The 144179-nt window shown below is 34.1% G+C and overlaps 2 protein-coding genes across 2 annotated transcripts in view; one reads left to right on the top strand and one right to left on the bottom strand.

Moving 5' to 3' along the window:
• Positions 1-10080, bottom strand: part of LOC129219053 (spectrin beta chain-like) — a 321265-nt gene extending 311185 nt beyond the window's left edge. The window contains exon 1 of the mRNA XM_054853373.1: positions 9979-10080. Within this exon, the coding sequence (XP_054709348.1) occupies positions 9979-10080 (102 nt within the window). The remainder of the gene's footprint in view (positions 1-9978) is intronic.
• Positions 10081-46641: 36561 nt separating this feature from the next.
• Positions 46642-138669, top strand: LOC129219293 (unconventional myosin-VI-like). Its single transcript, XM_054853632.1, has 27 exons — positions 46642-46808; positions 53115-53231; positions 55034-55103; positions 56630-56703; positions 61022-61151; positions 68138-68281; positions 72031-72149; positions 72243-72407; positions 73186-73351; positions 73480-73723; positions 78868-79025; positions 82030-82121; positions 82929-83001; positions 85984-86207; positions 87121-87415; positions 87505-87635; positions 89100-89307; positions 92537-92627; positions 94250-94400; positions 94779-94996; positions 97941-98019; positions 99576-99625; positions 110448-110555; positions 123790-123893; positions 132448-132579; positions 135890-136081; positions 137367-138669. Exons 2-27 carry the CDS (start codon positions 53115-53117, stop codon positions 137489-137491), a joined length of 3660 nt encoding a protein of 1219 aa, XP_054709607.1. The 5' UTR covers positions 46642-46808; the 3' UTR covers positions 137492-138669.
• Positions 138670-144179: the final 5510 nt, after the last annotated feature.

Raw genomic sequence — 144179 nt, 5'->3', positions numbered from 1 at the left:
ACTAAAAAGCATCCTGATGGAATTATCCTAGAAATCCTTGAAGTTCTAGATACCCAAGTGTGCATCGGTCCTGTCCAAGGTACACTTCTTTTCATAGATTAAAGGTACACTACTTGATCATGTACTGAACATTTTCTAATCACCATGTTGATTTTAACCTCATTTTAATCACATGTTATCGAAACTAAAACTGCACATTTTACACTGTTAAAACTACAGGTTGCGTTTGGCACCTGTCAGGGGTGAAACGCTTGTTCACCAGCGACACCCGATAGAGAGCCGAAATTGCACCCTTAGCAAGGGTGAAAAACTGACTCCCTTCACTCAACGTGCACCGTAGGTGAAAAGATGGTACCCTAGGTGAGAAAAATGGCCCCTTTATTTCTTCCTATAGGGATTCCCCCCCCCCCCGTGTTGTGTGCGTTTTTGAATGCAATTGTGTTTTATTTATTTTGATTTATATATACGAAGGCATTTGATCACATTTCAACTTTCGAACATAGTTTACAAGTGTTCATGACTTTAATTTGTCTGTTTGTGCACTAACTTTCTTATATTCACACTTGAATTGCTCAGTAATTAATATGTTGTTGACAATTTTTATTATAATCCGTACCGAAAATGAACAGGGAAGGTATTTATCAATCATTTGCCGGAACAACCAGAAATATTAGGTAACATTAGTTTCGAATCATAGGAAAATAAAAGCGTTTCATAAACGTTTAAAATTTTAATCGAGCGTAACTTATCAATACTTATTATAAGATTCGATATTTGAGTATCCTTATGCGTACAAGATAAATACTAATTTAAAAGCCCTTCTTTCCAATGTCAAGTTTTCCGTCAGATTAATAATAAAAACGAGTAGATAACTACATTAGCTTCATACTCATGAGTCAAACGCTAAGTGAGAGATTTCTTTTCACGCAGTTTTTTTTTTTTTTTTCCCTCCGCCTTTGCTGCTCTGTTCGTTTCCACTACGTAATTTCATTGAGAAGAAATAGACATTGGTATATAGGCTGTTTACGTCGATGCATTTTTATTCCGGAATTAGCAATTCAATTATCAGCTGATTTAAACGTTTTTATTTTTAATGTTGTTGTTCAAGATAGTACTGATAGATAGTTTTAGGTAACAGTTTTGCAGGATATAAATAACAAGACATTAAATGTTTAATAAGGTAAACGGAACAATAAGAGTTGTCAACATACTTTAAACACTTTAAATATGTTCGAAAGTTCTGAGAGCTACAATATGATCAAATGCCTTTACTTACGCGAGATTTCGAAGATTAATCCACGAAATTTTCAGTTTTGTACTTCATTCAATGTGAAAGTAAATTTCGTTGCAACTTCCTTCGTTCGCCATTCAAACTGGAGTTGTCGTTGGACGATAAGTCAGAGCGCATGCGCAAGGAGTCGCTCTCCTATTGAATGGTCTTTTATCACTTTTGTTGACGTCGTTCACCCACTGAGGAACCAAAAGCACCTTAACGACACTTCCTAGCCTCTGTTTCACCCAGAGGCACCGTTTTTTCACCGTTTTTTCAACGTACATTATCTCAAATTTTTTCAGCTAGAAGTAGTATTAGTACACTGAAACTATGGTGATAAAGATGCAAAGTATGTGTGTAGCATTAAAATATTACTACGGATCATTCATCTCAACATTAACTAAGGATCATTACTAAGGATCATTCGTGCTAAAAGTAATGCAGCACGAAAGTACGCAAATATTCAAATTACACACTACTTCCCTCTACTATTAGAATAAGAATACCATGTAATTTTCACCCCTGATTCGTTCTGAACGTGCCTGAACTCGTTCTGGCCTTCACCGATCAGTAGCTCAAATGCTGTCTCGTTGGCTAATAATCCAATACAATCAACTCGCTAATAAGAGGCTATGATACAACACCTTTATAATTCAACCCAACTGTTCGTAATGCCATCGAGTACGTAATAACGTAATCTTTGTTTAAAATCTCGTGCATCAAAAATTGTACTGAATTTCTAATTGCTTATGAATTCGACTATTTTAAATAATGCCTTTGTTCAAGAATTTAAAAGTGACGTGCACAAACTCATTAGTCATTACTGCTGAAAGAGTAAGTATATATTTAACTCTTAACGATCAAATTATATCAGTACATCAAGTTTCATACATCTGGCTTATTACTTCCTTTTACGAAGTAAAGGAAGCATTGTATTCGCGAAAAAATTTCATTCAAAAATCGGCCTTAATTTCCATTTTACTCACCCCCCGAATGAATGTTGAGTTTTTTTTTCCAACCCGACCACACGTGGATATATGCCTAGGAACGTACAGACCCACGAAATATCCATTTTGACGATCTCCGAGTTAATGACAACGAATTTTCTCGTGACGTCTGTATGTATGTGCGTATGTGCGTATGTATGCGCATAACTCAAGAACGGAATGTCCTAGAAAGTTGAAATTTGATACGTAGACTCCTAGTGTGGTCTAGTTGTGCACCTATCTTTTTGGTTGCATTCGGATGCTCCAAAGGGGGTCTTTCCTCTTTCGGCCCTTTTTTGGGGGAAATCATTGTTAATATCAATGCAAACTCAAGTGGTGCTACAGTTTGGCTAACACTGACTAGGCGACATATCGCCAAGCTTTTAGTCACCAAGTTTTTTCGCCAAATTGGCGACAAATTTGGCGTTTTTTTACTTTCTTTTACAAAAAAGGAAGTATTGTATTCGCGAAACAATTTTCACTCAAAAATCGGCCTTAATTTCCATTTTACTCACCCGCAAATGAATGTTGAGTTTTTTTTTTCGACCCGACCACACGTACATATGTACCTAAGAACGTATAGACGCCCGAAATATCCATTTTGAAGTTTTCCGAGTTAATTACAACGATTTTTCTCGTGACGTCTGTATGTACGTATGTATGTGCGTATGTGTGTATGTGTGTATGTATGTCGCATAACTCAAGAACGGTATGTCCTAGAAAGTTGAAATTTGGTACGTAGATTCCTAGTGGGGTCTAGTTGTGCACCTTACATTTTGGTTGCATTCGGGTGTTTCTAAAGGGATCTTTTGCACCTTTTTGGGGGGAATTCATTGTTAATTTCAATGCAAACTCAAGTGGTGTTATAATTTGGCGGATACTTGGCGATATATCGTCAGTCTTTTGGTCACCAAGTTTTGTCGCCAATTTGGCGACAAATTTGGCGGTTTTTTTTTATCTGGTTTCAATGTGGCCATTGTTGGTGATATTTAGAGAGTTAGAGAGAGAATCCCATTAAAATTGCAATAATAAGGAAATAACATTAAATTGGTGTAAAAGGAAGTCATGTGATGCACACATCAGCTCGTTTTTAAATTGGTTTCATTTTGGCCACTATTGGCGATATTTAGAGAGTTAACCATTAAATCACATTAAAATGTCCAATATTGGGAAAAGTAATCTGTATACAACGTGTTTTTGCTTCACTTCGCAACAAACTTGGGGCAAAAATATTTAAAGTTTCTTTGCTTACTCCAAGACACTACTATTATCATTAAACTGGCGTAAAAGGAAGTCACGTGATGCACACATCAGCTCGTCTTTTTAAAAGATGCACAAACACTGGATATTTCTATTGTTTTTTGTCTGTTCCAAGGGTTATTTGTCCACCTATATTGCAGTAATGACCACCCCTCACCCCAGACCCTGATGGTCCCGGGGGTTGAATCTTGATTTTCGTCCTCAAGGCGATTACCCCAAGAACGTGTGTCTAAAAAAAATAACAACGCATAACCCCATATGGCTGAGATCTGGAGGTGATAATGGGGGAGGAAGGGCGGGAGAAAACGACACAAAGGCACACCCTGGAGGCATAAGGAATTGGTATGCGACATTTCAGCTCTTTCGTACTGGCTGGTGCCCCAGGCCCGGATCTATACATTTTGGGCCCCCCTTGCAACAAAATCTGTAGGGCCTCTCCCCAGAGGTCAGCAGTGTAAATTTACAACGTTCACAATTCTTAGTGCTACTTATTTTTTTCCATTTGTTGAGCCCTTTAAGGATGTGCCCCCCCCCCCTTCCCCCTGCGCTGCTGGGTCTGCGGATAGGCAGATCCGAGCCTATGTAGCCAGGAAAATTCTGAAAAATAGCGATTTTTTAACTTTTATTACTTTGGCACCCTAGTTTTGTACGTCATCAGAGGCCACTCGAGATTGAGTATGCAAAAAACCAACCTCAAGTACGTTCATGGAGCTGAAGTGAAGGAAGAGAGAAGCTCTACTTGTGTGTTTTGTCGTGTAAACTGTCCTTCGTCGCTTCTCTTTTTTTTTTCTTTTTTTCTTTCGTTTTTCTTCGCTGACGGGCTTTCGGTTTTCTGGACGGGTGGGATCCAACAGCGTCCAGTAATTCTGAAAGCCAGTCTTTCATTCTCCGGTGGGATTTGAGCAATGTCAGACTTGTGTGTGTGTGATGCTATTTTAAGCACTTATTTTCATTATTTTTATAATGTCAATAAATCTAATACTGCACTGTTGAAAACAATCCTGAAATTTTACGGTAAAAGTTACTGCCAGCCATGTTGCCAGTAACTTTTACCGTAAAATCCTATTTTACTGTAAAATTTTACAGTAGAATAAACGAGAATTAAACGAGCTGATGTGTGCATCACATGACTTCCTTTTACTCCAATTTATTGTCATTTCCCCATTAAAATGGCCCATTATAGGCAATTTTAATGTGATTCAATTGTTTATTCTAAATATCACCAACAGTGGACAAATTGAAACCAAATTTTAAAAAAAAAGAAAGAAAGAAAAAGAAAAAAAAATCACCAAATTTGTCGCCAAGTTGGCGTCAAAACTTTGCGGCCGAAAGACTGGTGATATATCGCCAGTTGTCCGACAAATTATAACACAACTTGAGTTTACATCGAAATTAACAATGATCCCCCCCCCCCAAAAAAAAGGGACAAAGGACCCCCTTTGGAGCATCCAAATGCAACCAAAAAGGAAGGTGCACAACTAGACCCCACTAGGAGTCTACGTACCGAATTTCAACTTTCGAGGACATTCTGTTCTTGAGTTATGCGACATACATACGCACATACGCACTTACATACGTACATACGGACGTCACGAGAAAATTCGTTGTCATTAACTCGGTGGTCGTCAAAATGGATATTTCGAGTGTCTGTATGTTCCTAGGCATATATCCACGTGTGATCGGGTCGAAAAAAAAAATTCAACATTCATTCGGGGGTGAGAAAAATGGAAATTAAGACCGATTTTTGAGTGAAAATTGTTTCGCGAATACAATACTTCCTTTTTTGTTAAAGGAAGTAAAAACGCAAAAGGCGAGCTGCAAAAGTTAGATCTCGGGACCTTCGGATTGACAGGCAGCTCTGCTGCCCACCATACGAGCTAGGACACATCGCGCGAGGGTAAATAAGGTGTTCTCTGCTTTGTACTGTAAGTCACGTCGTGTATCAATTGGCGCTGCAATCGTTTTCTTTTTTCGGTACAATTTACGGCAATTTTTTCTGTACTGTAAACACTCTATTTTACCATAATATTTATCGTAAAAGTTTCCTGAATTTTCAACAGTGTGTGACTTACTACGCATTTTAATATTTCTACGCCGCTTCATTGTTGATAGTTCAATTTGAACACTTCAGATAGCTAAATTTCTCTTCTCTTCTGAATAGAAAGACATGAAGTAAAACGCAGGTTGCGGGAGGGAAAACTTTGCTGTGTACTTACATAGAGTTCAATTACTTGAAATAAGTGTATCGTGTCCTTCGAGAACTGAAATAATATAAAATTTCCCTTTGCAGGTTCTAGTAAACCAAAATAAAGTCAGATGTATACCCTAATAACAACTAGGAATGATGATAAAGGGTCAAACTCTTGCTATCTGTTTTTCTTTCCTTTTTGCCCATTTTTGAAAAACCTAGCATGGCAGCGGGTAATCTATACTGTTAAAACCTGTGCGCCGTTCTCTCTCTCTCTCTCTCTAGGGAAGTTTCCATGGACACTTTCCACCCCGGAAAAAAACTGCTTTTCACAGCATTCCGGTTATTTGCGGGGTATATGTGGAATTTGTCTCCTCCTGCTTCCTTCTGGAGTCAAAGCGGAGTTTTACCCAGAATGCTTTACGCGAAACAAGTTCGTCTACTTGCTAGGTACAGCCGCTAAGGATGCTGGATAAAAACCGCTTTCTCTGGTATAGTAATGGGATACCTCTTTTTACATGTAAACGGGGAATTTTTCAATAGTCTTTTTTTTTTTTTTTTTTTGCGGAGCCGGAGCGGGGATTTACGGGGTAGAAAAGTGTGTTGTGTACGCGACTAATGTGTCTGCAACCCTATCTCTTCCGAATTGCCAATGTCTACCAGATCAGTACTTGTACAGTTGGATAGTGATTCCGCCTTATCTCACTCATCTGAACCCTAAGAGACATGACATCCAGAGCAGGGCCGGATTAGCCATAGAGCAGAAGTAGCAAATGCTACGGGCCCCGCGCATCTGGGGGCCCCGCGTCGTGAGAAAAAATTCCAAAAAAAAAAAAAAAATACTTTCCGTACTTTAACCCGTTTAAATTTCTCTCTACCTTTCTCTTTTTATTTATATTTAGCTTTTTTAAATGCTCAGGTAAATTAAAAATCTTATTTTTTCGATAGATTGCTTTCCATAAATTTCTCTTAATTCAAGTCTTAAAAACGCAATTTTAGTTGATCTTTCTTAGTGGAAGGAGAAAAAGGTCCGTTGGGTCAGAAAAGTTTCAAAACTGACCTAAAAATTGCAATTTTAGGCAAAGTTTGGAGAACGGAGAATTGGGTTTTCTCTGGATTTTTTTTTTTTTTTTTTTTTTTTTTTCAAAATGAAGTAAATTTTAAGGTATCTTAGGAAATTTAAGGGATTTATGGTCCTAAAACTTTTAGCTATTCAAGTCTTTAAAATAAAAAAAAGTTTTGGTTGATTCATAACAATAGAGGAAAGGGGAAGGGGTTCTTTCCTGAAATTGTGCTCAAAACTGAAGTCAATTTCAGGCTATCTTTTGGAGGAAAGGGTTTGAGGGATCGACCCATGGTATAGCTGAAAACAAAATTTCAAGCTATGTGGGAAGATTAGAGGAAGGGATGAGGGTCTGAACTCCCCCAGAAACAATTCTGACTTCAAGTTTCAAACCGTGGTTTTAGATTATCACTGGAGACGTCATCGGGGGGAAGATACGGGTTTGCTTCGCAAAATGTTAGAAACTGAAATCTTCAAGACGCAGGCTATCTTTAGTTCTAACTTTAGGTAAAGCGTGATGCTTTGGAGTCTTTTCCCCCGAATGCTGAGAAGCTAGAGAAGTAGGTGGGTATCCTTTCAAAATTTTTTGAAATTTTGAAAAAAAATGGGCTTTTTCCGGAATTTAGGCTCTAAAAACTCAAATTTAAGCAATTTTTGTTGATAGCAGGAAAAGGAGGATGCTAAAATTGTTAAAGCACAAATCCTAAAACCACATTTTAAGGCTCTTTTTGGTGATGTTAGACAAGAGAGGGAAAAGGGTTACCATCCAGAAATTATTTAAAAGTGCTTTCTTCTTAAAGCTTTCGAATTTGGAGTCCTGAAAAGGTAATTATTAGTCATCCTAAACTCTTTTTGGTTACTTAACTTAATGTTAATTTATCATCCTCAAAATTTTCCGCCCATGACACGATCCGTAGATCCGGCACTATAAACAACAATGAGCAAAATAATGATAGAAGGAATAGAATAGAATAAAATAAATGATAGAATAGAATAAATGATAGAAGAAAAGAAAAAGTTTCTGAGACTTCACACTTATGCTGAGCGAAATAAATGAATTGTTAAGAGAATATTATTTTTTGATGAACTAAAATAATTATGTGTAGAAAAAAGACTTTAAATATCGTTTTTAATTTTTTTCCTCTGAGTGGGAGGGAACTAAAAAGCTGCCACCCATGCCCCGAACCTAACCCCTTTCTTTTGTATCACCAAAGGTAGCCGAAAACTTTTTTTATTCGAACTTGAAATTCGGAAAAATTCAGGGACAAAATTGTTTAACATAATCGGAAACCCGCTAAAACTGCTTTCTGGAACTTACGTTTCGAAACATTTCCAAGGGTGTTATCTCGAGCCCGATCCCGTCCTATAACGTCTTTTAATAAAGTGGCCTACAAATGAGTATTTTGGACTATAATTTCGAAAAATTTCAATATGAGTATACCTCTCCCCCTCCAACATTGTTAACAATTTTCTAAAATGTACTTTTAAGACTTAAACTTAGAAAATATTCCGGATTGCCTTGGAGAGTGCCTGAACCCCATCCCATACCGAAACGTAACCCGCGATGGCCTATCTATCACGTTTTCACAACTTCACTTTCGAGAAATTTCCAGGGGATGGCTTTCGCGAACTCTGCCCCAAAATCACCAAAGAACGTAAAAAAACACCATTTCAGAGTATATAATTTCAAGAGTTTTTGCTTAAAATTGTGTTTTTAAATTAATAACAGATAATAAATTTAAAAAATTTCCTATGGGGCCTTCTTGAACACCACTCTTTCCTCTCTCTACAACATCATTAAAGATAATCTACAGTTTTATTTAAGACTTCAATTTTTAAAAACTGCCTGAAGAGTCGCTGTGAACCCAAATTTTTTCCTTTGATCTTACCTAAGATAGGATGCAATCGCGTTCTTTGACTAATGTTTCTCCAAATAATGGCATCCGGATCCTCTCTTCCTAATATGATCAGGGGTCGTTAAAATTGAGTTTTTAGAACTGAAATATCGAAAATTTTCCGGGGGTAAGCCCCCGGACCCCCCTTCCTTTATATCGTCCAAAAATTGCGTTTCTGGAATTAAAAGTTAAAAACATGTAGTAACGGGAAGACAAGGAGAAATAGAAGGGGATCATAATCATCGTAAAGCTCTAAAACTATATCCACATTTATATATTCATGCATGTTATAAGTACACCTCCCGTCTCCATGAAAAAGTGCTATATCATTCAAAAACGAGGGCCCCTTGGAAACATTTGCTACGGGGCCCCGCGCTGGCTTAATCCGGCCCTGATCCAGAGATGTCTTGACATACTGAAAAGCATTGAAATCGTGAATTGTCAACCGCCGCTGGCAGCATTGAGTCACCCCAAGTAGCGAACAGGGATTGGCGAGTAAAAGCCTCCTTAGTCTTCTATACTACTAAAACCGTGTGTGTGTCTGTAACCCTTCCTCCTACGAACTGACAATGTCTACCAGGTCAATACTGATACCATTGGATACAGGATATCCAGGGGAAGGTTCCGTGAAGATGTAGTGACACACTAAAAAGCATTAAAATCATCAATTGTTATCCGCTTCAGGTGTCATTGAGCCCCTTAGTTCTTTTTTTTTTTTTTTTTTCGAAATCATGATTTTATTTATCTGCTTGAGAAGAAATATACAGCAGCTGCTCTCAATAAATATGTTAAATAGATTCCCTCTTCCCTCTTAAGTTATTTGAGATACTTGAAATTATCATAAGCAAATTCTTCAGCTCCTTTACATTGTTTTAAAGGAATGAACTGAAGTGATCCGAGTCATAAATAGGCTTTCGTTTTCTACAAAACGTCACTGTATTTCTTGCTTTTTTTTTCTGAAATGGTTAAATATTTTGTGCTTCTAGTTTTTATACAGTTATGTAGTCAGTAGTAATGAAATGTTAGTTATTTTTTCCCGATTTCGGCTAGGACTTTAACTTTTTAGTTCCTCTCTAGTCAGATCCTTTAGTTAATGAAGTAACACTAAAGATTAGTAGATGAAAAAAAAAAAAAAACACTTGAAGGAATTTAAAGGGAACTCTGAACTGAATCGGAAAAACTGATGTGACATATAAAAATTGGGAATTGTTTTGAGCTACGTTTTTTTTTCTTAAAAACTCTTCACTGAAAATAAATTATCTGACATTTAATAACCATCTTTAATTAAACAAAAATTTAAAAATAGTACTTACCTTTTGTAGATGAATGTTAGCCCACTTCGTAAAAGTTTTCTTTTGAACATTTAATCGCTCCTGTCTTAGACTTTCAACGACGAAGTCCGGTTGGTCCGACATGTTGTCTATGATACCCAATATAAAAATCCTGTAAGCACTATACCTTAAAAATTTGGTACCATTGATTGTTTTAAAGATTCAATACCTACACCGTAATTTCAATCTTAATAAAATAGTTCATCTCACGATCATCAAAGCGACATCATCGATTCACTAATGCCCGGGGACAAAGTTGTATTGAGCATGTTCGTATCAAGACAGACTACGAAAGAGCCAACTTCGGTACAGATTACAACAGAGAATACCTCTTATCTTGGATCTTATCCGAAAAGGACGACTGAAAAATAAAACGATACCTTCTTACGATAGGATTTGTTGCGTAATACGACTAAGACAATAGAGAAGATACATAAGCACCTCGCGGTTAACAGGAAAATAGTGATAAACACTTTAAGTATGCAATCAGCTTTGTGATAAATTAGGGATTTATAGTCAGCTTTTTCATACACACACACACACACACACACACACACACACACACACACACACACCACACACACACACACACACACACACATATATATATATATATATATATATATATATATATATATATATATATATATATATTCAGGGTACTCCAAAATCCAAAAACATAATACAGTGAAATCCCGTTACAACGAACTTGAGAGGACCGCAAATTTTGTTCGCAGTAACGGATGTAGAAAGTAAGCGATCGCTGAGGAGAAAAGACAGCATGCAAGAACATGGAACCAATTTATTGAGTAAAGGTATAGTGCCTAGAAAGAGTAGTGTGCCGACCGCCGCTGTTTTCCCTGCGATTCTTGATGACGAACTTACGGAAATTCGCTACAGGGCGGTGCGGTTAGGGAGCACGCTACTTTTGACGGAGTTTACATTAGTTAATGCGGAATTTAGTTATAATTCGGTTATGCGTTAATGTTGTGTTTCCGCATTTCGTAAAAATTTTTTTGAAAGAGTTTTAAAATATTTTAATGGATAGATCAAAGTCGATTATTAAGAGAAAAAAAGCTACATATCTTGTTTTATACCAGCGTGCAAAAAGGATTACGGATCAGGCAAAGAAAACGTTTCGCAACGTTTCGCTTTTCAAAGTTCCCAAAGATGAGGAGAAACTTAAGAAATGAAACTCTTTAATTTCTTCTAAAAATTTCAATGGTGTAGTCTGTGCCATAGCCCCCCCCCCCCCTCAGCACTCCTGCGTAGCTAAGGGTAAATTGCTCGAATCGCTGGTTTATCGAGCTGACCGATAGCTTTTCTTATTGCCGATCTAAATATGCAGTTAGATTTGGTGTGCCCCCCAAGCACGACAGAGCACTCCCCCCTCCCCCCCAAATTTTATGAAGCTCCACCGCACCCAAAAAGTATTCCCCAATGACACTTAAATAGTTTTTAAATACCTCTAAAAGTTTTGATGGTTTAATCTGCATCCTCCCCCCCCCACCTTGACATCCCTGTTTTGGCTTTAGCTGCAGTTATTAAAATTAATTACTGGAGCATTTACTTTCCGAGATGGCCGATAGATTTTGAAAATTGCTTATGGTTTCGCTATGGGTGCTCCCTCCCCCTGAGCGAACGCGCAACCCATCCCCAAATTTTACGAAGCACCCCACCCCTCAGAAATGCTAACCCCAAAAATGAGACTTAATTTTTTTTAAGCACTCTTTGTAAAGATTTGAATGGCATAAACAGAGCCATCCCCCCCCCCCCCCCCGCTTTAGTAAAATAATTATAATTTAATTGCTGAAATGTTTACTTACCGAGATGGAAGAGTGATTTTCTACATAACAGAAACAAATATGCTGATAGTTACTCTATGGATGTTTTCCAAGAGTGATGGTGCATAGTAACCCCCTCCCCCCCCCCTCTATTTTACTCGGCGTCTCCCCAGTAGTGCTTTTCCCCGATAATGAGACTAAAACCATTTTGAAACATCTTCTATAAAAAGTTTCAATAAATTATTTTTTTTTTAATGCGTTAAAAGCTTATGGTGTACTATATTCATTAAAGAGGAGTCATGTAATGTTTGTGCGGCTTCGAAAAATAAATATATGCCCATGGCACATATATAACTTATTAGAAAATCTATCTTTAACGTTGAAATAAGTACGATCCGAAAAACGGGGCTTTTAAGCAGCGAAATTATCATGTTATCGCCCATTTATAACGAGTCCGATTGAGAAACATTGCGTACTCCCTGGACGCAGCGCCATCTGCATTTTCCGTAGATCTGACCTCACTATGCGTCCGTCAATCAGCACACTACTGTTTCTAGGCACTATAGTAAAGGCATGAATGACATTTAACATACAAGATGCTCGAAATGTCTACCGTACCGAACTATAATAATGTTACAAAGCCGGTTCCGAAACTGCTTGCGGAAGCAAAACTATTGCCATTGAGGAGCGAAAAATCCTAGTGTCGTCTCACCACTGTAACTATAAGAGGTTAAAGTGTGAAGTGCCATATTATCGATTATATATTAGTTCGATATTCATTGACATTTTCCTTAGAGCAGGAATATACGTAAATGGAGGGAGCTAGTCCAATCATTGGTTTAGCAAAAGCTGAGGCTACGACTCCAAATCACGTGACTCAACAACGACGAATGGTTGACACGTTTTGCGTGAAACTAGTGAAAGAAACCTGATTTCTTCCAATGCTTTGCTTTAAATCTATCACGTGACTTGAGGTCTTTGGTTCACGTATGAAGGTCACTCCCTCCATTTTATTTCTTCACAATGACTTTTTCCCCACAATGATCTTTTACTATATTTTGATGCTTTGGACCACCCCCGTTGTATTCACCATTTTTTATCGTATACGGTGGACATTCTTAAGCTTTATTGAAGTCCGGAATATATGTCGTACACCAGGGCTGTCCAACTGGCGGCCCGCCAACACAAATTGTGCGGCCCGCCAACTTCTTATTTAGCATATTTCTTTTTTAGACATTTTATGGTATCAAGAAGCATCCGAGACTACTATTCTTATTCAAACCGGGGTCCCCGAAATTTCCTTTTAATCGCTCTTTTACTTCTTTCTTTGTATTGGGAGAAAAAGGTACAGGACATCTACAAGTCAAGGTCAAGCAGTCCTACCTTGCACTCTGGTGTTCAAACGAATCCCTTGGAATAGTATTGCCTCTCGTTGGCTGGGGGAGACAGGGAGGGAAAAGAGAAACATTTCAAACAAGCAAAACTTGCCTGCAATTGGTCTAAAATAAAGACCCCCTCGCTGACTCTACAAACTGAAAATAACTTGTATGTTTGGTAGCACATATATATGCGAAAGTGCTTTTACGGCAATGAACTTTATCAAAAATCATCACAGGAGCTCTCTCTTCGACAGTTCATTGTTACACCTTCTTTGGCTGGTAACGACAAAGATAGATGTTGACATTCCTGCTCTTGTAAAGAAGGCGGATCGGCCTCAGTTTTCCCATTAAAATGTAAGCACATTGTTTTATAGTCCTTCTGTTTCATTTGTTTATAATTAATAATTAAACTATTATCGTTATTGCATAAGAGGTTATTATTCAACTTTTTCAAACTGCGGCCCGCCAAGTGATCAGTGACCGGAATTCTGGCTTGCAGTTGGACAGCTCTGTCATACACCAATCTTGAGTTCCTTCAGGTGCAGGTGCGGAATCCAGCTGGAAGGTCCATCTTATGTTTCCAAAGAACCTTTGCGATCAAAGTAAGACAACATATTCCAAAATTAGTTTAAATATGTTATGTTTCTTGATTAATCTTTATCCCTTTATCAACAAAAAAAAGGGGGTGTTTCCCACTAGCACTTATCGCACCCCAAATCATTAAAAAATGGGGTCGTTGATACCTTTCAACAATTCAAGAAGGTCTTGGAGAACAGCAACAGAAATTCACTGGTCTTTGTGCCTCTCGTTTAGCAAATGAGGCACCCATGATCTGATCTGATCCAATGTGCAGCAGGGTAGGGAGAATTAACTCCCTTTTTCCTGAATCTTTGGCGAAGTTGGTGACGTAGTGGCGAGGAGCCTAAAAAAGAAGATCATTAGGTCCCCCCAGGGGACCTGGGGGGCGGAGGTGTGAGCACAGGGCTCGCTGGTCGCTGGGCCAGGCTCGGGTCGCGTACTGGAGAATTGGAGGAGCGAGTTAGGCGCAGGGTAGGAGTGCTTCGATGGCTTGCAGGGCAGTCTTTAATTGAAGCAGGATGCCTGGGCTGATGGAATTTCCCTGAGGTGTAGACATCTTTAGGGGGGGGGGGGGCGGACCGTGTGTTCTGGGGTGGGTCCGCTGTTGAGTTGGCCGGTGAGTGCTGTTAGTTGGCGGGCCGTAGGTTCTGGAGTGGGTCCACTCCCACTGTTGCGTCGGCCGGCGGTTGCTGTCGGGTCGTCGAGGGCAGGTTCTGTCGCTGGCAACATGCGGTCCTCCGCAGAGGGCGCAGGTGAGAATCCCTTGTTGTTTGAGGGGGCAGTCTCTTGCTCGGTGTTCTTTAGCACAGATGACGCATCTCTCTTTCCTGTGGCAGTTCAGGCTCATATGCCCGAACTCTTGACATCGGTAGCACTGGAGGGGGCCTCTTCCTTTCTTGAGGTGCTCCGTGTGTGCTATAAATGGTCCAAAAGTGATGTCCTTGTCGTATATGGTTGAGCTTTCAAGGACTTCTCTTGAGGTTCGCCAGGAATATTGGGATTTTCGAGTTATCGGGTCTTTTGGTGAATTGTTTAATGGAATTTACCGTTAGGTTCAAATCTTCCAGTCTAGCTTGGATATCGTCAATTTTGTAGTCTATCGGTAGTCCTTTGATGATCACCTTTACAGGCTTGTCTTCAGGGTGGGGAGCAGTGTGGAATTCAAGTCCTCTTTCCTTTATGAGGTTGCTTACGACTTGGTAGGATTCTTTGTCTGGAGGGTAGATAGCAAGGTCGTCTCTTTGTATTTTGGCCATTAGTTCTATTCCAGTATCTGCTCTGAGGTCGTCAATCGTCTTGAGGCTGTCTGTGATATTGGAGAGTATGATGGGGGCACGAAATTCTTTTTTCTTTGCTTCTAGGATCTTATGTTGTTTTTCAATCTCAGATTTGGTAAGTTGGAGCTCTTTTTCCAGTTTTTCGATGTGTTGTTTAGCTCTTTGAAAATCGTCTTCGTAGAGGTCGCTGGATCTGTCAACCGCTTCGGCGTATTTCTGCCAGAGGTAGTTGAGGATATCTACGTCCTCTCTGGCTATGTTTTCCCTTCTAGTTTCGTCGATGACGGAGATAAATTTGGCAATAGTTCTAATTATGCGTCCTTGGGCTTTATTGGTTTGGGAATAGTCCATTTTGTGCATTTCTTGACTTATTTCGCGGTAATCCTTGAAGGGGAGCATTTCCTGTTTTTCGATTAGCACTGGTAGTATGGAGTTTGCTGATTGAAATTCTTCTATGGTCGTTTTGTCGAATGGGAAGGGCTTTGCCTCGATGTAGAGCTCAAGGTCCAGAGTTTGATTGTTGGCGTAGTACATGGAATCAGCTCTGGGATCTGGCTGACTAGGTTTTCCTTCTTCATCAAGCAAGATCTGCAGATACTCTTCCGTTGACCTTTCGTACGTAGTCGGCGGTCGCTGCGATGTTCCTTCGGTCGAGCCGTCGGCGGTCGGGGGCTTCGCCTTGTTGTTTCGTCTCGCCATCGAAACCGGTTTTTCCTTCGGTTCTTTCAACTGTCTGATCTCAGTGGCACCCATATATCTAGCTTCAACTCGAATGCCTTTTTTTTTTTCAACGACGAAAAGCGGTTGATTGGTCAATGTTAAATGCAGTAGCAACTTCCTCTCTCTGTATATATATTTCTTTAAAATTAGTAATGATTGTTTTTTTTTTAAATTCAATATAGATTCTTTTGCCAGAGCATCAAAACGAATTAAATTAATATAGATTCGTCAAATGCTGCTTCGGATTCGAATTTCTCAAGCTCAGATGAAGATTTTACATCAAAGAAACGGAAAATAAAAGTTCCTCCGCTCTTTTGTGATACTCAATCGCAATCTAAGAAATTTAAGAATTTCTGGTACAGGTACAAGAATAGTTTTTAACGACAAATTGGTACAATTTTGAATGTTCATCATTTACTTTCTTTAGACTGGGCTCAAAAGTAAAATGGACTGCTCGACTAAGACCACAAAGAATTTGATCAGGACAAGTGCAAATGTGACGACCAGCAACAGGGTCTGCGGGCCCAGCCGGGCTGGTCCAAATGTTAAATTGTAAAGTACTTTGCAGTTAGTACTTGTAATATGGCAGATTGTTTCAAGAGGCTTTGTCCATCATGTTTACCAAAATTTGAAAAAATAATTTAGTAAAACAATTGTTTGTTTAGATATGAAGCATTATTTAATGTTATTTAAAATATTAATAAGATATTTAAAACTATTTTATTTTTAAAATGAGTTTCAGCTTCCATTCATCCAGTTAGTCACAATGACGCTAGCTCAACCAATGAAGAACCATAAATCATTAGTAATTACCAAAAAAGACACAAGATTCCGGTTCTTCCTCCAAGTATGTACGCTACTAACATCTTACTCAAAGCAATTCATTCATTATAACTAATAAAAAAGTAAAATAAATCAAGTAAAAATAATTCTTAAGTTTAAAATTCTCATTTTCCTAATATGAATGCACTATTAGAGATCTATTGAATTCAATTATGTAATGCTTAATGAAACAAATTTGAATTATAGATACCATTTCATGTTCACTACAAATTTTACGTTTCCATTAAGCGGAAAGAAATGGATCAGTACCACCTGTCTTTTCGAGTGAGTACATTATATTATTTAGTTTGGATTTGGAAAACAATATTGATTTTTTTTTCTTTGCCATTCTGCTTCAATGTTTTAATAACAAGAACTTTTCTTTTTGGGTTTCTCGATTGTTTTGAAAAATTTCAAATGTTTTCTCCACTTTTGATTTTGTGTTACATATTTTGTAACAGTTCTGTCTGCTTAAAAGAGGGTTGCATTTGTGGCGAAACTTTAAACAAGTCTAACACAAAGGCAATTTCATGAAGATTCATTTTCAACTCTGCCTTTTTTGTATCAGATATATTCTAGACAGTTTATTAGTTCTAAAGGAAGATCAACGGTCCTCTTAAAACTATCTACCCCTTTATTCATTACAGCCTCTTCCGGTAAGCTATTTCAAGTGCCCACAACCCTAGTAAAGTCATAATTTTTCCTCATCTCCAGACTAGCCCGAGACTTGAATAGCTTAAAACAATGATCCCTCGTCTTGCTTTTCTGTGCAAAAATTTAACCTATTAACACCTTTCATTTCGATAAATTTAAACAACTGAATCATGTCCCCTTTCACGCTCTTTTGCTCCAGGCTATACATATTAAAACTTTTAAGTTTAGCATCATAATCTAAATCTGAAACTCAGGGCCGAATTTAGCTCCATGCCGCCCCTAGGCAGATTTGAAATCTTCCACCCCCTCCCCCTAAAAGAAGCAAAAACTCATAAACACGCAAAAAAATGTTCCCGAAATTTAAACTGTTAAGATTAAGAAGAAATAATGACGTTTCACATTCGGGGGCGCCCCGATGGGAAGTTACAGCGATCTCCCAAAACATTCCTTATTCGGCAAATTTTGCTGACAATTGGGAAAATTTGGAAATAATATTGCAATATATTCCTTTTTCTTTTTAAAAAATTTTATAAGTGTTTTTTAATGATACCTAATCTTTCCTTCTCATTAGATGCTATTTACGTATGTATGATATGCGTGTAAGCTCGTGTTTTATCATTCGGTAAAATTAGAATTTTCCTCCTCCCAAAAATTTTGGTACGATGCGCCTCTCTATTATTTAATTTTGTACATCGGGGGGTTCATGGCTCAAGTACTGCTCTTGGGCAGGATATCAAGCGATTCACATAAGTCCAATTTAAATAATATTTACAATATGCATATTTATTTCCAATTATCAATTAACTAGAAAATCGCCCGTCAAGATATGACGTCTGAAAACTGTTTCTACGTTTGAACTAATTGCCTGTTTGGTGATATTTTGATGTTGAAATTTTAACTCTAACTCCAGTGGATTAATCCTAAACTCCAGCATCGATAGCGCTCATTGTCGACCACTCTTTCTTTTTTTCACGCTCCTTAAATGACAGTTTTATTAGTAAAACAGCTAAGTGACCGGATCCAGTTCAGCCTTGTCAAATTTAAAGCATTTCCTTGCATGTCAAACATTACCAAAAAATATTATCAAATTATCATGTCGTGGCTTGAGTTTCATTGTTGATGACGTCAGGAGCGTTACTCGATCATTCGCTATTATATATATTAGGATAGAGCACGGTTATTATTTTTTCATGGCCCTATAGTTTCATAAAGCATGTTATCTTTCATTCTTTGAAGTTTTAAATCATTTCCTTATAATGGCAACGCGGATGCCCGATTTAGAAGATCTACCCTTGGATTCTGATGTAATTGCAATGATGTTCAATAAGAAATTACAAGTGGACAGGCAACTACAATCATAATATGTGAGTAGAAATCATTTACTTAAATTTATTTCATACTGTTTTAAAGATACTATATATGTATAATATCTTTCTTTGCAGGATGGGGAGGGGGGTAAAAGAGGTTCTTGAAAAATTCTCTTTATTTATTTTTTATCTTGGATGACAAAATGTATAATGTGGGAAAGTGTTTCCGACTATAATTTATAGGTTAAGAGGTCATTTAAGTATTTTTTTAAAAATATTATTGAACTCATTAAACCAGCTGAACTTCAGGAAAGGATTATTGGCTCCCCGCCCAAATTTTTAAAATTCCCTCCAATATTTTAGGTAGAAGAGTCTGTTAATGGAATATTTGAAAATATATCACGAATATGCACGATGATTAGCGATTGAGATAAAAAGTATGGGAAAATGCTGCCCACCAAGCTTAGACGGCAATTGCATTATTTTAATTTCAGAATGTTTTTCCAGTAAAAAGTAAGTTTCTATTGATCAGACTTTTGTGCAACGTCTGTTAACGGGCCAAAATTTCCCAAAACTTTTATTATTTGGAATACTCAGAAGGCTGCGATAGTTAAACAATATATTTTTGCTTTTCTTTCAGCTGCCAAATATTGCTTCCTCTCCTCTTAAAAGTTGACTTTTAGAGTAAACCATGAATATTTATATTAAAATTTGCTAATGCTCTTCAAACTTTGAAAATCCTTATTTAAAATTTTATGTTGCTCTTTTTCTTCTTTTGATTATTCTTGCTGGTATTTTGTATATAAGTATCTTGTATATATTTTGTAAAATTTAAACAAGCAAGGCTTTAAAAAAATTAATTAAATAAAAAATAACTTACCTGAATTGCACCGCCATATATCGCAACAGTTCGATGTAAGGTTGGCAATTTATCATTATGTAGAAACTCTTACATCGCACAGTACACTGCAATGGGCAATTCTACGGAAAGTGGTCCTGACACGTCAAAATGTTTTTTTTTTCCACATAACATAGAAACAAACCATAGTTTTTAACAAAGAAATTTTTTTTTTTTTCAATTCCAGCATCAATTTTGTGTTTAAAATATTTTTATATCAGATTTTAGCCTCATTTGATATTATTTAGACGAAGTAAAAAAAAAAAAAGCATTGTTAGTGAAATAAATGTAAGAGCCATTTTTTATTTAATCATTTTTTTTTTTTTTTTTGAAAAAACTATCAAATATCATGAACACAAATGCTTTACTATAGTTATGAGCCAAAATTTTTTAATAAATACTTTCGATAAGTTTTTAGCCGCCCAAAATATGCAGGTCACTTTTTGTTGGTCACACACGAAACGCAAAAAGAACAAAAGTTTTCCTCCATGGTCAAATTGGGGGGCTAGAAGAAAAATATCTCATATCATAAATTAACTTGATACATAATACCTGTAACCAGACTTTCATCTTCAAATATTCGGCAGAAATTTTTTAACGAGGCTTTTTGAAAGATGTCACACACGCGACGTTACTCTGAATGGTTTTCATTACGAGTTGGGTCTTTACATTTGAATGTAAGGGGAAAAAGTCCTCTTTTTTTTACATAATTCAACTAAAAATATTATGTGTTGGCACTAAATCCAAGACTCAATGAGTGTTAAAAAATAATGATATTGATAAAATGTAATAAGTAAATAAAAAGAACAAATTAATTAATTGTTTTTTTTTTATACCCAAAGAGCAATTTAAACAAAGTGTTCGTAATCTGCATACTTCTAAGATCAAATGTACAATGTTCTAAAAACCTTAAATTGCATTTACATTTTTGATAATTTTTGGTTTTTGAGAAGAAGTGAGTAAATTCTACAGACGATTTAAAACATTCCAAACCTTTTAAACCACATAAGTATAGGTTAGAAGTTCGTGATAGTTTATAAGTTTGACATTTACTATTTGATTTATACGCAAATAAAAATCAATTTAATCTTCATTCTTTATTTTGTAAAATTATCCTTTCAAATTAAGTATTTACTAGCTGCGTTGCCCGGCGTTGCACGGTCTATCTCGGAAATAATAGTTGCGTCAAGTGGCGCATTTTTAACAATCAAGCTTAAATAAAAGAAAAAATTGCGTTAGGTTTCCCGTCAATGTAAAAAAGAGCAATTTTATGTCTCAAAATTTAACTTTAGACGTCTTTGACTTTTTTTTAAATATTTTTTTTTTAAATCATTTTTACTGATAGGCCTTACTGTCCCGTTTTACGAATTTTCTGGAAAACCCCCCTAAGGGAGTTGACGCCCAAAATGGGCGAAAGTATCCCCATGTGTATTCTTGAGCATCAAAAGATGGACCTCTGTGCCGAATTTGGCAAAGATCCGATGTAAACTGAACTTGAATTTTGAAAACCCCTGTGGAGAGGGGGGAGGCAAAGCCCAGGGGGAAAGAATCCCCATGTGAGTTCCTGAGCACCATAGATCCTCTGTGAGTAATTTGGCAAAGATCCGAAGCAAACTGTGAATTTTTGTTAGGAAATCCTCTTCAAATGTTGCACGCGGTCACACATGTAACGCTCTAATGTCACATACGTAACGCTTATAAAATATTTTTTGTTGCTATTGTATGAGCTTAAAAAATATTTGTGGAATACTTATCCAGTATACTTAGACACATGCACAAAAGATACTGTTCATTTACCTTTTAAGACTTCACAGGAAATTACAGAATAGTATGAGCTATAGCTAATTTTCAGATTTTCTGAGTCACACACGTAACTCTGTATTAAAAATTTAATAAAAAATTTTATAATTGCCCTACGAAAGTAAAACTGCCACCCAAAATCTTTTACATATCTTCTGTTAATCCAGTAGAAACTGCTAAGAAATATTTTTAAAATATCTGATTTATTTTTATTGTTATTTGCAACGAAAAACGGTGTCCAAAAGTCACACACGTAACGCTGAAATGGCTCAATATAAATCACTCTTAGCTTTTCTTTTTCTTACCGAACACGAAAATAACATGTGCATTAGGGTGTCGCCCCCCCCCCCCCCAAAAAAAAAAAGAAAAGAAAAAACGAAAGTTGGATTTTGATTCGCAATACCCATCAAAAGTTGCGTGTTGGTTTGTACAAAACAAATAAAAAATATTATATTATCCAGTTTGAAGAACTCCTTTAGAAATCTACCAAGGCTTAAATTTCTCCAAAAATAGGAAAAAATGGTCAATTTTCAAAAATGTTTTTGAAAATTACAAAAAAAAAGAAAATCCTTCATTTAAACGCTTCCTTTTAACACTTTTTTTCCACATATCTTCAAAATTATTTATATTATTTACAGTTTTTAATTTGTACGTAAGTCTTAAAATTTCACGAAGTTAACCAAAAATTGACTTTTTTATTGCTTTTTTTGCACATTGCCATATTTCTTCTTTTATAGTCCAGTTAATATTTTTTCACTATGAATGTGCACAGGGCAGTTTTTAGTTGGAAATGCAATTATATTTTTTACAGTAACAGCCCGGAACCCACCACAAAAAGGTGGCTGCATTTCGTTTTTCGTTCTCTCCCCTCAACCCAATCACATTATTTATATATGTACAATTAGTATATGATTTTAAACCGGTTTCTACTTTTGAATCAAGGTTTGCAGTTGGAATTAGGACTTAATTTTGGCATTGCTGATTGCGAGTATAAGTTTCCTTATAAATCTATAGCTTGCCGTTTCCCTAAATACTAATCTACCGACTCATTAACCTGTTTCAGACTTTCAATAGCTGGACTCTGAAACAGGAAAACTTAATGCATTATTGGTAAAGTTTCAACTGTTTTTGAAAATTAACTGTTATTAACTTTTACAGAACTCGATCGGAGGATATCGAAGTTCTAAAAGCTGGCTTAAAAGGCAATAAAAAGTATTTGATATATATTGTCAATGTAATACAGTGAAAATTCTCTGAGCGGCCACCCCTCCGTTCCGCAAAATTTTGGCCGTTAGAGGGGGTGGCCGCTTTAAAGGGTTTTCGTTTTAGTTGCAATGTAATTCTATAATGCACACTATAAACAAGTCTAATATACAGAATGAAGTTTGAGACCGTTCTAAAAAGGAAATTGTATATTAATAAGTTATTGTTTACAGTTTTCGAAGAAAGGATACAATTTGTGACTTAAGTTTTTAATCTTCTCCGACAATTGTTTTAAAATCGAATTCAAAATGTTGCTTGTTGCAATTCAAAATGTTTCTCGGTTCAAAATGATAAATAAATTGCTCTAACCAATTTATTTGTCATTGCTTCTGAATATCCCTTATTTATTATTCCCCAAAATCACTTCAGTTGAAAGTTTAGTTTGCTCATGATTACAAAATGCAAATTGATTGTCAGAGGCCGAATTAGTGCCCGAAAGGCATAAAAATGTACTTGCTCAAAAGACGTAAATTACACAAAGCGAACTGATTAGTTAATTTAAACCAATCCCAAACTAATATTAGATTTGATTAAAAAACGCTTATTTTCGCAATCTCGTTAACCGGAAGACGTTCTCAGTCAGCTGTGTAATTATCAAAGCTCTCCGCTGCTGTTTCGTGCGGGAAAGAATTCAAAATCGAACTCTAGGCCGATTTTCCACGTTCATATTGCTTAGAATTTCAATACGTAGTTCGAGATTCATAAAATGATCTCCGACAGTGTTTTTTGCAACCCAGATTACACGTACACACTGACCAACTAATAAAATAATCATAAGTGACATTTTTACTCCTAAATTATCGGAATTCGTTAATGGCCAATAAGAATTCTGCTCTTTGAACTGAAAAGCTACAGATTAGAAGCAGAAAGTGAATATCGCATTTTCGGGAACAAGCACCACGGCGCATACAATAAAAAAAAAGCAAAAAAAATTGCTGGTGCGGTGCATATAACGGGTGCGGCGGATACAGTCTTTTTTCTTTTTCAATTAAAAAAATCCAAGTTTTAAAAAAAGGTTGAAAACGCTGCCAATAGATGGCACTACATCGTCCTGCTGCCGGCAGTTAGTACAACATAACGATTAATGTAGGTAAAGTACGTCAGTCACGTCAAAAAAACGTCAGTGTTTTAATATTTTTTTCTAACATAAAACAACGTTTTCCGATGTTTGCAATTTTCTATTTTGCTTCTGATTTCTATATAAATAACAATGTTTCTATATAAACGCTTTTTATAATGATTAATTATATTCAAACGTCGAAGCAAGCACTAAAAATGATTTTTTAAATCAAGTCAGCGATAAATTATACTTCGACTTAGTTCTATATGTTTCAAAAACCTTATCCGTTATTGATGGATATTCGAACGTCGAACTATGTTGTTCCTACGTCGGTCGATATTTTTGTGCTACTTGGGCCAGCGAGTTTGATATTGGCGAGGCATTGAGAAAGGTTCGCATCCCTCGCTCTGGACAACCAACGAATGTCTCCTCCCAAGGCAAGAAAATACTATTTACAGTAAAGTATATATAATTTCGTTAATTAAAAATATTTCTTTCATTTGCATTTCATTCCAACTTTCTTTACTACTAATTGTGGCTTTTAAGTAGTTTAATGTAGGGTTTGGCGCATATGGCGGGTGCGACGCTTATATATTTTTTTTCCTTGAGAATATATTTTGATGCGGCGCTTACACCGGGTGCGGCGTTTATTCCTGAAGATACGGTAGATTTTCCTGAAAAATGGAGTGAACGCATCCATTCGGCGGCCGTTCAGAAGGGTTGGGTGGCCGTTGCTAGGGATGTTTTTAACATTAAGTCTATGGGCTAAAAAATTCCATGACGCAAAAAAAGTGACCACTAAGAGGGGGTATCCGCTTAAGACAGGTGGTCCCTCGAAGAAGTTTTGCTGTACATACAGAAAGGAAAATGTAGCCTTGAATTTGCTATCAAAAATTCATAACTTTTCAGTTATTAGCGTTCGTTAACGTGTACTAATGAAGTTATGGAGCTGCATGTTTTTTTTAAACTGAACTACTAATGATATGAAGATGCTCGTAAGTTATATCTTAAAAAATTATGCTTCAGTAGGATTTGAGGAAATAAAAATTACAAAGAAAATGGAAAATTATGATCTTTTGTTATTTCTAGAAGTTGTATACTTTCTGGAAGTGACAGATTATCCCCCTTTTTTTCCCATTGTTAAAACGGAGGAAAGTAAACGCGTTGACTGGTCATTTAAATTTTACAGTTCAAGGCTTTAAAACTTAATATTGCAGGAAGAAATCCACAGCTATGCCCAATAACAAATTCTCAAAATTGACGAAGTAGGCATTTCAATGAATCACCGGATCCACGAGATTTAGGACATTATCAGACAAACAAATTGCAGATTGTGTAACTTTCAGGGAATATTTCGATAATTGGGAATCTGGCGCGGTCGTCTCTTTTTTGGCATAAATGATTTAACTTTGGTAACCCTGCTGATTTATAGTAACCCTATGTGAATAGATGTTTCCGATCTCTTTGATTTGATTTGCAAAGAAAAATACCTCTCGTGCAGACACTGGAGCCAAAAATTGACGCCAATGAAGGAAGATCGCCAGATTCCCAATTATCGAAATATCCCCAACTTTCAATATGTGCACAGGTCCATGTTTCACCGATGATTTCTTTTCTTTTTTCAAATTTTTTATTTTCTCGAATCACACTGAAGCATGATTTTTAAGCTATAATTTACGAGTATCTTCATATCATTAGTAGTAGTTCAGTTTGAAATATATACAACAGGGTGGGTCGATTTTAACTTTTTTCTCAAATCGAAAACACCTGTGGTGGGAAAAGTTTTGTATGGGCATCAAATGTTCGTGTAAAAATTTTTTTGGAAATCAAAATATATTTAAATCCCTCCCGCCAGCCCCTAGAAATTTCACCAAATATGTAAAGATTGATATTGTTAAAAAAAAATTATGTATAACTTTTTCAATCGCCTGTGGTGGGAAAAGTTGTATTTTGATATCTAATGCTCGTTTAAAAATTTGTTTGGTAATTAAAATATATTTAGATCCCCCGCCAGGCCCCTGAAGTTTTGCTAACTTTGTAAAAATCGACATTTTGAAAATATGTATATATAAAATTTATTATGTATAATTTTTTTAATCGCCTGTGGTGGGAAAAATTGAATAATAAGACCTTTTGTTTGCGAACAAAATCATTATTATATCATATACTTAAAGCCCCCCGCCAAACCTTCGAAATTTGCTTAATTTGCTATTTTTCTTAGCTCGTTCTGCTTAATTTTGACTGTCGGTGACAGATGGTGCGATTGCGCAGAATATAATTTATTTTCTTATTCGGTGATAAAATTACGCTAGTTTCATCACCCATCTTCCTCCTCACACATCGGCCTGTTATGGGCATTTATTCAAGCAAATATGAACCGTATAGAAATCGATCATGTTCTGGATTCAAGCGATATGTTCTGGAAATTGGCCAAAATCATTGTTCACCAAACCACCATATAAACTTTCTCATGCAATGTGATTTACAACAGTAAACAGTTTGCTTCGTTTATGTATTGGTATAAAAAAGTCATCATACGAAAGGAAGACTAGACTATTAATTTCATATGATGACTCTTTTATACCAATACATAAACGAAGTACATTGTAAAACTGCATGCAAAAGTTTGGTTTTTCTATAAACCTGTCTTCATGCACAGCCGGTGCACATCATCTTCGGAAAGTTGTCTACTGCTCAAGATATTTTTTTTCTTTCTAATGGGGATGTATAAGAGACCCACCTCAAGAAGCGTCTGGGCCATAACCAGACCTATTGCTCTCCCCAACAATGCATCAGTCTTTCGTGTGTCACCATTAAGACGCTGATGCATGACACAGTAGTAATTTTGACGCCCAGTTTCCACCAGATGGAGACACCTGAGCTCTCATTTGATGCGAAATTGCACTAGGAATTTAATTTAGCCGAGGGATATTCTAAGTCAAACGAATATCCAAGGGATCTTTTACACGCCACATAATCATACGACATGGGCGCTGAAGATTTTCTGCATCTCGAAAATCTACCGACTGGCCACCCAAGTCAGAACCGGGTCCCCAGGCGTAGAAGGCCAGCGCCTAACCATCATGCCACCAGCCGCACTCAAGATATCTCAGCGATGATCTGAAATTAGTAGTTGATCATGTTATTCAAGAGAAATAGTTTTTATGGTCATTCAAAAAACCTGCTGATTACCATGAGCAACGACATGCCATCCTCTGAAGAAATTAAGTCAGAGAACAATCCTGAAGACCCAAACTTGAAACTGTTGGTGATTTTGTCATTTCACCTCTCAATTTTCAAGAAAAAGACTATGCGGATCTGATCAATTGGTAAAATTGAGTACTTAAGGATCCTCCACTGTTCAAACAGATACCTAATGCGAAACTTGAGAGAATGGATAAAACGAGTGACATTATTGAAAGCGAGTACTGGAATTTGCAGAAGAGGTCGAAATAGTATAGGTTAGTGGCAGAAGCATCTTCATCTGTTTACGGAGCAACAAGTCGTGATAGTTACGCAAAACATTGTCGTTCATAAAATTAATGCCAAAATTCGAAAACAAAGCGTAGGAGTATTAGGTGTATAATTTCTATATAGCAAAAAAAAACTACTGTGCCTAAATTTGGATGCTTGGGAGGGCGTTATAGTGGAGTTCGAAAGCAGTCACCTCCTCGAGGCGAATTTTCTAATTTCTTTTCCTCTAAATTCGGGAAAACAAGCGAAGAGCTGCTATAAAACAGCGACGCAAGTGAAACATCAACGGTCTTCCGGTGCATTCATTTTATACACTTTTGCTTTAATTTGAAAGAGTTATGAAGTGTTATTATAGGAAAATAAAGTAAAATTGGCTTCAATTAAAAAAAAAGTGCTTAATGAAAGTTTTGCTTTTAAAGATCAAAATAATGAAAACTCTGCAAATCTTCCAAATTTTACCAGTCGAGGAGGGGGGGGGGGGCTTAAATATCGTACGATATCAATATATTTTTTTCATGGACAAAAAATCTTACTGGGCAACCATTTTCACCGCAGATGATTTTAAAAAATTATGTGTGAGAAATTTAAAGAATAGGAAATAAATGACAATTTTTACATATTTGGCGAAAACTTATGAGCCTGAACGGGGCTCTAAATATGTTTTGATTACCGATTTTTTTTTACACGAACATTATATTTCAATACACAACTTTTATCATCACAGGCGATTAAAAAAAACACACATAAGAAATTTTTAATTTTTTTTTTAAACTTCAATTTTTACACATTTTGCGAAACTTCAAGGGGCTGGCGGGGAATCTAAATATATTTTGATTTCCCAAAAAGTTTTTACCCGAACATCATTTGATGCCACACAACTTTTCCCACCACAGGCGATTTCGATTTTTAAAAAAAGTCAAAATCGACCCACCCTAATATAAAAGGGGGTGGGGCATGGCGCAGCCTGTGCAACTAAAATTTTTAGAGCCGGTTTTTTAAGAGGGTTTTTTTAATCTCATTTTCGGAAGGGGGGAGGGGGTCCATGGCGCAGAAATTTTTAGAAGCGGTTTTTTGAGAGTTTTTTTTTTTTTAATCTCATTTCGGGAGGGGGGGGGGGAAGCTCTTTCTAGACGGATGCTCCGTAACATTTGAGAGGGTGCGCCATCGCCCTGCGAAAGGGGGGAGGTGGACTCCCTTGACTTCAGTTGAATTCCCGAGTTGTTTTGGCAGGGGTGCGCTCGAGATAGGAATGTGACATTTAGCCTACCATTTAGGGGTATAATAAGGGGTGAACCCTCCTGGCTTTTAGAAGTTTTAGGTTAAGTTGGGGGGAGGGGGATTGATACCCCCCTTTTAGAAGGGGGATCAATACCACTTCCCCCAAATTCCATTAAAAATTCTAGTTTTTACATTTAAGTGGGTCTAGTTTTTTGTTGTTTTCCGATAAAATGAGCAGATACACCTTTTGTCCCCTTACCCTCCGGTAAAGTTCGAAATGCAAGCTTGTTTTAGGGGGTCGATTCGATAGATTTTAGTCTTCATTTTGGGGTCGCAATCCTTGGGGGATGCAGGTTTGACTAGATTCTCTGTTAGCTTGCCAGAAACTAGGAGCTCGGCATTTGGGCGACTGAGTGATTTATTCGAACGGTTATGCATTTAAACTAATGATTTTCAGTTATCACGTGATTATTTCGAATGGTTTCGGGCTCTCAAACACGGTATATGCCCAAAATGTCGCCAGTCCAAAATGTCGCCGGTCCACAATGTCGCCGGCCCAAAATGTCGCCAGTCCAAAATGTCGCCAGTCCAAAATGTCACCGGCCCAAAATGTCGCCAGTCCAAAATGTCGCCGGTCCAAAATGTCGCCGGCCGGTATATGCCCAAAATGTCGCCGGCCGGTATATGCCCAAAATGTCGCGGGCCAAAATGTCGCGGCCAAAATGTCGCCGGTCCAAAATGTCGCCGTCCTAAAATGTCGCCGTCCCAAAATGTCGCCGTCCCAAAATGTCGCCAGTCCACAATGTCGCCGGCCCAAAATGTCGCCGGTCCAAAATGTCACCGGCCCAAAATGTCGCCAGTCCAAAATGTCGCCGGTCCAAAATGTCGCCGGCCCAAAATTCGCTAGTTCAATTGGTACGAAAAATTTAAATGTACGTCGATGCTTCTCAGCATAAAAGTTGCGAAAGGATATTAATTGCCTTTCAAAGTAAGTTCCTTCAAAAATTCCAAACGTTTTCTCCTGTCTTAATTTGTAAACATCAGATTAATTCCAGAAAATTAATAGTTTTCAGAAAAACATACGTTTTTCTGTATACTATTACAAACGTAAACATGCGAAAGGCTGCTGCAACGTAATTCTCTTTCTCGTTTAATCTGATTAATAATAATACTCAAGATGTAACGCAAGGATTCAGACAAAAAATTGGTATGGAAGTAAAACTAAACTGTTCTAAAAGCGAATGAAAGAATAGTGAGGCGCAATGTGAATATGGCAAGAGAATAGGTGGTTTGTATTTTTTGGCGTAACGAAATAAAAACAAATAACTCCTTCACTCTAGCATATTATTACGGTAGCGACAGATCAGTCATTTAGGGGATCAGGCGGAATGGCCCCCGACTTTGATTTTTTTTAATATACAAGTGGAAGTGGTTTTTATAGCAATCCTATGAAATTTGCATTGGTTATACGCCCGTTATCCTCCCTCTCCCCTTTCACTGCAAAAATTCGAAATCACGGGCCAGGGTGGAAATAAAGTAGAAAAGTATCTTAATGAAATTTAATTTTCTCATAGATTTATTAACATCACCCTAAGAACTGTTAAAAAAAAAAAAAAAAACTGTACGTTTTCAGTGAGATATACTTGGTTAAAGTAAGATCAAAACTGTTCTGAGACTTTTTCTGGAAATGAAACTGAAGAAGTTTAACAAGACTGCTCGAGACCTTCCTCTGAGAGGACATTTGTATGTCCTTTGCGAACAGGATTTTGGGACAGCAAAACAAATGTTTAACAGAGATGACAGATTATTGCCGTGGTTCCATCTCTTATGAGTAAAATTCTGAAATTACGTCGAAATGTTCACCGTCAAATCTTTTGAAATCAATGAAACCCGTAACAGCTAAAACAGGTGTCTTTCACTCATATTTTTGAAAAACGACTCTACGCGATGACAAATATTTTCAATTCTCAACATTCATGAAATTTATATATTCGATAGAACACCAAGGGACAATTTCAGAACTGCTATTTTATTACAGGTTTTCAAGAGGATACTTTCATGCTTGCCAAGTAGCGCTTGTCAGCTGAATCACATTTTCCAATTTTAAATAGAAAAGAAAAAATTCCATAATGTAGGGTGAAATAACCGATATTAATGAGATTATTCAGATCAATTTTGACCTAGACTTATTTTTAAAATGAGTTTCAAAAAGTAATAGTTCCAGCTCAATATAGTTTGGTAATTCAGAAAGAAAAGAATATTGATAATAATAATATTAAACAAATAAGTTTTTCTCTCTCAGAAAAAATTGCTGTTTTAATTAGTGAATTTTTACTACGCAAATTGTATAACAATGCAAACTCAGTTTTTATTTAACACCCACGCTAGTTAAAGTGCTACAAAAATGAGAGGAATACACGGCTAATTCAGATTTTATTGATATCTTGCTCAACCTCTCATATTTGAATTCAGTATATTTTTCATTTTTTATTTAATTACACTGACTCACGTAAACGATTACGAAACTCAACTTAGAACGAAAATAAGGCTTGTTTTCGTTTAATTTCACTTGTATACTACATTTTTGTATGAATCCTCGCATTACTTCTTGAGATATAGCAGTCACATAAAACGATAAAAATTATTCGGTGATCCATCCTTTTGGGATGACTGAAGCAAAAAATAAATGAGCAACTCGCCCTTTAAGATATACCTGTAGACCAAATTTTGTCTTAACCCTTGTACAGTAGACCCTCGTTTTACGCGGGGGTTATGTTCCACGGAAATGCTGCGTAAATCGAAACCACGTAAATTGAGACCTAATATTAGTGTCAAAATAGGGCTTAGGTTCCGTAGATAAAAAAATTCTTCGTTCTAGTGATGACTAATTGTATAATAAGTTTAATGTGTACTTATATCGATTTTTATGCATAATATGCATAAAGAAAACAAACTAATTTCGTGTTCTGTTTATGAAGAAGAGCTGGCTATGATAGTCTTTTGTAGTCATTAAGAATTTTTCTCTAATTCTTTGCGGAGCATTAACGCATCCATGATCACTTGCGTCATTTCCTTGATAGAATCTTCTTTCACTAACAAATCAGAAAGATCATTTCTATTGTCTATGAATGGTTCAAAATTTTCAATGTGAGCGTTTTTGGTTGTGTGTCATCGGAGTCGGTATCCTCGATGGTTTTGACCTCCTTTGTCACTCCTAAAAGCTCTTCTTCCAGTGAGTTCTGAACTGTGTGAGTTTAATAACTTTACTTCTGGAAAGAGCTCTGGAACCAATCGCATAAAATGTCTCCATGGCCTAACTTCGATCATTAGCATTCCAAAATGCAGTTAGTTACGTGTAATCTGCAATCTTTAGGAGCTTGGGTTTTGAAAGAGTGGAAAATGTTACCTGTCTGCATTGTCGCATCTGCGTAAAACCGAAACTCATCTGCGTAAATTAAAATAAAGGTGTCAAATCTTCAACCGCGTATAATCGAAACCGCGTAAAAAAAACCCGCATAAAACGAGGGTCTACTGTATTACTTTTTGAGATATATCAGTCACAGATAATAAAAAAGAAAGGAAAAAAAACATTCGATTGCTCCACCCTTTGGTGTTATTGGCCCCAAAATCTGTCCCCCTGCTGCTTCCTAACATTTTACTTGATTTCGTTCATTTTTTGAGCAATGACAGTCACGCATATCGATGAAAACGTTCAGTTACTCCACTATCTTGAACGAATTGACGCAAAAAACCACGCAGCTGTAAATCATATATGGGTACTTGCGGGCATCGTTCGAATTCTTACTACAGGTTTTGACGTAGAATGGCCCCAAAAAATCGGTCACATACAAACGCACAATATTCTTGAAGAAAAGTTTAAAATAATTTAGCGAACGTCAGAACTGAACACCGTCAGAACGTTTTACAGTTGGTAGATAGCGAGTCACAAGAAATAAGATAACGTAACGCTTGTATTCTATTTGTTTGCTGAAAAACAGTCGAGAGTTGCGAATCAAAACGGAATAATCTTTTTAGAATTTATCAAGAAACTCAGTTAGTCCAGTCCCATTTTTAACGGAGACATTCATTAAAGGCAGTAATCATTTATTCTGCAAATTTGGTGTTAAACAGCATTTTTGTACATTTGCATTTTTCTTACCAACTGAATGAGCGAATTTTGGATCTACGACATTTTGGACAGGCGACATTTTGACCCGGCGACATTTTGGATCGGCGACATTTTGGACCGGCGACATTTTGGACCGGCGACATTTTGGACCGGCGACTTTTTGGCCCGGCGACATTTTGGTCCGGCGACATTTTGGACAAGCGACATTTTGGTCCGGCGACATTTTGGACAAGCGACATTTTGGACAAGCGACATTTTGGACAAGCGACATTTTGGCCGCGACATTTTGTCCCGCGACATTTCGGTGGCGACATTTTGACCCCAAACCTCAAACACAGTTAATAATGTAAATAAGTAGGGGAATAGTTGCTCTGCGCTAAAGTACTCATTCTTTCCTAGTTTATAGCTTTGGTTTTTTTTTTTTTTTTGGTGTTCTTGTTGAGAGTAGTTAAGTATATTTATCTGACTAATACATGAGGAGGGAGGGTAAAATATTTCTGATTGCGTTTTCAGAGGATTGGGATTCCCGGCGCATTGAAAAGAGTACAAGTGTGGCTTGAAGTGCATTGAAGTTCATGATTATTTTTTTCTTTCTTGATCCGCTCTTTTTGATTTTTATTTTTCATTCGTCGACTTTAGGAATATGCAATAACAGTAAAAGTGTTGGGAGTGAAGTTGAAATGTTTCTGAGTGCATTAAAAAAAATATTGAAGTTTGTCGTGTGGGATTAATTTTAGCTTCCACTCTTCGGCCCAATTTTTAAATAAAAATTGCATTTTATACAGATTGTTTTTTTCTTTTTTTTTTGAAATTCCATACGCAAGATATTTGTGACTTCTTTTGTGCGTAGCATTTATTTTCGCGTGGGTAGTTAAATTTAAGTATTTTGCTTGTTTTACTCGCTTCTGTTTATGTATGTCATATTCCTTATAGTTTCGTAAATGTTGATTAGTATATTATTTACTCAACTTAAAAATTTTCAGTCAAGTAATGTGCTGATTTTATGGGTGTTTTTTTTTTTTTTTTGTAAAGTTGAGCAAAACTGCTGAAAATGCTTAGGCTCGCAACGGTCCATTTCGGAACTTAAGGTTCCGTAGCTACGTTTCATTTTCCGTGCGCTGGTCCTTAAAAAGGTTAAAATTGATTGTCAAGTTTCTCTGAAAAGCAGATTACGTATTCGGTTTTCAAATCATCCGATATGCTCGATAACCGAGCATTCCACAACAAGCAATATATTATACAAGAGAGAGCGCGGGGGAGGGGGGTAAATGGCGCAGACCGCGCCATTGAAGTTTTGAAGAGGAGAGGGTAACTTAAGCGGACTTTAATTTATTTTAGGGGGTTCAACGTCGCATTTGAGGGATGAGTGTCATCGCCATGGGGGGGGGGGGGCACCACTGCATTATAAACACCTTGCGTTTAAACGTTTCATAAACGTTTTAACATGGCTGCCACAGCGTTAACAATCGCTTTAATACGTTTACTCAACGAAGTGTGCTCTCTAAGTAACCCCATTCAAAAAAAAAGCAGAAGCAATTATTTGATTCAATAACTTTATAGAATGACATGGGTGACACATTTGAGAAGCAATTATTTGATTCTAAAACCTTATAGAATGACAGGGGGTTCCGTCCGACCCTGTGAGCAATGGCGCGCTTTTTATGACAATCCCCCCCCCTCCCCCAAGAAACGATAATCCGAAAAAGGGCTAAGACTACATTAAATTTTCAATTACACGGTTTGTACCATACCGGTCAAGGGCGCCCATATGCAAAATTTTAAGGCGGGGGGGGGGGGGGCTCAGATATTTTCCCCATGGTTTAATAGGATATTTTCCCCATAGAAACCGATTTCAGTACAGATTAGAATTATTAAAATTTGACATTTTTAATAACTTATTGATTAATTGCTGGAGAAGAAATGATTTTACATTTTTGCAAAAAAAAAAAGTACTAAAAGCAAGGATGTCCTAACTTCAAAAAAGGGGGAGGGGCTTGAGCCCCCCCTTGCCCCCCTCTTATATGGAAGCCCTTGATACTGGTTATATATATTTTTAAGTTTAGCAATTCTCAAGTTTAAACCTGCTAGTGTCGCCCAACGACTTGCCCATATTATCATTATCCCTCACTTTTTAATATAAATTGTACATACGTACGTATTTAATCTTAATAACTGTCAAGTTCAAAACAGTATGGAAAGCGCTTCTCTATCCTTTGCTTCAAGATTTCACCACCGGATCACACCAGGGGCGGATACAGAAAACCATTTTAAGGGGGGTGGGGGTCATGCTGAAGAAAGCCCTCCCCCATGAACGAAATTCCCGTTTTAAGTACGAAAAAATTCTAAAACTTTTTTGGGGGTCAATAAAAAGCCCCAAATCGGTCAGGAATAAGGCACATAATTGGGGATAAACGTTGCAAATTAATTTCATAAGCAATAAAACAAAGTAGTAGTTCAAATATTTTCTTTGAAAAATAATTGATGTATTGAAAAGATAAGATACTGTCATCGTTTGCATTTTATGCATAAATTATTTGAACACAATGTGTACGGATACTATTCTCGAGAGTTCAGGAAGGAAGTCATGACCCCCACGACCCTCCATTGTATTCGCCACTCACACAACACATGCCCCTCCATAAATCCGCTCATATGATAATTAAAAATTTTCGTTCTAAAAATATCGTTCGATTATTAAGGAATCTCTCAATTATCGAAAATTCGAAGCCAAACATTCAACTATTATCCCATTCGAAAAAAGCAAGAGAAAAGCAATCATTCGATTTTAAAAATCATTCCAAATCTATCCATTCCAAGAGCAAAGGGCACCACCTATGAAGCTCTTCCCCCAAGAGCAATACCCCCAAAAGAAACAAAATCTCCTAAAAATTACAACCCCGCAGTTTACGTCAAAACTCCCCCCTCCCCCTTCCCCTCTTATTTGTACCCATAGGAATGAATTACATGAGAAGTTAACCACTTGTTTTATTAAGAAATAACTAAGTACCTTTGTGCCGAGAAGTAACATGAAATAACAAACGTTTTGTATCCCAAATATACAGAGTATTGCAGAAACGTGCTTTGGAGTTTTAAGGTACCCTTTTTTCAACAAAATAGTAAGCTTTTACATATAAGGGGCCATTCCTTTGTTACGTATGGATGATTTTGGCCATTTTTGACCCCTTCCCCCCCCCCCCATGTAAGGGTACGTAAGGTTTTCAAACCCCTCCCCCTATTCTTACGTAAGATTCCACTTCGTTTTTCGAAATAATGAAATAACTAATCTAATATCACTGGAATCGAAATTTAATTCACTATTATTAAATTAAACCTTTTTGTGTGAAGAAATATTTACTAAAAAGTTGGAATCTAGACTGAATGTGTTTTCGACATTTTTTTTGTATATGATGCGATAGTAGTTAAAAATAAAACATGCCATACAATAGTGCAATTCTTTTATTATGTTTTACATAATTAATTCTTCGTAAAACAAATAAAAAACAGTCATCCTAATACGTTTTTATTTTCCAGGCGCAAATGAAACATCGGCTTGGAAAATACTGCGTAAGAATGCGTTTGAACCCCTCTCCCCCCCCCCCCCCCCAAAGTATGTAGATATTTTTCCAGCCCCACCCCCTTGGGACCCTTACGTAATTAATGAATGGTCCGTAAAGACATCCAGTAATGTCCTTACATCCACAATCTCGTTATTTTGCGTTGAAAAAGGGTTCCTTGAAACCCCGAAACACGTGCCTGCAGTGATAAAACGTTTGTCTCTAAAACGTTTGTTATTGACTATTACACTTGTATCATTACCCAATCGTATAGTCGAAGGTGAACGTAAGGGGGAAGACGTCCCCTCAGGTTTTCAACTTAAGTATTCCCCCTTTTAACCTGAACTATAATTTTAATGCCTCTCAAGTTAGAACCTTATAAGCGCCTCCAACCTTTACTTCCACCACCGGGACACACAACACATGTCTCCCACAGACCCGTCCATGGGTTCATTCATTAACACCTTTCGCTCAAAACATATCATTAGACTACCAAGCATCCCCAAAGAATCATTTGATAATCAAGCATTCAACAGTATACATTCAATTATAACACTATTCGAATGAAACATTCGAAAGGCAATTTTTTGATTGTAATACCATTTAGATCGCAAGGGTATCTATTCCTCAAGTGTGCTGGCACATTTTTTAAAATTAGGGATCCTCTCTCCCCCTCAAGAAGGACACTCAATAAAAAAGACTAACGTCCATTAGGAATTTCAATGGCGCAGTTTGCGCAATGACCCACCTTCCCTGTGGGCTCCTCAGCGCAGCCCGTCTTTCTGGGGGAAGGGTATAAAGGTTTCAATGCAAATTTTTTCGGAAGACAGAAAAAAACCATGCTCATTCTTCATAAGTAAAATCATTAACTTTTCAAAGCCAGCCCTTTGACCCCCTAAATGACGGATCCGACCCTGCAACTAAAACACTTCAGAAGCAAGGGTGCCCACCCGCCCTGAGGTCAAGCCCCCCACCCTCAATATCGCAGAGACTTCCCCCCCCCCAACAAATGAGAAAAATACCCCTTAAAACACCCCCCCTAAAAATATCAATAGCACAGTCTGCGCCATGACCCCCCCCCCTCCATAGGTGGGCACCCTTGTCAGAAGTCAACTATATTGAGAGGTTCATTCGATTATCAAATCGATCGAAGAATACACTGCTCGAGTGATTGACATCTCTAGAACTCAACATCTCGAGAAGTTCAAAGCGAGAACTCGAGCAGTTGTTCGCTCGAGCACTCGGAAAGTGATAATCGAGAACTCGAGAAGTTCATCGCTCGAGAACTCGAAAAGAGATAATCGAGAACTCGAGAAGTTCATCGCTCGAGAACTCGAAAAGTGATAATCGAGTACTCTAGAAGTTCATCGCTCGAGAACTCGAGATGTGATAATCGAGAACTCGTGGTAATCAAGTTCTCGAATGATCTTGAATAATCGAGTGATTCGATTATGAGAACTCGATTATGCCCATCACTAGTAGCTATAATAAGCAACAAAATTTTTGCATTGTATGTTATCTAAAAATCTTGTAAAGACTGCATCAAGTACAGTTCCGTGACTTGAAGTGGCTTCTTCTGGCTTATTAATCATTTGTAATGTAATTTGAATTGTAGAAACGATACTAAATTTTTAGCTTGATCAGAAGAAAATTAACATTAAAATCTCCGTTATGATTTTTTTAACCTTGTTTTTCCCGTCATGCGGGGTTATAAGGTAGTTTGTTCTAATTATGTACACCTTTTCACAGTTTAAAACCCTAAATGAAGCGAGATATTTTTAGCATAACTAATCGCAAAAATGGTTTTGTTTTGAAAATAAATTTAAAGATTTAATACTGTTTTGAAATGTTAATTGTAAATAAATGTTATCACCATAAACAAACCACAAGGTTAAGCTTAAATCTGAAACGATAAAATTGGCGTATTACTATACTACCAGGCTAGGATCTATTTTAGAATAACAGTTCTTTGGTCCTTGTTTTTACCGCAATTCCAAATGATATGATCTGAATTTTCGATTTTTCGGCAAGTATCACAAAGTGGGAGTTTGATTTAATTAATTTGAAAAGCTTCTCCTTAGTTAGACAGGAATCTGTTAAAATTCTATTTAATTTTGTTTCTTCTTTTCGATTTTTAATCCATCTGTAATTTTGATTTAATGACTTTTCAACATCTTTGAATTTTATGTAATATTTTGAGCTCTCCCAAATGCTCAACATTTCTTTTTTTTTGTTCCTCTCTTTTTTTATATAGTAATATACATCTTTCCAGATACTGATAGGAATGATAGATGTTTCAGGGCATGATTCAGCTTGTTTTGCTAAATTAACGGCTTTTTCGTTGTCCGGGATCCCCTTGTGCCCGGGTACCAAGATGATTTTAACCTCTGTCTTCTTTAATATTTCAGATAAATGGTATCTCCGTATTACAAATTAATAATTCTTCGTTTCTATTTTTTTTTCTTTTAATGCTGTTATTGCACTTAGAAAGTCAGATAAAATTATCGCGGGGACTTATGCTTGATAAGGAATTTAGCTGCATACCAAATTGCAGTAAGTTCCGCGGTATATACTGAGCAATAAAACGGTATTTTTTAATTTTCTTTCAATCCCTTCACTTTTGTTAAGTACAGAAAAGGCTGTGTTATTTAATTTTGAGCTATCAGTGGTCCAGATTTGATAATTTGTTTACTGTCTGATAAAATCTTCAAATGTCTTCAAATCTCAAAATCTTTATGATGAAATCTAGTGTAGAAGTTTAGAATTCTTCTTTGTTAAGAACGAAATCAATACTATTAGTGTCGATATATGTTTTTATAGCTTCCTTGCATGCCCAATTTTCAAAGATTTTACTTTCTTTTTTAATTCTTTCTAGGCCTGTGATTATTTCTGTCATGTATGGTTGATTTTTTTTTTTTTTTTGGATTAATTTGGTTAAGCAGGAGTAATTTTTGTTCTTTTTGAAGTTTTGCTTGCAGATGAATTTAATGTAGTTTCATTTAATTCTATTTTTGATATTTTCCGTTTTAGTAATATACCTTATTAATTTGTTTGGTGCAAAGGTGTTCACTCCTAGAGCTTTGCGAATAGCTTTATTTTCAATTACTTCTCTCTGTTTCTGAATTAATTTTGTATCTTTTACTCTTATTATGCTTCCGTAATCAGCCTTGGCTATCATGGTTTGTTTTAAAACTTTGAGTGTGTTAATATAGCTAGTGCCAGATTGAGCTTCTAGCCAATTTATTACCTTTAACATTTTCCTCATTTTACCATTTAGGTATCTTGTATGTTCGTTCCATTTCAGATTATTTTGAAACATAATGCCCAGGATTTTATGATTTGTGGACCATTTGATGTTCGATCCCTGAAAGTGAAAGTTATTAGTATTTTTTCTTTTCTTTGCTTTTTTTGGAGAAAAGTCTATCAACACTGTTTTCTCGGTTGATAGTATCAATTTATTTTCTTTGCTCCTCTGTTCAAGGGAAACCAGATTTTCATTTAATTTCTCCTCCGCTTCTTTATTTTTCCCTGAAGTGATGATTGTTACATCGTCCGCATAACAGAAGGTTCTTCCATTTTTGATGTAATCATCAATGTCTGACATGAAGCAGTTAAATAGGAAAGGTGAAAGGATAGCTTGCTGTGCTAGTCTGTGATTAATGGTCATGCTTTCGGAGGTTTTTTTGTTCCAATGTAGAATAATTTTTCGGTTAAACAAAAAGTTTTGGATCCGCATGATGATTTTGTGATCAATTTTAGCTTGAATTAGTTTTTAGATTAGTTTTGGAGTCCAGACGTTGTCGTAGACTCCTTTGATATCTATTGCAATGGCGTAAACAAATCTTTTTTTTTCATTTTGAGAAAATTAATCAAGTTGTGTAGGTCGAAGAAATAATGTTCTGTATCTCTTTCTTTAACGAAACCATAGATGTAGTTGGGGAATAAATTGGTTGTAGTTCTTTTATTGATTCTGTTTAAAATGATTTTTTGCTCAGATTCTGGGTCAGGGCAATTGGTCTGTAACTGGAAACCTGATTTGGATTTCCCCCCGGTTTCTTGATAGACATTACCTTTGTTAGTTTCCAGTCTTCTGGAATCTTAGCGTTTTGTATGCTTTGGTTGAAAATGTCTCTTATCTGTTCTAAACCCCTATCTGGAAAGTGTTTTAGCATTTTATTAATTACTTGGTCTGAACCCGGGCTTTGTCTTTTGTCGTTTTTAACGCATATTTTATTTCTTCAACCGTTGTATCTTTAGATATTATGCATTCTCCTTCTTGTGGGGTGATATTAATTTTGTTAATGACATCATTATTATTTTCTCTATTTGAGAAATGTTTAACAGATAAGTTAGCTTGTTCGTCTGTTTCTGTGATTTTCTTTCCATTACTTTCTATTGTTAAATTGTTTGTTATTGATTCTTGTTCGAGATTCTTTTTAATTCTGTTGATACTTCTGTAGAGTTCTTGTGGGTTGTTAATATTAAAATTTTGTTTTGCCCAAAACTCTCTTTTTGTGTTTTTTTTATTTTTGAGAGGATGGCATTTGCTTTTTGTAATTGATCCAATCTTCTATTAACATAGTTGTTTTTGCTTTGTGTCGTTTTTTTTTATTATTATTTTTCAATTTGGCGCATCGCGGGCTCCACCATATGTTATTGTTGTTTTTATTGAAGCGGAAGTTAACTGAATGTAGTTTGATAATTTCTCTAATGTTTTTGGTGATAAATCCATAATTATTGTCTATTGAGTTGGAGGGGGGTAACAGAATTGAATTTGTCTTCTATTGATTTTGAGACTTTTTCCCAGTTTGTGTAGGATTTGTTAGTGTAAGATTCATCTTTTCTTCCTATATTTGATTTTACAAAAAAAGGGAAGTGATCGCTACTGCCGTGCTCGTCTAACCTAGAGTCCCTATATGAAAACGTAACCTGCTTATCCATGAGAAATTATTGACCATACTATTTTCTATGATTGCTAGATCTAATATCCCGTCTTCTATCCCTTTGTTTAGTCTCGTTGGCGCACCGTCAATTAATACAAGTAGGTTTTATCAAGAATCCAGTCTTTTCTTCCACTACGGGATAAAAGTCGGTCCCCTAAACTTTGAATTGTCCCATTGAAGTCTCCAACAAAGAAAGATGAGTCGTTTACTAAACTGTCTATCTTTCTATTTATGTCCTCTCTATTGACTCCAGGGGGTCTGTAACAATTAATTACATTATAAGTTTTTTGTGTAGAACTACATTTACATTGAGTGTTTCCATGCCATTTATTACACAATGGTTACAGTATGAAGGTAGGGTATTTTTGACCATGTGCATAATCGTCCTCCGCAATAAGGGAAATCTTTTTCTTTACAGTAGACCACATAACCTCTAAGGCCAGGAATTTTATTATCAGGTAACCAGGTTTCTTGTGGACAAATAATGGACGGGTTAGTCTACTATTAGGAATTTAATCTAATCAAAGTTGGATTTGATTGGTTGGAAGGGAAATCTTTTTCTTTACAGTAGACCACATAACCTCTAAGGCCAGGAATTTTATTATCAGGTAACCACGTTTCTTGTGGACAAATAATGGACGGGTTAGTCTACTATTAGGAATTTAATCTAATCAAAGTTGGAAAAAAGTCCACGGATGTTCAAACGTAGGATAAAGTTAAATCAAAACATGTAAGAAACACGAATGAACAAAGGAAGAAAAAAAAATCCTAAGAAATATCAATGTCGTTTTCGCGGAAGGCGTCCTGCTCAAAGGGACTTGAAAAAGGTAAATCATTTAGTGGTGGTTCACCCTCAACGGTAGTTTGAATTGTTCGATTTTTAGTTGTTCTATTTCAGGGTTTTTAATGTGCAGTTTTCGCATTGGTGGTGTTTAATTTGACTGTTTGGTGAAACTAAAATTTTCTGTTTCTCAATTTCAGTTCTTAATTCCTTAATTTCTTTATCTTTTTTGTTTAGCTTTGTACTAAGATCCGCAAAAGTGATAAGTGAATTATTCTTCTCATTTTCAGCTTTATTGTTTTCGTTTGATGGTTCTTTCGGTGTTACTATATAGGCGCAAGTTTTGGTTTTACTGACCAAATTAGCTGATTGGGTGCTTTTTTTTTATTTTTTATTTTTAAATTGGACAATTCTTATCTGTCGATAGATGTTTTTCTTTACACCTTATGCATTTTGGTTCGTTATTATTTTTCGTGGTCGCCTCCACATGTGAGGCATTTCGTTTTCCCTTTACAGTCCTTTTTTTTGGTGACCTAAGTTAAGGCAGTGTAACACACCTTTGGCTGTTCTATATATTTTTGTGTTTTGTATAAGATTCTGCCTATTTTGACTTCTTTTCGTTCTGTTTTTCCAAATTCTTTAACTAATATTACCGGAATTGGTTCCTTTGACCCTTTCTTATTAAACCTTATTATTTGTGCGACTTGTACGCTATCATTTGCTAAATATTCTGCAATTTCCTCCAATTGGACTTCTGCATCTACATTTTTAACTATGTATTTTGAAGTAAGGGTTTCGTCTATAATTCTGGAGGTAATTTCAGTTTTACAGATTCCTTTAGTTTTAGAGATTTTTTTACCGTTGTTAAATTTTTGTCGTTATGACTAGGTTTTGCTTGCCTGCAAGTTTAATTGTGTCTACTGTAAAAATAATTTTATCCAGTTGGTCATTGAATATTTTTGTATTGTTTGTGGGAAACTTATCAGTTACTCCCGAGATTATAAACTTGATGCTCTCACAACCATTATTGAATGCAATTTTTGCTTTTTCTACTATCTTTATTGCAGGTTCGTATACATAGGCGTCGGAGCCGGGGGAGCTGGGGGAGCTTGAGCTCCCCCTGGAATATTTCAGACCGGCTCAGCTCCCCCGGAAAAATTCTCGTACAGCAGCTTTCTGTCGTAAATTGTTTACCTCAAACCTGATTTCAAAAATGTGATCTGCCTTTTCTAAGAATTTCCACCTAATAAGCAACAAAAGCAGGGGACAGAGGGAGTGGTCAGTGCACTTGAGTCCACCTTCACCCTTTTTCTCACTGTTTACACACCTCTTGATTCCCGGAAGAAAAATTAAAGAATTTTAGACAAGCTATCCTACCGGCTGCGGAAAAGTGGGCTTTGCCCCGCGGCCTGCAAGAATCAGTACCAGTACCGATAGGGGTTTGCTCCCCACCTTGAGTTCGTGTTTCGGGAGCGGCATCGCAGTTTAGTTCACATTTTTATTAGCTTTGCTCTCATGCCGTTTTTTTGTTACTTTATCATAAAAAGGATAGTGAGTCAGTTTGGCATTTAAATACGAATAATATGGAAGGTGCTACAGACATAACCATAAAAAAAGGTTACTAAGGTAAGCAACTTGTTCAAATCAAATGCTTTCAACTTTCCAGAAACTTATCTTATCTTAAGATATCTGACTTCTTAAGGCACAATGTAAAGAATTTCCATCGGAGTCCTTTGAAACTGGTTGATTAAAATAAACTTGCAAAATATAACGTGAAAGTTAAACTAAAGGACCAAGTGGTCGTGTTCTTTATTCATTGCAATTACCTACATAAAAAAAACTCGAGGGGGGGGGGGATCCCCATTTACAAACAAATTAATTAATTAATTTTTTTTTACTCCGTCGTTTATTTCTCTCTTTTATCATTTTTTACTCCTTCATAAAAAGTTAAGCCCCGAACAAAGAAAAATGTTTAAAGACTTCCCAAAAGTCTATGTAGTTACAAAACAAGAAACAGTCCTAAACTAATTCTCGAGGGATCATGAACGTACATATATTTAAGGTTTAAATTCTATGTTTCGTTCAAAAGGTACCATCAGATCGCAAAAATGCCATTGTTCGATGATCTATCGAAACCGAAAGTAATCTGTTACCAGATAGAGACCCTGTAGCGCCCGAAATAGATATTATTCAAACAAATTTTTTACTTATTTTTAATGGGAAATATTATCAAAAGAAACAACATAAATCGGTGGCGTACTCAGAAATTACTTTTGTAGGCGCAAATCATTGCTGTGATAAAAAAAACGCAATTTTTAGAACAATCTCACTGTAAAAAATTTAAAAAAAATGTGCCCAGTATTTTGATTCATTTTAAACCGTCAGTGATAGATTTTTTTCATGAAGTTATAAAACTGAAAAGATAAATATCATTCAAAGAATACTAAAGGTACAGAAACATTGCAGGAACAAAAATTCACATAAATCAAAATCGGTGAAATCTTCACTATTATAATATTCCTAAAATCTTTTAATGATTATAACAACAGTTACTACGTAAAAATCAGTTTTAAAAAATGCGAGTTCATTGAAATGAAAAATTTTGAACATAATAATACTTTACGAAGTTAGATTTATTCAATTTTTTTGCTTTCCTAATTTACGATTTTTTTGTCACATACAGATATATTTTCATGCCAAAATTGTAACTTTTCATTTATAATTTTTCATTTATTAAAAAAACTCCAACAATATTTTATAGTTTATCTCAAAGACTTTTACTAAAATTTATCTGAACAATAAAATATATAACGAACACTTCATTTTAACAAATTTCCAACGTTCTGTTTCTCCACCCTCCTGTTTCATATTTTTCCCTTTTTCTAGTTCTACGAAAATAAGAGAGTCTTCTAAATGCTACGCTGCCGAAGTCCTCCCTTTCCTTCAAAATTATTACAGACGATCGCCTAAAATTTTGTTTTCAGGACTCGGTTCCCTGAAAATTTCCGAAAGAGAGTCCCTGAATACCTTGTTCTCCAACAACATGGGAAATTAAATAATATTCCCTTCTTGGGAATTCAATTTCAAAAAATTGCCCGGCGCCTAACCAGGGCCTGATTACGTCACAGGCCAATTAGACCTCGGCCTAATTGGCCTGCCCTAAGGGGCCCCAAATTACTGAAATAATTATGCATAACATTACAACTATACGAAAAAGTTCCATGTATTTTTAAAAGTAATAATTAAAAAAAAAAGACATTTTATTTAGAAAAGAACTTCCTTAAAGGAGAACTTTTATTAATTCTGCTACTAGCGAATTTACCATGCCACAATTTCGAGTGCCCCGAAAAGGATTCGTGAATGCACATGATAAATAATTTACATAGTTCTGGGCTCCGAAAATGCATTCCGACATGGCTAATCGAGTCTTCAGGGAGCCCTGAAATTATTGCAGGCCTAGGGCCTCACATTTTGTTATTCGAGACCTGCCCCTAACGCTGACAAATATCATCCGCAGTCGCGTTTTTTAGAGATTATAATTTCGAAAAAATAAGGAGAAGGAACCTCTGAACCTTTTCTGATAACATCATTGAAGAACGCTCCCTTGGACAACTTTGAAAAATTACCAGAGTAGAGCCCTAGTACAGCCTTTTCCCCTGATATCATTGAAGATTATCTACAATAGCGATTTTGGATCTTCAAATTCGAAATATTGAGAGGGAAATGTAAATAGATTTGAAAATTCGATCGAGGACAATCCCTTGAGTCATATTACTAGTTTCACTAACGACAACAAATATGGTATATAATCCGTTTTTAAGACATTAATTTCGAAAAATTTTCAGGGAAGTTTATTCGAACCTTTTCTCCTCTTAACATTCCAAAAATCGCTTAAAAACTCGTTTTTAGAACAAGAATTTTGAAATTTTCCCTTATACGCGCTCATCTTCGAGTACTGACCGATCCTCTTTCAAAACCAGAGTTTTATCACCTCATTATCTCCATACACAATGTATTTATTAAATATGATTGAAAATTTTGCTGGGAAAGAGAGAGAGAGAGATGGAGAGAGAAAAGCTTTGAGAAGCTAATATTTTATGGGGGAAAAATTTAAGTGACCCCTCTCCTTAAGTTATTTTCTGGTTATGGCATAATGTGTCTCAGCTCCCCCTACTTCCACCAAGTTCCTACGCCTCTGTTCGTATACGTTATTATCTTTTTTTATTACTTTTTCTCTGCATTTGCAGCTTTCTCACTTTCTACTTTTCTCTTCAAAGAATTTTGCATTTTGCCAATATCATATCAAAAATAAAACGGGGCTTACCGTCTTGAATAATAAAAGAAAAAGTATCCAGACCGAAATACTCCACACGTACTAACCGCATGTCTCACAACTTCCGAACGCAAGTGTTTCCACGTCCACAAAATTAACGCTACGTACCTAGTCATGATTTACGTTACCTGTCAATGAAAAAAAAAAAAAAATGAATTACTCATCTAATAAACTACTGCAAATTTTGCTATTACTTAATCTTTGAAAAATTGATTTTCTATTCTATTTCTGAGGGGGGGGGGGGGGGTCGACTTTCTCATACTAAAATTACTGTCCCCATTTTTGTTTTGAGAAAGGGGACTCTATTTTACCTCGTTTCTCCAACTGACAGTGAAAAAAAAACGGGTAAATTTTTCAATCGAAGTTTTCCTTAACTTACAAATTTGTTGTGAATAATTTTAAAATTTTTGACACAACTGGTGTAGGAGAGTTATTACATAGGTTGTGTTCGATAGGCGACCGGTAGCTCACCGTCGGTTGGTCACATGACAAAAAATGGCGTAATCTGTAATGCTTTAGCATTGGCTGACGTCATTAGCTGTCACGTGATCAATCAACCGGTAGCTGCCGGTGAGCTCGTCGAACGCAAGCATAAATCGAAACTTACACATGTGCTGTGTTGGTGTCAAAGTAACCGTACTCGCCTCACCGGTCTGGTAACTTTGTTTGTTTGATGTTTTTTTGTAGAAGGCAATAAACTGTTGTTTTACTCGTATAAAGGCAAGCAAATGTATTGCAGAGTTTTTTTGTATTTAAGCTACTGACAAATCTGATCTTCGACAAAAAAGTGGAAATTTCGTGTGAAAATTCATAGTATTTTTGAGGGTTGCTAATCAGGTGAGAAATTAATAAAATAGCTCTTTATTTGTTTGTATTAAATTTCATCGCTGTATTCTGACACTCTTTGTCACACTGAAGCTCCCATTATTCCTATTTTTCGGGCAGTTCGATTCTTAAAGTAACTGATAATTGAAAACAGTTTTAATGAATAATTTACATATTTCCTGTCAGGTGTGACAAACGTATGGTATTAAGCTTTGAGTCTTTCAAGGGATGTTCAGACAAAGTCCATGAGTTAAAACCTGTTGCACAGAGCAGTTTTGTATCGAATATTTCTGGAATCAATAAAAAAATGAAGGCATTATTGAATTTTTAATGTATTTCACTTGGAAAAACTAACATTTTTTGTACTGAAAAGTGCTTAACCACTCTCTGTCAATGTATAATGATATAGTTAGTCTTACTTTTTTTACCTTAAAAACTTTTTGTGCAGTAAAATGTTTGTGAACTAATCCAATCTCTTTTGCAAGAAAGTGGAATTTACCTCTACTTTTTATTTAATTTTAGAAAATAAAGGAATGTCATTCTTATATAAAATAAAACTGAAAACTTCTGTGTGTTTTAATTGTTTATTTGTCTTTTAAAATTTATTGAATTTATAAATTATTGGGTTATAGTCATGCAAATTTTACTATTTTAAAGACTTTAGTGGTCATCCACAAATGATATCACATTATGATGGGAGAAGAGGATAGCAACAAGTGTGGCATCACACATTTTCTCGTAACAATATGTTTGAGAACAACATGACATGTTACAAGGGGGGAAATGGTGACATGTGACAGAGGGGAAGAAGGGTCCATTTGTTTTTCTTTAAAAAAATTACATCATTTATGGACAGCCCCTTCTATGTATTGGAAACGCCATGCAGGAGTCAATGAAGGGGAGACATTTGCATCAGCCCAAAACTTGGTTTTCTTTTGACTGTATAAAAATTACTAACTATATCCCATCCAAAATTTACTTACAGTATGATACCCCAAGTTTAAAATATCGAAATCCAGAACATGGAACTTTTTTCTTGAATATTGACTTTTCAAAAAAAAAAAAAAAAAAATCCAAAAAAAAATTGTTTCTTATTTATTGTTAAAATTTTGAATTTTTTAAAATTTTAACAATTAGCTATTATTTGTTGAAAATAGTAATTATAGCTTCTTTTTTACAATTCATGGATGCCACATGTCATGCTTAATTTTAGTATTGTACTGTAATTTTACTTTTACAGTAATCTCACCATCCCCTTTTGGTTTACAATATGCCTCGCCTAGCCCTCCTTAGTGCTAGGCGATGCATATCAAAAAACGGTGTACATTCTGCTATTCTGCATCACTAAACCGGTTTACCATTGTATCGACACTGCAAAAATTTCAAATCCCCACCGAAGCACACAACCCATCTCCCCCCCCCCATATCTGCCCACATAATACTTCCTTAATAATTTTCGTTCGAAAATATGTCGTTTGGTTATCAAAGAATCTCTTGATAATCGAAAATTCGACATTCAGTTATAAACCCATTCAAATAACGCACGCAAGAAGCAATCATTCGATTTTCAAACCATTCCAAATCATTCCCTCTCGAGCTATGGTGAACCACCTACGGAGCTCTGCCCCAATGGCAGTGGCGGCGCGAGAGCAAAAAAAGACGTCGGTGATGCAGTTTTTTGCGAGGCCTTTTTAATCATAAAATATTCTCAGACAAATAATTGAATTCATGGAATTAATTTTTGTACTAACTATTGGCACTTGAGTACCTAATCCACTTAATTGCTAGGACAAAAACATTTTATGACCACTAGCGCAATCAAAAAGAAGTTTTTTTGGTGGGGGGGCGGGGACGGCACATTGGAAGGGGAAAGAAGTGACCTGATAGAAAGGGGGGTCCGGGGGTTCTCCCCCGGAAAAATTTTGAAATTTGTAGTTTAAAAATGCCGTTTTAAGCTTTGTTTGCTGATGTTAGGGGAAAAGAGGTACAGAGGTCTCGGTGGAAGTTTCTAGAAATCGAAGCCTTAAAAACGCAATTATAGGTCATATTTATTGACTTTAGGGTCAGAGACTGTCCCAGATCAATTCTTATTTAAAAAAAAAAAAAAAAAAAAAAGTCAAAATCCCCTGCAAATTCTCGAAATTGAAGTTTCCAAAACGGAGTTTTAGACAAGGAAGGGAGCTCTTCCCTCGAAAATTTTTGAAAATTACGGTCTTAAAAACTTTAGCAATATTTTATATTTTGGAGCCATTCCACTTAAACTTTTTGTTAATGTAGTTTAAAAAACCCAATTGCTTATGATATAAAAGAAAGGCAGTATGGGGACCCTTGCCCGAATATTTTCTGAAATTCAAGCCACAAAACGCAATTTTAAGCGATTTTCGATGTTGTTGAATATATGGGGGCTTTAAGCTGGAAATATCGCGAAATTAAAGACCTGGAAACGAAATTTCAGATGCCCCATAATGCTTTCGGTTTGTGTGTGTGTGTATGGAGGAGGGAGGGGGTTCGGAAGAGCAGCATTTTGAATATTTTCTTATTTTTAGACGAACGTAGAAAACAATAGAAAAAAAAAGAAAAGAAATAGGATGGGGGTGGGGGAATAGAGTTGGCTGATTAATAAGTTGTAGCTATTGAATATTTTTAATTCAGGCCCCGACAGAATTGGGCCCCGCATTTGCTAAGGCTGGCTCTGTGCAGTCTCCCTTGCACGCACTATTTTGATTACTTTTGTGTCTGTTGTATTTAATAAGAGCTTCAATTGAAAACATGGAAATTTCTTAAAACTTCTGAGAGTTTTGCGAGGCCCTATCTACGCGAGGCCGTCGACAGTCGCCGACATCGCCGACGCCTAGCGCCGCCACTGCCCAATGGCAATATCCCCCTAAAGAAACAAAATCCCAAAAAACTACAATCCCGCAGTTTGCTTCACAAACTCTCTCCCCGCCCGCCCTTTTTTTGTTACCCCCTACGAATAAATTACACGAGAAGTAAACCACTTGTTTCATTAAGAAATTAATTAACACTTTTCTGCTGAAAAATAACAGGAAATACCCAACTTTTGTAGCACAAATATCAAATTTACTACAGACACGTGTTTCGGTACTCAATGCTGTGGTCCAAAGTGGACGTAATGGGGAAGAGGTCCCCTCAGGTTTTCAGCTAAAGTATTCACCCTTTTTACATGAAATTTAATTTTAGTTTTAATACCTCTAAAGTTAGAACCTTATTAGCGTCCCCAACCTTCACTTCCACCACCGGGACACACAACCCATGTCACCTACAGACCCGTCCATGTGTTCATTCATCAGGGGTGCTCACCTCCCTAACATCTAAGGCGCACCCCCTAAATATTGCAAGGACCCCTCCAAAAGCAAGAGCAGAACTAATATTGTATACCCCACCCTTGGTGACTTTTTCCTGTTGGTGCCAAGTAAACGATTTATGACAACATATGTCATACGTCGTTCTTAGCGATGCTTTTTTAGCGCCAACAGGAAAAATTCAAGTAAAAAACATGATCAAAGCACTTCAGAACACAATATATATAAAAACAACATAAAACTACAACAAAAAACATCGTGAATGTACACTTAAAAATACCAGAAACTAGAAAGTTTTTGTACACAAAGAAAAATTTCTAGAAAGTAGTTAAAATGCTTAAATTAACAAATTACTATTACAGCTCACCAATGTACCAATGGAAATAAAAGCTATTTTCCAACATGCTTTTCATCGAACAAAAACTTTTCTCATACTCGGCTAAAAAAAAGCAAAGCGATTCAAATTGCGATGTTTAAAGCGGAAAACATCCCCAAAATCAATAACCATTTCAGCCAAAAAACTGCTTAGTTACTCAAATTTCGATGTATGAAAAGTAGAAATGTCTCAACAGAACATCCCAAACATAAACAATACAAAAATAGCATACATTAATTTGCTATCCAGACATGCTTTCAAAATACCTATTATATTTTACGTAAAATAAGACCTTTATATTTTTATAAAATGCTAGAGTCAACCTATTTTCAGAAATTCAGTACCTAAAAGAGGCACGTTTATAGAATATGTCTAAATAATTCATGGCATCGATAAGAATTAACTTTTAGAATAAAATAACCGTACTATTTTTGTAAAATTAATTTACATACAGTAAAAATAAAGTTAAAAACTACAAGAAGCACTCAAGATTTTGTAAAAACAAAGAATTTCGGAAGTGAGAGTTTTTTTTTTTTTTTTTTTGAATTCTAAAAAAAAAACCTTTTAATGGTATAAATCCTCACACTCAGTCTGAAACAAAACAACATATGACAATGGCACCTTACAGATACACACCAAATTGGAGTTTACTTTTAAATAACTTTCCAATTTGAAGAAACTGGCAATTTCTAATATTTATTCACCAAAACACAACTACTGAATTTAAACTAATAAAAATAAGCTTTCCTGTAAGGTATATTGCACGAAAAAACAAGAATCTCTCCTGCGTGAAGCCAATAACAAGTAAACAAGTTTGAACTGATTTAAGATTGCCTTCAGGTTGCCAAACACAGGTTAGTTTTGCCAGGGATGCCATGCTTAAAAAATTATCTCCTCTTTGACGAGAAAAATATTTCAATTTTGTACAAAAAATTGGATGTTGCCAAATGTGGGGGGGGGGGTATCACTTCTGTACTGCAAGAGCCCCCTAAATGAGAAAAATACCCCTCAAAACACCCCCCTAAAAATTTCAATGATGCAATCTGCACCATGACCCCCCCAGGTGAGCACCCCTGCATTCATTAACACCTTTCACTCAAAATAAATCATTCATCTCAACCCAAATCATCCCAAAGAATCATTTGATAATCAAGCATTCAATTATAACACTATTCATGAAACATTCGAGAGGCATTCATTTGATCATAACATCATTTAGATCACAGTGGTATCTATTTCTCAAATGTGCTGGTGCACCTTTTCAACCTCGCAGACCGCCTTCCCCACTCAAGAAGGATATTCCCCTAAAAAAGACTAACATCAATTAAGAATTTCAAAGATGCCCCCCCCCCCCCAAGACCCACTTCCCTTGTGGGCTCCTCAGCGTAACCCATCATTCCAAATTTTTCTTTGGGAAAGGTCAAAGGATATATACTCAATGCAATTTTTTTCAGAGGACAAAAAAAAAACCATGCTAATTCATATGTAAAAACATTAACTTTTCAAACCAGCCCTCTGACCCCCTGAATCAGATCCGCGCCTGCAATTGAATCACTTCAGAAGACAATTATTGAGAGGTTCATTCGATAATCAAATTGATCCAGAAATACACTGCTTGAGTGATAGACATCTCAAGAACTCAACATCTCGCTCGAGAACTCGGAAAGAGATAATCGAGATCTCGAGATGTGTTAATCGAGATCTCGAGATGTGTTTATCGAGAACTCGAGTCGTGATAATCAAGATCTGATAATCGAGTTCTCAAATGATCCTGAATAATTCAGCGATTCGATTATGAGAACTCAATTATGCCCATCACTAGTTTAAACCAAAGTCAGTGAGTTATTTTATTGTTATTTGCTCTTCATTTCTTTTGCTCTGCATTCATAGTATTAATTGGAAATGAATTTCACAAAAGTAATACAAATTTACCATGTGGATTACTGTTTCACTGATGCGTTTGAATATTTTAAGTTTTAAAAATTACTAAAATTATTAGGATACATTTAAAATTATTATAATATTAAACTATCTACATTCAATCCCCATAAATAGAGCACATCTATTTTTGCCACTTGGGCAAATATCGGCAAAATATTTCTGCCAGAATAGTTCTTACCTTGCCCCCCCCCACCCACCTTTAGCTTGGCAAAACATGCCAACCCTAATTTTAAATAAATCTACTTATTTCAGAATTCAATTCAATTTTCTTTGTAATTCTGTTTTTTCCATTTTTGCCGTGGTTTTTCTCACTGTCCTGGCAAAAATACCTTTTCGCCGGCAAAGTGTCCAACCCTGTAGGTATATGAGGAACTTATAAAAAAAAAAAAAATGCAGTAAGTATCCTAACAATTCCAGAAAATATTAGGAATCAAATTATGAGTTGTATTTTAATGAATCTCAAATAGTAGATGTATGTTATGGATGGTAAGGGACTGTCTGCAAATAAATTGTTTGTATCACAAATTGAAGGATTAGAAACAACTATTTGGCTGATTTGTGAAAGGAATGCTGCAATGCCTTGGTTTAAAATTTAAAACTGTCTATATTTTAGATGTTGAAATTTTTGAGGTTCAACTGTATGATAAGTAATTAATTTCAAAATTTTCTCCCTTTTAGATGGCAATGGAGACTCCGAAGGTCTGGGTTCCAGATCCTGTTGCAGGTTATAAGTTAGGGAGAATAATTGACATTGGATCAGAATCTGTTTCTGTGCAATTATTTAATTCAAATGAGGTAAAATCATAATAAAGTTTGTTAACTTTCTCAAATACTAGTTTACTGTTTCTTAAATTAATTTATTTTTATTATTGTGATGGCATTTGTTATTGGGAAGAAAGAAGATAGGAACTTCTTTTCGTTGGTGGGGAGGGAAAAGAGGAATAGAGGGGGAAATTCTTGAGTGAAGTTACAAGGGTGCAAGCCTTAGATGAAGTACCTTGTGTGATGATGTTTTAGGCATTTCGCAATCAAAGTGCATTCACTTTCGTAGCACTCGCTCATTTTTGTCTAACATGCCATTCTGCCGCTTAGACATTAATAACTTTGTGTAGACTATTATTTTCACCTCCTCTTATTTTTTAATTTGAGGACTTGAATGCTCATCACTTTGTCACGCCCATTCAAAAATTTCTATTGAATTCCATCCAAGTTAATTTAAGCCAATACCATTTGCCAATTTTAATCCTTTCACTTACAAAAGATGAAGCTCATGAAGATTTTCATAAAATTGAATACATTTTAATTTTACTTTGTTATTTTATTGTTGCAGACATATAAATAGGGGAAATTAAAGATGTTTATATTCAAAGTATAACATAATTTTTAAAGCTTATTTTATTAATTTAAAAGCTATTATTATTATGCTAGTGCTTAAGATGATTAATAGTTTTAGTTTTTTTTAAATGATTTTTATGCAAAATATCACACACTCCTCTAAATCACCACAGATGCTCCTCAAATTGTTACTACAAGATTGGCAACCCTTACTAAGAACTTCTTAAACCAAATGCAGTACACAGAGTTGGGCTTTCAACATTAGGAGCTCGTTTTCGACGTTACTTGTTAAAAACCAATCAAAAGTTCAGACTGACATTATTGTCAAATACAGTCTTAATTTTAAAACATAAAATTTCTCATGATGAAAAATTATTTAACTGTAATTTATATGTCATATCAATCAAGTTAACCAAAAATTAAATTCATGTATGAAATTAAAATATTTATTAACATTAATTAATTTCTATGTTATGCTGCAACAATTGTTATGGATATCAAAACTGTTGTATGACTCATTTTACCTCCATAGTCACCTATTTTCCCCACATGCTATAGGGTTAAATTAAGTCATTGTCCACATATTTTATAACTTGTTTATTAGTATCATTTTTTTTCCAGAGGTATCTCACCTAAACTGTCATAATAAATATTCATTTGCTAATCCTGAGTATTTTATTCACTGGTTGAATCAATATATTTTTTGCATTCAATGTGTAATTGTAAAATTGCTGTTTTTGCCCTATTGTACCCTTCCTGACTAGTTCAGTATTGATTGAGGAGATCTTCTCCAGTTTTGAATTGATCCATTCCAAAGTTATAAATAAATTTGGGTGTACAAAAAGCTTAAAAACTAGTAGTTTCTTACGGCATGCTCCGAACAAAAAATGACCTTGAATGAGGTTAAATATATTGGACTGTAAATGCTGACTGAAGATGTCTATTTTATATAAGTGTATAAGAAATCCAAAAGTTAACTCTAGTGTCTGAAATCAAAAAGTAAAACCATGAATAACCTACTTGTTAGATGTAATTTAACAACTGTTAAATGTAAGTGCATTATGTTTCCTATGTGCGTAGGAATCTTGAACAAAATACTCATTATAATAGGAAAGTAGCTTTATCTTCAGGACATTGATTTTTTTTTTTTTTTCAATGTGTCCAGTGCCATCACTTTTCAAGAAAAAATTAGTTGAACACAGAATTTTAAATCCTTTTTTAAAAATTTTCATTTTAGATAATTTCTTCTTAAATCATTTCAGGTGCGCACTGTTTCCTATGACAGTACCTATGCTGCTGAAGAACTGGATGATAAAGATGTTGATGATAACTGTAAGATTTAAGTTTCTTTTTGTTTTATTTTATTATTATTTCTATGTAGTTTACAATACGCCGTATTGTACATTGTGTGTCTAGTAGATTTACATGTACAGTAGAAGAAAAAATTATGTTTGTATAATCCGCAAATAATACAGTGGTTTGAAAGTTGACCTACTCTCCTTTTTTTCAGTATTATGTTAGTTGTGTGAATGTTTGTTATACACAATTACCTTGATTTCTTAAGAGCCGTAAACAGTGGTAGAACACTATCCATGTCATAACACAGCTGAATTCTGAGCCATGTTCTGGCATATATTTTGAGACAAAACACCTCTATATCTCCAAAACATCTGCAAGGGCATGACGCAGAATTCAGCATCTAAAATTTGCTTATAAGTGTGCCCTCTACTTTCCACGCGCGGGGGGGGGGGGGGAGTATTGAACGTTTTGCTTCATTCATTTTTTTTGAAAGTAAGAGTTTTAAAAATTAAAAAAATGAAAATTTAAAAACATATGAATGATCAAAAATGGGATGTTCATATTTTTGCACACAAAATTTTGTTTTGCAGTCACCATTTTCATATGATGTTATTTTTAGCAATCTCAATTTTCGCAAAGAGTTGGTTTCTGTTACAACAATTTTTATTAGCTGTTCCTTTATTCTGAGTGAATGTCAATGAAATTTTGCTTTTTAAATTTTTGTATCCTTTTTACATTTATTTTTTGAAAGTAAGTGCTAATTTCAACGCCATCAAAAATATCACGAATCTTGCATCTCTAGTGCTTTTTCTGCAGTCTTTTACTGTTGTTTTTCATTAACACTTAGACAATGATAATATATCGGAATAGGTCAGTATTTGTTTCTTTGGTGTTTATCGAAAAAGGTTGAACTAAAGTCTGGAAAATGTGTTTTTAAGATTATTAAAAAACAAAAAAATCTTTTTCAACAGTTGTTTTTTGAAGCTTTTCAGAAAGTTTTCCCTATGTATATAGGCCTATCCCTCTGTTTTAAGCGGTCCAACTTATGCACCACGAAACCAAGGTGGGGGGGGGGGGATTGCATTGAAGGGATAGAATTTCAAAGAAAGGTTTGCAATGCACAATTTATTGGAAGAAAAAAAATGAAAATTTTATTAAATTGCTCATAGCATATTTAATGTTGTGCATCATTTATATAACTATAGCCAATCACTTGCTTTTAACTCTGGTAATATTGCAGAAGCGTTGTTCTTATTTAAATTATAATTCAGAGGAAGCTTTTCAAATTTCGGAAAATACGTTGTTTTTGTTTAATAATGTGTGATTTGTGCATAATTTTGTGTGAAATGTTTTGAGTTGGCTTTTAACACTTATCCTTTCAGTGTTGTATTTCAAAGATTTCCTTTAGTAAAAAGTGTGCTTGTTCTGTAAGTCTGTTTGCACATGTTTTAGCATTTATTTATTATTGTAACTGTTCATGATTTTATTTAAAACCATGAAATATGCAACTATGGTTTTAATTCTGTTTACACATTCGTACGTTTCATTTCAATTTTCAGGCAGCTTAATGCATTTAAATGAAGCTACTTTATTGAACAATATTTGCCTTAGGTACAACAGAGATCAAATTTATGTAAGTATAAGATCAATTGTAGAAATTCTTGTTCTAACATATATATGCATGTATGTATAAATGAAGTATACAAGCCAAATAACAAATTTTAAACATTTTATATGAAAAATAAGGATGAGAAAAAGGAAAATACAAACAGCAATTTAATAGAAAAAGTCGAAAGGTTAAATCCAGAGTTCATCAATGGTGGACAATTCAATAAATATGGTCGAAAGACCAAAAAAATTAATTACAAACAAAACAGAGAGTGTTTAAGCTCCAGTGTATGCAATACAGAGTAAGATTAGACTGGCACACCACATGTTAAACTATAAACAGTAAACAAGAACTTAAACCTAAAATTAAAGGCAGGGAGTTTTGCCTCGACTAATTAGGAAAAACAAGTTCCAATAAATAGCCATCCACAGAACAGTACCTGCCAATAACTTAAAATCATCTTACCTTAAAATCCGAGGAGAACAAACCCAATCCGGTATTCAGCATAAAGATATTCGATCCAATTATCAACATAAAAGTCGAAATAAAATAAAACAAGTTCGTATCCGAAGAAATCAATCTAAAATCCATTCATATCACCCGTTTCTCATTTGCAAAAAAAAAAAAAAAAAAAATCCACATCTGCGATCCAATCAAATGGTTTGTCATAGTTGTATTATACATTTACACAGTTAAGCGGTTTCAAGAGGGGCAAAATGTTCATCGAAGGCTATACTTTTTTATATTTACTTGTCATTTTAGTTTTGCTGCGTTGCGAATCTATAGGCTTTTGGTGTGGTTTTTTTCAATATTCTTCACTTTTATTATAATTATTCTACACACACACATATATATATACACACACACACAAATATATATATATATATATATATATATATATATATATATATATATATATATATATATATATATACAGTAAAATCCCTCTAATATGGACACTATCGGGACAATTTTTTTTGTCCGCAGTAGAGAGGTGTCCACAGAACAGGGGTTTAATAATGTTATTTGCATTGGAACTGGAGAATTAAAAATTGTCCGCATAAGAGGGGTGTCCGCCTTTGAGGGGTGTCCGTTAGGAGGGGTTTCACTGTATATATATATATATATATATATATATATATATATATATATAATTCTTAGAACTTAAAATAAAATATTCTACATTTAGACAGCACAAATGCAGCTAAAGTGTTAAATGTATATTATATATATCTCATTTAAAGTCTCACTCGTAAGTGGCACACTAGCAAGTGTATGAAACAAAAACAACAAGAAACATATAAGAATAATAAAAGTATAAATTGAAAAACTATGCGAAGTTGAACAATATGAACTTTAGAGTTTTAGAATGGGCAGTAACTGCTACGTAATCAAAGAGCTGGAGCAGTTGGCATATTATATTAATTTGCAGGTTTCTATAGAAACCTGTGGTGGCACACTAAGTGGCACACTAGCAAGTGTATACACTTGCTAGTGTGCCACTTACGAGTGAGACTTTAAATGATATATATATATATATGCAGTCAAACCTCGTTATCGTGACACCTTTGGGACTGTTAACAAAGTGTCGTCATAGCCAGAGTGATGTTATAACTGGAATAGTTTAAAAAATTCATCATTAAACATTAGTTAACCATAAAAGTAGATTTAATGAAGAAATAAATGCTGTTTATTTTTTTAAATTAGATTTAACTAATGTGAATTTGAATTATTGGTGAATATAGCAAAAATTATTCAGAAAAAAAAAACTTCACTCATTATAAATTTTTTTTTTCAATTCTACAATATTTTCCGATAAAATACTTGATAAATTTTTAAATAACATTTGTCACACTCCTTCTTCCACGAAATTACCAGCAAGAAAGAAACCAATTCAAAAATCTCTTCACTTTTGTCCACAATTTGATTAGATTTTGACGGCTAAGTCCCACCTTTTGAAAGTGAAAAAACCCTTTCTAATCCTTTTATCCTCTTTAAGAGTTGTGTGTCCCTTTTCAATCTAATGAGGAGCCCCTTATCTCTTTTTCTCTCATGGGAGAAGCTTGTTGTGACCACCTACAGCTTAATGTAGCTATGATCTTTCTCTTCTCTAGCTGTTTTCCTGGTCCAGTATTGCAATCCACCTGCTTTTAACTCCTTTCTATTGTCCCTCTTGTCAAAGTCTGAAACCTGTACCTTTCAGAACTTATCGACTCGCCCCCCCCCCCCCCCCCACCATTCTCGAGGTGTCTTACCTGGTCAAATCTCTTGTCAGAGTCCGAAGTTCCTACAACAAACATTTCCAGATGTCTTCATTATTTTACTGAACATTTTTCAATTGCAAAGAAATATTTGATTCAGTCTGAGAAGCTTAAACGTCATCGTAAATGAAGTTGCACGAAAAAAACTGTCGTAAAATCTGGAGTTACTTAACATTAAAATTATATGGCATAAGTTAGGAACTTTGAAAAAGTGACGTGACATCTGGAGTGTCAAGAAATCCTGGTGTCGTGATAATGAGGTTTGACTGTATATATGTTCAGTTGTAAAACAGCTTTAGAAAGCACATTTTAGATCTGTGTAAACACAATCAACATCATCACATTTGAAAGTGCCACCATCTAAATATATGGTCTCTTCCATTTTCTCATACTAAGTGATCCTAATCAACATCCTTAGAACTCGATTTCTTACATTTGTTGAAACTTTTATTCACTAATAGTCTTTGGGAATGTGGTGCTGTGTAGCACTGAAGAATCCAGGTAAAACAAGCTAATGTTTTTTCTCTATTACTTTAACAGAAGCAGTTCCATGCAAAAAAAAAAAAAAAAAAAAGAGTGAGGGAGAGTTATAAAGATCTCCGTCAAAAGTGGCAGAAATTAATTTAGTTTTTATTCAGTCACAAAACTAAAGCATAAGATCTTTTTGTAATTTTGTGCAATGTCTTTTTTAGTAAATTACTAACAGTACTGCACAGATATTATCCATGGTAATAATAATAATAAGATTGACTTGATGTAAATTAGCAAAAGTTACATTTAACAAAAGCAAAATGTTTTTTACTTAAAAATCAAATAATTATCCAAAATGACAGAAAAGAAATATTAATAGAATTACTACAACATAAGTTAGCTAGATTGAATTAAATTTTTGCAGAATGAAAGTATTACTATATGTAACAATAGTTAAACTAACAACAATAATGTGCTTCAACTTAAAAGATAAATTATTCATGAAATTAAATGAACTTGTACGTAGGAGAGTTGAGACAGAACAACAGAAGTCAACAAAATAAATAGAAATTACATAAAATTAGCAGAACCTTTTTAAAAAACAATATTAATCCACTCTAGCCTTAAAACAACAAAACTTTTAGCAATAAATAAATATAGTGGAGAGTCAAAAATCCTCATCACTTGGGAGAAGTGGTTGAATGGATTTCAGGATTTTGCCAATTTCAGATCACAATGATACTGTAAGTTGTATCTTAAAATTGGAAAAATCACACCAACAATAAAATCTGAAACGCTCATGAGTTACTTCATTATATAATTGAATATTTTATAATCATTTAAAAAATTTTGTTTTTAAAATAATTTCATCTGATGCTTAAACAGTTTTAAATCTAAAAATAACAATTGTTTTTTAACCAACCTCGCGTAATGAGAAAAAAAAAAAAAAAACTAGCAAAGGTGCCATTTTGAAAAGAAATTGGTATTTCTTTTATTTTTAATGGTAAAGACTTTTTTTATGTACTAAAAAAAACAATGATGCTAATTGTTAATAACAGTCCATTCCAACCCCCTCCTCCACCCCCCCCCCCCCCCAACAAAAAACACAGAAATAAATTTTCATACTTTAGCAGAATTTAAGCTATAAGTTCTAAAATTCAAGAACTGTATGTAACATTTTAAAAAACCCTCAAGTTTCTTAACCTGTTTCCTTCTGGAATCATGCAGAACAGGAGGCTCTGCTAAAATAAAAATAAAAAAAAAAAAAACAAAATTGTAAGGTTTATTATCAATATACGGGAGATTCTCTCCAAATAGGCCAAATCAGAGTTAAGAATTTTTTTTTTATCAACTTGGTTTGAAAACACTCGATTTATTTTTTTTATGAGTTGATTTGAGCTCATAAATTATTTAATCAAATGTTTTACTCTGCAGCTTTTTATTAAATGTTAATCAACGTAAACATTTATACTTGTCACTTGAAATTATTTCAATAAAATCTTATAATATTGGTTTCATTCATTTTGATGCATAGATTTATAATTTATTCTGCTCACTGATTTTTATAAATCAATAATGATGAATTGTTTGATGCTTTGTTTTAATTGCAGACTTATGTTGCTAACATTTTGATTGCTGTTAACCCTTACTTTGAAATAAAGAATTTGTATTCATCAGAGACAATTTCTAAGTATCAAGGAAAGTCGCTTGGTGTCCTTTCTCCTCACATATTTGCCATAGGTATTGTGCGATTTCCATTATTTTGATTTATATATTTGTGTGCTGAAAATTGTTAGTCAAATATGCTTGACTACACTGCCGTGAGCAGGTAAACGGTAGTAACTGCAGAAATGAGTTTTCGAGATATTTAAAGAAATGTGTGTTGGATTCAATACTCACAATAGGAAAATGTTGGAATTAGATATTTTTTCGCGCCTTTTTTTCAGCGGAAACCAAATAACCAAGCTTGTACAACAAAGCTATAGTCTGTTCCAATCTAACTTGGCCCTGAAGGGAAAGCTGGGCCATCCGAATTGCTACTGTTGTCAAGGAAACGAAGTTACTCTGAGTAGAGTGCGTGCCAGTCAGCGGCATGACTTGCCGAATTTGGGGAGGGAAACAAAGTAACTTAAAATATCAAGAACAAAACAACTATCCTTGAATTTTTCCAAGAAATTAAATTTGTCTCAAATATATTTCATCATATTTTTATCACAAATGCAAGGCTATGAATGTTATTTCATTTTACAATGGCAGAGAGCTACCGGTCACCAAAGTAATTAACAAATAATTTTGAATAATTAGAAAATTAGCAGGAAAACTAATTAATAGTAATAATTAAAAGCAGAGAACATGTTCTGACTGACGCACACTCTGTCTCTGGGGATTTCTTCTTTCGCTGATAAAAAGCATGTGCCCACCGTCAAAATACTGACCATCCAGTATATATATCATATATTTCAAAAAAAAAATAAGACAACAGAAGTTGATATAAGTAAGGAGAACGTTAGTACAATAGCTGCGAACATTTGCCATAATAATAATGGGTACCAAAGGCAGCGAAAAGAACCGTGCTCTTTCAGATGTATAACAAATGAAAAACAATCAGGCTCGTTCTCCAAAGCTCAGCTTCGTTTTTCTACTGCAGATTAAAGTTCATCAACAAGCCTTTAGCAAAAAAAAAATGTGAAATTTCAATCCTTGCCTGCATTTTTATTAATTTGTTAAGAAGTGGATCTTTTACCCTGCTTCTGACACGGAAAGCTTAACTTTGTTGCTCCCCCACATCCTTTACCTCTGTTTTGAATAACTTCTCTTTAATTTTTCACATGTGCTCGATTTGCTCTCTGGAGCTGAGAAATGCATCCTAAGTTCGTTTAAATCTTTGCAACAAAAAAGGAACTCTTAATATTTATAGATGTGCCAACCATTACTTCGGAATTTGGAAAAGCTGCCATTGTGTTGTTTTATACATATATGTATAAATCAAAGAAGTACCTTTGTGCAGAAAAGTAAAAGAAAATGTAACAATGTCAAATCATACTAATTTAGAGAACTATAAACACCTGTTTTGAGGTTTCAAGGAGCCCCTTTTTCATTGAATAAAAAAAAAGATTGTGGTCACTTTTCTGCATTAAAGATGGGTGTTCTTTGAAACCCTGAAAGACGTGGCTGCAATTCTCGGCAAATTTGTGACTCAATGTTAATCTATTATCTAAAACAATGTACTTCAACCCTGTATAGGCATTTTCCTTTTATACACTCTAGTAATAACTGTAAAGATCAAAAGATCAAACAAAAAATTTAGAAATTTCATGGAAACAATTAGCTATTACTGCATTTCGGAGCTTAGAGAAGATATTAATCTTGAGTTTTTGAAAAACGATTTGATTTTAAGCTCAACTTATTTATGAAAAAAGTTAAAGATAATCAAAAACACATTGAGGTTTGTGCAAATAGAAAAGTTATGGCGTTCAATTTTGCGTGACCATGAAAGTAAATGATGAACCCCAAAACTCAATTTATTAAAAATTATTTTACTTACCTTAGCATAGTTAAGTAGCCTACTTTATATGTATATTTTGGGAGTGAGTAAATTTACTTTCTATAAAAATTTAATTTAAGGCTGGGTTTCTAAACCTGTGGGGGGGATGAAAGAATTTCGTATTTCGAAGGAGATGTGTATGTTTTAAAAATCAAAATGAAAAATAAAAATTCTTTATCCAGCAGTTCATTGATGTAAATTTGTAATATATATGTATCTGTACATATGTGAGAGCATTATTTTTTTCCCTCCATAAACTTTTCAAATGATCCCAAAAAAATAAAAAAAAAACGACTTTTGCGGTAGAAAGGATTTGCGATGTACCCTTTCACACAACAAGTATTTGTTACATTCAAACAAAATTTGGGTTTCCCCTTCATTTTTTCACAATAGTTTACTTGAAGTTCAGGCTTATTATATAAAAAACAAAAGCTATTTAAAACTACCAAGTAATAAATCTCAAATTCAAAGCCAAAAAAAAAAAAAAAAAATCCGGATATATTTATAATTGCATCATGTAAGTAATTGAAAACTAATATTTTCATTTCATTTTTTATTTCTTACTCACGAAAATTGTTTTTAAAAATATATTCAGTTGCTTTTAAATAACGATGGAAAGCAAAAATAAAACAACAGACCAGGCAGAAATGCTTTGACTACAATGTGGAGATGCTCATTTAAGAGTCATAATGACAATCAGATGATTTCCTCGGGCTATACGAAGTGGGGAGAAGCGAGTTCTGGAGGTTTGCTGGTCCACAGGAAGCACGGCAAGGTTAACCTCTAAAACTTAAGTCTTCGCCTAGACAGAAGTTGATTTATGGGGCTTTGATTTTCCTTTTGTAATCAAATACTTACAAATTAAAAAAATTAAACACATAACAACTTCAACTATATGTCTCAACCGCACACATTCTCTATTTTTTTTCACATCATTTCTTAATTTACGCCCTTTTAAACCTCTAAAATTATGAGAACTACTTCTCAACGCAGAGTAGCACATCTCGTACCTTTCCCTTCAGTGCCAAGTTAGATTGAAACAGACTATAACGTACAACAAATGAAAAAAACGCAAAAAAAAAATTTGCAGCTACTGCCCTTTACCTGCTCATGGCAGTACAGTTATGTAACTCCGCACTTGTAAAATTGTTTCTCTCACTGATCTCCCAATCATGCAGCGGAAAACAATATCCTTATTCTCCCCCCCCCCCATTTTCCCATTTTCAGCTGCATTTGATGATTGCTACTTTTGAGGAAAACTATGAAACAAAATAATAACCTTCTCCATATAACTTCTCTTGTGCAGTCATTTTTTAAACACTGCTACCCCTGCATAGATAGCAGCAATTAATAGCCAAATAACCATATTTTCTCGCGTATAAAGTCAAGAAATTTTGTCCAAAAAAGGAGGTTGAAGTAAGGGAAATAGTTGACTTATATGCGTGTCAAAATTGCTGAATTTTTTGTTCTGATCAACAAGTACGGAGAAACTACCTGAAATGCCGACGTGCAATTACAAGTAGTTACTGCTAAGTTGATCGTGTGAAAAAATAAACTTATTCAAAAATAATTACGAAACAAAACTAAATAATGTAGGTAAATGAAGATATTTTTATTCCTCTTTATTAAGGATGAAATCAACAATTAATAAAAATTGTAAAACATATCAAAATTTTTCTTCAACAATCATGCCATCTGTTATTTCAAATAAAGTGCTATACTTTTTGTCTTGAGAGTGACAACATTCTTGCTTAATTTTATCTTTGTAAGCCACATGCACACTTTCTACCTCTTGTTTTCTGAGATGTGTGACTGCTCAAAGCATAAGCAAAAATCATGCAATGCAGACTTAAAGTAAGGCCGGATACAAGGGAGGGGTGATGAGGGCAATTGCCCCTTCCTTGAGGGATCCTATATTGGCAACTTTTTCAAAGTGAAGTCCTAAAACGCAAGTGTAGGCCATCTTTGATATGATGTTAAAGAAAGGAATGAGATTCTAATCTCCCTCCCAGAGACTTTTCAAAATTTAAGTTTCTGAAAGGCAATTTCAGACAGTCTTTGGTGATGTTAAGAGAAGATATCTGGAGGCCTTTCCTTAGATATTTTGGCAAAATTTAAGATTTAAAGATGCAACTGCAGACATATCTGGTAGAGTTAAAGGAAGGAATGAGTAATGTGACTTTCTTCCCATAGTTTTTCAAAATTAAAACTCTTAAAGTGTGAAGTTCAAATTGAACGCATAAATGTTATTTTTTCCCTTTGTTTCAATAAAAAATTATTTTGTACATCTTTATTTCTAATTTCAACCATCATTTCAGTTTGTTAAAATTCATTTTCAGTAATGACATAATATTTATGATTTTTTAATTAATACTATTACACTCATGTCCAAAATCAAGGTAAATGCCTTGCTTATATCGCAACAGTGAGCTATCTTAACCCAGGAATAACAGCAAGATATCCTACTCTTGCCTTGAGGCGACGATATAATGAAACCTATTACAAAAATTTTATTTTTTAACAATTAGAAAATGGCAAGAGATACAAATTTTAAATCATTGTGATTTTCCCGATCACCTGCCAACAAAGAAATCACAACCAAATGTGTAAAAAGTTTAGACTTGTTCTTAAAATGGGCTTAAAAAGGTTACAGTTACGATTCTTGCTTGGCTTGGTGGTTCAAAATGAAAATTATATGAGCACCCAAATTACGTTAATAATAATAATAAATATATTTATTAATATATTTATTATTATTGTTAATTTAATTTGGGTGTCCATATAATTTTAATTTTGAACCACCAAGCCAAAAATAAATAAATTGTTCTCAAAAAAAAGTCTTTGAACTAGTAAATTTTCACTATGAAAATTGTGAAAGAATGCTAATTCAGTTTTATTTAAAGTCTTCAATATTTACAGTTCTACAAAGAAAAAAAGGAAAAATACTTTGCTAGTTTAGATTTTTTTAAAGCTTGCTCAAATTCTCTTTATTTTTCTCTCTTGGCTGATCTTGAGGCAAAATAAGTAAAATTTTAAGTTTAATTTTCATTGTTTATTTAATCACCCTGATTATGACTCTTGTAAAATGATAAAAAAAAGTCAACTTAAAACAGAAATAGTGCCTGTTTAAATAAGTTTGCACCTGTACACTAAATTTTGTCTGAAACCTTGCCTTACTTCTTGAGATAATAGCAGTCATAGTAAACGAGTGAGAATATTTGTTTGCACCATTTCTCTGAGAGGATTATGGCAAAAAAAATCAGCACCTTGTGTTTTACGAAGTCTGCAGACCAAATTTCGTCTAAATCCTTGCATTACTTCTCAAGACATGACAGTCACAAATAATCAGAAAAAAAAGTTCGACTGCTCCGCCCACCTGAAGCTATTGACACCAAAATCGAATTATCATCTGTACCCTCTGAGATCTACCCTTTTTCTAAATCCGTCAATCACTTCTTGAGAAATAGAAGTGCAGCATGACATAGAAAATGTAGCCCTCTACCCTTTTGGAGAAATTGGCACTAAAAACTACTCAGCACCAAATCACATGTGGTTCCATGGGTGTACCAAATGTCATTTGAACTCATATTGAACTTGGTTTTGAAATAGAGTGGTAACAAAAATAGTAATTTGTAATATGCAAACTATACATGTAATATATGTAATATAAAATATATGTAATATGTGTATATATAGGTAATATGTGTATATATGTAATGTGTATGTGTATATATGTAATGTGTATGTATATATATGTAATATGTAAACTTATATTAAGAACTGAGCATATATATTTATATCTGTGTCAAAGATGAGGTGCCAGCCGAAAGCGGCTAGTATTTAGTGAAAAATTGTCTTTTATTAAGCAGAATTGAGTGTTTGTATTTCAATTTTGTCTGGATATTGGCCCTATCCAGATTCTAGCTTGTCGAGATTTTGAACATGTTGGGGTTCTGGCTAGTCGTGATTTTGACCATGTCAGGATTCTGACTTTTCGGGATTTCGACCCTGTCGTGATTTTGACCATGTCGGGATTTTGAACATTTCAGGATTTTGACACTGTCGGGATTTTGACTTTTCGGGATTTCGACCCTGTCGTGATTTTGACCCTGTCAAGATTCTGGCTTTTCGGGATTCTGACCTTGTCAGGATTTTGACCTTGTCGGGATTCTAGATGGTCGGGGATTTCGGCCCTGTCGGAATACTGTCTGTCGGGATTCTGGCTTGTTGGGGTTTGTGCTGTTGGGATTTCGACCCAGACCCATTTCATGTATACCACTTACACATTGAAATTAAGTATTTTACATCATAACAAAATTTGAAATATTATCTTCCAAAGTGCTTAACAGTCCTCAAAAAGTGAAGATAACTATTTCTTTATATTTTTAATGCATTTTAAGTCATTTTTCACATGGGTCAAAGTCGATCGCTGAAACTATTTGCAAAAACGACTACTTTACTTTACCACGCAAATAAAATTAGTTTAGATTTGCTCTGGCTTTAATCATATATTAAATCTAAAAAAATTTGTATCGTTCCCATTACTTTAAAGGAAAATGTTGTAAGTTTTTCCTGCTGTTGAAGTAAATGTTTTGTTGGTCTTAAAAGAAATTTATTAAATCATCCATACTGTTTGAAAGAGATGAAATAACTATATTTAGAAATTTAATTATGAAAACATTTAGATCTTAATTTTATTTCTCATTGCTCTAAATGCTGTTTGAGATTTTTTAAGTTGCTTGTCGCTTCTTTAGTTGTCATACCTTTAAAATGCATTCAAAATGTTTTAGGTCAACTCTGAATTTTAAGGTTTTTGCCTAGTACATAATGAAAGTACGTTGAATTCTATTTTTCAATGTCAAAACTTTGTCATGTGCGAAAATTTTTTATAGCTTTGAATACCTGCAAAAGAAAACTACTGATTCATAACTTTTTGCATTGAATAGTGGATTACTTATCTTTACTAATGAATAAATTTTGTGGTGCTTTTTTTCATTAATGTTACTTGTTCAATTATTTTTGTTTGTTTTATGTGTTTTGCTTTCAATATATGTAAAAATGACAATTATGTTCATGATTTTAAAAGATTGCTTGAAAATGAATATTTTTGTCTTTCTGAAGTTTTTAGACATAAAATGCATTTATACACTGCTATTGAATGATCACATTTCTTTTTATTTAGGAGACAAAGCATTTCGTGATATGCGTGCCCTAAAATCGAGTCAATCTATCATTGTTAGTGGTGAGTCTGGAGCTGGGAAAACTGAGTCAACAAAATATATCCTGAGATATTTATGTGAATCTTGGGGTTGTCAAGCAGGGTCCTATTGAGCAGCGAATACTTGTTTGGTAATAATACATATTTTGTTATTGTTTATTTAGTTTTCTGCCGTGCTTCAAGTTGATTTTAATTGTGACAAATCTACCAGTTATCTTCTATAGATTAACAAAAGATTAGATTTACTCTCTTGTTTACCAAATTAAAACTGTTAAAGCAGTTATAAACTGCTGTTTGAAATATTTTTCAAATCAAGCAGCTTCTACAAATGTGGCATTCTCCACTTGGTGAACCAAGGAGGAAAATGCTTGTGTAAGTTTTGGTGATTTGGTTTCTCTTAAAAAAACTGCTATTTCATGCTGTGGTGCCTGTTCCATTTTTACTTGATCTACTTTTATAGTGTCAAATGCAATGATTGAAAATTATTTCAATTTTTGATTGCTGTAATGTATGCAATCAAACTTATTTAAGGAGTTTTCCCATAATCCTATAAAGTTTCTTACAACAGAATAGTGCTTTCTTTGATAGATATAACCTTCCTTTTTATTTTATTATCCAAAAGTTTATATACTTTGTCCAAGAGAAAATCTTAAACTACACCGTTGGATGAAGTCAGATAAGTAAAAGTTAAATTCTTAAAAAGCAAACTTACGGGCTTGGAACATTAATAAAACTGAAGTTGTTTGTCATAAAATTACATACATGTGCTCTGAAAGTTCACTGGAGGTATGCAATAAAAAACTATTTTTTCTTGCATATGTCTTAACTTTCTTGTATTGTGGAAAGGATGTGGAACTTTGTAGCTCCACTTTAAACATCAAACGTTAGTTAAACTTTTTTATTGCCTCTATTAGTCCAGTCAAATTAGGTCATGACCCGAACATTCAAAAAAAAAAAAAAAAAGTACACCTATACCAAGCTATTCAGTATCATAAGGAGATAACGTACCAAAAAGTCCCAAGAGTTTGAGCTTCGGATTTGGGAGTTAAGGGGGGACAAAAAAAAAGGGGTCAAAATGCAGATTATTGCTTTATTTCAAATGTATCTGCAACACTATTCCTTTTCATGAAAGAATTTTATGATATACATTGTACAAGCGCAAAAGTTTCACTGCGACTATTTTATTGTTTTCAAAATGACATTTTTGAGTGCATTCCCTTCCCCCCTTTTCTCCCCCCCCCCCCAGTTAATGAAATGACGAACCTAATCAGGTCAAAACAAGTTTTTGTCATGTTTCTGCTTCATTTCAATTCTACCAAATATTTCATCAGATAAAATTGAATGAAGGGAAGTTCTTTAAAACATGATCCAGATTTAGGTGTCATGTGCTTTTTTAACTTTGTCCTGTTTCTCAGTATGTTTTACTGTAATTTGAGCGATTTGTTCAAAAGTGTTTAGTTTTGATAACTTAAATACTTTACTTCCTTATTATTCAGTCTTTGAAATTTCATAAAAGGTTTTGATTTCCTGGTTATTATTTATTAAATGATTAAACCCTTTATTGGATAGCTTCATAAGATGCTGGATTTTTTATGAATGATGTTTAACTTCTTAGTTAGAATTTCATAATTTCAATAATGGGGATTTTATGCTTATGACAAAAACACATTAAGTGTATTACTTTTTTTTTAATCACATTTTATATTTTCTGTTATTTTGGCTCATTTTTCTTTTTCTATGATTAGAGTCATAAATTTGGCACAAAATTTGTCAGGATCACAGAAGTACCTCAATGTCACTTTTTTAACAATTTTAATTTTGTTCTTCAATTTCATTTGTAAACAAAATTTCACAGAAATTCCTTAATTTGGAGACAAAAAAGTCGACATTTTAAAAAATTTTTATCAACTCAAATGCTACCAAAGTTTTTCCTCATTCAAGAACCATATTTTAAACACTATCAAAAACCCGAACCACCTGTGAATTGGAATTTTTCTTTTACTCTTTAAGTAAAAAAGCTGCTATTCTAAGTACTGACTCAAATATAGTTTCTAAAATAGAGTAGAAAGAAAACCATATCGCAATCTTGGCAAATTTCAAGGAAGATTCAATAATTATTATTTCAGTAATGCCAACAGAAGATGTACAAAATTCCTCTAAGTAATCTCGAAAGTCTTTTAAGAAATATTCCAATTAAAAACATTACAGTTATGGGGGATTTCAATAGTAAAAGCCACTCCTGGGGATATGCTGGTGAAGATCCAAGAGGAAGAAGAGTAATTAATTTTTATCGAGTGGGAAATCTGAAAAACGAAGAGAAAACACAAGATATTTTCGATGATTTTTATATCGATGACTGTAGAAAAAGTAAAATAACTTATTGGGTGGGAAAACTTCTTAGCAGATTTCACTGTAAGGGAAGGTCGTGTACCCTGGGGAGTTTTTTTAGTGTTAATTTTTAGCATGTTAACGCATTATAAAACAAATGGTTTTTTATTCTACGGGTTCTCCACTTGTTAGCTTTCTCTTTATTTTTGGAATTTTGAAAAATTTTTGTTAGGTGATTTTTGGTTAATTGTTTTCAAAATGATTTTTCTGCCCAAGGTACAATCAAGGGTTGTATCTTGGGCACCCTTGATTGTACCTTGGGCAACAAGCTAGTCAATCACTTTTTGTGATTTTATCTCATATTGCAGCTAATAAAAAGTGATCCCATCAAAAGTAATGTTAAATTGGATCTCACCTCCTCTGTGGACCAGAGGTTGGTGTAATACTTTTATAACATCTTCAACTCTCACTGTACAAACGTCTCCAATCGAATGTCATATCAAAACATATTTTTTTCTTTCATAAGAATTTCATGGTATTTCGGTCGTTTCGGCTAGCTTCATGCACCTGACCCGAGTAAAATTTGGGTACGTTTGCCATCGGAGAAAGATACTAGAACCATTTGCCAATACTTTCTGCTGGATTATAGTAAAACTCCACTCCCCCTCGATCCATTCATCCTGAGTCTGTGTTTCCTGATCTTCTGCTATCAATTTTGTAAGATAGTTTTCCATCTGGCCATCATCTTGTTCGCTAGACAAACTCCACTTATTTTCTTCTTCTGAACTTTCTTCTTCAATCTTTTTCTTTGATCTCTTCTTGTCACATTTAAGCTTTTTTTCCTCTAATTGGTCTTTTTATTTCGTTTTCAAACTGCATTTTCTGGCTTGTGAAGCTTTCATCAAATCATTTTTTCGAGTGCATCAGTAAGGATTTTTGAAATCCCCCATCTTCCTTGTCTCTTTTCCCACTTGTTTCCTTATTGTACCTTGAGCATCCACCTACCCACCTGTTTTGGATGCCCAAGGTACAAGCAAAATGTATGACCAAGGTACACAAAGTGACTTTCAAAATATTTTTGAAAAAAACAGCAAAATGTTGTAAACAAAACAGAAAATCCAATAGCACATCGTGAAGCGCACATTTCAAAGTATCTAAATAATCTAGCACTGAATTTTAAAACAAATTACACCTCACCAAAAACACAGGTGATTGGGCAAGAAAAAAATGACTTCCTACCACTTGTTTCTTATATTACTACACAAAACTGAAATGGCAACTGATGAAGTGAACAAAATACAGGAACAGTGTTGCCACAAAATGCGTGTCAATTTCCCACATTCACACGAATATCCCTTCCCGAATGACAGAGATAGCAGGGGGTGCCCAAGGTACATGCATGCCCGAGCTACACGACCTTCCCCTACACGCACACATACACATATAAATGTAGATAGTATGTGTGCAATATCTATTTTCTAGCAAGCTTAATTTGTATAGCTGTTATTGAGTGCAAAATATTATTTTAATGAAATATATTTTTCTTTCAGCAAATCCTGTGTTAGAAGCATTTGGTAATGCAAAAACGATGCGGAATAATAACAGTAGCCGATTTGGAAAATTTATTGAAATCCATTTTAGCAACAAAGTAAGTTTTTATGTGTGATTTTTATTACATGATATAATTCACTTAGGATTTTTGGAAGTTTTATATTTATTCATCTTATTTTTATTATACCAGTTTTCAGTTGTTGGTGGTTTCATTAGTCATTATTTACTGGAAAAAAGTCGAATTTGTTCTCAAAGTAGAGGGGAGAGAAATTATCATATATTTTACCAGCTTTGCGCAGGTGCTCCTTCTGAGCTGAAAAGAAAACTGAAGCTTTCTAGTCCTGATCATTTTCAAGTAAGTTTTAATATTTTTCACAAGAACCATATAGCATAAACTTGGTTAATGTCAAGTTTGAAGAATATCTGTTTAAATCTCTATTATTGCATTTCTTGAAATAATTAAGCGGATTTTTTTACAGTTAGCTACTTTCCTGTCAACGTTAGCTTATTATTAATAAAACAAAGTTTCACTTCGAAAGCTCCTAAATCACTTTTTGATAATTTTATTTCTTGATTATTTGAATATGTAGAACAAAAAAAAAACTATCCTTTGGAATAAGTACATATTTAAGTGACTGAATTTAAGGGTCCATTATTGGAGCATAGAGAAAGTAAAGGTTTATTCATAGTTTTTAGATTAAGCTATACTTGTAACCATTATCGGTATTAATAATGATGCATGAAGGTTCACACTCTGATGGATAAATAATTTTATAACAGAATTCTTGAAAATATTTATAGTAACTTAAGTTTATCATTACTGATACCTTTACCTTAATAATTATTGTCTGTCTTATTCTATATTCAGTTAGATATCAAATTCTCCCCCCCCCCCCCCCCCACCTCCCTAGATTTTTTGAGCAATTGTGAAAATCGTTTTTTCTTCCCATCAAAATCGGTTAAACAATTGCTCTATTCAAAAATTAATGAAAGTCAGCTGTTCAATACTTTATTTACCCATATTTGAAAATTAAAATACTATCTGAATTTGTATTGGAGTTAGCTAAAATTCAATTGAATTCTTGCACTTAAAGTTCACTTGAATTTCCTGTTTGATTTTATTATTTTTGCAGTATCTGAATAAAGGATGCACACAATATTTCACATCTCAAGAAACTGCAAAGATGTTAAGCAACTCATCAATTTCTGCTGATCAGTCAGAAAAAGGCTCATTGTATGATCCTATATTAGATGATGTTAAAAATTTCAAAAGTTTAGATAAATCTTTAAGCAACATGGGTAAGTATTGCACAATTCAAATTTTAGTTTAAATACTCAATTACTCTGTTGAAGATATTTCTTTTTTTTTTTTTTTCATTTCATACCAAAGTTTGACCATGTGTAAGAATTGCAATTTTTCTTTTTAGGACTTAGTGATTCTGAAAGACACGGCATTTATACAGTTGTTGCTGCTGTTTTACATTTGGGAAATGTAAGCTTTGAAGATAATCCTGATGACTGCAAAGGAGGGTGTCGACTTGCTCCTGGTGCTGCTGATGTGCTGCTCATTGTTTCAGATTTACTTGGTGTTGATTCTCAGTACCTTCGACAAAGTTTACTGAGTAGGGTTATGCAAACAAGTAAAGGAGGTGCTAAAGGAACAATTTACATGCAAGTTTTTTTTTTTGTTTTTGTTTTTTTGAGTGTACTTATAATGTTGTATGGTTATATTTTTCCTGCTATATCTTATAATACAAATATTATCAGTTCATGCTTTGATTCCAGCAAGGAACTGTTAGGTGTTTCCTTTAGAAGTTTTTTCTTCTTATCTTGGTCGAAATTAATGCTTTAACATGAAGCCTTGTTTCAGTTGCAAAGGAGCCTTTCTAAAACTATACAGCAAATCAGTCAACAGGCTGTATATTTCCTCAAAATTGCACATCTTTGATCAAGGTTTCAAATATTTATAAATCATAAATGATGCATTAACAGATCTATAATTACTATCTTTCACATTACTCTTAAAAAATAATAATAATATTATTTTGCTAGTTTCCAGTCTGTGACACCTCTCTCAAACTATTAAAAATGTTGAAAAAGTTTGAGATAATGTCCACAAGTTCCTCTGTACACTTTACTATATATTTTGGATAAAATTATCAATTCCCAAAGCATATGTCACTTTATTCCTTTTCATATGAAAGAAAACATTCTTGGGGTTTGACAAAATCTTCATACTACACTGTGTATCAAGTTTGAATCCTCTTTATGTTAACTGTTAAAATGATATTCAGTTTGTACAGTAGAGAACCAATTATCCGGGAAGTTTGGGACCATCGCTATCCCGGATATCTGAATTTCCCGGTTTTCTGGATCGCTAAAAAGCGCTAATGATAAAATGAAGAGAAGGGCAAGAAAAAAGTCGGAACGTAAATGTGCGATTTTTTTTACTGTAGTGTATAAAAAGAATTTGCTTTTATGAACGCGTTTTTTTTTCTTTCTTTTAAAATTATTTGTAAAGATTTTCTGTTTGCAATTACGGTAGTTTTTGATTCTTACTGCTTTTGCATTAAGTTAATATCAATAGAAATTTGATTTGTGAGTTCTTGCAGCCTTATTACAGTCTTGCGTTTAACGATTTCTAAGTTCCACGAACACTATGCGGAAAATTCTCGAATCTGGCTTCCAGCGTTTCCCGCACTTTTGCGACGTCACTTACGCTCTAAACGGCTTTAATTAAAGGCCATTAAATAAAATATTGCATTAGAATACGACAATATTCATTTCTTTAGTTTTCAGTTGGAATTAAACACGAAAATTTCAGACTTACGAGTGTACTTTTTAATTCAAGAAAATATTCCGGAAATTTTGCTCCTCGTAAAGGATGATAATCCTTTGAAGTTCGTTTTCGTAAACATTTTCTCAAGTTATACGTGATTAACATTATATTCATTAAGTTACCGTTCATGTTCTTTTAGGTATTTCAAAAAAAAAAGATCTTAGTTTTCAAAAATTGCCGAAAATGCGTATTTTAAAAAAATGGCGGAAAATTGGGGAAAAAAATTGCCGGTTTTCTGGTTTCCCGGTTTTTTGGTTCCCGGATAAAAGGTTCTGCACTGTATTACCTTTTCGGCATGAGTCATTATTTTTTTTAATGATATAAAGTAACATTATGAGTGGATTTAATTAATCAGGGCTGCGGAGTCAGAAGAAAAATGGCAGACTCCAACTCCGGCTTTATTTATTTTTTATCTTATATTATTTTTTCAATTTCCCCCCTCAGGAGAGGAGGGGAACCTCTAAACAGAGATCAAAATATTAATTCCTTTTCATGAAATTTTCGCGTTGTATTTTATTGTTCGCCTAAGATGTATACAACGTTAGAAATACAATTTGAAAATCAAATTTTCCAATAGATAAGATTTTAAAAGTGAGATTACTTAAAAATCCCATTTTTTAAAAATTGAAAACAATTAATTTGCTCCTCTGTAATGTTTAACAAATAGATGTTGATCAAATCTTGTGCTTTCAAGTTAGAAAACTGTAACTTGAGAGAAAAAAAAAGCTTTTTTGCAAAGTCAAAAAACCTTTCTTGAGAGGGGTAGGTCCGCCCCGGGTGACACTCATCCGATGGTCGACTCTCCAAGTTAATTTCAGAGTTTATGATAAATATAAATAATATAATTCTAAAAAAATCCTCAATGACAATTAAGTTATATATATTTTATTTATAAAATTTAAACGTAAGTAGGGCACTATATTGTGGATAGTGGCCGTGTACATGTATGTCTGGAGCAAATTGTACACAAAATTAGACGGGATACAGCTTTGTACAAATAGCTTTTACTATACCTGTATTTCTTCTTCTCCCAATTTTAAATTTTAATTTTAATTGGCTGCTTTAGAGTTAACCTTAAAATGAAGATTTTAAGATTAACTGTAATTATTGAGGGTTGTTACAAAAAAATCACATACTTATTTTATTTCTTACTTTTTAGTGAGAATCAAACTTATAGTCTTAATATTAAAAAAAAAAGATATATTTTATTGGATTTTTTGGTTTTGTGCTTTCGTGCCAACACTTGTTTGAATTTGCTGAACATCCTCAGAAGTTTCTTCCCAAACTACGGGTACCGACTGGCTCAATGGATACATTCCTTTTACTATTTTATAACTGAGAAAAAAGTAAAAAACATATTACTATTTTTATTTGAAAGTAATTTCTGTAAAGGATAAGCAAGAAAACAGTTTGCTGACAGGTACTATTAGTTAAAGAAATTTTTTTAAAAAGGCTAAATAGCGGGTCAGCAGAAGTAGCTATTACTGAAAGCGAAAGTTGGAAAAATAAAGAAGGCATCTAGTTGCCAGTAGCAGTTATTTTGGAATGAGTAGGTCTTATGCGTAAATCAAGATAAACAACTCTGACTCCTTTACTACAAAATCAGTCCGACTCCGACTCCACAGCCCTGTCGTACCCATAGGTTTTACTGTCAATTTTTTTCCCCCATTTCTTTCGCAGAGGGTGTTTCTCCATTTGGTAACACAGCTCACCTAGTATGAGAAAAACATGTTTATGCACTAAAAAATGAATTTGAATCTTTTACAAAATCATGATTGAATAACTTAAAGAAAATTAAGAAAAATGGCTCACTGTTTTTAGCTCGAATTAGGCATTTTAAAATCCAACAAAAAATCTTATTTTTGAAAATTCGAATGATTTGAATAAGAAATTGAGTCAGCAGAAAAAGCTATCATTGTAGTGCTGATAGCTGTGATCTTTGATAGGAGAACAAAACACTATGTCTAGCAATTTTTGTGGTTTTAAACAGAATTTTTGTTTTTAGACAATTTTGTAAAATGGTGTGCTCTTTTGCGACCACTGGGCTGGACAATTCAAAAACAGTGGAAAAAAGTTATTTATGAAGTCAACAACATCCCAAATATCATCATCATTATAAACTAAGTTCTAGCTTTGTCTACCTGTGGGCCAATCAATTATTACATGTTCTAGCTGCTTTAGTGCAAGCAAAAAATCTTTTAGAAATTCTCAATGTTATCTGATAGCTATTATTTCAATTATCCTTACTGAATTCAGACAAAGTACTTAAAATTTATTCCTATCCTTACAATGCATGATCCTATCAGCATAGTTACCAATCTCCTTAAATAATAAAAATGATCTCTTTAAAAATTTACATGCTTACTGTACCTCTTTAGAGAAGCAAATTTGCCAAATTCTTGTAGTACAGCAAAGTTTAATTTAACAATTTCCTCAATTTAATGATACATTTCACTTCTCCAGATTTAGCGATATCCTTGATTTAACAATATCTTTTTCCAGGCACTTGATAATCGTTTAGTCGGGGTTATACTGTATCTCCTTTCATCATGTAGAAGCTCTTTAAGTGTTCGTAACCATATCAAATAACAACATCAAAAACCATTTATGATTATGTAAAAAGCATACACTAGTTCAGAAGCATACTTTAATATACTTTGTTGTCAAATTTTCAATCAATTCTTTTACTATCCTACTACTACTGGGTCAATGTTTTGAGTTTTAGATATATCTAAAAAGATATCTATTTTAAGAAAATATGGTTTCTTATTCTGGATTTTTATTTCCCTTAAGTTAAATCATATGATTATAAAGTCTAAAATCCGTCTTGTTTTTGAGTTTTCTTTTGACTGGCATCTCTAAAATACATCATAAAATATCTTATACAATGATGTGATCAAATGAGTGCTGATGAAAATTTGAAACATTATTTGATATTTGACTTCATATTTTCTTTTCACCTGGTTTTAATAAGCTGCTGCTCACACACACAAAAGCTTTAGTTTCACCACCCTTATGATTCAGAATTCTACTAGAAGCATAATTTCTGGATTTTCTTGCCTAATTGTACAAAAAGGTTCAGACTTTTGTTGTGAAATTTATTTCTCAGCAATGTTTGATGTTTGTATTGCTTGATCTCTGTCTACAAAATGGAAAAATTTGAACTTTGCTTTGACCAAATGTGGATTATTTCTGGGAAATTCAAATATTGGAACTTAAATTGTCACATTGTTGGTTCTTTAAATTGTCGCATCATATGTTTGGGTTTCTCAATAGCGTATTGCATTTTCTCATAACTATATAATTTTGTGCCAAATCTCTCTTTTTTTATGTTTCTTAATTAAGTTGTAAAATTACTTTAGAAGACCTATGTAAAGCAATTGACCACATTTTCCCTTGAATTTACTTATGCGCAACTAGAAAGTAGAACTTGTTAAGAAAAGTATTATTAGGTAAGGCTTTTAAAATGCTATACATAAGTGCTGTAAAAAACATTCTTTCAAAGGAAATGATAGACAATATTTTTTTCATAAGTTATTGGGAAAGAAGTAATTACCTCTTTTAAAATAAAACACTTTATTTCAACTTTAATTTATATAAAGCTTACAGTACATAATATTTTTTTTTTCTTTGTGTTTCTGTTCATGTTATGCATTAGTGTTATGTTATGCTTTTTATTCTTTACTAATTCAATGAAGTTAACGTTTCCATCTTAGATTGTTTATTTTCCATTTCAGTTTTTAAATTAGATTTTTAAAAAATATGATTAAACATTTGGGTGCATGTTTCATTTTTATTTACATTTGCATGATTATTGCAAAAATATTTTTGTATAATCTTAATTGTTTTTATATTTTATGTTTTTCTGCACCATGAAAGTTTATGACACTTTAGAGATTCATTTTCAATGCCTTGTTTTTGCATGTGTTTTCAAACAGCCTTGTGCATGAAGTTTTGTAACCTACTTTTTCTGTAGGGTACCTTTGAAAGTGCATGAAGCTCAAAATGCTAGAGATGCTTTAGCAAAAGCAATGTATTCACGCCTTTTCGATTTCATTGTGCAATGTATCAACAAAAGCATTCCATTTAGTTCATCATCTTATTACATTGGTGTACTGGATATTGCTGGCTTTGGTATGTGCAAAGTAGATGGTTTTGATATTCTAAGTACATTTTAACTTTTCACATTTCAGATTTCTAAGTGTTTTTGTAACAATGGGTTGTTATTGAAATTTTAATAATTTGTTGCATGTATACAGGGTATAACTAAAGTTATGGTTTAAACTGCTCTAATTTAAAAACTGCTGGTAAGAATGACTTGATACTTTACCAGAACAGTTATCAGGCCATGGGATTTTGTTTGGGAAAGGAAAAAAAAAATAGTTCCAAAATGTGCCAACAGATGGCGCTTTCAGGATTTAAGTGGCTGTTGTGGAGGTATGCTAATTACTAAGACCTGACATGCTCATCACATTCTTGCAGTCAGCACCAGTCTTGCATAATATAGGCGAACGTGCGAATGGCATTCGCAGAAAATTTTTGGCTTCCAGAATTTTTTTTTCAAATTGCTAATGTTAATTAAAAAAAATATTTAAAGGGAATTTTTAAAAAGATCCCAGTTTATTTCTGTTGAAGCCTTTCTCTAAAAACCTTTTAAAGCACATGTGTGAAAAAAAATAATGGTTTTGGCAGTTTTCTTCTGTTGGTGAAAAATAGCAGAAACTATATGTTATTGTAAAAAAAAATAATTAAATGATTTGAGGCATTTTTGAGGGGGGAGGGGGCCTCTTTCATATTTGAATATAAATTTAATTCTTTATTCAAGGGGAAGTTAGGTAAAATAAATATTTGCAGAAAATTTTCCTGTTAAGATTTGTGTTTGCAGAAAGCTTTTAATTTTATCTAAGTCTGGTCAGCACATATAAATCTGGTGTGGTATATGCCGTTTTTCTTTTCCGGTTACCAGTAGCTGATCAAGGCAGATGGCTTATCGAACAACTAATGCAGTGAAACCTGTGTAAGTTGACCACTTGCAATGCACTACTTTAGTGGTCAACTTCAACAGGTGGTCAACTTACAAAGGTTGATTTATATGATAAAGGCTAATTCCATGCCTGAAAAAATGGTCAATTTATGCAGGTGGTCAACTTACAAGGGTGGTCAACTTCACAGGTTTTACTGTACCTAATTCATCCTCAAGGGGCTTGATTCATTTAACTCCTCTTTTTCTCTTGTCAATATCACTGTTTTCACTGTAAATACTTATAAATTGTTTGTAAACCCTTAGAATTGATTGTATCTTTTTAACAAACAACAGTTCCGTGTTTAACAAATCCGTCTCATAGACTTTTCCCCTTAAATTACTCTGACTGCAGCGTCTATCAGCACGTTTTGGGCCCTTTTTTTTTACTTCGCCAAACAAAATCCCATTGCCGTATGACTGTTTTGGTGAAATGTGAAGTTCCTCTAATCAGTTGTTTTAAAACTAGAGCATTTTGAAAACAAAACTTTAACTATAATCGCCATGTATATTCAGTTAAACTCCAATTAAACTTTTGAAAGTTTTGAATTAATACCCTTTTTTTTGTCAGAGATAATTTTATAAATTATTGAAAAGTAGCACATGTCTTTTTTTATGTAAGCATGCATGTATGTTGGTATTAAAGTATGATTTTTGTGTTTATACTTACAAAGTTAATTAGTATTAAGATGTTACTTGAAATTACTCAGTTAAAATGTATTGCTGGTTTACTGGAACAGTATTGATATTAGCTATAATACAGTAAAACCTCAATAAATAGTCAACCAGATAAGTGGTCACTCCGTTTAAGTCGTCATTTTCCTTTGGTCTTGACCAGGTTTCATTCAAAGTAATGTAAAATGATCCTCCTTTACTGGTCATGAAATTCAATTTTACCCCGTTTAACTAGTCACTCAAAAATTGTTTTCTAAAATTCCTTTTTCTTATCGGATTTTAGAAAATAGTGTCGGAAATAAATGAAATGCTGTGTGATAGTCTTTTTTTTTTTAATCTTAACTCCTCCCTTCTGGTCATTCAAAGCATACTTCTTACTGCAACTCAAACTTGTTCCAAGAATATGAATCTAACTCACCCAGCAAGACAGACAAAATATAATACCTGGAGACAGTTTGTCAGTATTTAACATGAGTTCAAGTTACAACAAAAGCAGAATTTTAAGCTTGAAGTATGTTAGAAGAGAGTTATTTTCAGAAAACAACTTCATAAGTCAACACATTGATGGAATGTTTTAATGTACCGAGAGTACGTTAGAATAAGCTGTTATTAATATTATGTAATGCCAGGTTGCTAACCTTTGGGAAACAATTTGAGGAGCATCTGTGGTGATTATGAGGAGCATTTTAAAATTCTGTGGATCAGCTTGGTATTTTACATAAAATTCAATGAACAAACTAAAACCACCTATCTAAAATTTGTTTTCAGCTTTGATAATCATTTTAAGCACTAGCATATAAATATAAAACAGCTTTTAACACTATGTCATGCTTGAAAACGCACGGCCGGTAAAGATAGCAAGCGGAGCAAGATAACTTTTTTGCAGAGCTTCGGAGTTTCGCTATTTTTGCGCTGCAGTTGGCAACCCTGTGTAATGTATAAATAGGCAAAAATATAACATGGTAACTATAACAAATGGTCTCCCCCTCCCTTTTTATTTTTTATTTTCCACTAATTTAAAGACATTGATTTCATAAGATATTGTTTTTCTCATTGAATTCTACAGCTATTCTTGAAAGTATTTGTAAGGCATTTTTTTTCTTTTCTTCCTAAATTTCTCTCTCCACATAAGTAGTCACTCCCTGTAAATGGTCAAAAATGTTTGGTCCCTTGAGTGATGACTTAACAAGGTTTTACTGTATTTTTGTTTAGTCTGATAAAGAGTTATGATGATGTCAATTCAATTCCTTCTTCATTTCCCCAATGCTATTTAAAAAAACCTCAAGAAAATAATGAAATCTCATATATACTTGCATACAAGTTGAGTAATTATCTCTTTGAAGTTGGTTTTTCACATTTTATCTACTAATTAATGTTATTAACCAAACTTTTATTATTGTATCAAAGTCATAATTTCATTTTTAAAACATATCCTCTCTTTAGAATACTTTCAAGTGAATAGTTTTGAACAGTTTTGCATCAACTACTGCAATGAAAAACTGCAGCAATTTTTTAATGAACGGATTTTAAAAGAAGTAAGCATAATTTTTAGTGCATTGTAGTAATTTTCTACATTATCAAGTTCACTGCCTGATGCAATTGTATGGTAATGCATCCTATTTCAAGAATTGAGGAATATTGAATTATTATTATTATTATTTGGTATCGTAAAATGTGTTTTTCTCTAGTTTATTGCTCTTGCTAAAAATTAACGAAAACAGCTGTAGCTAGTCTTGAAGTGGTTTTAAAGGATGGTCCATAATGACTTAAAAATAAGTTTTGCAAGCAAAAGCTAATTCTTAAAGCAAACAATCAATAGACTGTGACTAAGCACGCTACAAACCGTAATATATTTGAGCATTCAATTCTAATTTTCTCATGTAAAATTAAATTCAACATTTGAAAACTCTTTTATATGCATAACTCTTTTCTATGCTTTTATCTTTCATTATAACTACCGATTTCACGCTATAAAAACCAGCTAAACAACTTTTTGAGAGTTATTAGCATTTTTTAGCTTTATGTAATTGATTTCCAAGTTAAAATGGACAAAAATCGAGTGAGTGATATAATAATTCCGTGAAGATAAATTGTCAATAAGCTACAATATTGCAATTCAATATAAAAAAAACTTGCAATTACGAACAATTTTTGCGCCAATTAAAAATTAGTTTGACAATCTTTTTCTTTTTTTACTTTGGTTGTAAGAACTTAGTTTAACATTTGCCAAAATATTTTTACTACATCCTGTCCTTCATATTAAGACAAACTCCGTATTCTGGGCACTATTAAGAGTTTTTTTTTTCGAAGATGATGATTATTATTATTGTTTTATTAAACAGGAGCAAGCCTTGTATGAAAAGGAAGGTTTAAATGTAAGGAAAATAGATTATATTGATAATCAGGACTGCATAGGTAAGTTAGTATCCGAGCAATTTCCACTCTTACTTTAATTTTGTATAAACTTAACTGATTTTGTTTTTCTTTGTAGCTGAGTACTTTCACTCAATATTTGTTAGTAAAAATTACTTTATTTAAATTTTGCACTTTAAATTGAAAATAAATTTAGGTACTTTATTAAAAAATTGCAGCCATAAGGGGTGTTCAAATAAAATAGTATAAAATGTCCTAAGAACCAAATGGGTAAAAATTTGAATATGCCTTTTAGTATAGTGTAATGAAACATCTAGAGAGGACTTAGAAACTTATTTTTTTCCTTCTTATTTTTCTTGCAGAAGGAAAAAAAAGGAATTCAGAGCCCCACCAAAATATTCCAAAAGTTAATTAAATATTCGGATTTGTAAGCAATTTTTAGTAACGCTTGTAGAAAAGAGGCTTGGAACTCGCTCCAAATTTTTTTTCTTTTTTTCAAAATTGAAATCAGTTTTATGATTTCTTTGGTGATGTTAGGGGGTCCGGACTTCTATAGAAAGTTTTTCGAACTTGAAATGTTAAAGTAATTTTAGGCTATCTTTGGATATGTGAAGATTGGGAAAGGTTGGGGGGGCGCTGTCCAGAAAGCTATTCAACTAAACTTAAAAGGATGTAAGTTTAGGCTGTATCTAGTAGTGTAAGGACCTCCTCTAACTCCAATAAAGAGGGGATTCTACTCCAGAAATATTTTCAAATTTGAAATCAATTTTAGTCTATTTTTGATGACGTTGAAGAGAATAGGAAATGTTCGGGAGCTTTCTGGATATTTTCCGAAGCCGATGTTTCAAAAACTCAAATGTAGGCAATCTTTAACGGCATAAGTTTCCAAACGTTCCCAAAAATGTTGGGAAATCAGATGGTTTTCCCGTCCCCCCTTGCAACTTTTTGAAAATGACGCCCTAAAAGCGCGACTTAAGCCATTGTTTGAAACACAATGTTGTGAGAGAGAGTTTGGAGAGGGTTTTCCGACCTGAAATCTTTTTCGAAACTGTTGCTCATTTTAAGCTCTTCATCACTGAGAGAAAAAGGTTTTGTGGTCTTCCCGCAGAAATGTCGAAAAAAAGAAATTTGGAGTCAACTGTGATGACGTTAGGTGATTTCGTGGACATTTGAAGTCCCTACCTTAGAATGTTTCTGAAATTTAAGTTTCATGTCTATTTAAGTTTCAAAAAACCAACTTTAATCTATTTTTAGAGACATAGAAGGGGATTTTAAAGTTCAAATTTGATGTCCTAAATACACAACTTTCAACAATAATTAGACTTTCTTTAATCACGTTACAGGAAAGGTCAGGGCTTGACCGCCGTCAGGAGTTTGTTGGTATTTAATTTTAAAAACTCAATATTAGTCTAAAAGATGAGATGTAAAGGGATAGATTGGGCGTTGTACCTTGGAAATGTTTCGGGACTCAAAGCCTAAAATTCACGTTTGAACTGTTTGGTGATGTTAAAGGATCGGAAGGTTAGGTTGCTCTTCTCGAAAAATGTGACATTTATTGAGAGTTTAACAAGGCAATTTCAAGCTGTCTTCGGTGGATCAAAAATCTCCGGCCTCGTGACACATTTTAAAGCCATCTTTGGCAAGGTTAGACAGTAAAAAAAAGGGGGATTGAAAATGGATCTCTCTACAACGCTGTTTTAGGCTATGATTGGCTAAGTTAAGGGAGAAAGGGATGGTAAGTGGCTCTCCTCTGGAAATTTTTCAAAATTAAAGTCATGGAAATGCATTTTAAGCTTTGTGACTGTAGGAAGGAGCTTAAAGTTCGACGACATTTTTCTAATTTGAAGTTTTAGAAATGCAAATTTAGGGTCAATTTGGTTTCTCAAAAGGACTTGTAACTCCCTTTTGGACCCGTGTTTGAGCGAATTACTTAATGTTGACAAACTTAGAAGTTGCCAGCCAGGGTATGAGCAAGACTCAACCCCTTCCCTAGATCCAATGCTTCTATATTATCAAATTTGGATTCTCTTTTTCACTGATAGATTACGATAAGATAAAGAGGCCCTTTACATTTGATTAACCATACTCTGATTCATGGGAAGAAAAAGTTGTACATTAAAAATCATTACTTTTGATGTAAATGTGAAAGACTTTGCCTGTAGATCATTTTTCTAATTAAAATCCTTTCCGTAAAATGAATGACTAAATGTGAAACTCTCTGTTTAAAGGAATTTGTTGATAAACAGTAAAGCAAGCAATTATTATTATTCAAGTTGTGAATAAGTGTTTTTATAAAATTTACATAAAATTTATTCTGTCATAGTGAAGCAATTGTGGAAACAGAGAATTCTATCTTACAAATGATAGAGAAAGCACCCACCATTTATGACCTCTCTCCTTTTACTCTTGTAGTCACTTTCCTTTAAAAAAAAACTCCCCCCCCCTTAAATAAGGTGGTTTCTAAGGAACTTACTTAAAATAAAGTGGTAGCTTCATCATATAACAAAAGCTTATTAAATTTATTGTTTCTTCCACAATAGTTAACTTTAAAAGTAAAAAAAAAAACATGGTCCGTTGACTTTACAGTCCACCTTACACCTTTCCCTTTTATCTTGCTACCTCTTTCAGTTTGTAGCTTTAGGCAAAGGAAGAGAAAAAACAAACAATAGTGCTGAGATTGTCCACAAGAAAAAGACGTTTTAAACATGTTTTATTAGAGTAATTTTATTACCATAGTCGTACCAAAACCTTACAATTTGAAGACCTTTTTTTTGCCTGCAGTAGTAGATCCAAAACATGATTTCAGTAGTGGGAAACTGTGTGGAATTTTTTCGCCTCGAAAGTGGGAAATTGCCGCCCAGGGCGGAACACCCCCTCCGCCCCTCCCTAGCTACGCCACTGGGGATGTCCCTTCCCCCCCTTCAGTGTGCCACTCATTCGCATTCATTCGTTGAAACATGTCTATAGTGACTTTCAATAAGTTTTTAAACTAGTTATTGACATATGTTATCACTTTACTTGCAGAGTTACTGGAAAATAAAGGAAGTGGAATTTTTGATCTACTTGATGAGGAAAGTAAACTTCCAAAATCTAGTCATACACACTTTACTAGTAATGTTCATAATCAAAATAGTAGCCATTTTCGCTTAGATGTTCCAAGAAAATCAAAGCTCAAGTACCACAGAGAAATCCGTGACAATGAAGGGTTTTTAATCCGACATTTTGCTGGTGCGGTTTGTTATGAAACAGTAAGTAAATATTTGTTTCTTTGAATTTCAATTTTTTTTTAAATCATATGTTAATGGGGAAAAAAATAGGAGAGAGGGGAGATATAGGTCAAAATTACAGAATGATTTCATTTTTGGTGGCAAAGAGGGAAATTCTTATGTTTGATAAAGGGTGATTTTTGGAATTTTTTGCCATTGTTTTTGAACAATGATTAAAAAGTAAAATAAATTCAATTTTCAATATTATTTAGTCAAAATTAAGTTCTTTGTACTGTATTTTTCTTAGATTTAACTGCACTCTCTCAGCTATGTAGGCTTGAAATTTTATATTGGGAGTAAATTTGAAGAAAATGCTTGAGCTTAAAATATTACAATTAAAGAAAAAAACATTAACTGTTGGGACTCAATGAATTATAATGCTTAACAGTGTGAAATAATTAATTTAATGTAATTTTAATGTGAACTAATTGTTTTATTTTCACATGAAAGACATGCTTTGTTTTCAAAAAATTATTTCATCATTAAAAATATATTCAAAATAATTTAGAACCTTAGACAATTGAGAGTGGTATGGCTGTTACAAAATCTGTGATGAGATATGTGAAAAAGAAGGCTTTTGTAGTTCTGAAAAAACTTGTTTTATATTAATGAAATAAACTTATTTTTGAAAATAATAATCTGATTTTACTTATTTCTGATCGAATTACTCTTAGCATTAAAAATATCTCAAGACTCTTAAGTTCTGCATAGAAATGTCACTTTCGACTGCTATGCTATTTAAAAAGTGGACTGCTTAAGTGATTAAAGTGGTATTTGTTCTTGTGAAGAGTGGAAAATAAATAAGTTGAAAGCTTTTCTTTCACCTTCATAAACTCAGTTGTGTGAAAAGGCAAATTATAGTTTAAAAATTCATTGACTTATTTCTTTATTTTAGGTTTCTTTCATTGAGAAAAATAATGATGCATTGCATGCATCATTAGAAAGTGTTATGTTGGAAGCTGAAAATGTATTTGTGCAAAATTTATTTAAAAATGAATCAACTGCTCGGCAGACAAGAGGGAAGTTGAACATCAACAGTGTTGGAAGTAAATTTCGAAGTCAATTGCAGGAGTTGATGGCAAAATTACGAAATACTGGTACACATTTTGTACGCTGTATTAAACCAAATTTTAGAATGGTGCATCATTGCTTTGAGGGAAATCAGATTCTCATTCAACTGCGTTGTTCAGGTACAAATAATTCTTGGTTTGCAGGTGACAATTTTTTAATCAGCATTCAGAATTATTCTCTTTATTTATTTATTTATTTATATTTATAGGGATGACTTCTGTCTTAGAACTGATGCAACAAGGATATCCTTCCCGTGCACAATTTTCTGATCTGTATGAAATGTATAAACAGTATTTGCCTCCTGATCTTGCTCGTCTAGATCCGCGCTTATTTTGCAAGGTAAATAAATGTGAGCTTTGCTTTATTGAACATATTTTATTTATTTTTTTTTCAAATATATTTTGGCCTGAGTCATAAAAATTGTTTTGAGTTGATAAATTTTAAACTTTTTTTTTGTACTTTAATTCAAAACAGTCAACTCAGTGAAATCTGCAGAGCTTAAGACCAAACAATCTGTATATTTTAGATTTTTTGCAAATTTCAGCTCACTAATGTATTCCTTACACTTGTAATGTTTCACTGCAAAACTATGTTCATTAAAAAGAAAACAATACCTACATCAGGGGTTTTCAAACAGGGTGCCGCAAGAATTGGCAAGGAGTACCACAATGAGTGCAGGTTTTGTGGCAATTCTCTTCGGGTTTCAGGAGGTTTATTAAAATAATCATAAAACCAATACAGCAGCAACATTATTGATTTTACTGAACAAAGAAACTGTACAAGTTTTGTTTCCCAAATGTTTGATCTGTAAACCTTTTGCAATGCTGCAGATATTAAGTCGTAAGACTTAATTCTTCTGTCACTTGCTGCAGCATGTCACCATCAATGTTTATTCATTTTCCAACAAGATGGGACATCTCCTCCTCTTATCTGACAGACGTTCCCCATTTCCTCAATAACAAGCTTCCCAGTCACTGGATTTGACGAGGTACTGAAGACGACAATCACCTTCTTCTGTGACCACCATGCTCTCTGGGCCTAACTGCAAGCAAATTTGTTCAGCATTATATCAAAGATGGTAAGTTTATGCCACCATGAGCCACATGATTAGAAAGATTTATGCCTAAAGATCACAACCGCATTTCCTAAGATTGATTGTGACATGTTACAGCGAGTGAAAAAAGAATGAAACTTTAGACTTGATGTCTGCCGCAATACGAAAGATCCCTATATCAGACATTTTGGAAGCAAAATTTTTACATTTTCAGTCTCCAGTAAAGTAAGCATAGTTGCTGTATTGGTAATATTTTTGTTTCAATAAGGCTCCCAAACCCCAGAAAAATTTTGATATGAATATGCATATAACAAAGATGGACTAATTATTTAAAGGGTGCTGCCATGAGTCGAATAAGTTTGAGAATCCCTGACCTACATGTAAAAGAAAAATATAGGATGCATAGTAAAATTATTTTGAACAGTAAGTTCTTCCTTAATTTTTAAACCTGAGTTTTTTAATTATTTTTATTATTTTGAGTCATTTCATATTTTTAAGTGTCACTTTACAATTGAAGATCTAAGTGTAGAAATAAGTCTTTTAAATGAGAGATGAATAATTAATATGCTAAAAATGTAAAATTTATGATAGCAACATATTTTCATATTAAATTCCTACTCAGTGCATAGTTGCAAATTTGATTGTCTATTTCTCAAATCCTGTATAGATTTTAGGTTTGGCAGATTTAAGAAAGTTCATGGTGCAGATTCATATTACTTTCCTCACTTCTCGAATTTTCTCCCATACAGGCTTTGTTCAAGGCACTTGGGTTAAATGAAAATGATTTCTGTTTTGGATTGACTAAAGTCTTCTTCAGGCCTGGAAAATTTGCTGAATTTGATCAAATCATGAAGTCGGATCCAAAGAACTTGGCATTTCTAGTTAAAAAAGTACAAAAATGGCTATTGGTGTCAAGGTGGAAGAAAGCAATTTGGTGTGCTTTATCTGTTATAAAATGTAAGTATCAGTCATTTAATGTATGTGTGTTTGTATTTTTATTCTATGTATAAAAGTTCACAAAACCACTAATTTCTCACTTTTTTTCTAATTTGTTTTCAACTGTGTTAATCTACTGAAAAATATATTTTGCTCTTTAGCTGTTAATTCATTATTTTCAAATAATCTTTTCACACAAACTCTGTTCAGTAAAACTACACTTACTGAATTGTAACTTTTTAATTATGTTGGAAAGCTGTTAAAGCCCGTGAGAAAAAATCTGTTAAGAGTTCCGTTTGCTCAAATGGTTGTATTTTGCATCTGCAAATCCAACCTGTAATATTGCATGTAATGCAAAGTTAAGGAAAATATTTTTGATTTACATATTTGTTTTTGTTGATAGATTTGAATGCAAAAACATTTTCACAGACTCATTTTGTGTGCATAAGGGGTATTTTACGAATAAGCTTACAGTGATCTCTCGCTTATACGCTACCTCTGTTATACACGTTTATCACTTACACATGTTTTTCTCACGGGCCCAGCCAGCAATGTAATAAAACAATGTTAACTAGTGTTCATTTATACGCGAAACCTAAAATGCACCTTTCACTTATCCGGGATAAATTTTTTTCAAGTTTTAGTTAAATCGCCTATACACGCTTTGCTTACCTGAAGATTTGTTCCCTTCTTGTTCTGTCTCTTGAAATGCATCCATACGCCTTTATTCCATTGTGCGGATTCTTCCAAGAATGTGTTCTTTTTCGCACAAGTGTGCAATAGGAGGTGGAATTTTAGTCTTGTAATTGACATTGAGTGGGGAGAGCAGGTTGCATACGAAAAGAATGATGTCACTAAAAGTCAAAAAGAATGATGTCACTAAAAGTCAAAAAGAATGATGTCACTAAAAGTCGTAGGTTTTCGCTTATGCGTGAATCTCACTTGTGTGCGAAAATTTCTTTGTCTTCTTTGGTCACTGTGTGTATATCAATTGCTGTAATGAGATGCTTAAGAACATGGCATTGTAAGGAAAACAAACAAGAAACTAGGCATTTTTCTACTGAGGAAACTAACATAAAATTCAAGTTATGAATAGATAAAACTGGAATATAGAAGTAACTCTAAGTTATTTTTCTTTTTTGACCACTTCTTATTGAGGTAGTGAAAGCCAAGCTAAAATTTTACATACCAGTTTAATGAAACTTAACATTATCATATTTTGTATGCGTCATTTTCCTCATTGAACTGTCACATCAAAATCCTATGTTTTCAAAGTTATGGATATAAGTGCTAAAAATAAGCTTGGTGTTTGATAATTTTATTTTAGGCATAAAGTCATTGTTGCGTAGTGCTGTAATTAATTATAACAAAATTCCTTTGAGATACTTTCTTGATCCATTGATTGCAATTTGGAAGAGTGTTAGGTGGAAACTTATCACCCATGTCTTTATTTTTCAACTAATATTACTTTTACTACAATCTTGTACCTTCTCATAAAATTTTCAACCCATTATCTTGAAATTTATTGTATCATAATGCTTTCATGAATTTTTAGAACTTTCTCAATTATGAAAAACTGGAAGATGTTTAGCTCTGATTATGTTTTGCCATTTCAAAAATTCCTCATCTGCATCTTTATAGAGAATGTATTTTTGAATATTTTTAGCCAAACGAATTCAGTGAATAAGTTTTGTATTCAATATTTTTTATGATGGTTCATAAACTTTGATGGAATACCAAATTTTAAACAGCATCTTCTTTCTTAGCACTTTTATCTACCTAATCAAGAGTTAATTAGCTTTTTGAAGTATAAACCCACTCATTCAGGAAGTTACCACCCTATAACCGGGGCTAAGGCAGAAATACATGAAATACTCTGCCAGCTCAGTCAATTCCAGCCGAGGATTGCAGTTTCGTGCTTATTAGCACTCATCAGCCCGGCACAGGAAGTGACTGAGCTGGAGGTGGAAAACCTCTTTAGGAGGCCAAGAGTGCCAAACAAACTGGTAGCTGATATAGAATAAGCACTGACCAGACGAGTGACCGAAGCAATGGTTCGGTTCAACTCAAAGATTGAAGGCAAAGCATGGTATATTTAGTAAGGTACCGCCCTATAGCCAGGGCTAAGGCAGAAATACATGAAATACACCAACAGCTCAGTCAATTGCAGCCGAGGACTGCAGTTTCGTGCTTATTAGCACTCGTCAGTCCGGCATAAGAAGTGACTGAGGTGGAGGTGGAAAACCTCTTAAGGAAACAAATAGTGGCAAACTGGTAGCTAATATAGAATTAGCACTGACCAGACGAGTGACCGAAGCAATGGTTCGGTTCAACTCGAAGACTGAAGGCAAGGCATGGTATATTCAGTAAGTTACCGCCCTATAGCCGGGGCTAAGGCAGAAATACATGAAATACACCTCCAGCTCAGTCACTTCCTATGCCAAGCTAATGAGTGCTGATAAGCACAAAAATGCAGTCCTTGGCTGGAATTGATTGAGCTGGCGGTGTATTTCATGTATTTCTGCCTTAGCCCTGGCTATAGGGCAGTAACTTACTGAATATACCATGCCTTGCCTTCAGTCTTCGAGTTGAACCAAACCATTGCTTCACTCACTCGTCTGGTCAGTGCCAATTCTATATTAGCTACCAGTTTGTTTGGCACTCTTGGCTTCCTTAAGAGGTTTTCCTCCTCCAGCTTAGTCACTTCCTATGCCGAGCTGATGAGTGCTAATCGGCTGGATTTGACTGAGTTGGCAGTGTATTTCATGTATAAACCCACTTACCTAGATTTTTTATTACTACATGAAGAGAAAAATTTAAATTTAATAAAAATGTTAGAAACTGATTTAAGAACTTTACTGAGAATAAAAAGGAAAGACTAAACGTTTGTGTAAGGAATTGATGTTTGATGTAATTCACCCATGTAGTGTGGTTGAAATTTCAAGATGTCTCAGTGATTTAATACTTCCAGAATTTACGTTCTTATAAAAACCAGTTTTACTGCATTGAGATATATTTAGAAAAAAGTATTTTGAGAAAACGGGGCAAACAAAATTTTAGGTTATGGTTTAAATGTGTGTTATAAAAGAATGTGTACCCAACTGGGCCTCTATTAGTTGTGTCATATCTGTTGCAAAAATGTATTGATCTAGAAATTATCCAACCTATATTTAAATAATAGTTACTAAAATGTTTTATATTCATTTTGTTTCTCTCAATGAATTTGTACAAAAGTTTCCTTAATTTTCAGTAAAAAATAAAATCCTGTACCGTCAACAAAAGCTTATTCTTATTCAGAAGAATTTCCGTATGTGCATTGCAAAACGTAAATATAAGCCAAGGTAAGTTAATAACCAAATTATCATCTTGCAGTGAAAGCTTAACTTAGTTCTGTTATTATGATACATATATACATTACTGTGAAAGTGGGAAATTTTGTGAATGTTGACATTAGCCTGCAAATATCAACGTTCACGTTGCAAAGACATCAACGAAAGACCAAATATTTCTGGTGAATCACCGGGGAAAGTCGACATTCTATAATTTTGGTCTTGCATGGTAACTAGTATGCTTTCAGCAAAACTCAATTTAAACTTTTTTTGCTGTGTGACTCACACACACACACAAAAAAATGATATGAGAGGGGAAGTTGTTTCAGTGGGAGTTATTCAAAAAATCAGTTAAAATGCTATAAAGTTAAAATAGGTTCAAATATCTGAAAGTACTTCTCTAGATTTATTAAATTCCGTTTCATGTGCTATCTGATAGAATGTGGTACGTTTACAAATTAAATTTTACTTAATTAATTAGTAAATTTGGTCAGACACAGTAGTGCAATGAAGGGAAGAATTTAGGAGTAGAAAAAAAAACCCCAGAGCCCTTGGTTTTAATGTATACTGCAATCTTAAAACAGTTTATATACAAATAAGAATTTTTATGACCCCCCTCCTCCCCCCCCCCCACAAAACGAAAAGTAAATTTTGAATTTGCTAGCAGTCAGACATATTTTCCAGTTTAAGTCCTACAAGAGCCCTCGCAACCATTAAGAAGCTTTAAGAGAATTTTTCTTGCAAATCATATTGGTTGAAAAAAATTTTAATATCGTCTGTAAATGATAGAAAAAGCTAGAACTATCAATTAATATTCCTTATCTTACTTGAAGATGTCTGAAATGTCTACCAAATTGAATGTTTCATGAATTGTTGATGTGATGACATTTACATTGTAATCAGTAAATGCTTCAAAATCAAGTTAAAAATTTGAAACTTTTATAATCACTCAATAGATTGATCTTTTGAGCAGAATTATTTCATAACACGATGAGCAATGTAATCTTTCGTGACACTTTCCCTGGCAGAGGATGTGAAATGCAGTACACATTAAATATTTTTCACATTGTTATTCTTTTCTGAATATGTGTCAGAAAAGAATGTGAATGAATAAGTGTCAAACTTATTTAAAGCATATTTCGGAAATATTTTCATACAAACTAAGGAAGGGAGTTATGAAGAATGATTTGATTAATCTCTACAATTTCAAAATAAATAAAATGCAATGCTACGTCATATTACAGAGAAGAATATTTCCCATGATTTAAGTTAAAATGTTACAAGCAGGAATAAAATTAATAGATAAATGTTTTAAGTTCAAGAAGAAATAACATTAGCAATATTAAAGAAAATTTGCAACCGACAAGTTCAAGAAGAAGCAATAAGTGCAATGTTTATGGTTACTTATATAGTGTTTCAATATCATAACCTACAGTTATTGTAAGATTTCTTAAGCATTTGCTACTGTTTATTTATTTATTAGTTTAATTTAGAAATATACTTTTTTTCTAGACAAATTTAATCCACTTGCATGATTTTTTTATTTTAAAAATAATTGTTGTTTATTTTCCCATCAAAAGTATTTAACTTATAAACATATTGTCTTCAAAATATTTTTATCTTGATTAAAACAGGTACTCATGCATTATCAAAGTACGTAAATTGTGTGACAGATTGAATTCAATGTCAGAAGTAGTTGCTATGCTGAAGAAAGATAAGGAAAAATCATTTGCTGAAATCAAGACTCTTGAAACTAATATGAAAAACTTCATAAAGCAAATCAAAGTAAATGAAGTTTATTATAGTTTAATTATTATTTATAATTTAATAATAATGTAAATTATATAAATGTTTATTAATATGATTTACTTAACTTATCAATTTCATTTCTTTAATAAAGAGTTCTCTACAAATGATGTAATGCTTTCGGGAAGGGGGTTACAAAAAGTGTAACATTGAACATTTTTAATAACAATGTGCTTATTAAAAAACAGCCTGACGTGACAAGAGGAGAGTAAAGGGCTAAGGGAAGTATGACAATTTGACACAAGGGGGAGTAGTTTAATTTATTGAAAAAAAAAGTATGACATCATTTGTGGAAAGCTCCTAAGCAGTTGTTCACTAATTTTAGTATTAAAAACAGTAATTTCTGGATTTTTTTAGGCGTCCAACATGACAGCAACTGATCTAGAAAAAAGATACTCAGAGTTTGTAAAAGTTGTTGATGATTTATTGGTTAACCTGCAAAGAAAGGTGGAGCAGCAAAAAATTGCTGAAGAACAAGAGAGAATACGAAAAATACAAGAAGAAATGGAAAAAGAAAGACTCAAAAAAGAAGCAGAGAAGCAAAAGAAGTTAGAGGAAGAAGAAATGAAAAAAAGGTATGGTTCTTTAGATTTTGGGCGATCCAGATATATATTGAAAGCATAGAACAAAAGCTCTTTTGATGCACCAAGAACTCCTGATTCTCTGAAGTGAGGGACTGCTATAAACTGTCCGAGATGCCTCATCTTTTCAGCAGCCTTACAAAAATTTATTTTGATTTAGTCTTTCTAACTAAGTAATTTTCAAAGCTTGTACTGGTGTTTAATAGCACATTAGTGGTATTAAATAGTAGGGGAGACTGGGGAAACTTATATACAGTTGGATCTCTGTTTAACGACGCTCTATTTAACGACGGCTTTTCACGGTCCCAGATGGTCCACTATAGTGTTAAAAGCATTCTATTTATGGATGATTTCTACTTAAGGACGATTTTTTGTGGTCCCTTGAAAGTCGTTAAACAGAGAGCCTATAATTCCCACTTTAGTTCTCAATTATTTTCTCTGCTGCAAATTATTAGATTTTTAAAGGTGTGAACAATGGTAATTTTTTCCTCTACCTTACAGTATTTTTTTAGTTGAAATTAAACAGATAGTTTTGGTAAAGTATTTTTTTTTTCAATATCTTTTATAAAAGGATCATGTATCCCCTCATCAAGAGAGACATGATCCTTAAATGGGGGATACTTGATCCCACTGAGAAAATGCATAGACTTTTCATGAAATCAGCAGTTTTCTTATGGATTTTAGTTTTTTACATAACGTTTCTAAAAAATAACACTATTTCTAATTTTCTTTATTAGATTATAATAATTTGAACACGAAATAACATTGGTTTAAGTTCCACTAGGAAATTTGTAAAAAAATGTACACAACTTTAATGAACTTATGACGCTTTTGATCAGTTATTTATTCTGTAATACAACTGTGAATAATATATTTTATAAATAAAACTAACAATTTTTTAAAGTAGCGTGTTGAAGCTAAAATTACAACAAATAATTTACAAAAAATAGGATGATAAGCATAAAAATCAACTTATTTCCTTCTTGTCTTGCAATAATAAAGTTTTGTCAATTTAAAAAAAGAGGGAAGAAAAATGTAAGTATCAGTATACTTATAAAAAAGAAAAAAAAGCCTAGCATGTTTTCAAAACCTGAAAAATCAAATGTGAACAATTGGTTTGTTGTAGTTCTTAAAGTTCAGCTGAACCCATCTGGATGTGTGCAATTTAACACATTCATTCTCATTTACTACACTTTTGTCAAATTTTCATGAAAATAGATTGATTAAGCATGTTACTTTTTCACTTTAGAAAACTTATTTCAAGCCCTAGAAATCCAACTTAGCAATCTATCCGCAAATGGGCTACATAATGGGCAACTAACTTTTTTGATGTAAATCTAACGATAGCAAAATCTTTTTTTTTCATTCAAACAAGGATTTGACATCTATTTCAACTTATTCAAGCTCATTTGGCTGATCAAAACATAACTCATGAGTAGAGTTAGTTTATGTTTAGGTGTTTGAGGTGTTATGTGGGTTACAAGTGCAAACCTGATATTTTTTATTGTTTAGCATATTTATTACAGTGATTATATAAATCTATCACTCATACTATGATACATTTTATTATGTTAATATGGATTTGAATGTTTAAAGTTACTGTCAACTACGTAAACAACAGTTATATTGTTTTCATTGTGTTTATATTGTCATATGGATACTTGATCCCTGGGATCATGTATCCCTCTAAACGAAGGGATAAAGTATCCCTAATATGCGATTTTTACAAGCATACTTGTTATATTATTAACAATCAGTGGCAGTTTACTAAACATGTGTCTTAATTATTAAAGTCTGTCTACACTTAACATTACACTTCGCTATTTTTTAAGTTGTCTGTAACAGATGATGTGAACTTCAAGTAATAATAACTTCAGAATGCTTTCCTTAAAAAAAGTTTCCCTTGACACATTCAGACAATCATTTTTTGAAGTAAAACAAAATGGCTAAAAAAGACGAAGTGTTGCCCAGTTTTTATGTACAAGTATAGTGCTAACATTATTGTCGGGTTTCAAATTACTTAACTCCTTCCCGCTTGCTCCTGTGAACATGCCGTGCTGGGGTTTAGACCTCCATTTCTCGCTCCCATGATATGCATGCTCGGGTGTGCAATATTAATGCGACGAAACTATTAAAACCAATTCATTTATATTGCCCGGAATACATTTTATTTCTCTCTTTATACAGTAGATGGCAGCACCCAGTTCATTTTAAATGTAATTGCAGATTTTAAATTTAATTGCAGAGATGAAGAAAGGAAGTTTGGTACTAACTTACCAGATTGTGACGTTGGCCTCTGTATCTCAAGCTTTGAAATTTACCACACAATAAAAATTTACTTATCTTTACTTATATTACACAAAAGATTAATAAAATTCTTTTTTAATGCTTAAAAGACATATTTCTTAAATTTTTTGCTGCTTGCCTAAGCTTGCTTGTTGACTTTTCATAAAATTTTAAAAATTTTCAAAATTTCAATCTAAATATATTGAAAATGAAAAATTGAATGCACATGTTGTTCATACACTTAATTTTATATCATTTTCTTAAATGAAAAAATAGACACTTTTATGACCGTTTTCTTAAAAATGATCCAATTCTTAAAGGGTTAATGATTTTGGTACATTTTTGGCTGTGGGATCATGTGTCCTCAGGGATCAAGTATCCCCAGTCTCCCCTATGTATGTGGCCATATCTGCTGCTTATAGCATTTTTGTATGCCTACTACTCTTTGTAAACTTATTTTTACTAAATTCAATTCTGTATTAGCTTTAAACTAATATGATTAAATTGCAATTCTTTAACATAATTCATTTCAAAATTCAATCCCAATTTTTTCTTCATTCAAGAAATATAGCTGGAAATGTCTTTTTAAAATAGAAATCTACAACAAAAAAATAATAAAATTGTGCTAGCAATATAAATGTTTGTTTAATAGGAAAATTGAACTAGAAGTCCAAAGGAAGTTTGAAGAAGAGTGTAAAATCAAGGAAGAAGAGGAGAATTCAAGGCAAATGGTTTGTAGACATGTTTTGTAGTACTTATGCTCTGTTTTTATTTAACCCTTCTGACAGCGAACAGGAGAACACTCAAAATTATTTTTATATCAAAAGCAACCGACCTTCAATATCAATATGTTCAAAAAACATTTTTGGACTCAAAATGGCAAGCCACAAATATACTTGTGATGACCTTTTCCCTTCCCCCTCAACAACTCTAGTGTGTTAATTGAATGTGGGATGAGCTGTTCATCGACTTTAATAGGAAGTGTGTTACTGTTTGGCACAGACAAGAGCCAGCATGGTTTATAGAACCTTGTCTGCAAATATAAGTACAATGAATTGCACTTTCAAGTATATTTAACATAATTTGATTACTTTATTTAAAACATCCGCTTATATGTTTTAATATTACATTGTTTGATTAAGAAAATAAGTTATCATGAAACTTAAACCTGTGTGCATACAAATATATACAAACAAAAATTATAAAACCTTAGATGACAGGTAAAATTTTTAGGAATCATACGTACTTATTTCTCAGAGTTTCTCTTTTAGAAGAAAATTTGGTGTAACAGGGCTTGACCATGCATCATTTTGCAATAAATTTTCAATCTTAAGAGGAAGTCAAATCATAAAACTAGTACTGAAATGATAATAATAATGATAATTGTAAACGGAGAAAAAAAAGTTTGTACTTTTCAGTATACCAATGATACATATCTTCTGCACTCTCATATATGAAAATGTAATGGATTTGAAAATTCAAGCGCGTTTTTCTTATTCAATTTTGAATGTGTTATGAACTTCATTTTTAACTAAATGACTAATTCTTCAATTCTAAATAACAGCCAATCTATTTTTTCATTGAACTAACCATTTATGCTATTAATTTAAATTAATCTTCATCATTTTATAAATTAGTAAATATCACAATGTATCAGACCTTTTATAGATAACTTCTACATAAATGCTGACACCTTGTAAATTGGGTACCTACTATTATCTGGATCGAAAGATGGATTGGGTGAGATGGCAGTATTCAATGACTACACAAATAACCTGACATAACACAGCTAAACTTTTTCTTTTGGAAGTTTTATCCTAAGCGATTATCATTTACTGGAAGAAAGTATGAAATATTGATTATCTAAAGCCCAGCATTACAATTGCCACTCTAGATGTTAACATAAGTATTACTAATGTGAAAACGACTACACTGTCTTTATATTCTCTGCATTGAAGAGTCTTTATATTCTTGCATCTGAAAGTTTATTAAAAGAGCCATAAAGCATTCTAAATCGATCTAACCATTTATGTTATTAACTTAAATTAATCTTCATCATTTTATAAATTAGTAAATATCACAATGTATCAGACCTTTTATAGACGCCCTCTACATAAATGCTGCCATCTTGTAAATTGTGTACCTACTCGTCTGATCCCATTTTACATTTTCATTACTTGTTTTGTCTCTTATTCAATCCTGTTCCTAGCTCAAAGTTGTAATACAGTTATGCAAATTGTTATGTTTCAGTAATATATACATTTGTTTTTATTTATGATTTTATTAGAAGGATTATCATGCTGAATTTCTTCAGAAAGAAGAGGAACTTTTAAAAAGGTAAGTATATGTACATGAACATATGCATGTTTTGGGTGCAAAGTAAAATTTTTATCCAAATAAGTGCAATATTGATGGTGCATAAATAGGACATGAGCACATTTTTTTTATGTTAAGTTCCATATTATAGAGTAGAAAAAAACAGGGAAACCTGATACTTATATTTTATGCATATAGCATCTGTCAGAAAAAGACATAAGGGTCATTCCATGTCAAGTGATCAAAAATTTTTTCATCACATTTTTGTATTTCTTTGAAATTTGGCTTATTGATTGTACCTTTCAAGGTTATCAAAAGCCCAAATTTTTAGATTTTTATCTCTTCTATTTTTTATTTATGAGACTTTGATTTCTGGAAAATCCCTCTTTTTTTTCATGGATGCTTGAACATAAAATGGACGATAACTCAGCACCAAGTATAGATAAAAAGATTTGGTGAAAAGCATTTTAAAGTAGATTAGTTGCTGTTTAATATGATATGTAACATGACTAATTTTGTAAAAAAATTCATTTTTAAAAAAATTAATTTAAATTTCTCAGAAAACAAAAAATGATTTTTTTTTTAATTCTAATAAATGTTGTGTATTTTATCTTTTTTTGTGCAAAATTTCAAATTGGGATCTCAATAGGATCATATTTTTATGAATTTTTGAATAAAATTTGACTTAAGAAATAATGGTACTTTCAGATTCCATTTAGTTAAAATATGGGGCTCTCTTACTGGTGATGGTCTAGTGAGTAGTAAGTAAACATGACTATGCTTAATATAAGCTGGTATGAACTTGTAGATTGGTAAATCACCCCCCCCCCCCACCATACTACCACTTATTACCTTTTTACTTCCTTTTACAAAAAAGGAAGTATTGTATTCACGAAAAAACTTTCACTCAAAAATCGACCTTAATTTCCATTTTGCTCACCCCGGAATGAATGTTGAGTTTTTTTGACGCGACCACATGTGCATATATACCTAAGAACATATAGACGTCCAAAATATCCATTTTGAGGATTCCCAAGTTAATTACAACGAGTTTTCTTGTGACGTCTGTATGTATGTATGTATGTGTGTATGTATGCATGTGCGTACGTATGTCGCATAACTCAAGAACCGCATGTCCTAGAAAGTTGAAATTTGGTACATAGACTCCTAGTGGGGTCTAGTTGTGCACCTCCCCTTTTGGCTGCATTCGGATGTTCCTAAGGGGGTCTTTTAACACCTTTTTGGGAGGAAATCATTGTTGATATCAGTGCAAACTCAAGTGGTGTTATAATTTGGTGGACACTATCGCCAGTCTTTTGGTCGCTGGTGACAAATTTGGCGATTTTTTTTAAAATCTGGTTTCAATTTGGCCACTTTTGATTATATTTAGAGAGTTAACTATTGAATCCCATTAAATTGCAATAATGGGGAAATAACGTTAAATTGGTGTAAAAGGCAGTCATGTGATGCACAGGGGGGGGGATGGCAAACACTAAAACTTGGGAAAACTTTAACTGACAAAAATAACCAGAGGTATACTCTAGATCCACCCTATGCGCTCAAACATTTTTTAGACATATTATGTATATGATGCATACACATGTTGTGCATAATGGATTACTGGGAGTATACTCTCAGAAAAATTGATGGAAACATCACTGAATAGAACCACTCATTTGCAGCTTCTTTTTTTTTTTCAGAAAGTGGGATGGTAGAATGAGGGGGGGGGGGGGGAGCAATCTGAAATGAAGCTTAACAACATAGAAGGTTATGCTCAAAAGAGCAAAGTTTGTTTGATTTTTTTCTGCTTTTAATATATGTATAGCTACATCTCACTGCTTTACTCTTCTTCACAACAGAAATTAAAAAGAAAACTAGCAATAAAGAAAAGAAAAACAGCTGCACTCCAGATGTTATAGAAAGTTATGTTTGGACAGACATGTATGATCTGATATTTTGATTTATTTGAGTGAAAAGAATGGAAAAACATTAAAACAACATGGTGGAAACACTATTATGCTATGATCTTGGGGTAAACTATTTCTTTCCTCCTTCCGAAATTGAGGTTGGTGCTGGGGTAGGGAATGAAATGAATCATAACTTTCCTTATCAGATATTGAATTAATCAAGTACACTTTGTGAAGTTATGATCTAAAAAAAACACTTGGTCCGGAAAAAAAGAAAACTTATGGGGTAAAAATAATTCTCAATTCAATCCCTTTGTAAGGCATGATACTAGTATAGTGTTATAATAATATTCATATCCTATCGTACAAATTAATCGTATGGTATGGGTTAGAGGAGGGGGATATACTTCGTTTTGTTTTAAAGAACATTTACTACACTTGAATAAGTTTACTATTCATTTTGTTTTATTTTATTTTTTTACATTTTGAAAACTTGAAAAAAAAATTTAGAATTGGTGATGTTGGGGGTGGGAGTCGGATACCAATGTCCAACACATTACACAAGTTCATACCAGTTAATTTCAAGCATAGTCATGTTTACTTACTACAGTCGAGTCCCGACTTACACGAGGGATGCGTTCCAAGACTCTTCGCGTAAGTTGAAATTTCGCGTTGTGGAAAAATATATTCATACAAATTTTTTAAAGCATACCAAATACTTTTAGGCACTTATAAACACCCCTCAAACTGTTCTAAAGCATTTCTTAACCATTACAGTTTCTTCCATAAAGAACTGAACTTTTACTGTGTTTAAAAAATAAAAAACTGTTATTCAACATGAAATACTTAAGATGCACAAAATGAATGACCAATAGGAATAAAAGCTATAAAATAAAACAACACGGTACGCACTGCAGTAAAATTAAAATGATGCACAAAATAGTACTGTACAATAGATACAGTAGCAATATTTACGAGTTAAAAAATGAAGATACAAGTGATGATTTATGCTCCAAGATCAGATCGTTATTCTTATCTAATACATTTTTAAATACAATTCACCTTTTATTTAAAATGTTTCAATTTGTGGCTACATCTCCTCTACCTGATCTTTTTATTAACCCACAATGCAAGAGCACGCGTAGCTTCCATTTTCATAATTTTTACTTTGCTAGACTGCTCTGCAAGCTTCAATATTGAAACTAAGTTATAAACTTTTACGGACTTCTTTTCATTTTGACTTTTAATTGTACATATGGAAGATTCACTCATACTTGTTGTTGCGCTACCTTCGACGTTTTGTAATAGGGAAGTTTTCGATTTTTCAATTTTATTTTTATATGATAGAGTGACATGTATGAACATCATATTTGAAAAAAATTTTGCGATACGATAAGTAGTTTTTTTTAAATTAATTTTTAAAGTTCAAGCGCTTGTGACATCAAATGGCATAGGAAGTGAAGTCATGCGCTCTTCCGATAGGGAGAGAGCCGAAGGTCACGCATTCGACTTCAAAGACGAAACGTAAAAGGCTTTCTCCTCGCATTTAACTCCTCGCGTTTCTGGAACATTAAACCTCTCATCCTCTCGAAAATATTCGAATATCTCATTGGTGTTACTTGAGGAAGATTTTTTAGATTGTGCTTTAACGAATCCGGCCTCCATAGTGTGTTCAAAAGGATTATTGAATTTCTAAAAAATAAAAATTTCAGCGCGCTCAAATTGTCCCTAGGGAAAACAAGGGATCTTCGGCGGAAGGCTGCTCATTCACGCCCTGTGACGTAATCTCGTGACGTTTCAGAAGAACGCACTTTTGCGCGTGGATTTTTAAAAATTCATTGAAAATCAACCACGGTGTTTTAAAATTCGGCGATGGTGAATTTTTTAGTTTTGAGGGTCAATTAACAATATCCAATAACCAAAATATGAACATTTAATAGATTGCAACTTCCCTATTGTTCAAGCATATCGAGAATCTTAGCCTTTTTAATTTTTTTTTATCAAACTTTCTTTTTCTTCACATTTTCAAACTTTAGATGAAGGTGACACTAAGGTGCCATTATGGTTACTTGATGCACTAGACTAGTTTGGCGTGGGAACTTTGGCTGTCAGTGATACTCAAAGGGATGTAATAACATTCACGAAATCAATATTTAGTAGCCAATAACGAAACTGATACTTCCTTCTAAAAAGAAATCATGTTGTGTAGTCCAGGATCTGACAGCACTTCTGTAGGAAAGTTCGAGTAGGGACAGTTTCTTTTCAAAAATGTTTAGTAGGTGTCCTAGAAAGTATTTTGGACTCGGGTGGACATCCGCCACCTGGTCACTTCTCCTGCTATGACGTCATCAAAGATGGCAGCCGCTCGCTCTCATAAATGCTTAGTACTTCAAAGGGAAGATTGAGTACGGAGAATTTTGCTTCAAAAATGTTCAGTAGGTGTCCTAAAAAGCATTTAGAGCTTATGTGGACATCTGCCATATCGTACATTTTTTAGCTATGACGTCATCAAAGATGGCGGGCCCGCACTTTCGTCCCCATATAAGCCCAAATTTATGTTAATAGTACTTAACCAACAAAAATGAAAATTTGGCCAGTAAGTTACAATTACTGTTTTTAAGACGAATAGCAATGTATTGTTACTGCTGCCATTAATAACTATTTTTTTATTTTTTTGTTGCACTTAATAAAATTATATTTAAAAGGGGTTGTTACAAGTTGGTTTCAAACCAAACGCCCCATATGAAGGGCGCCCATATGCAAAATAGTAGGGGGTGCTCAGATATTTTTCCCATGGGTTAGGAGGGTATTTTCTCCATGGAAACCAATTTTAGGGCAGATTAGAGTCATTAAAATATTTAATTTTTAATAACTTATTCATTAATGGCTGGAGAATAAATGTTTTTACATTTTTGCAAAGCAAAAAGTGCCAAAAGCAAGGAAGTTCTAATTTTAAAGGGGGGGCAAGCCCCCCTTGCCTCCCTATATGTGTGCCCTTGTTGCAAACCTGTACTATTACACTTACAGAAAGAGCAACAGGTTACTTCATTTGCTCTACAAGTACAGGAAGATTTTGCACATTTCAAGCAATTACATGCTCCAATAAAATCGGTTGGAAATCTCTGTAAGTTCTTTTCTGGCATCAAATCATCATCTACCACTGCAAAACCAAATTCACAAGGATCTAAGCAACAGCAACATCGTCAATACAATGCTGATGTAGGTATGTGTAAAAATATGATTTTAATAAGTGGCTCTTAGCACTTCTGCTAATAGGCGGCAAGTTATTAGTGTCAATATTTTTCGCATGATGATACAGCCAGAACCTAAGTTCATCTAAAGATTTACAGAATGACCCTTTCCGCAGTACTTGCACTAAGTATTTTTCTGCCGATTTAAGGCTTTGCTCTATATAAATCCAGTCAGATGATACGCCAAAACTCTCCAAATACTCTACAGATGCACAATGAAGAGCAGATATTTTGGTACGAAATTTACTTGTTTAATCTGATCCAGGTAGTACGTGGATGGCAGGAAGCAACGAACATAAGTTTTCACCTTTTTTCAGTGAATATCATTAACAGATAAGAATCGTGTAAAATCACCAACTCCAGTACGCACCCAAAGTTCTTAAACACCAAATCGTTGAAGAGTAAGATAGTGAAACAAAGTTAACACCATTATATCAGTGTCGGCGCTAGCAATAATGATTTTAGTGAACACACACAGGGATGCATGTTTTGAAGAAATCAACATTCTGAATTCAGCTTCCTCTACTGTCAGACAGTTTAATTCTGGGTTATTTATCTGTTTTCCACTTTGCACAGATGTACAGTTAAATATTACATCATCCTCTTCATCACCATGAAAGGCACTAAAAGTGTGATTGGTATTATGTGGTGTTTGGAGTTAAAGAGGCTGTCACTGTATCGGCAATGAACTTTTGCAACATCAGTTTGTTTCTTGAAGATCCCCAAAAGCTGCTGAGTCGGACAGGCAATGGAATATATCTTCTGAGATTTTGACCACATCTATAACGATGCTGCTACCTTGTCTTTGCACCCTTTCACTTTTTAGGAGAAAATTTGCGATAACTGTCAAAAATGTAATGTACTCTTCCACAGTTCTTGGTAATGCTCCTGATGTATAACGAAAAAGCTGAAATAGCTCCACCAAAAGTTTTATTATCATTTGTCATAACCTTCAGAGTTCATGACGTCAACTATAAAACAGGTTTTGTCGTCAGACTTGAACCAGGTATCATCACTGGTGCTACCATGTTTCCAGCTCTTTTAACAATGCACTTTTTTTGTTATTTTACCATTAGCTCTTGGTCATTGAACAATGAACAGTTTTCAGATAGTTCATAACGAAAGAGCTCTTGCATGTCATACGAACGAGCCTGAGCTATTTGTATCATTCGGTGAGATGACTTGTTCGATATCTTTTTAATAACTTTCCTTGTAGCACCTATACTTTGTGCTTTGGTGCAATGAAATGGTGGCAACATGGCTTTATGGAAGGTGCTTGATATTCTTACTGTTTTGTCCTCGTATCGTGTTTTCTGCAATGTACAATACATCTCTTCGCCGGTCTTAAATAATTTTAATATCTTTTCCTTTGTATCTTGGGAAACCAGTGCTTTTGTTAACAGATTGTGCAATGGATTAGGAAGCATATGCATATAAAACGGATTACCTTTGTTCCCCTTCATGAACATTTCATGCATCTCTGGGGCTGTCTTGGTTAGTCTCCTCATGTCTTCTAAATACAGAGAAAACCATCGCTGATAGTTGACACAGTCAAATACGGCAAATACTGGTTGAAGTTTCTGCACTGTATTTAAATGTAATTCCCAAAGACCTTGTCTATCTGAACGAATCAAATTTCTGAGAAGTTGGACGTGTTTCATAAAATTGTCCCAGTACAAAAATTGCCCTTACATTTTCCTTCCTCGGCTGACAAAGCTCTCAAAGTCCGAGAAGAGTTTTTCCACATTACCATCTACATCTATATGATCTGATTTTTTTCCCCAAGCCAAAGAAATATTCTGCTGAATGTTCTGTAAGCTTTCAAACTCTGTAGCGCAGGACTCAATGGAACGTTCTTCAAAAAAGATTTCGCCTGCAATCTGAACATGGTTTCTCCCAGCATGAACATCCCCTTGACACCTCTCACATAATTCTTTCCATGTAAAACCAATTGTAGCACATTTACTCCAAAGACTGAACATTCAATAAACACATCGGATATTCCACTTCCTCGAAGATATTTACCTAAAAAACATAGCACATTTTTAGCCATATGGAATGCACCCAACACCAGTGCAATATTTGAAAATTTATTAGGATTGCTAAGTTGCACTTCGCGTGCAATAGCGTATACACCTTTGTCACAGGTTACTGGTAAATAATTTATCAGTAACTTGCCATCTTCACCTTTTGATTTTTCCTTCTCATTTTGAAGCTGTAAAAGAAGTTTCTTATGACAGTATTGCTTATAGCATGCATTATTCATATGGTAGTACAACAACTCTTCCTCACTTAACGCGTTCAAACGCTAAGTAACTACGTCATTTCGCAATGGCCCTTATTTTTTCACGACCATTTTCTGTACTTATCACACTATTGTTGCTTTTATTACATATAATGCAAGTCTTTTCAACTGGTTTAAGGTCTCCTATGCTGTCTTTTGACACTCTCGACAATTTAATAATATCCATATCTCAATTTTATTTCGATAAATCTCGAACAAAAGAATAATTTAGATTAACAGCGTTTCATCATCTCAAAAACCACTCTCAGTCTCACTCATAACACATCATATAATTCAATGGCTGCTATTTTACTACTTCGAAGAATAACAACGCGCTCGAATGTTATCTCTGCACTGCCTATAGTGGCGCGCTTAACCCGTTCGCACCCAGCGTCACGCGGACGCTACGCAACGATTCCTCTCCTATCAGCCCAGCGTCACTTATCCGCTACGCGCTCTGATCGACGCTGTAGTCCCAGCGTCACGTATATGCTTTCTCGAAATGGAACGATTGAATTGAATTTTTAAATGATACTAGATGGCGCTAAATGGCTATAACTTTGATCATATTCGAGTCACATGGTATTTGACCTTCATGTACACGCTTTAGTTTCTTATTTGGGCCTCTCAATGGGATAGATTTTTTTTTTTATGTAAACAACAGTGAATCACTGCTCTGCGCATATGATTTATGAGGTCTCAATTGCTCTTGCTTATATCTTTGCTTCTCTTTTTTTTACGAGTAATTGAAAGAGATATACATCTAGCTGAATAAATTATGGGGGAGGGAAGGAAGGTTAAAATATTTTCGCGTATGTGTTCCAGACTTTTGGGATTCCCCGTTCAATGAGAGTACAGGAATGAGTTCAAGAGGCCTGAAGTTTATGATTATTTTTGAATCCTTTCTGATATTGTTCTTCTGTATTTATTCTTTTTCATTTGGGGATGGGAAACTGCAATAAAAATGATTAGCGAAGTGAGTGAAAGGGAATGTTTTCGAGTGAATTATGAAGCAGTTTTGAAACTTGTCGCGTGGGAAATATAACTAGTTTAAATTCGTTGACCTAAGTTGTTTTAATCAAAATTATATAAGGAACATATTTTTTTGCTACATTTCTTTTTCTTTGATTCCACACTCACGATGTCAAACTCTAACTTTGTTTTTGTGCACATATCATTTAATTTTGTGCACATGGTTAAAGTTTTAGTATTCTACTTATTTCGTTCCTTCTAATAATGTAATAGTCTTTATATTAGTAATTAGTAATCAGTAGTACATTGTTTAAACAAAATTAAAATTTCAAGCCATTATTTTGAGATGCTGATTTTATATGAATATTTTTGTTCAGTTAGGCTTAACTGCTGTAAATGCTCAGGCCGATGGCGGCGTCCCATTTCAGAACGTTTGGTCCCGTAGCTGCGCTTCGCTGGTCCTCAAGGGGTTAAGTGGAGTGACTAATGAACATTCTGATTGATTAGTCACACCGGGTGAAAATGGCAAAAATACATTTTTTTTCGTAAATAGTTTCTGAGTATAACTTTATACGGTTATTCAACGATTGACAGTTGAAAAAATAATTTTAAAGAATGAATTTTAAAAAAAGAAAATAAATAAAAAACAATAAAATAAATTTTTTTTAAAACAACGTTTTCGGGAAAACTTTAACACTGTAACTGAAAAGTAAAGTAGTTAATATAAATTAGTATAAAAATGTGCAAGAATTACGCAAAAAAAGTCAAGTATTAAAATAAATATGAGCATTTATGTGATCGAGATGCCGCCATCTTTGATGACGTCATAGCAGGAGAAGTGACCAGGTGGCGGATGTCCACCCGAGTCCAAAATACTTTCTAGGACACCTACTAAGCATTTGTGGAAAAAAATTCTCCCTACTCAAAATTTCCTACAGAAGTGCTGTCAGATCCAGGACTAGTGGGCGAAAAATTCGCGTTAGCTCTAGAATTCGTTCCTCGTGAAAAATTCGCGTTATAGTCATTTCGCGTAAGTTGGATCGCGTTGTAGTGGGAGTCGACTGTACTCATTTGACCATCACCAGTAAGAGAATCATATATTTAACTAAATAGAATCTGAAAAATATCATTATTTCTTAAGTCAAATTTTATTCAAAAATTCATAAAAATATATCGCATTGAGATCCCAACTTGAAATTTTGCACAAATAAAGATAAAATACACAAAAAAATTTTTGAATTAAAAAAAAAATTCATATGTTTTCTGAGAACTTTAAATTTTAAATTCATATTTAAATATTTAAAAATATAAATTTTTACAAAATTATTCATGTTGCCATATTATATTAAACAGCAACTAATGTACTTTAAAATGCTTTTTACCAAATCTTTCTATCTATATTTGGTGCTGAGTTATCGTCCATTTTATGTTCAAGCGTCCATGAAAAAAAGAGGGTTTTTCCAAAAATCAAAGTCTCATAAATAAAAAAGTAAAAGAGATAAAATCTAAAAACTTGAACTTCTGATTACCTTGAAGGGTACAATCGATGAGCCAAATTTCAAAGAAATACAAAAATGTGAGTGAAAAAATTTCTCAAATTTTGGATCACTCGACATGGAATGACCCATAAAGGTTTAAAACTGTCTACTTTAGGCCCTTAACACTAAAACATGAAATTCAATATGGCCATTGCCACAATGTCTCTGTTTACTTGGAAGAAGCTATACTCCAATAAAACTGATTACAGATGGGTAAAATCCTGAAAGTCAAGTTTCTGACAAACAATGCAAATTTTTGCAACACAATGAAAGTTATAATTTATTGATACTTGAATTCACATTGCTTCAAGAAATAGGAAAAGTGTTAGAAACGAATTGAAGTAGTTATGCACCATTAAACTCTTATAGTATGACAAGAGTTAAAGTATAACAAAAATTAATTAAAACATGGCTAAAATAACTTGACCATAAATCGAAACAGAGTAAGTTACCCTGCAATTCCTATTCAACACAATATCTTCGCAAGATATAGAAGCAAGACAGAAAGATAATGCTTCAAGTCAATTATTTTTCCTCTAACCATTTTCATAGTAAAATACAGCAGCATGTTTAAGGATGCTTTTCTTGATGTAATTAATAATCTGTTTAAGTAAAATGACACTATGTGTGTAAAGCACAAATAAAAGCAATTAAAAGCAAGTTAAAAACTCAACAAACAGTTGTTTTGAGGCTATCAAATGCAATAGCTGTTTGCTGATTTTTTAACTCACTTTTAATTGCTTATATTTGTACTTTATACACCTATGTCATTTTACTTATTCCACAGTACAAAGTTTTCAACTGCTTTTTTACAATTATTTAGTTTGTTCTTGTTTACAAAATCTTACACATTTTGTGTATGAATTATTTATAAAGTGTTATTCTTTATAGACAGCAACAACTTCATCAAGAACATAGTGATCATGAGCTCGCTCTGCGTTTAGCTCAGGATATGAATGGAATACCTGATGAAGTTGTGACTCCTCCTCCACTTCCAAGGTAATTTTCATTTATATATTTTTTCATTAATTTATTTACTTTTCATCAAGTTTCATCAAGTCCTCCAAAATGCCAATATACACCTGAGCATTTACTGTTCCTTGCACAAAGTGAAACCCACCAACTCCTTGATCAGAAATCAGGGTTCGCGTTTACGCGCTATAGCGGGTTTTTTACGCAAATTCGCGGGAAAGGGACGCAACTTCCGCGAAAAATCGGGTCCCAGGGACCCAGAAAACCCAAAAGATAAGAACCAGAAAAAAAATGGGAGAAAATGCTAAAGATCTATTTAGTAAATGCTTTTAAGCTTCAAAATGACCAGGAGAATCAACAGAAAGGGACTAAAATGACCCTATCTGTTTATCAGCTATTCAAACACACCCCAATTGTGGACCAGTCAATGGAATTTTAGTGATAAGACTGGAGCTTACAGCGACCTCCTGGGCAGAGCTCAGGGAGCAAGTTCACAAATAGCCCATTGTACTGTATTCTGAGAATAAGCTTTCCCTCAACTTTTATCTTGAGGAAATTCCTAAAAACAGAAATGAAGACTAAAAATGAGAGAGGTTTTCAATGCAATCTTCAGGATTAATACAAGACAATTGTACAGTAAAAATATTGCAATTTGGCATTCATGTAACCAGAATTACTTTTGAAAATCATCATTTTGCATCCCCAATAAAAAGAGGGGAGAAAAAAATGGCGAACATTTTCCAGATCGCGCTAAACACAAAGAGTTCGGAACTTTACATTTTTCTTGTTAAATTGCTTATGAATACTTGAATTTTATACAAAAGCACTTTAACCTTGTTCTTTTTCTAATAATTCATCGCTTTCTGATGGGTTATTTTTATTTGGACTTGCAAAAGTCGGGTATTAATCGATCGCGCCATTTTTGCGCGAAAATAGAACAAAAATCATAACAGATATTTTGAACAAGTCTAAATAAAGTCAAATACACTGATTTAAGATTGCAAATGAGCAATTTTCACACTCATATGAGAAAATGTTTCGTTTTTGCGATCGCGATTTTTGCGTTGGGTTCATTCGCTTGCGATTTATTATTATTATTATGTAATTGCCAATAATAATTGGGAAGGGGGGGGGGGTCTGTTTGCTTTTTTCACTAAGAAAAATTTCCAGGAAAACAAAAGTTAAGGGAGTGCTTTTTGCTTGATCAATCAGAGGCACTTGTTTTATATTTTATGGTAAAACCGATTTTTAAAGTAAATTTTGAGTTAATCTCATTGTAACTGACCAAATAGTTTCTCACATAACTGAGTCTTGCAAGTGTATTATTTGAAAATAATTGCAATGATAAAATCACAAAAAAATTAGGGCAAAAATAACCAATTTATTTTATTTCATGCCTTCCCCCCCCCAAGTATAAATATTTTTATATTATTCATTTACATACTAAGATTTTCTGTTTAAAATTTAAGGGACTCATTTTTTCCACCAAAGGACCCAAATCTATTTCATTAATGGGTCCCTGGGACCCATGTTACGGATAGTTGAGCGCGAACACTGTCAGAAATACATCCTCAAATCATCTGGGATATGGGATGCTTGACTGTGTGTGTTGAATGCTGTCTGGATGATATTCCTCTCTTTTGCGGTGGCCATCTGACCCCTGCAGATTGAATTTGGACTCGTCCGAAAATACAACTGATTTCCATTGATCGACAGTTCACCCTTGGTGAGCTTTTGGGCAGTCTATACGCTGTTTCCTCTTTTTTTTTTTTGGTCAACAATGGCTTCTTTCATAGTCGACATGACACCAAACCCGCACCACACAGTCGTAACCATACAGTAGACGTTGAAGTGTTGTCTGTTCCGAAGATTGAGTCATATCAAATACCTGTCCTGCACTGCATTGGATATTTGTGGACGACCACTGCCACTCTTTCTTAATGTGCTTTTGGTGCTCTTTAGCTTATTCAGTAGTCGAACAACAGTCGATTGCGAACAGTTTATTCTTTTTGCTATGGAACGTGACGACAATCCTTCTTTGTCCAATGCAAGAGCAACACTCTTCCTTTGTGGTGTCAGTTGAACGTATTTCGACATAATGCAACTCATAAGTCCAGATCGTAAATGAATGCATCGAACATTCAACTGGTTTTTTTATACAGTTAGAAAGATGATGCAATCTTACACAATAGCTTTCTTCATGTACTGATGCCAATTCGTGTTATGTGATGCATGAACCGTTAAATATTTCGTAATTACTTATAAATGCTAAAAATACAGTGAAACCCCTCCTAACGGACACCCCTTTAATGCGGACACCCCTCTTATGCGGACAGTTTTTAATTCCCCGGCAGAGAGACATTAAACCTAATGTATAAGGAACCTCTCTCGTACGGACACCCTCAAATACGGACACGGACACCCTTTTCGAAGTCATTTACATTGATATATCCTTTTTTGCGGATAGTATTTAAAACTTGAGAATTAAATAGCTACTCCATTGAAAGGCTTCATTTAATGCAAAGTCGACCAGCTTATACGGAGATAAAAAAAATATTTCTTTGCAATTTTACTTTGCATCTACTGCGTAGCAAAAAATTTTCAGCTTGACACCGAAATGCAATTTTCATTCCAAAAAACATCATCAAATCGTCAAAAATAAAAGAAAAGAAAAGAGAAAATGATTATTCTGCAAGTTTCTGTCTGTATACCCCCACCCTCCCCCGTTGCCTTGTTCCTTTTCAGATGACTAACAAGCAGGCGTGTTGTGTCTAAGTGGAGCCGAGTTGACGCGCCATCTAACAAAAATATTTTATAGAGAGTAAAAGTAAAGCCAATGCAATATCATAAAGTAAACTTAAGGGTAAAAGCATTTAGTTGTTTCATCGTTCTCATTGAAATGGCTCTGAATACTCATCGTCAGCGTCGTACTCTTTCTCTTAAAGAAAAAATTGAAGTTATAGATTTCGCAGAAAAAAATAAAATTGGAATACGGAACATTGCTGAAAAGTTTGGTGTGGGACGCACACAAATTTGCTGTATATTAAAAGGAAAAGAGAAGTTTAAGAAAGAATGGTTCATAAATGGAAAGAAAGAGAAGAAAAAAGATTTTCCTAAAAGTAATGCCCTTGCAGTGGATGAAATTGTGTTTAAATGGTTTGTGTCCGCAAGAAGCAAAAATATTCCGATTTCTGGCCCTATTTTACAAGAAAAGGCGAAAGAAGCAGCTACTGAAATGGGTATAGAAAATTTCAAAGCTTCCAATGGATGGTTAGATCGTTTTCGAACGAGACATGATATCGTTTTTAAAAAAATATGTGGTGAATCCATGGATGTGGATGCTGACGTTTGCGAGAAATGGTTTGAGAAAGTGCCTAGTTTGATTGAAAATTACGAGCCATGTGACATTTATAACATTGATGAGACCGGTTTGTTTTATAGAGCTCTGCCAGATAAAACCTTAACTTTACGGAAAGAAAACTGCTCTGGTGGCAAAATCTCCAAAGAACGCTTAACAGTTTTGTTGGGTGCCAGCATGGATGGTACAAAATTAAAACCAGTTGTCATCGGAAAAGCAGCCAGACCTCGGTGTTTTAAAGGACTGGATATAAAAAAATTACCTGTAGACTGGTATTCAAATAGAAGAGCGTGGATGACAACCAGTGTCATATCTGATTGGCTTGTAACTTTTGATAAGAAGTTGGGGAGAGAAAAAAGGCATATTGTTATTTTTATGGACAACGCGCCCTCCCATCCCAAAGACTTTCACTTGAAAAATATAGAAATAGTCTTCTTGCCAGCAAACACAACATCGAAATGCCAACCTATGGATGCTGGGATAATTCAAGCATTTAAAATTCAATACAGACAACTAGTTATGAAGCATTTAATCAATAAAATGGAAGAAACTAAAACAAGTAGCGAATTGTCCAAAACAATTGATGTGTTAGATGCAATCAGCTGGGTTAAGCACGCATGGAAGGAAGTTAAAAAAGAAACAATAGTAAGTTGCTTTAATCGCGTTGGATTCAAAAAAGGATCTGCCACAGAGGAAATTGACAACGAAGTTGATTGTGACAATGATGGATCCGATTTGCAGTCGTTAATGCAACAAGCAGGGTTCACAAATGTGACCGCTGAAGACTATGCTCCCATCGACGACCAAGTTTTCACTGAAGAAAGCGAAACAGAAATTGCAAGCATAGTGCGCGAAATTAACGAAGATCATACAGTTGAGGATGACGATGAAGATGAACTGTCCGTAAAAGAAGACGTTAAAACAATTAAAAATGTTAACGAAGCTTTAAGCGTATTAGATGGACTCAGGGAATTTTCAATTAAACACAACGATCCTAAAGGACAATGCACTTGGTACAAGAACTTAAGATACATTTCGAAAATGAAAGACTTTCATCGATCAAAACATATCAACAGACATCAATCGAACAATTTTTTAAAAGTACAAATTAGGTATGTAATTTTTATGCGAACCTGTTATTTAAATCTCTTTGAGTGTGCAAAACTGTAATATTTGAATTTAACCTGATAAAATAATTGTTTATTATGTATATGTTGGTAAAAACTAGTAAATTAAAAAAAATCTATGCATATGAAAGAGTAGAATTCACACATATTTCATTTAAGATTTCAAAAAACATAAACAAATAACTAAAGTTAATTAAATTAAAAAAACCTCTGTAAAGCGGACACCCCTCTCTTACGGACAAAAAAGTTTGTCCCGTTAGTGTCCGTAATAGAGGGGTTTCACTGTATTTGAATTTCATGGGTGATGAAATTTTTTTTACCACCACTGTATATATGTATATATATGGTCTTTTCAATATTTTTCACTTTTATTATTATTATATACACTCAAGAGCCAAAACATTATGACCACACCTACATTTTGCAATGAACTCGCCTGGAGGACCTGGAAGGCATGTGATCAGGTGGAAGTGGTATTTAATTGCTGCTGGAGAGTCTGAAGAATCATTCTTTCACTTACTTCTGTGTGTGATGGGAAAGGCTACGGATCTAAGCGACTTTGATAGAGGGCAGATTGTAATGGCTTGAAGGCTCGGAATAAGTATTTCAGAAACTGCACGACTCGTGGGTTGTTCGCGACCTACAGTTGTTAGTACTTATGCAAAGTGGAGGAATGATGGTGAAACCAGCAGTAGATGACATGGTATTGGACGTCCACACGCTATCGAAGAAAAAGGTCGTCGGAAACTGTCTCGCAATGGTGCAGCAAAACCGGAGCCTGATAGTGGCTCAGCTGACAGCCCAATACAGTGCAAGGCCAAGTAGAATAGTATCGGAGCACACTGTTCAGCTGACACTATTGGATGTGGGGCTACGCAACAAACGTCCCGCTCATGTGCCTTTGCTGACCAAGCGTCACCGCCAACTGCGCCCTCGCTGGGCCCGGGAACATCGCGACTGGTCCATGGATCAGTGGGAGAGAGTGGCCTGGTCAGATGAATCACGTTTTGTCATGCATCACGGCGATGGCCGTGTCAGGATACGCCGTCTTCCGTGTGAAATGTTGCTCCCTCAATGTACAGTAGGTCATACACAGGCCGGTGGTGGCGGTATAATGCTTTGGGGGACGTTCTCTTGGGCGTCTCTGGGACCCATGGTTGTGGTACAGCAGACACTGAATGCCACAGGGTATCTGAACATCATTGTGGACCAGTTGCACCCTTACATGGCCTCTGTTTTTCCAGCTGGAAATGGAATGTTCCAACAGGACAACGCCCCGTGTCACAAGGCTAAAATTGTGTTGGAGTGGTTCGAGAAACATGATGCTGAATTCCAGTTAATGTCCTGACCGTCTAACTCACCGGATCTCAATCTCATAGAACACATATGGCATGTGATGGGATGGCAGCTCAGAGTTCAAAGACCACCAATTCGCAATATCTCGGATTTGCGTGACAATTGCTTAAACATCTGGTACACTCTGTCTCCGGCCATCAACCAAGGACTTGTGGTATCCATGCCAAGGCGGGTTGAAGCTGTGTTGCGCGCCAAAGGTGGGCCAACTCATTATTGACAGGTGGTCATAATGTTTTCACTCTTGAGTGTATATTTATATATATATCTATATATATATTTTTTTTTTTGAAAAATTCAAAAAATCGGCAAGCTTCTACAATTGCAGCATACATTTTTTAAAAAGAAATGAAACTTGTAAAAAATTTTAAACTTATTTTGTTAGTTTCTTGATTCTCTTTTCAAAGAAGCATAACTATGAGAAATTATTAGTGTATCCTCATATATACACTCTGTAACAAAAAATATATGCACCCAAAAGAAATTGAGCTATACTCACGAAACTTGGCAGGCATGTAGTGTATAAGGAGATAAGAAGATGGTTAAAAATTCAGAATAAAAGATAATTTTTTTAAGCAATTACAGCATGCAAAAGTTTACAAATCAGTAAGTAGTAAAGCCACCTCTGGCAGCTATACAAGCCGAAACATGAGGTGGCATCGAATCAATTAGGTCACTTATGACCCCCTGCGGAAGATCATGCTATAATCTTTGCAACTGCGTCGCTACTTCCCCTGTATCCCGGGATGGCTGCAGTTGCCTTCCCAGCAAGTCCCAGACATGCTCTATTAGGGAAAGGTCTGGTGACCTGGCAGGCCATGGGAGTACGTCATATCCCTGAACACAATGTTGAGAGAGTAGCGCAGTATCTGGACGAGAATTGTCCTGCTGATAAGTGGCACCAGGCTGACTTGATAGCATGGGCAGAACAATCAGCATTAAAATGCTGTCCACGTATCTGGGAGCTGTCAAAGTGCCTTGGAGAACATTTAGAGGTGATCGTGTGTCCCAAGAAATCGCACCCCACACTGTCACACCTTGTGAAATGGCTGTATACCGCTCGACAACAAATGCATGATTGGAGCACTGGCCGGTGCACCTCCACACATGTGTACGGTGATCATCAGCACTGAGAACTGAGACTGAATCGGGATTCATCGCTAAAGATCACACGCCTCCAGTCTGTTACACTCCAAGCTGCCCAAAGTCAGCAAAAATCCAGTCGACACTGCCTGTGAAGTGGGGTCAGTGGCAAGCGTCTTAATGGACGTCGGCACCTTAAGCCAACTTCGGCCAATTGTCTCCTAATGGTTTCCCTTGACACCACCGGATACGTGGAAGGAGATAAGTGGCGTTGAATCAATGCTAGCAACGTTGTCGGTGCCGACGTGGCCGCTCTTCTGACTGTGTGATCCTCGCCTTCATTTGTGTTCCTGGGACACCCTGACCCTCTGCGACGGTAGACTCTCTCTTCCGTGATCCACTGTTGCCAACACTGAGCAACTACCATATCACTCCGACCGATGGGTGGCGACCAATACTCCTGTTTGACCAACCTGCTTCTTTGAGGCCTATTATACGGCCCCTATCAAACCCTGTCAGCTGTTCGTACTGCCGCCGGTTATGTCTTACAGGCATCTTAAGTCACAATACAGTCGACCGAAGTCAACAGATTCGATTGAATAGCCCTACAGCACAAGTACTCATGCTTTTAAACTCTCCCACCCGTGCAACTCACATGCTCATAGCGCACTTAGCCTTGTTTCATTGGCGCTGAAATTTAAATCATTTGCATATCGGCTACCAAACTGCAACTGTGCCGAGTTTCATGATGGTAGCTCTAATTCTTCTAGGTGCATATATTTTTTTGCAACAGAGTGCATAATAGCGAATGATCAAGTAACACTCCTAACATCATCGACAATGAAACTCGCTCTACGGCATGATAACTTGATAATATTTTTTGGTAATGTTTGACATGCAGGGAAGTGCTTTATAGTCCAGTCAAATTAGGTCGAAAAAGGGCCAAACCCGGAGACTCGAAAAAAAGAATGTGCACCTATACCAAGTTGTTCAGTATCATAAGGAGATAACGTACCAAAAAGTCCCAAGAGTTTGAGCGTTATGGGGGGAGGGGCAAAGAGGGAGCTCAAAATGCAGATTATTGCTTTATTTCAGCTGCATTTCCAACACTATTCGTTTTCATGAAAGGGTAATTGAATAAAAGTTGAATGTGGAACAAATTACAAACACTGCAAGTACTATTTTTACACACATTCATCATTAAGGGAGGGGGAGGGGGAATTGACCCCCTCCCCTCCCCTTTGGATTTTGAGATATATGCATTCTATATATATATATATATATATATATATATATATATATATATATATATATATATATATATAGAGTGTATTCCCTTTGCTCCCCCCCCCCCCTCCCATGAGTAAATGAAATGACGGGCCTAATCATACGTATCTCAATCCAAAATAACGTTGACACTTATTTGTTCATCGCATAAAAAATAAATTCCGAAGTGCATTCGCTTTGGATTTTTTAGATCTGTGCTTAAATATGAAATTTCATAGATTCATTTTTGCCGATGGATATTATACTAAGAAACTTAATAGTAATCCTATATTTGAAGTGGTTTTTTTTTCGGTTGTAAGTTAAAATGGCGTAGAGATGGCATTGAGATTTAATTCTCTTGTACGCAGGCTCGAATCTGTGTACCTGCAGACCCAGCAATGCGGGGGGGGGGGGGTAGTTCAGACCACTTAGGTGGTTCCATGGCTTAAGAAACCAAAAAACGTTTAAGAAACTAAATAAAAGCCAATACTTCAAATTTAAAAGCTGAAAATGTTTTTATAATTTTTTAGTAAAAATTTGACGAACTATAGAAACTCAACACATAGTATTACTTGTGAACTTTAGCGAATCTTAATTAATAAAAATAGTTTAACAGGAGTCACCAAGTTGTGAATTTGAAACTAATTCTTTTTAATGATAAAGTAATATACTATGCACAGAAATAATCATTAGGAATCCTCAAAGTTTTAAAATATAGAAACGAAAGCACACACACACACCAGTTCTAAAAGTTTGAAGGACAAAAACAGAAAGAAAATTTGGTGGTCGTATGATTGCAGTTTTGCATTGTACTGCGTCTACGTCCGTTTTTGGGTCTCAGTGTGAATCGGATGTCGGAATGAATGTTGAATGTATAGAAAAGGGGTAGTTTCTGAAATCTGAAAGGTAAGACATTGCACCCTAAGCTCAGGGCTTGATTACCCAAAAGGCTCGGGAAGCTAAAGCTCCCCCTCGGAAGCCCAAAAATTACTGAAAAACTGCTTAAAAATTCCAGAGTCAGCTTTTAAAGGTACTGCAAACATTAGAATTGGTTCGATCAAATTTGTCCGAAATATTACAATGCACTTTCATAACAATTTTGTGACAGGACAAATCTGTTTCAGCAACTAATCACCCTTTATTGTTTCGAATTTCAGTGAAAATGTTTGTAATTTACAAAAATTCTATCTGTCAGGTAGGAGGAGAGGTTAAACATTGTTCTGAATTTTGCTGTGTCACTTTTAAAAATAACACCTGTAGCAACAGTGAATTTTATTTAAATGTGCGTTGAATTTTTAGAAAAATTTCCAACACAGAATTTGTGAGGCCCTGAAATGAGAAGGAGCTTTCCCACTTCAGAGGTTAATCAGAGCCTGCTTAAAGTCTATAAAAATAATTTGTGTTTTCTCTTCACTTTGCAGATTTTCCGCTCCTATTTCTATAACCTCTGTTGAGTGCAGAAAAAATGTAAATGCACCATAGGAAAGAACTCATTTAAACGATGTTTGTTTTGATTTTCAAGCGTAATTTTTGGCATTTTTCAAGTTTGAATTGCTTTTTTCCTTGGAACATTTTCAAAAGTAAAAACTAAGACTTTTGCTTCCAAATGTATAATATGTTATGTTTCTGAAAAGGTTTAAGAAAAAATTACAAACCTTTTACTTTCATTTAAAAAAAGGAAATGACAAAGAATCTCTGATTTTTTTAAAACCTTTTGTTTTTGGCAAGAGCAAAGATTATATTGCAAATCTCCCCCCCCCCCTCCCTTCCTGTGGTTGAAATACTAACAAGTATGTCACTAGCGGTGCTGCTTCGGTTCTAAAAGTAGCCATCAATTTTTGACACTTAGATCCGATCATTTACCGAAATTCAGTGTACTATTTTCGCTCAACGTTTTTAATTGAGATCGTTCATAATCTTTCAGTATTTCAGAATAACAATCAATCGAATGCTGATGAATAATCAATTCTTTTATCGTTTGTACAGTCAAAATTCGACAAAGTGTGTTTAACATCTGTTCCTATCTTTTTACATTTCAATCCGACCCGCTTCTGTTCTTCCTGGGGGCATAACATAAATATATTTTCTGTTTACTTCAAGAAAAATGTAGGTTTTCACTTTTGAACTTGCATTTCCATTAACATACTATTTTAAAAGAATGTAAAAACTTTTTTGTCTCCAAATTAAGGTATTTCTGTGAAAGTTTTGCTTACAAATGAAATTAAAGAACAAAATTAAATTGTTGAAAAAGCCGCATTGTGGTACATTCCTCCGTGGTCCTAAAACATTTGTCTCGAATGTATGACTATAAGGTTAGCAAAAGAAAAATGAGCTAAAATGGCAGAAAATGTAGAACATGAAAAAAATCGGAAAAAAAGGTGACACACTAAATGTGTTTTTGTCACAAGCATATCATTCCCATTATTGAAATTATGAAATTCTGACTAAGAAGTTAAACGTTATTCATACAAAATCCAGCGTCTTATAAACTCGGCCAATGAAGAGTTAAAGATGTGGTTTAATCACTGAATAACCAGGAAATTAAAACCTTTTATGAAATTATGAAGACTGAATAATAAGGAAGTAAAGTATTTCAATTATCAAAACTAAACATTTTTGAACAAATCATTCAAATTACGGAAACACATGGTGAGGAACAAGACAAAGCTAAAAACCACATGAAACCTAAATCTGGATCATGTTTTTAAAGAACTTCCCTGTATTAAATTTAATCTGGTATAATATTTGTCAGAAATAGACATTGAAATGTCTGAAAAACACGTCAAAAATTTGTATTTTGACCCAATTAAGCCCATCATTTCATTAACATGGAAGGGGGGGGGGGTGAGGAGGAGGGGAAGCAAAAGGAATGTACTCAAAAAATGTTATTTTAAAAACAATAAAACACGAGCAAGGAAACTTTTTCATTTGTACAATGTATCTCTCAAAAATGGGGGGGGGGGGGAATCCCCCCCAAAGACATATCTTTTCAAAAAATATTACTTGTAATATTAGTTATATGTACCATATTCAACTTCTATTCAATTACCCTTTCATTAAAACGAATAGTGTTGGAAATACAGCTGAAATAAATCAATAATCTGCATTTTGAGCCCCCTCTTTGCCCCCCTGTAACTCCCAAACCCGACGCTCAAACTCTTGGGACTTTTTGGTATGTTATCTCCTCATGATACTGAACAACTTGATATAGGTGCACAATCTTTTCTTTGAATGTCTGGGTCATGACCTAATTTGACTGGACTATTATTTTGACAGTGCTGAACTGGATCCTGCAGCTTAACTGTTTGACTAGTAAGACTCATTTTAGGACAATGAAGAAACAAAAAAGTGTTCAACAATGAATGCTATCTACTGGAGTTAGGGTTAAAATTTCAATTATCAGATTATCACTAAACAGGCAATTGCTTCATTCAAATGTTGAAGCAATTTTCACCCATCATACCTTGACGGACATTTTCCTAGTTTAAAATAAATGACTAAATAAAATGCAATATGTTACAACGACCTCTGGTTATAGTACCGTATTTTCGGGAATAAGCGCTGCGGTGCATACAAGAAAAAAAGTAAGAAAATTGCCGGTGCGACGCATATAACGGGTGGGGTGGACATAGTCTTTTTTTTATTTTCAAGTTTAAAAAAAAGTTCTAAGTTTAAAAAAAAAAAGTAGAAAATGCTGCTAATAGATGGCACCACATCGTTTCCTTTCATTGCCAAATCCTTAGACCTTGGGCGACAAATTAAGCTAAGAAAGCACCTCCCACCAAGGGAAGGTGTGTCAGCAATTGCACGTGTTTCACTGAGGAGAGAAAGGCTGATCTATGTGGTCGAGCAAGCCTTATCGCGTCGGAGCAAATGAGTTGGGAAATCCTTTTGCCTTGGGTGACAAGCTAAGCAAAGAGGGGGGAGAGAAAGTGAGTCAGCGATTGCACATGTTTCATTGAAGAGAGAAAAGCTGATTCATGTGGGCAAGCAAGCCTTATCGCGTCAGAGCGAAGGTGTCAGGGAGAAGAAGTAGCAAAAGTACTAGTAAGGAAGGGGGATGGACATCCAGTTTTGTAAATGGAAATTACCACCGCCTTGACAAAAGTGGGTTGCTCGGTCTACTGCAGCCGTTAAGTTTAAGGTAATAAAGGCAGAAGCAATTGGAAATCGTCTTGCTGCCAGAGAGTGGTATTGATGAGAGATGCGTTTGCCGTTGGAAATCGGATAAATTAACCATCGAAAGTGATGGGCAATCGAGGGATGCCGAAGGCAAAAAGTGCAAAATGGGGATTTTTAAAGGTACCAAAACTATGGTAACCGGATTTTGTTTGGACGACAGGGATCGTTATAACCAGCATCGACTGTATTATTTAGAAGTAGGCTAAAACTTTGGTTCAGATTGAATAATAAAATAGAGGTGTTTTATGATGGGAGCAAGGTTCTTGGATCTCTTGTAAGAGAGCAGTATGGGAGGAGACTGTTTGCAGAAAAAGTCCATACAGACTTGAAGGCATGAATGACATCACCTGTATTGATATGCTGGATTTTTTTTATGCAGCCAAGTTTATTCAATTTCAAAATAATTATGTAACTTTAGTGGAACAAAAGTAGAATTAATAGTCAATGTCAAAATTGTACTATGTGGGAATACAGAAAGATTGAAATACTAAAATAATCTTCACTTTCCTCCCTTTCATGAATTTGATTCCTGCCGCATATTAAGATTGAAGAGAAATCTACTCTCCACTTAGAGATTTGAATTTTCCCCCATTTTTTTTTTATTTGAGTAATGGAATTCATGATATTAGATAAATTAAAAAAAAGACCTACCCATTGTGCGTGTTATGTGCAGATTAGGGTAATCTTATGGGATAGATCAAAGTAATGGCTTTAGTAAAATATTTCAATTGTGTGAGAATTCAAAAAGGTTTTTACTAAAAGTTGCTGCTTGTATTTTCAGATGCATGTCATAATTTCAGTTTACTCTTTATTTATGATATGAAAAGTGAAAAAAAGATAATTGTCCGAAAATAACTTTTATATGAAATCTTTTTTATCCATCTGAACCTAGGTCTGCTTATGTCTTGCAACAGCAGGAACAGCTTGCATCCAAGAAATATGATTTGTCTAAATGGAAATATTCTGATCTACGAGATGCCATAAATACGTCTTGTGGTATTATTAAATTCTTTATAAATTGCCACTTTTTTAGAGCTATATGAAAATGCATTTTATAAGTATAAAAAACAATTTGTAGTTTAAGCATTAGTACTTGATTTAGTTCTTAGTAAAATTATTTTCTAATTATTCATGCATATTTAGATTCTTTTTTCTGCATCTAAATATGTAGAAACTCCCTGTTTACTCAATTTTGAATATCATTTTATAGTTTATGTAAGAACAATGACTTGTTGTTATTGTATTACATTGTAGTTTGTGTAAACATGTATTTATGTTTTCATAAGAATTGATTGTTTTATATAGATTGAACTGTTTATGTTAAGTTTTTCAGTTACTTCCCATCACTTCTTTCTGATTTGATCTTGGTAATATGTCTTATCTTCATTTATGTAAATGTTCACATGTATTAAACTTTTACTACAGTTTAATTTATTTTACTGTATGAATTCCAAATGTAAAATAGTTAATTGCAGGGTGCGTACAGACTTCTTAGACTCCTTAGATTAACAAAATACTCCTTGGAATTATGGAGAATTGAAGCAACTTTGTCCAAGAATGGTCCGAGAGTTTAAAACCAGGAAAAAAATAAGGATTTTATTGTAAAATCTAGGTTTTTATTTCATTTATGTACTTAATTTTCATTTTTAGTGCTAGGAGTTATCCGTATTGCAATCAGCCAGCTCTGAAGCCACTTGAGTTATTTGTTTTGAAACGATTCTTTTTCAGAAGAATATCCCCCTCGTTTTATTTTGTATCTGCTCTGTTAACACAATTTAGGTAAACAGACTGCTCTGAAGAGAACTCATTTTTGTTGAATAACATGTAGATCTTATGTCAAAAGAAGTCATCAGCTAAATGCTTAAAGGGGGTCCGGGACACAAAAATCCTCAAATTTTGCAATTTTTTTTTATAATTTGAAAAATTGCTCCGTTTTTTTCTGCTTAAGACGACGTTTGAATCTTGTTTCTACCTTAAATAGAACGAAAGTTATAGTTATTTTTGTTGCATGCATCTAACGAATGTGTACATAACTTTAAAACTTTAAACGCGTTTTTCTCCATGATGCAATTTTTCCCGATTTCTTGCATTCAAACTCTTATAAGTCAGGAACCGATAGAGATAAAGTAATGAAACTTGGAGCATATCTTTTTCAAGCAATTTACTTTAATTTTTATTCGGCGAATTTGAAAAAAAGTTTACTGCAAAAATTATGATTTTTTTTAAAAAAAGTATCTTCGAATTTTTCGAAATTTTTCTTCAAAAAATTAAAGCTTAGATATTTGTGCATACTTTTTTGAAAAAAAATTGAAAATTGACCAACAATATTTTGAGTTATAGCAATTTAAAGCAACCCCATTTTTTTGAAAAAAACAAATTAAATTTAAATAAAAAAATAATTTTTTTTCATATTTATGTTATGATTTTGCTTATTAAATAAATGATGAATCAGTTCAAAAAATTTCAAAACTCTAAAGTACATAATAAAAAAAATTTCAAAATGTGTCCCGGACACATATTTACAATCAAAATGTAGAGTTTTTATATTGTTACTAGCTGCGTCGCTCGGCTTTCCACTGTTTACCTCAAAAATGAAATTTATGTCAAGTGATGCATGTTCAACAATCAGGATTGAGCAAAAAAATCTGTAAGACTTCCCTACAGCGCAGAAAAACAACCAAAGGGAGGGGGGGATTTTATTCTCCCGAATAAAGTAAAACCCTCAAAGCAAGAACTTTATTTGTTTACACTCAAGAGAAAAATGGCAACAGATTTTTCTTCTCTATGATTTTATTCAAGCTAATTAAAGCTGAGCTAGCAGCAAATGATAAATTTTTGATTTAAAATTGATTTTTCCCGTACTTAAAAATGCTTATATCTTTTCTGTTAATGATTTTAGGGACTTGGTGGTTTCAATTCCAGAGAAAATAAATCTTCCCAATGTTTTTTTTTTTTTTTTTGAGAGCTTTTGAATGACACTAAAATTGAACTGAGCGGATAATTATTTCGGGTAGAGAGAGCCATTTAATGCCATTTTCAAGTCCTCAAATTAAAATTCGAACAGTTCAGTACTTTTTTGGCGTTTGAAAACCGTCTGCGTTCTTTCTGGGGTGCCCAAGTACCTCCCTGCCAAATTTGGTCGAGATCCAACGTAAACTGTTAATTTGTATAGAGAACGTACATACATACACACACACATATATATATGTATGTATGTATATATATGAATCAAAAAATACAAAACTTAACTTTTTATACAGGCCCTAGGTCCCCTTAACTTATATTTAGAGAAATAATATCCATTAAAAACTATTACTGACACAAAACACTTGACATTTGTGTGACCAAACTGGAAGGAGGTATTCCAGTTCAAAGTTTTAAAGGACCATACAGAAGATGAGATGGGAACTTATTGCCCTTTCAGAAGAATGACAGGGTGTCAAAGTAAAAAAAAACAACAAGGTATTTATATTTTTCATTGCTATTCAAAAATAAACGCAAATGTTACGCCATGATATGCAAAAACACACTGCATTACCTCAAACAGTTTGAAGAACCACACTCTGCACACATATAATTTTAAACACTTGTTAAGTGCTATATTTTCCTCCCAAAAGGTGTTATTGACGGGGAGTTTAAAGTGACGTAAGTGACAAAACTCTGCGTTTCATATCTCTGTGAATATTGGTCATACTAATTTCAAACATTTTGTGTTATTTTTCAATGGGGATTATTTCCCTAAATATAAGTTAGGGGACCTGAAGCCCATATAAAAAGTAAAATTTGGTATTTTTTGACTCATTTTTTCTTTGAACTTTCAATTTCTTAACTCTACATCTGATTTTGAACATCTTTGCAACAGGAAGTATGCATCTAGGATTAACAGTTGCAAAAGTAGAGGTCTTTGCAAATTAAAACAGAACACCCTGTACATACATGCACATATAAGGCAGTGAGAAGCAAAGGGATGCAAGTGGCAAAATTAAAAATTTGAAAATAAGCAGTACAAATGTTAGGTGAACCTCTCCTCTGTTTTGGGGCAAGAGATTGTACTAGTAGCCCAGGTAGGTGCTGCTGTACAGCATGATTTAGAAAAAATTTCAATGAAAGCCTACCTAGGATCCGATCTTTAAACGTGTTTTACTCGGAACTTAAAATAGTCCACTTGCATCCCTTTGCTTCTCACTGCCTCATATATTCTCTTGTTTTTTTTTTTTCCAATATAGATTTGAAAAACTTTAGTTTTTCCCTTTACAAATTTTTGTAAAGGTTTTTGTTGGGCCTTTAAGGTTTTTGCTGATTGTTACTTTTTCTTCTGAATTTAATATGAGTAAAATTTGGCTTCTGGATTTCTTGTAACCTTATTTACATTTACTATTTTAACAGGAAGTTTGTCCAAAGCTAAATGAGCTTACTATACCATATGGCAACATAAATTTTCTAACTTGCTGTCTCTCTCTCAATTCTTCAGTCTTCAAATAAATTCAAATGTAGTTTTTGAAGATATAAGAACATTTTAAATTGTAATAACCATCTATTACTTAACTGTTAGTCATCTTCTTTTCAACAAATTCAGTTCAGTTGCCAGTTTCTGCCTCTCCTGATTTTGGCTTCTTTTTCCCCGAATTGCCCATTTTTTAAATATTCTTAATGATTTCTCAATTTTTACTACGGAGTGTTTCAGAAAGAATGACCCAATTTCAAGAAATCATTACTAAAATGTATTGATAGAATGGGGAAAATCTTGAGTTTCACGCAGTTGCTGACAGGAAGAGCTAACTCTCTTTCTTTGCCCGCCATGTGTTTGTGAAAATGGCGACTGCATGACAAAAATTGTATTGTGTGCTATGCTTCCCAAAGTATGAGTCTGTAACAACTGTTCAGCATGACTTTCATCGAGAATGCCCTGGAGTTGAACCTCTTGCCTTGAAGAGCATTAGAAGATGGTATAAAGAAATGGATTGTTTGTATAAGCAGTCAATGCAGACATGCTTACAAAAGTTTGGTATGAATTTGACTACCATGTAGACATATGCCGTGCATCCAAAGGTGGACATATTGAGCACCTTTAATTTTCTATTAAAAAAAACTTTATTATCATACATGTAGTCTAAAATTAATTTGAAGTGTCTATTTTCAATAGTTTTCATAATATATGCGTTTCGAATCATGTCATTCTTTTAGAAATACACTAGTTTATTAAAATTACTATCTTTTATGGCTAAATGTTGATATTAGAGTAAAGTTTTTGCCAACCAAACTAATCATTCGTTCATTGCGGTATCTTGCCATGTAGGTTGTGGAGATTGATGCAACAAGAGTCGGCAATCACTGCATTAGTCAGACTAATATCTCACAGGATTACCTTTTCATTTGCTCCACAAAATCCATAGAGTAAATACATTTGCAAGAATTTTTAAAACCTCCACGCTTCTCAGTTTCTATTCCCCACTGCTTTTTAAGTCTTCCGAAAAGTGCAGAAACAAACCACTAGATAAACAATTTTTTATGAATTAAGACATGTGTATTCCAAAAAACTAATTATCTTACTAATATTGTTTGGTCTGAAATTTTCTTGATGATTCAAAAGATTGAAAAATTTTCTCGAATTTTCAATGAAGATATCTGATGTTTGAAGGCAGTTTTCTTAATTTCTACCTCATATAAGGAAAATCTGTGCTTTTATTTAGAAAGTTGGAAGTTATTTTAACCTGTGTTGCTCTAAATCACCTTATTTTATTTTTTTCCTGAACTTGATCTAACATTGCTATTTAGAAATTCAAGTGTTGAAACTAATGTAGAAATGAACTGCCTAGGAACACATTGGAAATCAGTTTAAAATGTACATAATAAACATGTCATTTGAAATTACTTTTCACAGTAATACATTGAATCTACAAAACTTTTTTCAACTGAAATCTTTCTAACAATAAAATGGGAGATTAAAGTAAAAGAAGAGATGCGTTACTATTTTGGTTTTTAACATTTAGAAAGATTGACATTTTGTGTTTAAAGAAAATAACGAAGTATCCTGTTGTAATATTTCAGACTACAATTGAGGCAATGAGAAGCAAAGGGATGTAAGTGGCAGAGTTAAAAATTTGGAGATAACCAGCACAAATGGTAGTTAAACCTCTCCTCTGTCTTGGGACAAGAGATAGTAATAGTATTCCTGGTAGGTGCTGCTATACAGTATGATTTAGAAAAACTTTTCAATGAAAGCTTACCTAAGACTATTATCTTTAAATGCATTTTACTCAAAACTTGTAAATTTCCACCTACATCCTTTTGCTTCTCATTGCCTCAATTGCTTTTTCCACCATTTTTCATGGTGGGAAATTTTTATTTTAAACACAAGCTTTTAAAATATGTTTGTAAAGCTGTCTTTACACCAGTGCAATGTATAAATTTATCTAGTGTCAAAAAAAAATCTATAGTACAACCTCATATTCATATATATCATCGCCTCAGAGCAACACTAAGACATCAAATCCCAGAATTAACACTAAGATACCTACTGTTGCTCTGAGGTGACGATATATTTATATATATAAGCCACCAGGGCAACTACTGTTCAGTTTCGAGAAATTGAGCTCGGCCTTGAGCATGTCCATTTCTTTCAAGGGAGAGCAATCAGTAAGAAGAGGAATTGTTAGGCGCAGAGTTAGGCTACCATTGCAACCCTTTTATTGGTGAGAAAATTCTGTACCCCTTGCTTCTTCTTACCTGAATTATATTATTCGCCAAATGGGCAATATTGTCGCAAACTAAATCTGCAACCTCTTAGCCTTTTTTCCTCACCCCTATTTCAACAAATGGGATCGTTTCATCGGTTGGGCAGCAGAGCTCAACTTGCCGGAGGTGGACAGTAGGTTAGCTGCCTTTACAGCCACCTTGACCTCCCTGCCAGTGGCAACTTGGTGTGCACTGCCCTCGGCACTGTGCTGCAGGGGCTTTGCTCTTTCTTGGCACCTGCAGGAGTACATTAGTTAATGAACAGTACATTAAATTTCAGCATGTAGAACCTCTAGAACCATTCCACTGCTAGTCCACAGTACCTCTTAAGCATTAACTCAAACCATTCAATTCTACTTTAAGCAGGAAAAGAGAGAAAAATTATAAGCCACAGGTAAAAGAGGCTGTAATTTTGCTGAGGGGAGAGGTGGCCGTGGGAAAGAAGATCCGAAGAGGGAAACTGGCACGCTGCCAATAACCAACCGTAGAAAGGTCTTTGAGAATTGACGTTTTGATTAATATCTCCGACTATTAAAGTCATAGAAAAGCAAAAACTGCCTAAACATGATGTTACGAATCTATTGATGCCTGGTTATTCATGAATTCTCTGGCATTTAGAAGAAGTTAACAGTGACATGCATAGATAGATATGTAGATTGATACTCGCTTCTTAATATGTAAGATATAGATATACATGAAGTAAATCAAGATATTTCGATTATTACAAAAATTAAATTAAGTTGTTTGCACTTTGATGGGTAGATTGTATAGCGATCTTCCTTTCTTCCATAATACCTATTTTTAAATTCCATCTGAGAATTTTTATATAATTATTATGTACTAATTTAGTAATTATGTAATCTTAACTATTTTTTACCCATAAAACCAGTATGTGAAACCATTGAACGGTACGTAATAAATACTTTGCTTTTCGTCATTATTGGAGCAAAACATACTCTGCTTGACAATTGCTAAGGAACAAGTGATTTATGCAAATTTGTACCTCAATCACGTAGCCAATGGAAATAAATTCAAGTTCAGATGGCGTGGTAGACCAAGACTCATTATCTGTATAAAAGACAGTGCATACATGCTCAAGATTCGTACGAAAATTCATGCTGTTTGGTTTTTAACAAAAATAGTGCTGGATGTTAAAAAAGGTTTTTCTCTGAAATTCTATTTGGTTCCTGAAATACTTAAGAGTAAAATGCCAGCAAAACATCATTTGAGTATCTACGATCGTGGACGAGCGGTTGGATGACTGGAAGCAGGTCAAAGTGTCACCACTGAGGCGGCTGCAATGGGTGTATCAACAAGTGCCATCTCCCTGATTAAAGACGGCAGCTGAAGGTGGAAATATTTTGCAAAAGCATGCCGGGGATCGTGGTAGGAGCACCACACCTTCTGCTATGTAGACCTTGTGGCAAAAGGAACAGAAATTTCACTCTTGGACAGATAGCTGCAATTCTAACAACCGCTACCGGTACGCAGGTTTCTGCAAGAACCATCTCACGGCGAGTAAATAATGTCGATTTGTATGCACGGAAGCCCGTACGTTGCATCCAAGTTCAACCACGTCATCGTCGGGAGAGATTATGCAGGTGTAAGGAACATGTTGGTGGGATCATCAAAATTGGTCTTGAGTGGTGTTCTCTGACGAATCTCGTTTCAGTGTGAGAAGTGATTCTGGTCACCAACTACTGTGGAGAGAGCGTGGAACACGTTATGCACAAAAATTTGTTTGCGAACGTGATCGGTACGGCCCAGCCGTCATGGTGTGGACAGGTATCATGCCCAATGGCAGAACACCGCTTCACATTTTTGAATAAGAAAGCGATACGTCACAAATGTATTGCAGAGATGTTATACTGGACCATAATCGTCTTTTTAGGGGGGCTGTATGTCTAGACTTTCTCTTTACGGACGACGATACACGGCCACACTGGAGCATTGAAGTGTCAGACACACTGCAAAGTGAAAACATTCTCCGTATAAGTGGCCTGCTTACTTTCCCGACTTAAGTCCAATTGAACTTGCCTGGGAGGCTCTTGGCAAACTTGTTGCGTGAAGAACCATCCCACCCAGAACAGTACAAGAACTCAAATCCGCATTGAGAGAGGAGTGGGAAAACATCCCCCCAAGCACCCTTCAATAATTAGTGGGGAGTATGGAAAACAGATGTAAATTGTGCATCAGTGTCCCTGGAAATCATACATCATATTAAGGTACTCATGTCTCCATCATACTGACCTAGATCAATTTTTTGTAGTTCTATGAAAATCATTTAAGTAGGATTATTTATTTTATTTTAAGTTTTTACTTCATTGATGCAGTAATATCTGTATTATTTTGTACTTATAATAAAGGCACATCCTCCCTACTAACTATATATTTCGTTCTGTTTCTTTAATCATAATCTATTCTTAATTATTCTAAGAAACGTAATTGTTCCTTAGCAATTGTCAAGCAGTGTATTAGAATTGTTTTCTAATTTTTATTAGATGTGAGAATATTGGAAATAATGCAATTGACTTGGCATACATAACTAAGTAGAGTAGTTAAGGTGCATTGCTTTCAAAAAAGCAGATTTGTTTATCCATATTCAAAGTGAATAAAAAGTGATAAGTTTTATGGTAATTCCTTAAAATTGCTTGGACTCCTTGTTTTTTTTCTTCTGGACTCTCAAGTTTTTTGCTGAAGTCTGTATAAACCCTGTAACTGTCAACACCCCCCCCCCCCCTATTTCAGTAACTGGCTGTTTAGCATAAAATTTTCCATGTTTAAGAATCAGATCTGAGCACCAGTTCTTTTATAGATTTAGAATTGTTGGAGGCTTGTCGAGAAGAGTTTCATAGAAGGCTAAAAGTGTATCATTCCTGGAAAGTCAAAAACATGCAAAAATCTGGTAGTGCACAACTCAGAGTACCTGAATCCTTATTGCAGTCAGGTATGTCAGTAATTTACTTGAAATTTTATTTTAGAAATTTTAAGACAATTTAATTAATTTGTTCTTTCTTAGTAAAACGGATGGTGGTAATGTCTATATTGTAGGGGTGCAGTCATGGATTTTCCACTGCCTGACTGTTAAATTTCACTTTACAATAAGGCAGCTTACTGCCTGCATTAAGGAAAATTCTAATTGTTTAGGTGAATAAAAGAGTATGTTGTTCTCATTTCCTATTCCTATTCAGAGTCACAACTGACTACAACTGTATTTATGTCGAGGACTGCATACTAAGTGCCTTGCCTCCATTATTTTATATACCGATAGATGGCAGCACCATCACCGTAGCAACAGTTAATGAGAATTTAGAACTAGTCCAGGAGCTAATAGCTACCTGGTGCTAGCACCCCCAGAGGTATTGTTTCACTTGGAGGACATTGAGACCACGAGCATATTTAACGGCTCCCAGTCCCCTTTAATGACGATGGTGGGTCTTCAACCATCGAGGTTCGAACTCAGGACCCTCCGGCCCCGAATCCGACACTCTACCGATCGGGCTACCACGGCCCTTGTTCTCATTTAGTGCTGCTTTTTAACGTGATATAACTGATATCAAGAAATGGGGAAAAGCTGAGTATTTTGTATTGAATTGAAAATTAAGACAAAAATTTAAATAAATAGCTACAAAAATTTGGTTTTGTGAGTATGTTCTGAAAGATTTCTGAGTAAGTTCTGAAGTATTAGTATAAAAAACAATAAATTATCTCTTTAGCACAATGAACATATGTAGTAAGCAATCTAATAATTATTTTTTTCAAACAATTTTTGAATGGATAATATTATATTGGAACTATAAAGGTAAATAATCCAATAGAGTGCCTGTACTTGTGCTTGGTATAGAGATATTCATCAACTTACTTTCACAAGGAACCGAACTAACATCAGTATGAGTAGGCCATTAATGAGTTGAGAAGGATTATTTGAAAGTATGAATTTTATCACTGCATTTTAATGTTCATAACAAATCCAAAGATCTTAACCCATCCACCAGTGTTTAATTCTTAAATATGAAATTTACATTTCCTCACTAATAATGACAACACTCTCTGAGGGCTTCTAATTATGTCTGTCAGCATATTGATGTTGAGGGGATTCTCTTGGTGTAGCCCTAATAAGGCTCAGAGGATTTTCATTTAACTGATTTAAAAAAATTGTTTGCTTTTGTCCTTGGAACTGTAGAAAAGCATTTTGATAATTTTTTCCAGCAGAGTTGCGATTTTTTTCATTTCCTCAGCCACAACATACAATACAGTATAACCTCAATTTAACAATTGTCAAGGAACTGGAAAAAGTTATTGTTGTATCAAGGATATCGTTAAGTCAAGGAGCATAGACATTTAATACAGTCAAACCCGGACCAATGAAATGTATCATTAAATTGAGGAAATCATTAAATCAAAGTTATACTGTATATATATTCTTAAGAAACATAAAATACATATATTCCTCATAGAAACGTCAAACTGTTTTGAAAAAGGAATTGGCTAAGCTCTGTAAAATTTCTCAAGTGGTTCCTCTTGACAATTTACCTGTTGTTGATAAGAATGTTGTTGTTAATCTGTCTACCGTTCCATTAAGCAGTTCTCAAATTGTGGCTTTAAAATATAATGATAATGTTTCTGTGGCAGTTAAACCATCTTTTTCTAAGTTTATTGCTCCTGTTGAGAAAGCTTTTAAATTTAGTGCCTTAACTTCCTCTTAAAAAGATTCGATTCGGTATATTCTAGCTACTAAACCTGTTTTTGCTAATACTGTTTGTCATTGTGTTAAGAAATTAGTTTCTAATTATGATCTAGTTGTTACCAAAGCTGACAAGGGTGGTCAAATTGTTGTTCCTGACGAATTATCTTATGTTGTTAAAACTAATTATTTGTTTTCTTCTGGTCATTTGTGTAAATTTCTTAAGATGCTAGTGATAAGGAGTTAAGAATTATTTCTTCTGCTGTCAAATCTGTTCCTTTAAATGTTAAACGCCCTGTTATTCCATCTATTGCTAATTGTACTAGTTTTTATGCTTTACTAAAGGAGCGTAAAGCTGGTATTCATTTAAGTGAGATTGTTTCCAATACTGGTACTGCTTCTCATAAACTTGCAGAATATTTTGTCCCTGTTTTCTCCTCTTGGGAGTCATAATTTATGCACAATTAAAAACTGCAAGTTCTGTTGAAAAAAATCAAATTATTTTTTTATGGCTTTTAACACTTTATTTATCAGTTTCCCTCAAGGGTTCATTGTTATGTATTCAAAGACTTTCTGAATTTCATTTCACCTCTACGGACATGTAAAATTAAATTTTCCTTGCCCTTAACTGTCTTAAGCAATGTTCTTTTGTTTTTAATGCGAAGTTTTATACTACTTTAGATGGTCTGGCTAATTTTTTATTTGGTGATCTTATTATTCTTAATTTCTAGCAAAACCAAGCACAAAAAAATGTGATTTTTTAAATGTTAAATTAAGGGGCAAATTCAATTCTAACAGAATTCGATCAAAGCAAGTATGATCAATTGCATCAGCGCAGCCAGAAATTAAAATTCTTTGCCCCCCCTCCCCCCTAGGAAGTAAATTTCTTACTACTCTAACTGGTAGGTGAAATTTGATTGAATTGAACACAATTGTGTTGATTATGCATCTAAGATGGAATACAGGAGCTGAATAACTTGATGGCACTGAATATTTTAATGATTGATATTGCATTTGAGGAGTGAAAAGCAAAAGGGATGCAAGTGGACATTTTCAAGTTTTGAGTAAAACGTATATAATGATTATGTCCTAGGTAGGCTTTCATTGATTTTTTTTTTCTGAGTCATGCTGTGCAGCAGCACCTACCACGGCTACTAGTATTATCTCTTGCCCCAAGACAGTGAAATGGTTCACCTATTGTTTGTGCTGGTTATCTCCAAATTTTTTTTTTACCACTTGCATCCTTTTGCTTCTCACTACCTCATTTGTCCTAATATACAAAAATTAGAAACTTGTGAAACGTTGAGTTAAGAGCTAGCCACTCCCGCCGGCCAGATTTTATTTGCTCGCATGCCACTTTTAGTCCACGACACATAGTTTGGATATCTGTGACTTAAGATCTTAAAATTGCTTCTTTTAATTCTCAACTGAAAATTTTACAAATAATCTTTACTTTCATTTTCACTGACTTATTCTCTTAGAAATCGGTAATTATTATAATTAGAATTAATGTTTTATGTTCCAAGCATATTACTATTTTCTTGTATGATTAATTTTGTGTATCATTTTTCAGCCAGAAGTGTCCCACCTATGCCTCCTAAACGTAGATCATCCCTTGCTAATTCACCACACAGATATTTTCGGATTCCATTTGTAAGACCTAATTGTGCACAAAAAGGATGGTGGTATGCACATTTTAATGGACAGTGGATTGCCCGCCAGCTGGAACTTCATCCTGATAAACCTCCAATACATTTAATTGCTGGTAAAATCATTTTAAATATCAGTAGATTATTCCATTAAAATGTTGAATCAGCTGTATTTAAATACAGTGAAACCTTGATAACTCTACACTCCAAGAAAACACGAAAACGTGTTGAGTTAAGTGGGTGTCAACTTACCAAGGTCCCACTATTTCAGTTCTTTAAAAAAATTTCCATTTTCCTTATTTACTTGTACTTACACTTCTTGTTATGAAAATTAATTCTGGTAAATGATTTTTTACTTTACAAGATAAATTGTTTCAATTTGTATACATCATAAGGAACAATCCATAATTTTTGAAAAGAGATACAAGCTCTTTGTCAGTCAGGTCTATTAAAGTCAGAAGTCCAGCTCACAAGTGTTTGAAAAACATGTGTCATGGTGCCTTCTTTCTCTCATTAGCTCCCCTTGGCACATTTTCCCCCCAACAACTTCCAGTGATAGGTGGATATCCTCTATAAAGAAGCTCTTTCCTGAAAATAATTGGTTGACTGACCTGGAAATCTCAATGTAAAATTTCTTCCTCATAGGTGACTGGAAACTTCAGAAAAACTGGAATCTTTAACAAACAGTGACAGTGATGGGACTAAAAATATTATTATTGTTGTTTACATGAAGAATTCCATTACTTTAAAATTTTTGAAATGCAAAAGGAATAGTATAACTTTTTTTAAATCATTCAATGTCTAAGTCAGATCTGATTTATTTTTAAATAGAGAATTTCAAGCAACTTTAAAGGTTTTTTTATTTTTTTTTTATTTTTTTAATACAAAAAAATGCCTCTAAATTTTTTTTTAAAGTAAAACTTAAGAGTGTAACCCAAATTTAACAATTGAATAGGGACTAGAAAATCATATTGTATAACCAAGGATTTCACTAAAATGAAAATTTTTCCAACTCATTGTATCAAAATTGGACCTGGAAGATTTATCATTGAATTGAAAATCAAGTAAATCAAGTATTGTTTAATCAAAGTCATACTGCATTTACATTACATCAAAGTACAGTTTAAAATAGTAATTTTTTAAACATTAAATACCCATCTTTTGGATTATAAAATGAGATTATTTGCCATTCTGCTGTAAAAATTTTGAGAGTAACATATGTAACAATTTTTTAATTTTCATCTAATAGGATTATCTTGTCTATTTGAATACTGTCTGCAAAAAAACTGTTTTTGAGGTTGACTGTCTAGTTATATATGGTCTGCCTAGGTATTATTATATAAGTTATTGGTGTTCTTGGCTGTACATGGCATGCTAAGATGCTTTAATTTTATTTTGCAGGTAAAGATGATATGCAGATGTGTGAATTGAGTTTGGATGAAACAGGGCTAACACAGAAAAGAGGCGCTGAAATACTTGAAGAAGAATTTAATGCTGTTTGGATAAAACATGGCGGAAATCTCTAATCAAAAAGTATAATTAAGAAGTTTTATGTTCACTCAGAGGCACAAGAGCATAATGCAGAAAGTAGCATTAGAAGGTTGCACATTACAAAATGTGTTGAACAAAAGTAAAATTGGTATGAAACTGAAGACAGCAAGAAAGCCTTTATCTATCTCGAATTTCTTTTTCTTTTTTTTTTAAACAAACGATGTGTGAACTGTATTTAGAATAGCAATATTTTTTAACTATATCTAATGACAAACTGGTGTTATTTTTACCAAAAGTATGTGTGGTATCATAGTCTAGATTTTATATAATTAATTGACATGCTTTACAGGAAGTTTTAAGTTCCTCTATATGTGTTTTGTAAATTAGATTTTTTTTAATGATTTTAAGTTTTGTATTTAAAGACTTGTCTATTATCATAAATGTTGATTTCAATTATTAAATAAGTTACATATGTTTCAATTCTAATTTGTTAACCTTTACTTAAATAATTATTTGTTTGTAAACTGCCAACATAATTTTAAAGAAATATGTATGTATATTAATATTGCAAGTGTGGATTGGTGCCAGATCTTCGTTCTGTTACCCCTTTGAAGAAGTAGATTTCCTTTTCACGTGAAATTGTTAAGGACTCAGTATTTAATTATTCGTCATTGGTGTTCTGATACTGACAAGTTTACATATATATAAGAAGTTAAAGTTATTCTAACTTAAAAGTGCAACAAAAAATTTGAGGGAAAATAATCCTAGTTTTCTGCTGATTATTCATAGCTACATAAAGGTCAAGAAAAATGGTATGTATGAAATTAAAAAGGAGTATTACAGAATCTTCAAATTATTTAAATTGTGCTTCTTCTTATTTTTAATTACTGTCTGTAAAATGCTAAAAAGATGTTATGTATTTTTGCTAAAACATGAAAGAAACGTGTTGTTGAAGGGAAAGCTGCAAGTTGACTTTTTTTTTTAAACAAATTACCTACAAATATTTTTATTGAAAATGGCTCTTGTGTAAATATGACTAGTCGGTTTCCTCTTTTTATGTGTTCAGCATTTTTTTTTTTAATATTATTATTTTTTTTAATTTTATTATTACTATTTAAATTTATTTATTTACCCCCTCTATCTTTTTGGTATTTTCTCCTTTAATTGGTTTGGGCAGCTACTCTCTATGCCTTTTTTTATGAATAAATATATTGTTGAAAAGTTGAACTGTGCCTTTTGTTGAAAAATCAAATTTTGTCTTTTCTTGTTTCACTGTGAGATTATATTTATTCTTCAAATGCATGGTATTTTGAACCAGAACTTAAAAATACAAAAAGTAATGGAAATCACTTAGCAAAATCGTTGATAGAAGTATACATCACTATTTATTTATTAATCTTCCTAAAATTTGCTTTAAAAACACTAGTAACTGTTCTTTGCCATCAAAATTTTTGGATGTTGGGCTACTTCTAATGCTACTTTTTTCTACTTTTTAAAAAGCAAGTTTGAAAAAAGAAATTTGGTTTTTATTTATTTACTTTTTTTCATTAACATGAAGTGCATTGTCACATAGCATTTTACTTCTTCACATGACTTTAAATCAAATGCAAATACAGGGGGGGGAGGGATCATGAACCAAGCAGCATTTAGTAAAAAAGCTATTTAAATATGCATACTGTATAAGTAAGAGGCGAGTTAGCACAATAATGTATTTTTGTCGGTCGTACTTTGTTATTTTGTTTTATTTAGTTTTATATTTCATTCTCTTGAATTCAAAATATAATTTTTACTGTGTACAGTTATAACATAAATGAATTACTAACGTTTTAATGCACAAAAATTGCTAATTACCATGGCTGCCACACTTCCGTCCAAGGGACGGAATTCCGTCTTTTCAAAAGTTTCGGCTATCGGTTTTTTTTTCCATGTTCAAAATGATTTTTATAGATGAAACAAAGCTTTACTTTTGAATCTCTCACTCTCAAAAAAGGTCTTATTCTTCTGCGGACAAAAAACGGGCCCATCTGCTAAAGTTAAAAAGATAAGCTTTTTTTTTCCCAAAAAATAACTAAGATACTCAATCTGTTGATTTCAACCATTCTTATCTTAATCTGAAAAGTTTCGTTAAAGTTTTTATCACAATGCATCTTATAGCCAAGAATCTCATACCTGAATTTTTTTTTAATTACTTTTTTTGTGTGAAATATGAACTATTTATGTAACATGAGCTATACAATCTGAAGCTTTTTTTCTGCAGTAACAAATAGTAAGTTTTTTTAATTGTATTTTATTATTAGGTTTTTTTTCTACTTTTACCTCCTAAAAATCCTGGAAAATGATATGTTATTTTTTATTTAGGTTTGAATTTTTACTTAATCTTAAAATTTGGTTTTACTATATAGTTACAGCATCAAAAATTAGCATTATATACCGTAAACCGGCGATATTTTGCACCATTTTTGTAGTGATTATTTAACTGCTCACATTAAATTATAAAAATTCTATAACATGATTTTAGGAAATAGTTTTATTATATTCTTAGATAATTAAGGAATAGTTCCATGTTCATAAAAACCTGTTTCCTCTTTATTTTATATTTTTTAATAATTTTTTTAAAGTGTTGCAAAGTAGACCATAGGGGCGGGTTACTTTGCACCACCTAAAATATTGCAATATCTGAGGCAGGAATATTAACCTGGTGCAAACTAATCTCATTCAAATTAACTGTGGCATTTTCTAGAACCATGAGAAACTGACGGAACTTGATTTTTTTTTTAAATAATACCAGTGAAAAAAAATTGAAATACAGACATGTTCAACTAATTGCATTTAATATGTAGAAAACAAAATTTGACATTAACAAAATCTGCTGTCATTTTGAGACAAAACTAGAATAAAATTATATTTGTGATATGTAGGTACGAACAGAAATGTCAAATGGCTCTAATAGAAAAATTAAATACTATTTACAAATAGTATCCTTAACCATCAGTCAACTCTGGGACTGAAAACACACCTCTTTTGCTAAACATTTTGGGGGGATTTATACCTCCAACTATTTCTTCCCATTCATAATAAAGGACATCTTTTTTAACAGGCCACTTCCAGTTATTTAAGGACTTCATCATTACACTCACAAACGCTCCATTCTCGTCAAAACTTTCAATTGCACCTGGATAATATTGTTTGTTTTTTCACTACAACTACAAATGAATCAGTCTGTTTTTTTATTGGTTTCAGCTGATGTTCGGATGGTGTCATTTTCGCCTGTGTGCATCTATTTATCTCTTCCCTCTTCTTTTTTCTAAAATTTTCACAGTCGTCATCGTCTGTACTGCTGTCATTTAGAAGAGGTTCATCACCATCAAAGTAGCTCTCATCACTACTGTCACATGTTTTACGACTCTTCCTCTTACTTGATGATTCAACACGTTTTGTTTGTTTACTGGTACCAGGCTGTGGTTCTTTTTCCATTGATAGATTTGGTTGCATTTTAAGAGATTCATCATGAGATATACTTTTTCCTGCTGGTACATCAATTTTTTTCTTCTTCGTAAGTCTCGGCTTTACAGAGCATGCATCTCTTGTCGATTTTAAAGCCTCTAAGAAAGCTGAGCTAACAGCTGAAGGCTCAACTTGTTTGTTACCTATTCTTTCTAGCAAAGGCTGTACGTCGCATGGATAAAATCCGCATTTCCGGAAGCCACTTTCCAGATTTTGTTTAAAGTGAGGCTGTAGAACCTCCAGAACACGCTTCAGTAGTGGAGGGAAATGCTGTTTTGGTAGAACTGAACAGCTCATGCCCTCAGGAGTTGCTTTCCAATCCCTTAGGACTTTTCTCCACGCTATTTTCATAGGACGGAAAAATGCAACATCCAGAGGTTGCGTCAGGTGGGTACTATTAGGAGGCAAGCAGATGAAATGGATGTCCTCCTCTTTACACTTCTGAAAAATGCTGATGTTGAGGTGAGTGGACAAATTGTCAGCAATGAGAACTGTTTTCCCTGGCAATTTCTTCAGCTTATGTAACATGAGGCTTTTAAACCACTCATTGAATGCGACTCCGTTAAACCAGCCTGATATGGTGCTTTGGTAGCAGCAATTTTTCGGACCTCCTTCTATCCAGGTATTCCACAGTTGAGAGGATTTGTACACCACAAACGGCGGTAAGACTTCTCCAGCAGCATTACCACACATCATCAACGAAGTACTAGACTTCGAAAAATTACACACTTTTTCTGGATATTTAGTCCCACGGCGACATATGACTCAACTCTTTCCAGGGTCATCGGTTAGATTGGTTTCATCCAGATTCCATATATTCTCCGCAGGCACGTCTTTCACAACATCCTTCAAATTAGTGATATAATCTCGCAAAGCGGCCTCGTCCACAGCGGCTCTGCTGCGTTTAATGTTTGAGGCAAAACGTTTCTTCACTCTGGGGTAACGTGACAAAAAAGATTTTATCCAGTCTTTTCCAGGAACATTGTTTTTAAATTGTCTCACTATTCTATCAATTTTACTTAAATACGTCTTTATAATAAAACAAAGATCTTGCTGCGTTAATGGAAAACCGAAGTCACTCATGGCTTGAATATAAGACACAAAAGATTCCTCTTCCTCTCTAGAAAATGCTGGCTGCTTACCAAGCGCGTTAACATGTTGTAGTTTTAGCTTATAATTAATAGTTCGCCTCGGTATTTTAAAATGTGATGCAGCTTTGCGTTGAGAGAAGGTTCCATTTCGTATCGCAGACACTTTTCAAGCGTTTCTTTCGTATAGTCTGCGTAATTGCGGGCTCCAAGTTTCCGCTTATAATTTCGGACCATACTGAAACACTAAAAAATGATTAACAAAAGGCAAAAATAAAAATTAAAACAATAATATGATTATTAAAAGGTAACAGTGGCGTAGCCATGAAAAATTTCGTGAGGGGCTTTTAGTAGAAACCTTAGCTACAGATTCTAAATTACATTACCAACTACACATAAAATTATTAAAATTTTTATTCTAAAATGGCTCGTTTGACAATTTAAAGTAGTAACATTGAATTTTGCGTCATATAAACAGAAAACAGTTTAGCTTACTTTGTACTGAATCTCAAATATTAAAAATAATATTAATAATAATAAATAAATTATCATTTTTACTTTCCTTATGTTATCATATTTATTTAGTTTTAAATGATTAATTACGATTTTTGTAACTACTAATCATTTAAATAATTAATGTTATTCATAATTTATGTTAAATACTAATTCAAGGTAAAAGGAAACAAAAATGAATTTTTTAAATATTGGAGTGTTACTTTGCACCACTTCTAAGCTGGCGCAAAATAGCCCCCCTTTTCTCTAAAACTAACTTAAAAAACATTATCGATAATAAAGCGTTATATATTTAGTTAAACAAGATTAAAACTTTATGATTTGAAAGATAATAAGATTCGATGAATAAATAGATATCTCTTACCTTTCACAAAAATCTATTTCTTGGTGAAAAATACAACTTTTTCTGGTGAAAATTTCGAGCAAAAATCAAGCAGATCACGAACGGTTCGAAAGCACAATTGAAAATGGCTGTTAAAGCTGTAACGATCATTAATGTCATGACAGAGAGTGACATCTATTGGACAACACCGAAAATAAAATAATTTATTCACCAGTTTATCTGCCAGATGGACTAAAGTCTTTTTCCAACGTTGGTGCAAAGTTACCCATCTAGGTGCAAAGTATCCCCGGTTTACGGTATGTCTAAAACATCAAACAAACTAAGCGCTAACATTTTGGTGGCGAAATGGAGCCACGCGCTTTTCAGTCCTGGCCAATTTTTAGAGTGGCACCCATGCTAATTACTGCAGACATGTTTGAGTTCCAAGGAACCTTTTTTTCAATGCTAAGAAGGGTGAGCTTTTGGATGAAAAGTCATCCAAGGAAAGCAACACGGTGGAACAGAAGACAGTATAAGTAGCAAAAAATAGAAATTAACAAGACAAAAAGACACCTAGAGCTGAAATTTATTACATAATTCCATCAGAAAAAAAACTGTTAAGCAATTTCCAAGAAATCCCATAAAAAATGCATATTGTCCAATAAATGAAACCACTGCAAATAAGTTAGCAATAAATTTACTGATGGGAAAAATTGTGTACAGAAGCAATAACAAATAAAGAAATGCAGAAAAAACAGTGAAGGATAAACAAATTGGAATTAGTTGATCACAAAACAAAATATGAATGCAAAAAATGAAAAGAAGTGTACAGACAAAAACCTAAAAGGGGAGGGGGGGGGAGATGCCAGTTTACATAAATATAATAGAAAAACAAAACCAATTATTAAAATAAAATGCACACAGAAGAAAAATATGAAATTGCAGTAAGGTTGTTAACTAAATTAGACAGGCTCCTCAGGATGTGGAAATATTCCCTAAAATCAAGATCCGACGAATTGGGGCATTTTTGAATCGTCAAATTCGTTTGCTCCTATCAATCTGTATAAGGGAGTATGTGGTCATGGGCATATCCATAAGGGGGTAAAGGAGGGCAGCTACCTCTGTCCAAAATTAAAAAAAAAGCGATTATTTGACAACTGCTTGAATTTCTTAATTCTGTACCTCAGAGCCAGACCAATGTAAGTCACATTTTTGCTACTTAGCAGGCGAGGGATTTTGTCTGTTGCATGCAAAGGATAGGGCTCCCGCTTTTTTTATGCTGATAGTTAATTATAA

This window comes from Uloborus diversus, chromosome 3 (assembly GCF_026930045.1).
Source record: "Uloborus diversus isolate 005 chromosome 3, Udiv.v.3.1, whole genome shotgun sequence".
Lineage (NCBI taxonomy): Eukaryota > Metazoa > Arthropoda > Arachnida > Araneae > Uloboridae > Uloborus > Uloborus diversus.
The sequence above is the reverse complement of the archived record's forward strand: the minus strand, read 5'-3'. Positions and strand labels throughout refer to the sequence as shown.

Bases quoted from the DNA above. Each gene is read 5' to 3' on its own strand.
- LOC129219293 (XM_054853632.1), top strand. From the start codon at position 53,115: ATGGCAATGGAGACTCCGAAGGTCTGGGTTCCAGATCCTGTTGCAGGT. The intron at 82,122-82,928 runs GTAAGCATAATT...TTTATTAAACAG, and splicing joins ATGAACGGATTTTAAAAGAA to GAGCAAGCCTTGTATGAAAA. The intron at 86,208-87,120 runs GTAAGTAAATAT...TCTTTATTTTAG, and splicing joins GTGCGGTTTGTTATGAAACA to GTTTCTTTCATTGAGAAAAA.